Here is a 116,992-nt window from a genome sequence, read left to right on the forward strand (position 1 = left end):
ACAAGTCCGGGTTTTATTGGAGCAGATGTTTGCCATCTGAATCTCCACAAAACCTTCTGCATTTCACATGGAGGTGGTGGACCTGGCATGGGACCTATTGGCGTCAAGAAGCATTTGGCACCATTTTTGCCTTCACACCCTGTGGTATATCCTCTGTTCAACTTTTTTCATGTTCATTTTATGAATCTTTAAGCTTCCGTAAGAAATAACTGCTTCGTAAAAGTTGGTTTGTGCTGGATTTTATTTCTTATCATTGGGATTGCTAGCAGCCTTATCATAAATCTAGACATTAACTGCGCCTGAAATTCTGAGCACACCATGTTATTAACATTGCAAATGGCATTTAGTGGTTGATTAATCTGCCACAAGATATTCCTACCCAACGTTGCTTTACTCGTAAACATACTGTAGGTACCTACGGGAGGTATCCCAGCCCCAGACAAATCAAACCCTCTTGGTACCATTTCCGCTGCACCTTGGGGCTCTGCACTTATCCTGCCTATATCTTACACTTACATAGCCATGATGGGATCCAAGGGTCTAACCGATGCTTCAAAGATAGCTATTCTGAATGCAAACTACATGGCGAAACGCTTGGAGGTACCTGCCTTTTCTCCTTGAAACTCTGCTTATAATTGGTAGAAAATCGATCTTTATTATCGTAAAATGACTAATAATTATAAGCTCGAGTTTATGAGTTATTGCTCCTAGGATAGCATCGACTTTTTCATGTTCCTCTTATAGTAATTGATTTGTGTTTTCAGAAATACTACCCTGTTCTTTTCCGCGGAGTTAATGGAACGGTTGCTCATGAATTCATTATAGACTTGAGAGGTTTTAAGGTGATTATAGTACACAAGTTTTGGAACTTTCTTTCTTTTTACTCCCTTTTTTGTATCCAATGCTGATTGCGAACCAACCATCGCTGCAGAATACTGCTGGAATAGAGCCTGAAGATGTCGCCAAACGTCTTATGGACTACGGATTCCATGCTCCTACAATGTCGTGGCCTGTTCCTGGCACGCTCATGATTGAACCTACTGAAAGTGAAAGCAAGGTATGATTTCACCAATGCTTAACAAACATTCGATTTTCATCTTCTTTTTCTCCGATACCCATATTCGATATCTATTACAGGCTGAGCTGGATCGGTTCTGTGATGCTCTTATCTCCATTAGAGAAGAAATTGCTGAAATAGAGAATGAAAAGGCTGATATCCACAACAATGTTCTTAAGGTGAAATGGCTTGTTCCAAAACCATTTTCATTTCCCTTTTTTATTCACGAGCTTTATATGCGCTTGCGGGGAGCCCCTCATCCACCATATATGCTCATGGGAGATGCATGGACTAAGCCGTACTCTCGGGAACACGCCTCCTTCCCTGCTAGCTGGCTTCGAACTGCTAAATTCTGGCCTACTACTGGTATGTTCGAACATCCTCGTCATGGTCGTGTAATTGATTTGCTTTTCGATGCTTTTTCTTGTAACATCGACGATATTAGATTGGCCCTGGCTTGTCCTGCATAAAATTGAATTCGTATTTTGAGCATGAATTTGCATGTTTTTTTTTTGTCTTAGCCTGCTTGGTTATCCTCACAACTGAACTCTTTGCATTGCTGTAATCAGGACGTGTTGACAACGTATATGGCGACCGTAATGTCATATGCACCCTTCTTCCGGTATCGCAGATGGTCGAAGAGGCGGCGGCAGCTAATGCCTAGTCCTCATCTATGTTGCCATTGAAACCACCATCTTCATTTATTGTTCATGTACATAAACTATTCCACCATTTGCATATGTTCATCTAAGCTGTGACTTTCATTTGATTCACGTAATTATAATAATCTGCTTCAACAACCAGAGAAAGGTTGTTGTTAGTTGCAACTCATATACTATGGTTATACCGTGGTTGCCGTTGCTTGAACCAATTAAGTCCAAGTCAGAATTTGATTCGGAAGAAATGATTCTATAGGCACAGCCGATTAAAAGCCGCAAAACATAAGCACGTAACTAATAAAAATAAGATGAACTATATGAATCACTATTTAAATATGGGTGGTTTTAATTTGATATTTAATCTATTGATTTTGTTAATTAAATCAATTATTAAAATAATATCAATTGAATCATGAATAGTTAACATATAAAATTAATATAATTATATATTTGATACGTGTCATAATTTATTCTATAAGAAAAATTGATTAGTCGATCTTAAAGCAGTGGATATTGGTCTATTCAAAGTGGTTCAAGTTGGGACTTCCGAGCTACGGATTTTACATAGTCAATTTAGGGATGGTTTAATTGTCTTTACGCAGGCATCTTGTCAATTTAAAGGGCGATTTTCCGGATATATCACCGTTAAACAGTATATTTTTCGATCAGATACCGTTCAGATTATATTTTTTGATCTAACACCCTTTGCAGAAAAGTACGCCCTCTGCAACAAGTTTTACGTTGATTTGGCGTCATGTGGGGGTAAGGCGTACCCCCTACAGCGCGCCTTATGCTTACATGGTATACATGTGTGTAAAGCGCAGCCCCGGGGGAGCGCCTTAGGCCACCTAGGAGTATAGCGCAGGGCAGGGGTCGCGCCTTACTTTTAACACAATTATTAGGTGCGTAACAGGGGTCGCGCCTTAGCTTTATCTGATATAATTATGTAAGGTGCAGTGTAGGTACCGCGTCTTGTAGCTTTTCCCGACTATAAAATACCCTTTCCTTGGGATAACTCCTCACAACTCCTCTCGATTAGAAAAAAAATTAATACAACAATCTTCTTATATTTAATTCAGAAGTTCGTGCGAGTTTTCGTTATAAGGTAATTCTGTGATAATTTTTTTATTATACTTATTGTTTATTATGATTATTTGAAAAAAATATTATATTAATTGTTGTCAAATAATTTATGTGTTTGTAAAATTAGAAAGCCGGAATATACGTTGAAATAGTTTTGTGGTACATGTAATAATATAAAATTATATTATTTAAATTATTTACGTTTATGTGTAAAAATTTTATTGTGTTATATTTTTGTTCATTTATTATTTATTTAATCAACATTGTTTCAGTTGTTGTTTTTTTGCAGATATAATATTGCAGCACTTTTAAACTCAAAGAATGACGCGACTTTCAGCTATTGTTTATTATGATGGAGAAATTCGAGAAGATAAAACCGGCATTGTTTTCGTATCAAATGAGCGTGTTAAAATATCATTGAAGAGAAACATAACTCTTGAGGAGATGATAACGAAGATTTCGATGAAGATTCATGTTGGAAGTATTAGAAGAATGTCGTCATTACAGTATAGATTTCCAACATTATTGTTGTCATTAACTTATACAGCGTTCGAACTTTTGAACAATGATGATGTTGAAGTTATGATTGAAGCTCAAAGTAATTATTCAGACACTGATATTGAGATATATGCAAATTTTATTCAAGTGCGTGCTGTTCGGGGTCAATCATTAAGCTCTCACTATGGGCTGGCTGAACAAGTTGATCAAGTTAACAGCCCGACGACAGTAATGTGTAATGATTTTAATGCCATAATGGGGAGACATTCATCCGCAACTCCTTACGATATGTACCGAGGTGGGTCGACGAATAATCCGTATGGCAACATCGCGTCCAGTTCAAGGGGAAGGCATTCATCTGCAAATCCTTTTGACCTTAATATGTAGATACCATCGGCGCAACAATCTGTGCAGTTTCCATTTGACATGATGGCTTCAAGCTGTAAGCTTTTTCGATCTGAATGTTGATATGCCTTCCAGTTCAAGGGGAAGGCGTCCAAATAGTAGGTTCTTCGACCTAAATGTGGAGAGCATGGATGAACCATCATCTCCACCAGAAGAACCGCTTCGTGAGCCTAGTGCGGATGTTGCTGAGACTGGACTATTCATTCACCCAGAATCACCGCAATTCAACTCCGATGATGATGATGATGTGGATGAAGTTCCAGCAAATGTGGCACAAACTGACCCTCCAGCACACATGTATGAAGCTGATTATGGTGCAATGTATGGGCCAAAATTTGCGAATATGCCTCATCTCTGTAACTATGAATATTACTCATAAATAAATAATGGTGAGTTCTATTTAGGCATGAAGTTTTCAAGCAAAGAAGAAGCGATGATGGCTATAAAAAATTACAATATCTGTAATTTTGTTCAATCGAGAGTCGACCGCTCCACGATATAAGAATATGTATGCTATTGTGCCCGACGCGAAAACGGATGCAATTGGATGGTTCGCGCATCGAAGAGGAAGAGGAAAAACAACAGATGTGAACTAACAGTATACAACGGTCCTCACACATGTTGTGCTGGAGGGGTCAACCAAGATCATCCCAACTTGGACTCTGAAGTGATATGCCAAGCCATCATGCCTATGGTAAAAACAAGCTCTCATATAGTTGTTGTTGTGTTGATTTCAGCTATACAATCGCAGTATGGCTACACTGTCTCCTATAAAAAAGCTTGGTTGGCAAAACAAAATGTCATTGTCAAACTTCATGGCGAATGGGATGTATCTTACAACGAACTTTCAGGCTGGTGCGGAGGCTGAATCCTGGGACAATTATGGACTTTGAAACCTCCTATGCATATCATAATGATCGAGTTCTCCGCGATCGATGCCAATTTTATCGGGTTTTTTGGACTTACCCACAGTGCGTTAATGTTGTCAAATACTGCAAGCCTGTGGTCCATATCGACGAGACTTTCTTGTATGAAAAATACAAGCAAGTTTTATTATTGGCAGTTGTCCAAGATGGAAATCGCAACATTCTTCCAGTTGCTTTTGCTCTTATCAAAGGAGAAGATACAAATTCTTGGGCTTTTTTCCTCAGAAATTTAAGTGCACATGTTATCACGAGGGAAAAAATCTGTGTCATTTCAGATTGCGGAGCTGGGATCAAAGCAACAATGGATTCTTTGGGTCCAATGTGGAAACCACCATTTGTCCAACATAGGCATTGTCTCTGACACATTTCTGCGAACTACCATGGAAGATACAAGAAGAATGATGAGCGTCAATTACTTATGCGCATGGGTAAGTGAAACTGATGTAGTTTGTTTTCTTTCGATCCTTTTGATCATGTTAGTAAGTTATACATTTTTTGATCAGGTTACGAACTACTTCCTCGAATCTTTGAATCAATGCTTCAAGATTTACGGGCGAAGAACGAGGAAGGATACGATTACATCAACCTCATCGATAAAGAAATGTGGACGAACGCATATGATGGTGGATATCGATATGGATACATGACGACCAACTTGGCAGAGGTAATCAATTCAACCTTAAAGGGTGCACGTCACTTACCTGTAGAGGCTTTGGTAAAGACTACATATTTTCGTTTGGGGGCATTTCTTGCGAAGCTCGGGGGACAAGCTCAAACCTTGATGCAAGGCGGTCATGTGTATCACCCTAGATTAGTTGCAGATCTACATAAAAAAATTGTTGCATCAAATGAGATGTTTGTAACAAGTTTCTCTAAAAGGCATGAAATGTTTCATGTAACAGAGTTGTCGCGACCTCTTCAAGGGATTGAAGTTGTGTCGTTAAGATTAAATCTAAGGGATAGAATGTACGACTGCGGGTTTTTTCAAGCTTTGAAATATTCATGCTCTCATGTGATAGCAGCTTGCTCGCATACACGTCAAGACTATAACCATTTTGTGGATCACGTATACCTACTATCTGAAGTTTTTAAGGTATATGAATTTGAGTTCTCCCCATAGGTAATGACAAAGACCCTGATGAGGTTCAAGATTGGCTTCTGATTGTACCAAATACGAGTTTATTGAGGGAGCGTGGTCGTCCAAAATCCAATCGAATTTATTGCGATATGGATATTCGAGAAAGATCTAGACAAGACAGAAGTTGTGGGCATTGTAGAAACCCATGACACACTAGAAAAACATATCTACTTCTATTGTCATCAAGTAACAATTGATGAGGAAATGATGTAGTTGTTTATCAATTAATAATTATTGTACTTTAATTTGCATTTACTTAAAGTTAATATTATTCGATAACCGCTTATGAAGATTAAAAAAACGATACAATTATACAAGATTGGACGTTGGCGTTAAATTAACAAATAACTTATATTAATGATACAATAAGTATTAAATTGTAAATAATAACCAAATTACAATAACTAATATTAAATGGTAATAAATAAAATTAAGCAAAATAAATTAACAAAAAGTCCAATAAATTTATCAAATAAAATTAAAATAAATCCAATCATATTAACGAATTAAAGTAAGTATTAAATGATAAATAATAAAAAAATTACAATAAAAAAGTCCAATAAACAACTACAATAAAAAGTACTAAATACAAATATAATAAAAAAAAACAAAATCTATCGATGCCTGCGACGCGAATGTGTTCCGCAGGGCGGTGGATGTCAGTCTCGAGGAGGATTTCTTTGTATCACTGGTTGTGACTCATCGTTGTCATCATCATCACCATCATCATCGTCGTCGTCGTCCTGAGCAGCTAAATTTTGTTGATGAGTAGCTGATGATGATGAAGCAACTCCATAGAATAAGGACCATGGAGGTGTATGACTGACTATCCCACCGGCCTGCGAAAACTGGGAAAACTCATAAAACTCAGACATCGCTGAGTGTGAAAACTGTACAGGAGGTGTCTGTGTAACATCCCAAACTACGGGTTAGTGATTAAATTGTAAAATTTCAGGATTTGGTGATTAAAGTTGAAAAGTTGAATAGCTCAATGACTTATTTAAAAATATTTCCTGAAAGTTGTTAGTAATTATCAAAGGAATTAAAGGGCAAAATGGTAATTTGACAAGAAAGATATTTTTTTCCTATCATATGAATAAATCATGTGGGGGGAAGAGTTATCTTCTTCTTCTTCTTGCTTTTTTCTTCTCCACCGTGGACTTCAAGAGCAAAGGTAAGTTTTCTTATTTTTTGATTATTAGCTGAATTTTAAGTTGGGTTTTGATCATTAGGTGATAACTAAGCTTAAGGAAAGCTTAAGTCATCTTAAAATCAAAAGATGAAGAAGTTATAAAAGATTAAAAAAAAAATGGGTTTTTAAGTGAATTCTTGGAAAAGAGATGATAAGTTGAATTTGAAACTAAATTTGACTTGTCATCAACTTAATTAAGAGATATGAAGTGATAGAATTGGATTTAGAGCATCTTGAAAATTTGGTATGATTATTGATTTCCATATGAAAGATGGAATTTTTGAGGTTAAAGATGAGATAAATTGATATAAATGTGTTTAAGCATGTGTATGTGAGTTAAGGATATGAAAGGGGTTGAAATATGACACAATTAAATTAGAATGAAGTAATTTGCGTGTATAAATGGAAATTCTGGGCAGGTGCATCGATGCACTATGAGTGTGTACCGATGCACTAAGACAATTTTTGAATGTGCATCGATGCATTAAGGGATACATAGAAATTTCGAAGCTATTTTGTGTACCGATGCACCCATAGTGCATCGATACACCTCTAAAGGAAAACTGAATTTTGGGTTTATTAAATTAGCTCAAGTTATTAGTATTGAATTATAAGGTTTAGGCTTTTGAAATTCATCTCAAAAATTATGTTAATGTAGATATTGAGCCTAAACAAGTTTCGAAATAATCACAGGAATATTATTGAATCAAAGCAAGGCAAAAGTGAGTGCAATTTAATTGTACTATTGCTATCGAAAAACATTAGTTTGCGATGAGCTAGTGACGGAGTTACTATGGTAAGAAGTGACTCCTAAAATGTTATATGAGCTGATATGTTCTTATATGTGCTATGTGATATATGCGATGCATGTGAAGCATATGAGAACAAGAGATGACATGATTTGAATGATATTTGAATTCATGAGTAAAAGCATATGTGAATATAATTTGTATGCATTATATATCATGTGAACATAAGAGAATAAAACATGTTATATGATATAAGGTTAGGTGATGAAACATAGATGAAATATATATATGATGATATAAGAATAAGACATGAATCAAATGATATATATGTTTATGTAAATCCATGCAAAGTGATACGAGCTATGTGACATACGAATATGAATTCATATGAAAAGTGACATGAAAGGAAACTACGCGATTATGTGAATATGTGATTACAAGAGAAACGACATGAGTACATGAATATATGAAACATAAGAATAATGCCCATGTTATATGATACGAGAGCTATAGGTATAGTTGGCATGCCAAAAGTAGAGGGTTTACGCAGTCATTCGAGACAAATTCTACGTGGTCCTTCTGGACGTATATGTATTCTTTGGAGCATGTATGAGGTCTTTTGAGACACTTACTTGATCCTTGGTATGTGTATATGATTCTTATGGAATTTATATGTGGTCCTTATGGACAATCTTATATGGCACTACAGTGCATTTCTACTTGCCACTTCGGTGCAAATTCTACGTGGCACTTCGGTGCAATTTATACGAGCTGTGGTGACAGCATTTGTGCACAACCTCAGTGTACTCACATACCTTCAGTTCTCAACTGTGTACATGGGCTAATAAAGAGATTAAATATAATATATACGATGCATATGCTTTTGGATGATATGAAATGTTACAAGAATTATATGACGATATATGTTTCTATATGATATGAGTTGTATGGAATGCCATTTGTGTATTATGAGTCATTGTATTTGTTATAAGAATGAGACATAATATATATGATAAGAGCATAAGAGATTATATGAACAAGAGATAAGAAATATGACTGATAATAGTGTATGAACATGATTGAGATCATGATAATGCTGGCATATGTACATGTATGTATTCTATTATATGAGATGTTTTATGATTTTTATTATATGTTTTATATGCCTCACTAAGTCATCGACTTAGCGTGTGATTGTTTCACGCGTAGGTTCCGAGAAGAGGAAGAGTGATAAAAGTTATGCAAGACATGTCAGTTTCTCCTTTCCAAAGATCAGATCAGAAAAGAAGTTAATAATATGTATTTTGTGATACTTATAATGATTGGCATGTAAACAAAAATTTGAATTCGATATATTTTAATCGGTTTTGTAAAATCATATGATTGAATTTAATAATGTTTTAAATGTGTATATGTAAAAATGAAAATTTTATATGGATGAAACATTGGATTTTATGAATTTATACGTATTTTACGAAGTTACTGTAGCAGTGCATCGATGCACTATAGCAGTGCATCGATGCATAATTGATATTCGAGATTTTTTCACTGTTTATGGCACTATTCGGTTACTGTAGTAGGTACTGTTCATTACTATTCATACTGTATTTTACTATTTATAAATACATTTTTGCTCAAAATTTTATAACAAATACAATTCAATAATATATGATCGTATTTTCTTAAAATGAGTTCAAATGTTTTGATCTTTTATAAGAATATCGTTTATAAAAGTTAATGTGACATCTCATACTCGTATCCGGGTCGGGTACGGGTTGGGGTGTTACAGTCTATGTTGCGATCATGGGTGATGAGGCTGAACCCGCCAAATATCTAGTATATGAACCCCAAGTTGGATCTGCAAACATAGACTCATAATAGCCTCCAGGAGAGGTCATAAAACTCTGTGAAGGTGGCGTCGGCGGGGTCATAAAATCAGGTGAAGGCGGCGGCGGCATCTAGTAATGGAAAGGCGGTGACGACATCATATATGGCTGCGGTATGTAAGTCGCTGCAGACGGTGGCTACAGTGAAGGTCCTGCTGGTGCAGCTGATGATGAACCAGAAGCACATGCTCTCCGTCTACGAGTCGGGGGACAATGGTGTTGTGTTGGTGAACGTCTCTGTCGACGTCGTGGAAATGTTCGCCCTCGTGCATCCTCAGGAAGCAGAAACAGTTTCCCGTTTCTGTTGAACCACTCATAATAAACATCATCAACCGTCAAGTCATCAACATAAATGGTCTCTCTACAGGCAAGGCGTCGATGTTGATCATCCCACAACACGACCCACTCATGATGCCTCACCAGCCAATCTGTATCGGTCTTGCCGCGTCTAATTGTGGCATGCAAGTCGTCCATATTGCGAGGTGCTTCATGAATTGGTTAAAAACAACCAAATTGTCGGAGCACGCGATCAGTAGAGTGCTACTCGACGGTCGCATAACATATCAAAGGGACCATCGCCATCCAAACATCTGATGGGTCCCTCAACTCATGTGGGATCACTGTCCTCACATCATCATTAGAATATGACACTCATTCAAACTAAAACAAATATATATAATTTTTATCAAAATAATAATCTAATTATATAACTATAATCTAAAATCGATTTTTAAACATTTAAATTCATACATGTGTGACAACCTTTTGATCGATGAGCACCCTAATTTTTTCTAAATCATCAGGTAGCTCCTGATGATTTTTCTTATCAATAGACCACCTATTCAATAAAAAAATTATTATACGCTATATAAAATGATTAATATACGAAATCAGTTTTATAATTACCTCAAGAGTAGCAGAAATACGAATGGGTTCTTCATAACGGGACATAAAAAGGGCAATCGATATCATGCCCAAGACTGCAGCAGGAGGAGACATCCGCCGATAGCATTTCTCCTGTAGTCAGTGGCTCGACACATCTCCTTGTACAATAAAGCCAAAACTACCGAGCCCCAACTAAGTGATCCGGCCAGACGAAAGTCGACAAGATGTCGCAACCACATACAGTGAACTTGGTTGCGCGATTTGTCCGGCATCAACAACTCTCCTATCAGCTGCAATATGCATGTCGTGCATACATTTTAACTTCATCATCTGACACGTCCTAGATTATCCCGACACAAAGCAGTCCAGGAACCCTGCGCGATCCCCGATATCACATCTCCATCCACCGAAAGCCTCAGGTGCATAGCAACATCCTCAAGTGTAATCGTGCACTCTCCGCACGAAAGATAGAATGTGTGGGTCTCCGGCCTCCACCGCTCTACTAAGGCAGAAATAAGGTATGGTTCTATCTTACAATGACCCTGATATCTACCTATGTAACCGAATCCAGCATCTACTAAATACGACAAGACACAGCTAGGTATCACTAACTTAGGATTCCTAATAAATGGATCTAATACACGGTCCTTCTCCTAAAATTAAAATATTATAAAAATTAATTCTTAATATAATAACCATGCATTAAATAAATCAACAAATAATTACTAATAATTTAAATTAAATTAAAAAGTTAAAATGTTACCGTATTAGCAAAGTGTCGAGATATATGATTTTCATCCAAGCGAAGTATACTGTCTTCCATTTTATATCTGTAAAAAAATTAATTAAATAAAATATTAAATAAATTAAATACAAAATAATAAAATATAATAAAATATACCTTAGACAGAGATTATAAGAGTATTTGAGAGAAGTTGAGAGAATTTGGTGTGATTAAAATAATTGAGGATGAGAGTATTTATAGGGAGAGACTGGGGTGTGAAACTTCGGGGTAAGTGGGTAATTATACCCAAGGAGCGCCGCAGGGGGCGCGCCTTACTGACGCCATGTCAGCATAAATCGCGCTGCAGGGGGCGTGCCTTACCCCACGTGGCGCCAAATTAACGTAAAGCGCGTTGCAGTGGTCGCGCCTTTCTACAAAGGTTGTTAGATCAGGAATTATAGTCTGAACGGTGTCTGATCGGGAAATATATTGCTTAACGGTGATATATCGGGAAAATCGCCAATTTAAATAGAGTCATGAGAGTAGGGGTGTAAACGAGCCAAGTCGAGTTCGAGTATTGCTGAGCTCGACTCAAAAATTTTGAAATGGAGTTGGACTCGACTCGAAAACTCGCGAACTTAAAATTTTCAAGTTCGATTCGAATTCGAAATCCTGAACTGAAGTTCGTAAGTAGCTCGAAAATGCTCGAAATGAAAAAAAAATCTTAAAATTAACTTGATTGAAGCCTCAAACTCAAACTCGAACATGAGCCTTAAATACATGAAATCTTATTGTATTTTAAAAAAATCAATACATAAAATATTAATATTATTAATAATTTATTTTTTTAAATAAAATCTTAATATATTATATTTTCGAGCTGTCCACGAGCTTTTCGAGTCAAATATCGAGTAGTTTGTTAAGAACTCAAGTCAAACTCGAGTTGAGTCCATTCGATCCGAGTATTTATAGAGCTTTAATCGAGTCGAACTCGAATAACTCACGATCTGTCTCATCTCATTTAGAGCCCTTACTTGTGAGTATTCGAGTTAGCCTTAGGGTTAGCGCTGAACTTGAAAAAGTCGAAAATGTTTGGGGATTGGGGTTGATGAGAATCTCTGTGGTGTGGGCAGCACTCAGCAGCTCAAAAGTGCGAGGTGGATAATTTCCCTTCGAAATATTTGGGTTTGCCTTTGGGGAATCGTAGAAATTCTTGTGAGTTGTGGAATCCCATTCTGGAGAAAGTCCGATCTAGATTGGAGGGGTGAAAAGGGAAATTTCTTTCATTTGGCGGCCGTTTAACTCTGATTCAATCAGTCCTCCCGAATCTACCGCTATACTATCTTTCGCTCTTTCAAATGCCTTCTACGGTAGCTTCTAAGTTGAACAAAGTGATTGCAAGGTTCTTATGGGGGGCTGCTTCTGGGAGAGCCATTCATTGGGTAAAGTGGGATCAAGTGTATAAACCAAAGGAGTTTGGTGGTCTAGGCGTTGTTGATTTGAAGCTCAAGAATCGCTCCCTGCTTAATAAATGGTTATGGAAGTTCGGGGAGGAATCTTCGAGTTTGTGGAGAAAAGTTCTTGAGGCCAAGTATGGTCTTGACCACTCCTCGATGGTTTTAAGACCAATAAATTCTAGCAAATTATTTTGGGTGTGGAGGAGTATCTCGAGTCCAATGGGAAGCGTGGACGACATGTTTACTCAAAAAACTCGATGTGCAGATGGAGATGGGAGTTATATTGATTTTTGGACCAATGTTCCCTCCTTTAGAGTAGCATTTTCTCGTATTTATGTCGTTGCAATTCGAATGTCGGGTAAGGTTATTGAGTTCGGGTCCAAGGTTAATGGGGTGTGGAATTGACATATTGAACTGCGTAGGGTGTTGTTTGACTGGGAATGGAGTATTTGGGAGGAGTTTTATTAGTTTAATAGATGCTGCAGTTAGAGGTAATGCTTCACAATGTCATTTAGTCTAGAAGGGTTTAGGGAATGGGTCATATAAGAATTATTGTATTACGGTAACGTGTGAGGGATCGGTTGAAGACCCTGGTTGGAATTTGGTTTGGACAAATCTTGCTCCGCCGAAGGTGGAGGCAGTCGTTTGGAGGTTTGTGCTTCAAAGGATTCCTTTGCTTCTTGAGTTAGCTAAACGAGGAGGAGTCAATCTTTAATCCCGCATTTGTGTTTTGTGCCGTGAGGAACCGGAGTCCATTATTCATTTTGTTTTGCCAGCAAGGTGGTTTGGAGAGTTTGACAAAGGTGGTGTGATCATTGGAGCATTAAGATTGTCTTTCCAAACAACATCAAAAGCTTTCTGCTGGCCTGGGATAATCTACCGATCTGGCACATGGGTTTCTTTGGGTTTGTGTGGTCCATTTGGCTTTATAGGAATGACTTAATGTTTAATAATAAATCTTGTTGTGAGAGGTAGTTGTATGAGATTTCTCTTTGCAGGATTGGATTGTGGTGCAAGAACAAATGGCCTGGTGCGATTCAAAATGTTGGTGATTTTGTCAGGTGTCCAAATATGTTGTTCATGGCCGATCCTGGGTAACAGGAGGCTTACAGCAACGGTGGCCTATTCTTGGTGCTTTAGGTTGCTGCTGTGTTTTGTTTTTGCTGTAGCTTCCCTGCAGATTGATGTTTGTTGTTCCTGTTCTCCTTTAACAGGCATGGATAGTCGAATTCGTTTGGTGGGCTGTGCATGCTGTTGGCTATTTTTCGGCTTAAGTTCATGGATATATGTTGTGCTAGGGAGTTGCAGGGTACTTGAAGCATGTTGTTTTTCTTATTGTCTCTGTCTTGATTACGAGTGGTATCCATTTTTGGGAACTTCTCCTTGTTGGCCCCTGTTCTGGTGTGGACCCTTACCATTAGTTCTCTTCATTTTGTAAGTGTTGTGAGATGATATGTGGGTTAAGGGGTTTTGTATCGTGTTTTGTATGGTTTAACAACTGTAGATTATCGCAACGCGAAATGGAAAATCGCAACGCGTAATGGAAAATCGCAACGCGAAATGAAAAATCGCAACGCGAAATGCAACGCGAATTTGCGATAGTGGAGATAATGCGAATTAGAGATCGTATTGCGATTTTGTTGGTCATTTTCGCAAATCCAAAAAAAATAGGTCAAAATCGTATATTACCTGGGATTTTTGGTCACTGAGGTTATTTTCTCTTGATAAAATTGTATGGTGTAAATTATAAGATTGTCATTTTTCATTTAAGTTTTTATACATTTATTCACTAAATTAAAAAATATATAATAATTTGTCATTTTCGTTTTTATTTAATTAAGATATGACCATGTTTGTTTTTATTTAATTAAGATGTAATTACTTACTCGATCGACTAATTAAATATTATATTTTTTAAAATTTAGTAAAAAATTATATAAAACTAAAACGAAAGTAATCAATTATGTATATCGACTAATTCTTTCATGGTGATTCATTAAATAATTTCTGAAACTATCCAATATATTAAAGAGAGACTTCTATGATGTCAATATCCTCGTATAAAGTAGTATAAACTATTCTAAACCTTTAAGACCTTTTTTAAAAAAAATAAAAATAAAGGGCACTCACATTTATAATTTAGATATTACAATAACAATAATGTTAATTATTTGATTTATTAAAAAATATTAAAAATATATACATATTTTATAGTTAAACTTAAAACAAATATATTTTTAAAATTATTTAATTCATAACCATTTTATGGACAGGTAAAAAGTCACTTTTACAAATTGAGTAATCTAAACAAAGCTTATCCATTATGCAATAAATACATCATTTTAAGAATCTAAAGTTGGATTCATTTGTCAAAATACGGATTTTCTAATTCAATTCAGTTGCCTATTCCCCGTATCCTACCAATGTTATATTTTTTATTTGGTTACCTCCCAGTTCTAAGGTTTTTTCTTAATTAATTCGGATCGATCCGTATCGCACATCTGATTTTGATCGGTGAATCTCCCAATAAAGATTTTTTGTATGCACAAGAACTCGCGGAATCAAGCTGCTTACTAAAGAATAATATTATAACGTTGATGTGGCCGCCTCTTTCGTGAGGCGGTTGCCGCCTCCACCACCTCCGTCCTTGATGCTTCACACTCTCCTGTGACCACTTCTCTCAAGATCTCAAAAGCCCAACACAGTGATGTTGATTCCTCTTTTTTATGTTCTTAGATCAAGGGTTGATCGGACAAGCTCGGGTGTTTTTGGGGGATTAAGTGAGTATATTCTTGTTCCTAATGATTGTTGTTTCATGCTTGCGATTTGGTTTGCTTATGATATTTGTTTCAAAGTTTGGAAAGACTATGTGAGTTTCTAGTCAGTTTCGGGAGTCAGTTTGTGATTGTTTTTATTGCTTCTTCGCTGTTTGTGTGATTGTCATAGCGAACCAGTCTATTGCTAGATTGCAAAATTATGTATGAGTGAGAGTGTTTAAGGTTACTTCGTTATCTGCTTCGTTGTTTGGGGGCATTCCACCAATATCTATTATTTGGGTAGGCTTTTGGAAGATGGAGGGTTGATATGGTGAAGTTCTGTGTGTGTACTTTCTTATGAAGAGAAGTTGAATTGGCTCTAGGGTCGGATTCATTAATGTTATTGGTTTTGCGAGTGATGTGCTCAAGGAGTTAGTGTCTCTAGATTAGTTTGAGTTTGGTGAGTGACTGTTAGTGGTTGTGGAGGGTTATGGCTTTGATCTTGAGATTTTTCGTGGTATTAAGAGGAGCTGGAGTAGTTTGTTATTTAGTATTCAGTGGTAGGTTTTTGTAGGTTGATTTTTTGTTAATCTGTATTTATGTGGCTCTAGTTTTATTGGTTGCAAATCTGTTTTCTAGGAATTCTTCAGTTATTTGTTTTCTGGTTGGTGGTGGTCGTCCAGTGGTCTGTGCTTTGGTGGGTGGTTGTCCAGTGGTCTGTGCTTTGGTGGGTGGTTTCTGTCTCTTGTTTAGTGATCTGTTGTGGTTTGATCGTGTGTTGTTGTAACACCCCAACCCGTATCCGACCCGGATACGAATCCGAGGTGTCACATTGACCTTTTAAAACATGTACTTGTATAAAATAGTGAGTAATTTAAAACTTTTATAACATATAAATGACTAATTTACATAAAAGACATTTTCATTATTACAAAACCAATCAAAGCGTGTATATTTCACTTATTTATTTACATATAACTATTCGAAACATTTATAAAACTGTTCATAGCTTAAACAATATATTCTTTTGAAAACATGTCAACTAGAACTTTATATACTAAAATACATATTATTCACCTCTTTTCTGATCTGACCTTTAGTAAGGAGAACTGACCTGTCTCGCTCCAGATTGCTCTTTACTCTTCTCGAAACCTACGTGTAAATCACTTACACGCTAAGTCAAAGACTTAGTGAGGCATATAAACATATAAGGTAAACGATAACTAATAATCATACCTAAACAATTACTACTATCATTTCATACCACTCATACTTTTACATGTAAAGAATATATGCATACATATATGTCATTATCATTCATATATCTTATCTCATGTTCCTATGATCTCTTATGTCCATATCATATAACATATACCATAACCAATTGCACATATACATATCATGTCATGTAAACCATATATATATATATATACTATCATAAAGCACGTACACCCAAGCAACTATATTATCATCTTCATTTCTTTCTTATTTTATCACTATCATTGATTCCTTTCATCATATGGTCTTATAAGTTACCATTTGTACAATCAATATCACACACATGAAATTCCACAAGGAAACAAACATATTATCATATCACTTTATTAATATTATCTATTTAATAGCCCATGATACACATGTGAGAACTAAAGATATGCGGGTACATAGAGGTTGTGCACTAATGATGTCACCACAACTCATATAATTGCACCGAAGTGCCACGTATAATTGCACCGGAGTGCCGCGTAGAATTGCACCGTAGTGCCATATAATAATGTCCATAAGGACCACATATCATTCCTTAAGAATCATATACATATACTAGGGATCAAGTATGTGTCTCACCAGACTTCACACATGTTCCAAAGAATACATATATGTCCCGAAGGACCACATATCATTCCTTAAGAATCATATACATATGCCAAGGATCAAGTATGTGTCTCACCAGACTTCACACATGTTCCAAAAAATATATATATGTCCCGAAGGACCACATAGACCCTCGACTCTTGGCATGCCAACTATACCCCTAGCTCTCATGACACATAACATGGGCATTATCTTTTATATCCTTTTACATATTCATGTAACCATATCATATATTCATATAAGCTCATGGTTTCATTCACATATACATGTAATCACGTAGTTCATGTCAATTCTCATATGAGTTCATATTCATATAAACATAGGATTCACCCTCATGTATCATATATACTTTCTCTTTCATATGGCTCATAACATTTCTCATGTGTTCATATGACATGTAAATCATTGTCATCTTATCATGTTATCACATAAACATATCATCTTACAATACTTACAAAAACACATCAATACCTATATTCACATATACCTATCATTTCATTATCCTTATTATTATTCTTATCATCACCATTAATCCCTTTTACTTACCATATTCATATCAATAACACATATACTCATGCACACATATAAATCATAACCAATACATACTTCTATGAATTCATGTTTTTCACTATTGGAAATAGACTTATCGCAAGTCTTATTTTCCATTGAACCTCATATACTAAATAATGTGCACTCACCTGAGCCTTGTTTTCTTTGAATCAATCTTAATCCTTAGATTGTTCCGGAACAAGCTTTATTCTATATCTACATCATAATAATACATCGATACATATCAGTATACTAATTGATATCTTCTAAATTGTCACTTCTTAGGCTAAAATAAAAGCCCATTTTATCTTTTAATGAAGGTATGCATCAATGCACTGCACAGTGTATCGATGCATTCCCCATCGGTGCATCGATGCACTACTTGTGCATCGATGCACTACTTGTGCATCGGTGCATAAAATACATTCGATGTTTGTTTATTACTGGGATGCATCGATGCATGCCTTATGCATCGATGCACCAATTGCATTCGATGTTTTTAGATTAAAGAGTGCATCGATGCACTACTTGTGCATCGATACACCTTCAAACAATTTATGGGGTTTTAACCTTGATGCATTGGTGCACTATGAATATGCATCGATGCACTCTGCCCAGAATCCTCTTTTTGAACCCGAAAATTCATTCTTTTTGGATTAAATCCTTCATATTTCAACCCCTTTCATATTCCTAACTTACATATACATACTTAAACTCATTAATATTCATTTATCTCATCTTTAACCTCTAAGTTCCATCTTTCATATGGAAATCAATAATCATACCCAATTTTTCATGTTATCCAAACTTAATTCTAACACTTCTAACTTCTTATTCTTATAGATGACAAGTCAAATTCATCCTACAAATTCATTTAAACCTTCTTATTCAAAATTTCACTTAAAAACCCATTTTCTTTAATCTTCTAACCTCTTCATCTTTGAGTTTTCACTTATCTTTAGACTTCTTTAAGCTTTCTTACTTTCCAAAGAATCAAAACCAACTTAGAATTCAAATAATAATCAACTAATAAAAATTCTCATCTTTGCTCTTGGCTTCCACGCGTGAAGAAGAAAGGAGAAGAAGAAAACTCTGGAAACTCATTTCCCTCATTTCCCACGTTTTTATATCCCCTAAAAGAGAAATAAAAATCTTCTCTTAAAAAAAGACCATAATACCCTTATTACTTTCAAACTTTACTATTAAATCCAACCTCAAAATTCTTCAATTAAAATTTTGAACTTTTAACTTATTTCGAAATTGAACACAATGCTTTCAAAATTCACTTTTAGGTCACTAGCCTGATATTGAGGATGTTACAGTTGTTGCTAGGGGGAGGCGATAGTTTTGGTAGTTAATAGAAGGGGTGTGGCCAGTTAACAGAAGGCAATGTTTTGTGTGGGTAAGGCAGAGGACGATAGGCGGTGTTTCAAGTACGCGTGATGCTCTTCTTGTGGAAATTAGGAGATTGGCGGGTGACTGTAAGCTCCTTTTCGAGCTTCAAGGTTACTTTTTATTTGTTTATGGTCAGCATGTCTCGAGGCTGATTTTAATATGGTTAATTCTAATGCTTTGCTCTGCCAGATGAACTTTAAAGCTTGTGTATTGGGGACATCTTGTATAGGGTTAGTGGAATGTGAGGTGAAAGGGTGGGATGTGGCCAAAAATAAAATATCCAAGGTGCACCCTTTTTAAATTGTATTGGTCCTAATTTCCAGCTTGTGCTTGCTAGTGGTGGGCTCTAAGTGCTTAATGGTGTAGTGGACGAGGAACTGGTTTATGTGTGTGAGGAATTGGGGTTTGTTTCGAAAGTGATGGTGTTGTAAAGTTTGGAGCATATTGAGTTTTATGTCCCAATTCGTATGCTTCTCCATGTACCGGTGTTGGTTCTTCGTTTCATGTTTTGGTGTTGTTGAGGCTTTCTTATGTATCGATTTGGGGATTATTGTAGGGTTGGGGTTTAGTGTGTATGTTTTAAGAGTTTATGTGTTATATGTTCCTACCACCTCAAGGTGCACTCTTTTTCCTCCATTTAAGGTTAGAGTGATTTTCTAATGAGGTCCTTGAAGTGGTGTACTTTGTTCCTCTTTATATGTACTTTGTTCCTCTTTATATAAAGTATCATCTTTCAAAAAAAATATTATAACGTTGATATTTTAAAGATATGTAAATAAAAATTAAAAATATTTTCATCCGCTTGTACATAACTCTTAAAGTTAGGCATAATTGCATCTACCAGGGGCAAAATTTGTGCAATAATTTATGGATCACGGACGCATTAATGAAATAATAATTTTAAATAAAATTTTATACGATGGAAATGAAAAAAATAATTTATGTAAAAAGTATATATTCATAAAACTTTATTTAAGGAATTATCAAGTAAGAGTAATAGAAAATGTATATAAGTTGAGATCCATTGATTGATCAAATAGTTGAAGATGTTTATATTATTTAATTTTGTATAAATTGGAATCTCAATATTTATTTTACAAATTGTAGAACATCTCTGTATAATAAAAAATATATAAATTTGTAATTCACTAACGTCGTAAATAATATATATAAAAAGTATATATTCACAAAATAACAATATTACAATTTATGTATTTTAATATTTATTAGAAAATTTCAAAATAGGAATAACATAGATTAATTGAATAATATTGTTTTGCGCCGCCGCTAAACGTAACCTAAAAACAAATATCTGGGAATGGGAGTTGGACCAACCTTATCGAGCCTCAAGGCAGGCACATGCCTCTGTTTGCCAACTTGTTCCACAAGTCAATATTTTACAGAAAGGGATAAAACAAATTTTACTCCTTAAAATTAGCAACATTTTCTAAATTGATATATAAATTATTTTAATCCACAATAATCATTGAAATTTGACAACTGTTCTCATTCTAATAACGTAGCACAATCTCATTGCGACATGTCGTAAAAATGACAAAAAAAAATCCAAGCTCGTAGACTAATATTGTCCCAATAAGTTCAAGGACCAACTTAAGAAAACTTACAGAGTTTAAGGATGAAATACTATTTTAACCCATTAGAAAAGGTTTCTTCTTGGAAGGTTCTCAAAATATGAAGCTACAACTCCAACTCGTTTTTCTTTAATAAATAATTTTGTTAGTTAAACTTCTTCTTTTAATTAATTAAAATTTATTTGTTTTGGTCATGCAATAGACAGTTCATGGATCAAAGGGTCTTCGCCACAAAAAATAGATTTAAAATTTAATAAATAAATAAGTAAAATGCAAGTGCAAGTAATTGATGGGATGCACGAATGGATTGTTTATTAAGTTAAAAAATTGCAAATACCTCTGAAATTTTAGTTTGTTTGCAATTTGGTCACTCGTACCTTTAAAACTTATATAAAAATTATTAATTTTTAATTCACTCTCATTTTGATTATTTTACTCAATTATTGTTAATAATAATCGATATAGTATATCACATGTTATTTTTCTTAATAAATTAACATCCTCTAACAATATTTGGGTCATTGTTTTATTAGTGGAAGTTTGAGAAAAGTATAAATTATATTTGGTGATAATTCAGTCATGTTAATTTAATTTTAGAGTCAAATGATCAAAGTAAAAATGCTCTAAAAAATTAGAGATTATCAATATAATTTATTCTTAAAAATAATATAAACAAATTTAATGTTTGAGTTTGTAAAAAATCACATTAGTTGACTAATGAACTATTCATAATCATTAAATCTGCTTCAGATATTAATCTAATTAAAATTTAATCAGTTATATTCAAAGAGTTATGACTTATCTTCCCTATTTAAACTATAATATATTAAGGTAAAATTATAGCTTTAGATCTGTTTACTCTGTTAAAATTTTAAATTTAATCACTCCACTTTAATTTGATATTTTTATTAATATGTTCGAAACCCTAAACGACATAATAAAAATATAATTTAAAGTGATGATGTGACTTTTATTAATATTTTATGAAATATTTAGTAATATATGAAAAAAATAATATATTCTATTTAATTAATAATAAATTATTATGTTAGTCTAATAATAAAGTTATTTTTTAAAAAAATTACGTCATCAATTTAACAATAATGAACAATGTTGTTGATTTATACGTAAAAATATATTATAAAATCAAATTATATTAAACTAAAATGCAAAGACTAAATTCGAAAATTCATCACGGTAATGAAACAAAACAATAATTAGCCAAATACTAATAAGATAATCCGAATTTACTCGAAATTATATATACATTAAATAGCATTAATAGCAAAAAGTTAAATGTATAGAAATAGTATCAGTAATGGAAGAAGTAGAATTAATTAATTAACATTATTTTTGTGTGAATTGGAGGGAATGGGTGAGCGGTTAATTTAAAAGTCATTTCAATTACGGGTAGCTTAGCGGAGAAGAGTGCGCAGGTTAAGCGAATATGCTTTTAAGCAAATTGTTTGAATAACTCATTTGGTAGAGCATAAGATTTTAAATATTGAGATCATGAGATCGAGTATGAAAAATTTATAATTACTATATATCTTAACGGAAGTTACTCTCAATCGAGTATGAGACAATCTACCTCGCCTTAACCCCATTTAATATGGAATAAGATCAACTATTTTTTTGATAAAACATTAATCAATTTAAAAAAAATCAAAGAGAGAGAAAGAGAGAGAAAAAGAAATCGAAAGAAGAAGCGGCGAACGGAAAAGAAGTCGCCGTTGATGATTGATGCCGAAAATGAAGCATCTCTTGCGGAAACTCCACATCGGCGGTGGTTTAAATGAGCACCAACGATTGGCGGAGGTGCAGCCGATGATCAGCTCGAGTCCAAGTCCGAAAGTGACGGGACAAGGAACAACGACGTCTTCTTCTTCTTCTTCTTCGGCGTCTTCTGTTGATTCGGGTACAATGGGGAGAATCGGGACCGTTGAATCGATCGGGGGAGATCGGACGGCAGGAGATGAGGTGGATGTTAATTTATTGGAAGAAGAGTTTCAGATGCAATTGGCGTTGGCGATCAGTGCTTCGGATCCCGAGACGGCTCAGATCAACGCTGCTAAAAGATTTAGCCTCGCCGGCGCCGGCTCCGACGCCAACGCTTTTGTTGAGTTACTCTCCATTCGTTATTGGGTAATATATTATTTCTTGTTACATATACATTTGGAAAAATATTATATTAATCATTTATAGGTAATCCGAATTGCAGTTCTTGTTTGAATCGGTTTTAATATCAACTGCCTTTCCCCCCTTTATTCTGTTGATGAGGCCATTATATCTATACCTTTTACATGATTTGGTCGCATTTCATATTTTCTCATTAAATATTTTCTAGTATGTCTATTTATTATCCATTTGCGTTCTCCATTATTCATGGATTGACTCTGATAAAAAAAATTCAATTGTTAAAGACTTCTTTTTATTGTTTCTGTTTACAGATGCTTTTGATTTTAATGTCACGCTCGATTAATCCTGCTACTTCTATTAATTGAAGTTATGCTAAATATATCATTGGTACAATCTTCTTGGTTTTCATTAATTCTATCCGATAATTGATCATCTTTACTACTTGAAGTTTTGCTGGTCACCTGCCAGCTATGGGCTGTGTTTCTATTGTTTGAACTTTCATCTTTAAGCTCTGCTATATTATGCCAGAGACATTTTTAATTATAACTAACTGGGAAGCTCTTTTTCCCTTATGGTTTCTTGCAATAAACTTTGCATGTATGTTTCTTTGAAAACGTATATATTTCATGTTTCATTAGTAGGGAACGTTAGTGTTGCACTTGCCTTTCCTGTTATTATGAATCTATGATTCTATTTTATTTTTCTGGTTCAATTATTTCAGTAGAATACTGTTTAGGAAATGCTGATAAGGATATGAGTACTACTTGATATTAGTTTTTGTCATGGATTTTTTACTATTAAACCAATTGGTTTTCCTCAGTTTAGCTGTACAGGCTGAAAGGTTCCTGTTCATGTCTCCTGTGAGACAAGTGCCAGGATCTATTAGTTGATTTTTTTTCTTCTTTCTTATTTTGGGGAAAACTAATTCATATGTTGTGTGTTATTTGCAGAACTATAATGTGGTAAACTATAATGAAAAAATTGTGGATGGATTTTATGACTTGTATGTGGTTGCCTCAACCCTTGGTCTGGAAGGGAAGATGCCATCTTTGGTTGATCTTGAAGCAGTGTCAGTGTCAGAAAAGGTTGATTATGAAGTAATTTTGGTTAACCGGTTGCTTGATCCTGAACTGCAAGCACTTGAGAAGAGAGTGTATAACATATATGTGCAGTCCCTAGCCATAGGCCATGGCCTGGTTTTGAGTGACTGGATTCAGAAAATTGCAGAAATAGTTGTCAACAGAATGGGTGGGCCAGTAGCTGATGCTGAAGAAATGTTGAGAACATGGACCTTGAGAAGTTATGAGTTACGGAATTCTCTTAACAGTATCATTCTTCCATTGGGAAGAATTGATGTTGGACTTTCGCGCCACAGAGCCATTCTGTTTAAGGTTTTAAATCATCTTATTTCCGTAATGTTAAAATTAGCCTATGAAAGGAGTGTGTTTTCTTTTAAGCTAGTCAGAATATCCTGCCCCTTTTTGCATTTTACTCTGAATCAATGATAAATGTGTGTGGGCCTTTTTAAGAGAAATTCTCTCTTGCTTCTGCTTCTAGGTTCTAGCTGATAGAATTAATCTCCCATGCATGCTGGTCAAAGGGAGCTATTGCACTGGCACAGACGATGGAGCTGTGAACTTGGTTAGAATCAACAATGGAAGGTAGTTTCCTCCTGCTGGCATCTAGAAATTCTTCTTTGATTTTACTAACCAATCATTGCATTTCTAGAATTTGTGCACATTGGGGTATTTTTTCTTGAATTTCCTCAACATGTTGTTATACAAGTTAAAAAAAATATCTGCACCTATTGTTAGGTTGATATTTTTCCCCTTTTATGCTAAATACAGATAAGTCTATTTATTTATTTTTCAGTGTCATCCTGTCATCTGCTTTACGCGGTTTTGTTGTCTAGTCAATGTGAAATTTTTTCTTTTGTGTTGCCACAAGTTTTGATGATGTACAATTATCTGAAATAATGCAGCGAATATATTATTGATCTGATGGGTGCTCCTGGAACACTGATTCCAGCTGAAGTACCAAGCTGTCAGCTTCTAAGGTCTGCACTGGATGTAAGGGGCTTTAATGAAGTCTCTCAAGGTTCGTGTTTGGTATTTGACAAAGAAATCGAAAATTTGGCAGTTTCAGCTGCTCTAAATATGGGAATTAAAATTGGTGCCACGAGGGCAGCAGAATATGCGAGCAGTCAGACAAATGATGATGGGAGGAACCTTGCCAGAAGAGATGTTAGTGAGAGATCTGAACAGGAGTTCGGGAAGCTTCTTCCCTCGGCACCCAACTATGGTGATAGCTTTTCTGGCATTCATGAAAAACCTTCACCAGCACAAAAGAGAAAGGTTAAAAATGTTTCGAAGTATGTTATTAGCGCAGCAAAGGACCCAGAGTTCGCTCAGAAATTACACGCTGTTTTATTGGAGAGTGGTGCATCACCTCCTCCAGATTTGTTCATGGATATTAGTTCTCAGGATCTTAGTGAACAAAGTATGCCTGAGCAAGTACTGATAGGAACAAATGTGGCTACTGCTGCTAGCTGCAATTCAAATTTGTTAGGCAATGAGCATTGCCTTGTATCCACTGGAATGGAGGCTTCAGAAAATATTAATTCCAATATGAGGCAAAAGCAAATGGCTAAGCACCAAAGGGAGTTAGAAACTAATGTTATATCTGATGCTTCAAACGAGGGATTTCTTCTTGGTAATTCAGCTGATGGTTGGATACAAGTTCGCGAGTCTTCCTTCTCTGCTAATGAGTTTTGCCAAATACAGCCAGAAAATGTCTTGGCCATGGATGAGAAACTACTACAAAGGACTTCTGGCACTGGTTTCAATAAAGAATCTGCGTTGGAATTGATTGAAAGCACAAATAGTGATTTGCATCTGGCTAGCAATGGATGCAGTGAGAAAATTTATCCTATGCCAAGAGAAGTTTCAGAATGGGAAATTCCATGGGAGAATCTTCAAATTGGTGAACGCATTGGTATTGGTAAGGTTTCATAACAGCGCAATAAATCTTGTTCCTTTTAATACATGTCTGTCGCTCCAATTTCCATTATTCCTTTTAGTTCTGGGTAGCATATTTCAATTATTAATGTGATACAACTTGTAAACCAATTAAAGAAATTCTGGTAGGATGTCCTGGTTTTTCTGTTTACAGTGGTTGGACGTACTGTATGAAAAGCTGAATCTAATCAGCCAAAAATCTATGAATTGTTTGACTGTGCATCCTACTCTCCAGTCTCAGATTAATCAATCATTTATCAGTATATTATATCTCTGCTACGCTGGCATTTGGTTTACCACACCTCTAGATGTAAATCCAGTATGGTTCGCATTCTATCTGCACAGGATTGTGCAAGTCTTCTAGACTTGATCGCTGCAGATGATGTTTGTGAAATAGGTTATGCCTGCTTTTTGGTTCTGTTGATTTAAGAATAGGAGCTATCTCAGTTGTTTGAATTCTTTTTGATATTCATGTTTAATTAGATCAACAGTAATATGATGTAGTAGTTGCTTGAACATGACTTGATTGTTCTCTACCAGTCCATACTTCCATAATAAGTGAATACTTGCCTTGCAGGATCATATGGTGAGGTCTACCGAGCAGATTGGAATGGCACTGTGAGTTACATTTGCTTCTAATTTAATTTCATGGAACTTTTTGGAGTAGCATACTACTAGATGTTACGGTTACCGCAATAACAGTGCTACTGCTACATGCCAAAATTTCCCTAGGTTATTAATCTTTCACTGAGTCATGACATTGGCATTTTTTATGCCAAGTTCTGTAACAGGAAAAAAGATTAGGTCAATGTGATTAATTCTGGTAATATGTGGTGTGAAGTTAGTAAAATCTAAAAAAAATCTCCGACTGCTGTGGCAAGTCTATGAAGAGATCAGCAGCAGTTTCTATTAAATAATTCTTTTATTGATTGGTTACTTTATATGGGTTGTTCGAAACCTCTCTTTAATGTCTTCTAATGGTTTTTACATTTTGAGGTTTGTCTAATTGTCTTTGTTTTCTCTTCAGGAGGTTGCTGTGAAGAAGTTTCTAGATCAAGACTTCTCTGGTGATGCATTGGTTCAATTTAAATGTGAAGTGAGCCCAGATAGTTACTTCTTATATATGTTTATTTCTTCTCATGTTTGTGGGCTCAACTATTATGTATAACTGAATGGCTTTATTGATCATCGGTGTTTGATTACCCTGTGCAGGTTGAAATCATGCTAAGATTGAGGCATCCAAATGTTGTTCTTTTCATGGGAGCTGTTACTCGTTCTCCTAATTTCTCTATATTGACAGAGTTTCTCCCCAGGTTGATTTTCTTTATACGATCCAAGTTATATTTTTACTCTACAATCTAAATTTTTATATTTTTACTATTTCTTTACTAATCAGAGAATGAACCTTGTTTGCACGTTATTTTTTATTTGTTATGGGCTATGTAGCGGCCATTTTGAACTTCATGTTGGTTTCCTTCTAGTTTTAAAGGTTGAATCCTGAAAATAATCTTAATCTTGTACTTTGTCCCTATGTTGCTCGGATTCGGGTGTAAGTGACAGACACGGGTATAGCTGGATTTTTCCAAGTTTCTCTGCTTGAAGGATCCTTGGAGGTCATATCCCTATATCCAAGTTTCGGACATGAGTATTGGATACGGTTACTTCATAAAAAATGAAGAGCCTGAGCAACATAGCTCTGTTCCGATCAGAATGTTGTCCATGATTTTTCCCTTATGTTATGTTTTTGATACGTGTACCGCAATGTAAGGTACTTGGTGCCTGCATCTTGTTCTTTGCTGTGTATAAAAATGATGAATCATTCTCTTCGGAGTTTTTATTTTTATTCAGATAAAATTCTGAAGCTCTCTATTGTTGATCTGGTTTGTATTGAGAAATTGATTACTTTAAAATGACAAGGTTGGTCATCCTGTCTTAATTTCTTCTTGCCCCTCCCTTGTTTTGCAGGGGAAGTTTGTATAAGCTACTGCATCGATCCAATCCTCAACTCGATGAGAAAAGAAGAATGCGAATGGCTCTTGATGTGGTAGGAACCACAAGTGGATAAATTACTTTCATTTCTTTTGCTTCTTTTCATGCACTAACCTTACTCCACTCGCCCTTTTCCTTCCACTCTTCTCCCTGCATGGATGTTTTCAAATAGTTGATGGAGCATTCTTATTGTTTGTAGGCAAAAGGGATGAATTATTTGCACACAAGCAATCCTACTGTAGTGCATCGAGATTTGAAAACACCAAACCTCCTTGTTGATAAGAACTGGGTCGTAAAGGTGCGTATCTCAGAACTAATTTCCTTCCAAACGTCTTGATTTTGCTCGTAGTTTATTTAAGCAACTTTAACATATTGCTTTATTTTCTACTGAAAAGTTCCTTTCAAATTCTTTTTCCTGATTTGCTTCTCTGTTTAGGTCTGTGATTTTGGGTTGTCACGCATGAAGCATCATACTTTCCTATCCTCAAAGTCTACTGCTGGAACGGTGATATTACTAAAAGATAATCCTCGATGTTCACTTTTTGTTGTCTTACTTTCCTATCCAAATCCATCATATCCTTTTCTTGAAGTAAAAGTTTGTTGTTGAACTGCAGCCTGAATGGATGGCACCGGAAATTCTAAGGAATGAGCCGGCCAATGAGAAGTATGTCAGTTTAACAGTAAATTAGCATGTTTTTACTTTGACATATCTATTATGTTTCTTATACAGAGTGGTTTGGTTGCAGATGTGATGTGTACAGTTTCGGTGTAATATTATGGGAATTGGCTACTTTATGCATTCCCTGGAAAGGTTTGAATCCAATGCAAGTTGTTGGAGCTGTTGGATTCCAAAATAGACGTCTAGAAATCCCTAAAGACATTGATCCGGTGGTTGCACAGATCATTCGTGATTGTTGGCAAACGTGAGTTCTAGATGCTATTTATGTCGCAATTTTCCTATATGATGAGAATGATTATAAAATCATTTCATCCGATCTTAGCTTCAACTACTTTCTTTTGAATGTTAACTTGATCTCTCGTTTCTTGGGCAATCCTATAAGCATCTGCAAAGATGGCAGCCTTTTGCATGCATTAAGTCAAAATGCAATTACTTTAACGAAACTCCCGATAACCTTCCTTAGTCAGTTTATATAATTTAGTCATTGCCCGTGATTTCCGTGTATCGTACGTACCAACAACGATGATATTAATGAGTTTGCTGTTCTTTATGAGCTCGCTGTTCTTTATGGTCTGCAATGTTATTATTATTACTATTATTTTTGTATTGATCCTTCTTTGTTTCTGATTCCTTTGCCAGGGAGCCACATCTACGACCATCATTCACACAGCTCATGTGCCGTCTACGGCGACTTCAACATCTGTACATCGAAAGGCAAAACTCGACAAATCAAATTATAGAATGATAAGGTACACAGTGTTTGATGTAATAAGTACTCGATTATCCGTTTCCTTGGTCAAAGACCGAGGCAGACGGTTTTCTTTTTTCTTTTTAAAGTGCAAAGAAAGTTAGTCGGGAGTCGGGGAAAGTGTCGGCTCATTCGAAGTGGGAGATCGGCGTACTTCCCCAATCCTATAAATAGACTGGATTCAATCCTCTTTAAAGTAAAGCCTTTGAGGATACCTCTTGAAAAATTGTGTTTTAGTATCATGAATAGGTAGAGCCTTTGTCAAGTGTAAGAAAGTTACCAAAAAGGAAAAAAAAGAAAAAGAAAAATAATAAATAGTCTGCCAAATTATTGATCTTTTTAGGTCTTTGTTTTGGGTAAAGAAAATCCCAATTCTTGGAAATTGTAAACATTTGATTTTCTATGTGAAAAAACATAATAGGTAAAGGAAAGAAAAGGGTATTGTCTGCAGATAAGGTTTAGTGGTTCTTATTGTATGCAAAAGTACATACTCCTATTTATGTTAATGGCAAGGAAATTTCAATGGATCGGATTTAAATGGGTAACTGGTTTTTCTGTTCTGATTATCTAACTTTTTAATGTTTTAAAATTATATTTAATATTATGTTTTAGTTTTATTTTAATTATCTATCTTTAAAAAAATAAAAGTATTGATTTGGTATTATTTAATAATGATATGTCAGTATTACTGTTAAAAAATTAGCGACGATTATTGAAATAAAATCAAAACATAACATTAAATATGATATAAATCAAACACATTAAAAATAATAGTTGGATAGGAAACATATAGTTTACTCAATTCAAATTTATTAGGCGTTTAATCTAATATTTCTTTTGGTCCTATGATTGATTTGATGTTAGACTGAGGGTAACGTGAGAATCATGGTACCATAGAAACAACTATAAGCTAAAAACCTTTTTGAAAATAAAAGCAAAAAGGAGTATTATGAATTACATAGTCATACGGTTGATGATGAGGGGGTCCACCTCCCAGATTGGTTCATGATTCATGGACCTTATTTCTTTAAACTTTTTTGATCATTTTAAAATTGTAGTATTATCCTATAATATTCTATAACGGGTTTCTATTTATATTTTGATAGTGAAGGGATAAAGTAAATCATGATTTGACTTCACATGTCGTTTATCTTAGTCTATTTTTTCTTTATTTTTGTAGTTGTTTAATTAAAAAAATTGACTAAGATAATCTAAAACTATTTTTTATCAGTTTCATAGTTGTTTTGATATCTGTTCAACCTAGCTCTTCAAAAATGATTTTGATTTTGTACTTGGATAAGAAATTCATGAAAGTACAATCGATGTATTAGATTAAAAAAATAAAAGCTTTGATAAAAAGAAAACTGGGAATGAGTACGAAAAAAAATATTAGACATTTAACCTAACAAAAGGAAAAAAAATCTTTAAAATATCTAAAACAAAAGGATACCTAATTTAAATATTTATTTTTTAAAATAAAAAAAAATAAAAAAATTGATGCAGCGTAGACTTGATGATTAATGTAATCGGTTGCATATATCTTAAAACAAGAGATGCATTTCGAATTGATATTTCCTTTATCCTTCACAATCTAGTTACAAAATTCATTCAACTTGAAATCTTCCTACCGTACAACATAGTACCTAAATAAACTATATATATACACATAAATATATGTACACACAGCATATCAGTAGCTATACTGAAAGCGTATATCAAAATCAGTCTAAAATCCCTCCATGTTACAGTTCTTCAACTTCAGTGTAATTAACAAAACTGGGAAATGTGGTAGTAATGTCCCTGAAACAACGATATCAATCCACGATAACCGAATGAGCTAATAGAAAAGAAACCGGTAAAAAAGAGAGAATAGGAGATGGTTCACCAACTTTAAATGAGGAAGAGTCATGTTCCTCAAGAGGCCAGGACGTCGAAGTACGAATGCTTTCCATTCTTCTTTGCTGATTCGACCATCTTTGTCGGCATCGATATCGGCAAATGTCTGGCGAGCAGATGGAAAACATCTTCATGTTACAGAAAACTACACAGGTAACTAGGAAATAAAATCAAATTCGGAAATCTAACTTGGTCGATGATAGACTCGATAAGGTCATCCGACAGTTTCATGTCGGATTCCATCAAAAGGGCAACTACCATTTGCTTGACCTGCATTCAACCAACAGCTTAGTATGTATGACCATTTTGCAGAATACTAAATTCACGTCAAACTGATAGCTCGAAGAAGAAAAACCCTGAGTTTTACTCACTTCTTCCCGTTCGATAAACCCGGTTTGTCTCAGATCATACAACCTAAATGCAACTGCAAGGAATTAACGTTATACGGTTAAATAAATCAAGCTTTATTGATCTAAAGCAAATGATTTCTCTGCAAAACCTACAATCAATCTTATCTTCTACAGGGGAGCATGGATGAAATATGTTGAGCGCATGGACGAATTCGTCGAATTCGATCACACCATCCTTCTTTTCATCAAAAAGATCAAAAACCTACAAGTAGAGAAAGATTATTAGATATATAAAATACAGTAAAGATTCAAGGAAAACTCCCTTTACAACATTCAAAGAAACAGAAAGTTTTCAATCCAAGAGAGCACACAAGAAATGTGCAAAAGTTTTACTTTACCCTGTCAAGGAAAAGATTCTCTCCATATGGAGTTTGGAACAATGCCAACAGAAGCTCTTCCTGCAACATAAAATAGCCCATCAAAAGATAATTAATGGCAATGAAACCAATTTGGCTACTGAATCTCAATTTACCTTGTGAATCGACCCATCATCGATAATTGAGCTGCTCAATTTCTTGAATAGTTGGTACAATGCCTCCACTTCATTCACTGTAACTGCATCGTATGTTCATAATCAATAAGTAAAAAACCATTCAACTTCTTCCCCAAAGTGAAAAAAATGCAAAGAAACATAGATAAATGAGAGGAATAAGTACATCGAGATTCATTGGCAAGACGGGTAATATCTGAGAACCCATAGCTGCATTTCTTGAGGCGAGGCTGGTAATTGAAGCAATTAGCCATTTTCGAAATCACGAACTCGACCACCAAAACAACTGGGATGAACGCCACACAGATCCGCTCTCCCAACGTCAGAGAGCTCGACTGTTGTTCATCCGCAACCCACTGCACAATAATTCACCACTAAAACAATCACTCTCAAGACCCACCAACAATGAAAAAGAAGAATAAACTTTTGGATATTATTTTAATGATTTACGAAAAGAAGATGGGTTGATAAGAACCTACAAAAGGCATGTTTCTATTCGTTGAATCCATGGATTCGAACCACCGTACACCAGCAACTGGAGAGCCTTTTTGCTTCACCCTCTTTCTCTATCTATGAACTTAAAAAGAAGATAGAATTTTGAATCAAATGTAATGTTTTTTTCACCGACAATCTGTTGCATTTACATTTATTTATCCTTGATTCACAAGTTTGAAAGTAGGAAGCTGCAATTAAGACAGAAGCTTCGCAACGCTAGAATGTTCACGCTCCGTCTGAAACTCAAGTTGCCACTTCCGGAAAGATCCTTTTCATTTCGTGTTAACGTTTGGGTCAAATTGTGGTGTTAGTCCTTGTATTGTGATCAAATACTTTTAATATAAATTGACTCCTTATTTTTATAATATTGTTATTTAATCCTAATAATTAAAATCATAATTTTTTTTTATAAAAAATACCCCCTGTCTAACATGAAGGATCAAAATCATAATTTCACATTTAATTTGATTTATACATTTATTAACTTATTTCTTAATTAATAAGTTTTTTTAATGAATTTTATGAGGCAATATTTTAGAAAAGATAATGTGTAATCAATTGTTTAAACCTGTAGACATTTTCTAGATGGAATCAAACATATAAACAAGTAATTTAAAGATAAGACATCTTTTTAAGGAAAGATAATAAAAATGAATAACAAACAAATGTCGCCTATGATTAATGTAATTTTTTATGAGTTACTATTTAATATATGTGTTGTTTAAAATTTATTTAAAATAAAGGATATATTTTAATTTTAAATATAATAAAAATGTATATATGTTATTTTAAAATATTTTAAATATACTGAATGATCTCAGGCTTTAGTGATAAAAAATATTGTTATTCTTAGAGGATTCGAGTTCGCGCAATTGTATCCGCAGAGAGATTAAGAAAATTCCGAGCATATATTATCTTATAATTACCTAAAACTATTCAATTTTTCTTTGAAAAACTAACTTCCAATATTACATTTTAAAATCATGAATCTATCCTTGCACATAAATTCTACAATTTTAAATCTTAAATCCTAAATAAAAATATATATTATTAAAATAGATAAATTATGTGCACTGTCTGTATATAAAATAATTATCGGCAATAATGCAATCAATCATAAGTTGTTAGATTGATTAAATTAAAAATAAAATATTATATGCATTACTCATTTATGTTTTCAATAATCGACGGTTGGACGTTTAAAAGAAATAATCAACGGTTAGTTATTATAATAAATCATTATATGGGCTGTGGACTGAATCGAGATAATTAATTTAAGGAAAATTTTAGAAGATATGACATACACCGGTATTCACGATTAATGATATTTATATATTGATATTTATTATTATTTTTATAAAATATATTTTAAAATCTTTGAGGACCTAAAGGGAAATTAGTCCTATATGTAATTGAGTTTTAAATATAATATGTTTAACTAACGTTCACTCTTTATCATAGAATGGGTAATTAACCCACTTTAACTGATATGTGTAGAATATTGCATTTTTTTAATAGTATTATTTATTTTTCATTTTTCATTTGAATATTACTAATTCATATCTTTTTGGGCTTGCTTTTCATTAGGAACTTCATTAGATTAATCAGTGCAAAATCAAGCAGTTAAAAGCAAAATTTAAAGTTCATTGGAATTTATGGCAGGAATTGTATGCACGAATAAGACACGACGCAGTCCGAGTCTAAGCCAACATATTTCGACAATGCAGTCAATAGCTTCCGGAAGGCGACCCCGCATTATTTTGAAGTCAAAATTTGAAATTATCGTAAATATAAATGCCTAGGAGATAAATAAGAAGTTATCTAGAAGATAAAACACGATTCTTAAATATTTTATCTTTTGTGATAACCTTTATTTTTAAATTTAGGATTTTTAGTTGTTTTATAATTAGGATTATCGGGTATAAATACCCCTAGGTTCAACATTTGAACATATATTGAATTTTGTATTTTATTTTCTTTTCCTAATGTTAAGCATGATCCAATCCATACTTCATTGAACTTCCACTTATGACTCAATTCTAATCGTGAGAATTTAGTTGCATTTCACAACTTTGAATTGTATTCTTCGATTCTATGGAAACCAAGAGTGACAATATATTATTCCTTAAAAGTTACGTCACATTCATCTCAAAAAATCGACGTTGGTTTAAAAGTTGTTTTAAATTGCGGTTTTAGGAGTCATATTGATTGATCGTAAATAGGCTTCATGTGAACAAACTTAGTGATAGTCCACTAAGGGGAATCAAGATTGAGTTTGATTCTCGGAAAGACGCTATAACTCGAGTTGGGTTCTTCTAAAATTTAAAGTTGTCTTGGAGCTAACGACGATAAACATGGTTATACCATCAATGATAGGATTTTAGAGATAGACTTAGAAATTTTTGTTAACCAAAAAGAATAGTTAGCTATGAGGGTTAGGCCTTATTGACTGTAACTAGCATACATCAAGGAGAAATTTCGATCAATCGAAATTGTGGCTAGCAAAGCCTAAAGCTACATCATCATTATCAAATTATTCTACCTTTATTTACTTTTAATCATTTTTTGTTTATTATTTATTATTATCTTATTACTCTAATTGTTTCTAAAATCCCCTCTTTTATTTTTGCATTTATCTCAATATAAGAAACAAGTGTTAATTTTCTTCGTCTCTATGGGTTGATCCTACTCCTCTATACTACTTTCCATTATTTATTAAAAATAAGATTTATTTGACAAAATTGGCACTTGTCATTAACCCATGAACAGCTATTCCCCTTTCCCCTTCACCATCGGCAGCGATCCCCCGCTCCCTCTCCCCTTTTACCCATCATAGCACTCTCCTTCTCCCATGGGCAACAACCACAAACCTAATCAATGATAAGGGTTGGTGAAATCAATCTAGTCGACGACAACTTTTGATGCATTCGGTTTTAACTTTGTTTAAGGTAGTCAAAATCAGATTGGATGAAAACGACAAGAGCTTCGTAATGTAAAATTATATTATCACGGACCACGAGCTCACATGGCGTGACAATATAAATAGGATAATTGTTTTAATTAATTGAACATAATTAATCATATAATTGAAAGAAAATATTTAAAATTTGATGTTTAACAAGGTCAACCAAAATCACGAGATAAAAAAATGTCAAAATTTGTTTTTAATTTTCCATCGTGTATAAATTGTTGATTTAATCTTTCTAATTTAATTTGAAAAACATTTTTAGTTTGAAAAGCTACATGTTTAATATTATTTATGATTTTAAAAGTATTATTATTTTTTGAAGATGACATCCGAAAATTACTAGTTCTTTGTCACACAAGATCTCCAAAAGGATCTCTCTACTTACTAGAATGTCTAAAGAACTCATATCCTCTTAATATAATAGTACCATAACCTTTGAGCCAGCTATAGTGCATGGACAAAACCTTTAACACACCCACGTGATCTAGCGGAATAAAAATTAGGAATTTAACAATCATATTTCTTTAGTCTACTCACTTGCAAGCAACCAATGACCTTATATTTGGCACCATCAATAGTGTCACTATAAATACTTTACAGTCATGATTGAGAAATGAACTCTCTTTCTCTTAACCATTTTATCCAAATAAACTCACATCTTCGTCCTATAACTTCATCCCTCACACATCAAAATATTAGTAAATGGTCTTCCTCTCAATAGTGACTTTCCGTTTAAATCAGAAGGAATCAACTACCAACGAACGACAAGATAAATTTATTTTTATAAAAAAAATAGTTTTAAGAGCCAATGTTAAACAACAAACACATCCTAAATCTATTAAGTCAAATTTTATTATTAATCTCGATATTATACAAAAATTATTGATTTAATTTATATACTCTAATTTAATTTTTTTTTCATATTATGCACTTATATGATCTTATTAACATTTTAAAATTTAAAAACTATAAAAATCAAAATACATTAAATTAAAATACAAGGACTAAATCTATAATTCTTATATAGTATAGGGACTATTAATGAGACAAAAGAAAAATTGTTGACATATATAATATATTTGTGGGTAAACTACACGTTTAATATTTAAATTATTAATTTTATTTTGTTTTAGTACTCAAATTTTATTTTATTTTTAAAATTATATCTAACATTTAAGTTAGGTTTCAATTTGATATCCGTTGTTAAAAAATAAACATAATTAATGATGTGACATTTTTTCAATAATCAACGTCACCGTTAAGTTTTTAACGACAATGTATCAAAATAAAATCTAAACTAAACATTACGAATGGTTTTGAAAAGAAATTAAAGTTTGAGTACCAAAACAGAATAAAAGTAATAGTTTAAGTATTAAACTTATTGTTTACCCTATATATTTTTCTCAAATCTTTGAACCTTAATTAATGACGACAAGTTGACTCCCAGCCGCCAATTGTTGCTTTGTACTTACCCCATTCTCTTTCCGTTTACCGTTTCTTTTCCAGTCTTTCCAATTGTTTTCTCTTTTACATCTACTACACAACTCCGTTTCGGCACTGTCTTTCTCTCTTAAATTTAATTCCTAGCTGTTTTCAATTTCAATCTCATCATCATCTCTTAAATTTCTCAATTTGCAATAATTTAGCAGCACAACGGAGAGGTCTCTCTTAAGCTCTTAGCCTTCTCGCCGGCGCGTGGTTTCCAGATGTTGAGAAAATCAAACTGCTCCTACGAGCTTATTACAACCTTTTTCTTCGTTGCTACTTTTTGTTTGGCTTCATTTTCACTCGCTCAACAACAACTACAGCTCTCTGAGTCGGATCGGTTCGATGCCGACGCAGACGCAGACGCAGGCGCCGGAAACGGCACCGTTTCAAATGTTTCTTCGGTAACTAAACCGAAGGAAGGCTCCTTTGCTGCTATCATCGATCGTGCTCTGGAGAAGGAGTTCAATGAAAACGAACAAAACGAAGGTTCATTTTCATTTCCCCTCTGATTTTGCTTAGATTAGGGATTTGATTTCAAATCCGTACATCTGAATTGTACTAGTAAAGTGTTCAGCTTACGCATGGTTGTTTACTTCAAAATTTCTAGTTCTTTATATACTGTAGCAATTAATTATTGTTATTTTTATTGTTTTTCGAAGGTTTTTGAGCTCGATCTATTTTTAGGTTATGATTTATGTTGTCGGTTGAGGTCTATAAGAGCTTAATTAGTGAGAGTGTATTTGCATAAATTCCGGGGAATATATTTGCTAATTTTTATTTAAATTATAATTGTCGAATATAGTCTAAATTCATCCCGATTTGCAGTAAGTGACGATACTGCAAGTTTCAACAACAGTGTAGCGGAACAGCAGGTTGGTAGTATTCATTCTTTTGAGAACTTTTCAGCTCGGAGAACTTGCTTACTTATTCTCTTTCATATGTGTATGTTTATCAGGCTGTTTTGGAAACGGTTGCTAGAGTTAAGACGAAGAAAAATGATACGAAAGAGGAAAAGTATGTGCTTCTCCTCATCAATGATTAGATTTACTTTCTTGATTTTGATTTCTGATTAGTTGTTAATAGAAAAGCTTAATTTTCTATTTTGATGATATTTTTTTAAGAATTTTATGCCATATCTTCTTCTTAACTACTTAGAGACATGAAGTAGTTCCCTCACACCTTTTGCATCCTCCTTTTAGATCATTTCAACTCCATGACGTTTTCAATCTAGAGAATGATAATAGAGCTGAAGATACACCAACGTTGATAGATCGAAAGGTTAGATTGGTTCATTTAAAACTTTATGTTGAGATATTTTTTCTGTACTTAGAAATCTGAGTCGCTGATTTATTTTCAGGACAATGTCTTCATCATATCTAATTTTAAATCAAAATATCCAGTATTACAACTGGACTTGAGGTAAATAATATGTTTTATCATATTCGTTTGACCATAGTTTTTTTTTTACTTTCAACTAATAAGCTGATTTAAACTTTCTTGCTTATGATCTGTAGACTGATATCAGATTTGGTAGTTGTCATCGTATCTGCAACTTGTGGTGGCATTGCATTTGCTTGTGCTGGACAACCGGTCTGATTTTATTGATATAAGCCTATTTAATCTTTGATTTGAATGTTTGGTCCCTCTAGAGTGTCTTGGATTTCTAATTTCCTATATATTTTATTGTTACATATTTTACAGGTGATTACTGGATATTTGTTGGCAGGATCTCTTATTGGACCTGGAGGTTTTAACTTTGTCAGTGAAATGGTGCAAGTATGTTGTACATTTCATTAAAATTTTACTATCAACACTGACACCTTATTTATTAAACCCTTTGTAACTGAGCCGAGTGATGGCTTCTTGATCATAATGCCACTGTTCACTCTCTTGCATGAGCCTTTATCATGAAAAAGGAGTGTTTTCTTTTTAATTTTCATTTCTTTATCTTATTTAATATTAGTTATTATGATTCTCTTAGAGTTCATCTGAAGCCTGCCAAAACAATCCACTGCTCTTATCAGTCTGTTCTTGTGAAACCTGTCTACGTCTTTTTCCCTTTAATTTCTTTAATTTTATATGAGCATATTGTATTACAATTGGTAGTCGGTCGTTTGGTGCCTCTATCAAACTAGGGAAATAAATAAAAATAAACATAGACGAGGTTTTAAGTTCCAGCAAGTAATATTATGGTCTGATTAGACTCTGTAGTAATGTTGCTAGCAACTGCAATTGAATTGTGCAGTGTTCTTGAGGATGGCCAGGGTGATCTCATTCCATTAGAGGCTGTTCCATTTGAAAATGTTTGTTGGTTATTCATTTATTCTAAGATTTAATAATTTATTTATTTTCTTTCATTTGAATCATGCAGGTTGAAACAGTAGCTCAGTTTGGTGTGATTTTTCTTCTTTTTGCATTGGGCCTGGAGTTCTCTGTTGCGAAGGTTGGATTATGCCTCTGAATTTTTTCTTCTCTATTTGTATGATACTCTTTTTATCAATCTTCATATCATTTCTCTAACTTCATCCTTTTTATTTTAAGCTTCGAGTTGTTCGAGCAGTTGCCGTCGTAGGAGGGCTACTCCAAATAGTTCTATTTATGTGCCTCTGTGGAATTACAGCCTCAGTATGTCTATTAATTTTGACAACAAGTCTGTGTTTGTTTTGTTTCATTAATCCTTATTTATTGATGTTACCACCTTCACCTGAAGGCTGAATCTGAGTGCACTGAGGTTGCATAATTTTTATTTAGTTATTGAGGTTTCTTGTATATCTGGGTTATAAAGAGGTTTCTTGCTGTTGTGCTGTTCAAATCTTTTCCTGTTTCTTGACTTCAAATCCAATTTTTGGTTTGCCTTTTCTTTTTGAAAAAAAAAACAGTATGCATTCTCTGAAAAAGATTAAGGTACATGCTTCATGCAAACATGTTATCTTTCTTAATTTTCTTATACTTATGGACCATTGTATACCACAATTGTAATTCTGAATCCCACAGTTTTAATGGGTGCTGTTTGCAGTTATGTGGTGGTAGACTCCCAGAGGGTGTATTTGTTGGTGTATTCCTTTCAATGTCTTCAACAGCTGTGGTAAAGTTTAGTGGAAATCTTTAGAGATTCTTACAGCACCTATGCACATTCATACTTTCCCTCACTAATGAGCAAGCATTTTTATGCACATAACACATGAGTTTAGACACCCGCACAGTACTTGTAGAGACCTTTATCTTTGTTTAGTATTTTTGGTTTTTAAAGTTTCTTTTCTCTTTTTCAATGGCAGGTGCTTAAATTTTTGATGGAAAAGAATTCTAACAATATGCTTCACGGCCAAGTCATCATTGGCACACTTATTCTGCAAGTATTGATTCTTCACTCCATTGTTGTCTTTTAAGTTCTGTTTTGCTTTTCAGATTTTGTCAGTGACATGAACTTTTTATCATTGCCTGTGTCTTTAGCAGTTTTTAACTTTGCAGGATTGTGCTGTGGGATTACTATTTGCGTTGCTTCCGGTTCTTGTTGGAACTTCTGGCATTCTTCAAGGAGTAATGTCCATGACTAAATTGTACGAGGACAACTTGCAGAACTATCATATTCTGATTTTGATCTGGATCACTGGATAAATAGCACTCCTCTTCATGTCTTTTAGATGCCACAAAAGTTGAAAATATGCGACTAAGGACTAGGCTTAGCTTTTAAGCGAGGGCATGGCTCCTCACTATTAGTTAGTGTGCAGTTTTTACTAAAACTTGAAATATAATCATGCTTAGATTCAAATATGAGCCACCTAGACACATTCCTTTGATCAGATCAGAAGTCATAGATAATTATTGTTTTGATGCTTTGTGATTGTAATGGTATAAGAAGTAGACACTTGGCTTTGGATTAGGATTTAGACCATAAGTTCTTGTTTTCCCTTCATATATTTTTCTCTATTCATGGCATTTTCAGTATTGAGATAAGTCTTAACACTATATTATATTAACCAGGTTGGTCACATTGGCTGCCTTTTTGGCTGTTTTGTCAATATTGTCTCGTACTTGCCTTCCTTGGTTGTTTAAACTGATGATAAGCCTTTCATCACAGGTATATATATGTTATCTGCAGATAGAATTGCATACTGATTTTTTTCACACTCTGTTCTGGTTTTCTGTTATGATTTGTTTAACTACTTGTTATATGTGCAGACCGATGAACTCTATCAATTGGCATCTGTGGCGTTCTGCTTACTTGTGGCCTGGGTATGTTTTGTGTTTTCTTTTTGGTTTGTCTACTTTTTACTTTCACTTTGTTAAGCATCTGGATTTTTGGATGCAATATCCTTATCTACACCCCCTTTCTTCCAAATCTTTTGTTTGTTTTATCTGTAAAACCTGTTATAGTACCTTTGTCCCATTAAATTTATCCCTCATTGGCTTTTTAAAAGTCAAAATTTTTAAACTTTGACCATGATTATTTTAAATATTTTAGAAAATTAAATTTTATAAAATATATATTTCAAACTACTTGATTGAAGGGTTTTAAAATATATTTTTCCATTTTTTTATCAATAATAAATTTTAAATAATGAGTCAAAAGTGGAAAAAAATTGACCCAAGAAAAGTCAACAAGGGACATTTTCCATATACTGTCCATTCTTTTAGTGACACATGAACAGCTGACAAGCAGGGTTTGTGATGAAGCCTAACCTTATGTTTTTTAAATACTGGTGCTCAGCCTTACAGATCTAAAAATATATATAAGCTTCTTTGTAATATTAATGAGATGCATTAATTGAGTTTTGATATCTGCTTTAGATTCAGAGTGTACATAATGATACATGCTCAACTATAAAATCATTAGTTTAAGGTATACAAACACAGAAAGAAATCATGCAGTTTATGATCCGAGTGTTTTTTACAATGTTGCAATAAATTAAGCCAGTCAGATATTTGCACATATTTTTTCTTTTTGGAACTTATACTTAATTGATTGTGTAATTTTCAGTGTAGTGACAAGCTGGGGCTGAGCTTAGAACTGGGTTCATTTGCTGCTGGAGTGATGATATCAACAACTGATCTTGCCCAACACACACTTGAACAAGTTAAGATTATGCGTAACACACTTCGTCATATCATGATAGTGCATTCATTTAGATTCGATGCTATTATCAGCTGATCCTTCTAGTCTTCCCTCAATTGAATTTAGTCTCTGTGTGCAGATCGAACCCATTAGGAATTTTTTCGCCGCTCTGTTCCTGGCCAGCATAGGGATGCTGATCAATGTTCATTTTCTCTGGAACCATGTTGATATCTTGCTTGCATCTGTTATACTGGTTATTACCGTAAAAACAATAATAATTGCCTTGGTTGTCAAGGGTTTTGGCTACAATAACAAGACTTCACTGCTTGTAAGCTATATTTGATGCACACCTGATTATGTATTGCCTTTGGAGTTTGAAGTAACTCAAGTTCTTTTACTTGTACAGGTTGGAATGTCCCTGGCACAGATAGGAGAATTCGCTTTCGTTCTTCTCAGCCGTGCTACAAATATCCATCTCGTTGAGGTCAGTGCTACTAACCAAGTTCATTGTACTGTTGGCTGTTGCTTTGACAAGATGTGTAATACTTTGTGGGCATTATGATCTTCTCCATAACTGAAACCTTGAGCTTTCCAGGGTAAACTGTACCTGCTACTTCTTGGGACAACAGCACTTAGCCTGGTATGATTTATTCCTGGCTCGATTTGTATTCTGCTTCATTGACTATAAGAAATTCGAACTTATGAGAACAACAGGAAAAAAAATCTGAAAATGCATGCAAATGTAAGTATGGTTGTTTTAGTAAAATAGTGATGGTTTCAACTTTCATATCCTCAGGTGACAACTCCTCTGTTGTTTAAGCTAATCCCTGCCTTACTTCATCTCGGGGTGCTCTTACGGTGGTTCTCCCCCGAGAGAGAAAGTTCGATCGAGGTAATTATTTGTTTCATGCGTGAAAAGGATCACGTCTAACTTTCAGTGCTGAAGTTATATAAATTTTGTCTTCCAGCTTGGAATTAAAGGAGATAACCTCCGTTCAGACAGCGGAAAGCATCGCATTACATTGATGGCCCAAGAACCCCGTGATTCATGATTATTAACGTGTAAGTAAAACAGAGTTTGCTTTTATTTTTCATTTTGGTTTACTAACCCAATTATACTTTATTAACAAATTGAATTGAGCCTCTTAAGCAAGCCAACAGCATGAGGTAACTCTAACTGTTGAAGCAATGCCTTGTAATCATTCTTTTTTATAACATTTGACTTGTTTGTCTTTGTTGTATCATAAGTTTTGGGTGCTAGTTGTTCAAATATTTGTCATTCAACTGAAGGGTAGTTACCAATTTCCATTCAAGGGAGTTTTGTCCCTCGTTTAAGGGCCTGAACCTTCCAAGATTCCATGTGGTTAAAGGACACTGGAAAAAAATTATTTGTGCTGCCCACACGTATCAGGGCCCAAAATTAACCCTTTTTTAAATAAAGGACTTAAATTTCATTAAGTCATAATAATTCCAACTTCAAATAATTATTTTTAAAAAATGTTATGAAAAAACAATGAATGAATATTTACTCATAAAAAATCGAAATAAAAGCGATTGACTTGTCTGCTTCTTTCTTTAAGCCTAAAAAAATATTAAATTAATCATTCAATTTAATAATTAAAAAAATTAATCTAAAAACAATAATAACTAAATAAAACCTAATAACTCGATAAATAATGCCCCTATAATATTTTTCGAGTTCTTAGCCTCTGATAACCGTATAAATTCTGGTTATATTTTAAGTAAAGTAGGATTAGATCTTTAAACAGATGATAAAATTCACTTGATACTATTCTTTTGTCCATAAAATTTAAATTTGATATCTTAGTTAGGTGATATCAACCTCCTTCTCATTGGGTGCAAAGAGTGATTCTTAAATAGAGGTAAACCCAACAGCGGTCAGATTACAGCTTACCTGTGATATATAGTCCATATAGATTAGAGTAAGTTCCGTTCAAAGATCGATGGTGGCCAGTAAAGCACATCCTCCGGGCTGCAATGGAGGTGGAAGCACAGCATCCAGGAAAATGATATCTGTTGCACACCAATAATGAATTAGAACTAAGGTAAAGTACACAAATAAACCCCCAAGTATAAGGTGTTGTTTTGTTTAGTACCTCGACATTAAAAACCACTAAATGATTCTTTGACTATAGGATATTATTTTGTTGAGTTCCCCAATTTTTAAAAATTTCAAAATGGTAACATGACTATTTATATGTTTCAAACTCATCCTTTTATGTTAAAAAATTGTCGGTAGTCCGAGCTAGATGTTAACATGCTACTGTGATATGAAAATTTATGAGAATCATCAAGAACAAAATAAAAAATCATATTAAAAGGTCATAATGGAATAGTCAACTTTTTAGGGCTCGAATGCAATTATTTCATTACTAAATTATAATTTTAGAATATCATAGAGACTAAATAGAAATCATTCCTTTCTTTGGGGTAGGCCGTGAGAACTATTTCTTAAATTTAATTGTTATCGCGATAAAGGTAAATATATTTAGAATTTAACCTATGTATTTTTATAAATGTTGCACGTTTTAATAAGTTAGCAGTTGAAATAAAAACCAATGATTAGGTTGGTGAAATTTTTTTGATACTATAATGATACATTAATAATTTAATTATATAACATATTTAAAGTTTATAAATAAAATTAAATTTTAGATTATAACCTTATGGTGTTTTCTACAATTAATGTAAATTTAAACAAATAATAATAATTTTATTTTTATTTTTAGAATTTATCGTATATATATAAATTGTATATTCTAAGATCAAAGTCAACGAAGGATTATAAGGTACCAAGCCTCATAATTTTTTATATAGTAATATTTTATTTTTTAAATTTAAATATTGAGTAAATAAAAGTTTAATTTTTCTACTTTTGGAAAATAGAAATTAATAAAATATTATTATTATTATTATTATTATTATGTAAAATAATTTAAGTTCATCCAGTATTTAATTCTAAATTTATAATTATGTACGTATATGTTACAAAGGAAAACTAGAGTCCACCGATACCAATAATATCGTATTAAAGATTTAAAGTGCAATGGGAATAGAATGTTGCATTTTCATAATTTTGGCAAAACAAACAAAAATGCAATATTATGCATCGAAAAGTAGCTCGTGTTCAACTTTGTATCCAGCGAGCTACCTAACAAGTTGTGTATATAATATTAGTAAATTATATATCATATGTAGAGTTATTTATACATTCTTAAATTTTATATGATGAATCAAGAAAAATATTATATAAATTAACTTAAGAAATATTATGAAGTGTTACAAATGTCATGTATCATCTAAAGATTAGTAATATGTGAATTATCCTACATATATAATGCTCTCATGGGCCATTTCTATGTAGGTCTACAATATGATCCAGTGAGTTAATATGCAATTGCACTAAGCTCCTGATGGAATTAAATGCATTCTTATTATTTTAAAAAATAATTAAAATTAGTTTAATGTGTTAAGGGAACAATTAAAAGTTTAAAAAAATTTGCATACCTATTATTTAAAAAAGAATATTGAATTTTAGATCTTTGTTCTTAAATTTTTAGATCTGTCACTAAGTGAATTCATGTATAGAATGTGTGTGATTGATATGCAATGATGATATTATATGGTGAAATATACAAGTTTGGCTATATATTTCACTTGTAAATTTACTTAATAAAATTAGTGGTAAAAGAAAATATCATTTTATCTATGTTCGAACAGTTACATTTACATGATATATATACATATTGTTAACAATTAAGAAATACCCTAAACAAATAATACATTGTAATCACCTAAATTATTAAAAAAAATATCATGTTTTTATCATATTTAATTAATTTTAATAGCCCATTATACTTTTTTGTTCCATTCTAAAAGAAATAAGATTCTTCTTGATGATATTTTGATTTTTATTTCAGTTTTTTTTTTGTCTAAATGAAATTTTGGGCATATTGATTAAACAAAAAAAGCAAAAAAGAAGAATGGAAAAGAGATAACCTTGTAATCTACGCTAAACATGGCCATGGCCTCAACCTCATCCATAAAGTTGAGAAACAAAAAGTCGACGTCGTTTTCCCACCAAATAGCGTCCCATCGAATATTTCCAAAATAGTTAATTAATTAAGGGTAAACTACTCAGATAGTCTCTTGATTGTAGCTCATTTTTTAGCTGCATCTCCAACTATGACAAATTACTAAATAATCTATCGAGTTTACTAAAAGTTACAAAATAGTCATTTTTGTTAAATAATTAATTGGGATATGATGTGATAGTTACAAAATTGTTAATAACATTGATAAATTTGAGTGACTATTTAATAATTTTTAATAATAGAAAAATACAACTAAAATATGTACTATAGTGGAGGGATTATATGTGTAGTTTATCCATTAATTTAATGCCAAATATAAAAAAGTAAAAGAACAAAAGAAGGTCAAAATTCATGTAAGGTCCCTTTATTATACGTTAGTTTATATAAACTTAATATATATTTTTTGAAATGTGTATTTGCCCCTGTTTTGAGTTACCATTACAATAAACATATATATTATTACAATTAATTAGTAGAATAAAAAATATTATTACAATTAATTAGTAGAATAAAAAATAAATTATAATTATGTACAAAACTCATAAATAACATTTACACATGATAAGATCCGAATTAAAAAGTCAAATACTAAAATTTTAATTTCATTGACATATTCAAAAACTCATTGCTAATCATGAGGTTAAATATTATAATGGACTAACAAGAAAAAATAATGAGTTCAATTTTTTATTAATTTCATGAAATAATTTTATATTGTTGATGACAATCAAACTATATGGCTGGTCGTTGGTGGGTTACTATTAATTTAAGTGAAGAGTTACGATCAATGTTTGAAAGAGAGAGACAGTGGATGAGAAAGAAGAAGAGGGTTGGCCAATTATAGATGGTTTATTATTCTTTTCGGTCTTGATTGAGAGTATTTATAGTGGCTTTTAGTATGTGTCAATTGTCGGATCATCATGACAATTTGTAGGTCGATAGGTAGTTAAATTTTAAATTTTGTTCTAACGCATAAATCTGTCTGTCAGAAGTCTTGTTTATGTGTTCTAGTTGATCAAAAGTTTGTCTACGGAATGTAGACTAGTCGAAGGCTTTGCTAGATAGAGAGTTTTTAAGAGGTCATCATCAGAGAGATATAACAAGTTGTCTCCCCTTAATTAAAGGGAAATGTCATAAGGTGGCTTCAGTGCCGGCCTTGGGCATAGGCCAGGGGACGACCGCCTAGGGCCTCAAGTTTGGAGGGGCCCATTTTTTAAATTATTTTTAAGTTTAATAATTAAAAAATATTTTTAAACATACTTTTTATTTCAAATACTCTAAAATATGGTAATTTAGTGGGCCTCAATAATTAAAAAATATTTTTAAACATCATTTTTTATTTAAAAAACTCAAAAATATTGTAATTCAGTGGGCCCCATTTTAATGATGGGAGAAATCTAGATATGGGCCCCCACTTGTCTTCTTGTCATCACATTATGATCTAGGGCCCTTAAAATGTCAGGATCGGACCTGGGTGGCTTGACCCGAGAGTTATGATTTAGATATAACGACTCTTTCTTAATTTACTTAGATGTTTTATGATTAGAGATAAATGGATTGTGTTAGATATTTGCGATTCACCCATTATAGTTTCAGCAAAGAGTCGTTATTGGTGAGAGAACGACCGTTGATCAATATTTAAAGGAGGAAGAGAATAGGCAGGGAAGAAGAAGACAGTCAGTTGGTTATGGGCAGTTCATCCCTTTCTTTATGTCTTGGTCGAAGATTTTTATAATGGTATTTAGTGTGTGAGAGTCATAGGGTCATAATAATTATTTTTTATCTATAAACCATGTAGAATTGATAGTTAAACTTTAAATTTTGTTCTGACGTATTATGTGGGCTTGTCGAAGGAATTGTTTGTCAAATGCTTTGTCTATGCATTGTAATTGACCATATATTTGTATTTCATAAATGTAAGTTAATCGAAACTGAAACTTATGTTAGATGAAGAGATTTCTGAAGGTTATTTTCGGAGATGTAAAAGATATAAATTATTATTATTATTATTATTATTTCACTATGTGGTTATATTATATACATTGATATTGTTATACAAGATACATATTATATATATATATGTTAAAAAATGTATCTCGTTATATTATTTAATCGAATTAACAAAAAAAATTAGCATTCAAGACTGAGTTGGTAATACGCATTTAAAAAAAATTGGGATATTGAAATGATAAAATTATAGCCAGGACTAATTTTGCAAAAAATACATAGTAAAGGGAGCAACTAAAATATTTGACCAAAAGAAAAATGGAAGAGAGAGAGATAGAGAGTGGGGAGGGCTCCAATAATCAGCCAAAAAGCTTCGTCGCATTTCCAGCTTCGTCATTATCTTCCAATTTCCATTTTTTTATACATTTTCTCCCACATTTAAAGAGAAAAATAAGAGAGTAACTGTGAAAGTTTCAATTGAAAGGATAGAGTGTAAAATATCTTCGATGTTAATTTTTGTTAACAAATATATTAAATCGGTGTTCATCGATTATGAGGAAAAAAAGAGTGATAAATGATCACCGATGAATTTTTCACTGTGTATAAAATATAGATGATCGATCGAGAAGCTTGCATTTTTGAAATTGAGATTGCTTCAATTCGATGAAATATTTCAATCTTTTTTTTTTTTTTGGAATTTGAGTGGCAGATCGGATAGTTGATGCATTGAGCTTGATTTTATTTTATTTCGTGAGGTGGAATCGGTTTTTCGAGCTAAGAAGCAATGAATAACGGCAGTGCGGAAGAAGCAATGGCTCCGGTGGGAGGATCACAACCGTTGGAGTGGAAATTTTCGCAGGTGTTTGGAGAGCGGACTGCTGGAGAGGAAATACAGGAAGGTGCAATTATTGAATTTATTCGATTCAGTTTCCTAGGGCTATGAATTTTTTAATTTTATTTTATTTTTCCTAATAGCTCAGTTTTTATTATAAAATCATTTTTCATCATTGTTATTTCTTTTATCGGTTGTTTACGTGAGTTCAGTGTGATATACATTAGGTTGGATTACTTTCTAATGTTAAGATGCAGGTCTAGCTTAATCAGTGTAGCTTTTCAAGGTGTGATGTGAAACAATGGTGTGTAAATTGTTGTTTATCAATTTCTGCCTGTTATATAATTATCGATTGACTTTCAGCTGAGATTAGGTGTTATTGACTAAATGATTGAAATAATTAATCAACAAAATATGATTTCATACATGGTTGCCTATTGTTTGCCGCAAGTTGTTCTAGTTAGTAGTGTCTTTTTCTTGGAGACTGGTGCACCAAAAAGAAAATGGTATCAAACAAGCCTTAGCTGGTAAGTGACTGAGTTTGTATGTGTGATTGATGCACTTGACATTAGGCTGTGATTTCTGGACTAACATGGTCAATGTCAAAGTGCATTAGCTTCATGTGTGCGTTTATTGCAGCTTGATCTTTCACATTGGAGTTGTAGAAAATGGAAAAAAGGTCCAAATGAACTAATCAAATTGTCTGACTTAGAATATAGTCACGTGAGTGACCAGGCCTGTGAGTTAATGTTGTTGTTGGCCTGTGGGTACCATTTAAGTTCTTTAAGTGAAACATTTTCAGCTGTGCTGTTAATATGTTTGCTCTTTATGATGCCTTCCTTTCATCGTCCTCAATGTTAAGAGGGATTAAATTGAAAATTTGGAGATACTATTCTCCATGATGCTCTTTGATTGATGATTCTGCTTGTGTGAAGTAAACAGATATGGGTGTGATGTAGTTGGTACTTGTTTTTCATACATTTCTGATTCCTCTGCTAACTTCATTTACGTGGCATTTTTTCCTTTTCAGTTGATATCATATCCGCCATTGAATTTAATAGAACTGGCGATCACCTTGCTACCGGGGACCAAGGAGGTCGAGTGGTTTTGTTTGAAAGGACAGACACTCGAGATGTATGTTGCTTACTGCTTCCTTGTTTATGTTTCTGAAGCTGTGTTGTTTCACTTACCTCAGTTGTTCTCTTGTTTTGTGATACATTCTTTCAAAAAACTGTATAAAATGTAGCATGTTGGGCGTCGGAGAGATCTAGAGAAGATGGATTATCTAATCAATAGGCACCCCATGTTTCGCTATAAAACAGAGTTTCAAAGCCACGAACCTGCGGTATATATGTTTAGATTATGCCAGACACAAACACAATGATGTTTGGATTGACATACTAAAACATTTCTAGTCTTGACTTTCACTGAAATGTCTACTTTATTGGCTTAATACAGTTTGACTATCTCAAGAGCTTGGAAATTGAGGAGAAAATTAACAAAATCAGGTGGTGCCAGTCAGCTAATGGCGATCTTTCTCTTTTGTCGACTAATGATAAAACAATTAAGTTTTGGAAGGTAGGCAAAGGCATCTTTTTATCTGAGATTTTATAATTATGAAGTTACACACAGATTATTATTTATTGTGATTTCTAAGGAACATCAATAATCCAAAAGTGGCAGTACGGCTAATCTACAATTCTAACCTTGTTACCTGGTTGGTCTTTCTAATGTCATTTCAAACTTGGACAGGTACAAAAGAAGAAGGTCAAAAAAGTATGTAAGATGAATGTGGACTCCACCAAAGCCAGGGGAAATGGTCCTATTGTTGGTTCAAGTATATCAACAAGCTCCAAACAAAACATTGCAAATGGAGGATGCACAAGCAATGACTTTTCATTCCCAACTGGCGGTTTCCCATCTTTGCGTTTACCTGTGGTAGTTGTTTATCCAGAATGCTTACTTTCTAAGATACTTCGGAATCTTTTATGATATTTTTGTAATATTTCTATTTTTAGGCTATGTTTGATATGTCAAAATTATTGTCTATGTGGTCTGTTGATCTAATGCATAATTCTTTTGTTATAATTAGGTAACTAGTCATGAGACAAACCTTATGGCCAAATGTCGAAGAATATATGGTCATGCTCATGACTATCACATTAATTCCATATCCAATAACAGGTTTGTATTCTTATTTCAATGGTTTTAGCCCCAATTCCCCCCCCCCCAATATATGGACTAGAAGATCATACATTGAGAGAGTAGTTGCTTCACTTTTGATCTGAAATATATGGTCTTCAAAGCTTGCTCATGATTTGATGAAATACTTATTTTTCCGTTCTTATTGGTTTGTAGTGATGGTGAAACTTTTATTTCGGCTGACGATCTGCGAATTAATCTCTGGAACCTTGAAATTAGCTGCCAAAGTTTTAACATCGTTGATGTGAAGCCTGCAAACATGGAGGACTTGACTGGTGCGAATCCATTTTGACATGGACATTATGGATATGTTTGCTTTTTTTTAATTATTTTTTATTTATCTTTTATTGCTTATGGTTCTATAGGTAAAAGATTCTGTTCTTTCTGGTGTCCCAAATCTCACCCCTATTTCTTTCCCTTCTTTTTGGTTATGTATCTGCAAATATTTTTTTCCTTTTTCTACACCTTCCTTTTTTTCTTAGTTGCCTCTCTTCATATCATCTTTGGGTTCTGCAAACATCATTCTTATCAATTTATTCTTATCAAAATATTCTTATCAATTTATGATGTTTCTCTGTAAAATACAATTCTCTATGTACTTTTCATGTTGGCATGATTCATTTGCTTGAGTATATATTTGCAGAGGTGATAACTTCAGCAGAATTTCATCCTATACACTGTAATATGTTAGCTTACAGTAGTTCAAAGGGTTCAATTCGTCTTATTGATATGCGACAGTCTGCGTTGTGTGATAGACACAGTAAATTGTAAGTGACTTGTGGTATTTTTGTTTTATCTTGGTTGATTCATTATGGTCGTTTGAGAAGTCGCTTTCTTTTTTCTGATTTTTGAAGTTTCTTGATGGCACAGGTTTGTGGAACAAGAATCTCCAGGCTCGAGGTCTTTTTTCACAGATATCATAGGATCTATCTCAGACATCAAGTTTGCCAAGGATGGAAGACATATGCTAAGTCGTGACTACTTGACCCTTAAGGTTGATATGTTTTTATGGAATTAATTCTTCTCCTTTTGAACAACACATTGCCCTTATGTACCTACGGCATCTGGTCCAGTTAAAACTTCCTATATTTGTTTACGCCTTCCTCCTATTGTTCTGTAACAAGGTTTTGATTTCTTGGCTGTCAGTTGTGGGACATAAATATGGACTCTGGTCCAGTTAAAACTTTCGAGGTTCATGAATACCTTAGACCTAAGGTAATGTGTTCTTCTGAGATTCTTCTGTTTTGTTTTGATACTATTTAAAAAGAATATGCCATATTTACCCCATATGATGGATGTTTTTTTCTTTCCTTTTTTTCTTGGGGACCTTGAGCAGCTTTGTGATTTGTATGAAAATGATTCCATCTTTGACAAATTTGAGTGTTGTCTAAGTGGAGATGGACTTCGAGTGGCTACTGGTTCGTACAGGTACAGGTTATATATTTTATTGGTTCTTGGTGTCATCTTAAATTAACATCCAAATATGCTAGGACCTGGATGATATATAACCTAGTGATTTCTATTATTCCAGCAATCTGTTTCAAGTGTTTGGTTGTTCTGAAGGTAGTAAGGAAGCAACCACACTGGAAGCTAGCAAAAGCCCGATGAGGTATGTTCGATAGTCTTGGCTACTTGGCAATTGTAAATATAATGATGTGACTTGCTGTTGAAGGGAATTGATTAACCTTTATTGGTTTGGAAAGTCCTGAATGAAAAGAATATCTCATTGATTGTTAGAAATTCCTTTTTTAATTATGTAATGAATTTACAGGAGACAAGGCTTGACATCTAGGCCTTTAAGATCCCTTGGTAGTCCATCAGGTGTTATTAGACGAGGTATGTGTTTCACATGGTCCTTATCGAGTCCAAAAAGTTGAGATGTCATTGTCTATATTCCATCAGTTTAATTTATACCCTTTTGTCTGCATAATAAACCATTTTTATTATCGTTCTGTTATTTCGCTTGATTATTAGTGCACAAGGATTGTAGCCTTTTTTTTGCAAACAATTGTTGTTTACTTCTGTATATATGCTCGAGGTTTGTTTTACATCTTTTTTATCTATGCATCCCATCTCTTTTTTCAGGGAAAGGAGCAGATAATGCAGCACTCGACTCAAATGGAAATACTTTTGATTTCGCTACAAAGCTGCTACATCTAGCATGGCATCCAACTGAAAACTCTCTCGCTTGCGCCACATCAAACAGTCTATACATGTATTATGCATGATAATGATCAACGAAGCTCGAGATGGTTTTCTTTTCAGGGCAGAGCTCATCACTTGGCCTTCTTCCCAAATTGATGATGCCGAAGCTGCAGCAGTTTATCCTATCTCGGTGATTTATTGAAAATTTCTAGGCTTAAGTATAAAAAAATACCCTTCGACTAAAATTAAATAATTGTCCAAGCCCTATCATTTTATTACAATCAATCAAACATCTATTTTCACTTAATAATAGATGTATGAACATTTAATCATTGCAATAAGAAGGCGTGGGCTTGAATAATCATTTGGTTTTAGTTTAGGGGCCCCTTTTTTATATTTAGGCTAATTTATTACCATCTCTAATGTCGTTCAAGTTCCAACACCGGAGTTTAACCTTGCCGTTGTTGGTTTATGGACGAGGTCAATCGATCATTTCATGCCCGTTTATGTAATATTCGATATAGGGAGAGACATGGTGCTATTCGCAACTCCGGTTTTGTTTAGGTGGAAGAAAATAAGACGATTTAGCACTAAAACTACACTTAAACAAAGGTTCTTTAATTAGGTTGGCAATGACGATGATACTGGATTTGGGACAAATGGGCATGTTAACCCCTAATCCCCGAGGGGGGGGGGGTTGGATTTGAAAGTGAGCAATGCAGGTTCATCAGATCTCTTTGATATAATCTCTGAGCCCTTTGTGCTTAAATCTTGTACCATTTTAACTTTAATTCCTGTTATAACTGTTTTTATTTAATTTCTAACTATTTTTTATTTCTCTTCCTCCATAGCCATAGAATTTATAAATGCTAATAAATATTACCTTTAGATTACAGTTAATAAAGTGGAGTGAGAAGATTTAGATCACGTTGTCAATTATTTTTGAAGTGGTGTCAATTTTCTTTTAAAATATGATCAGTTTTATTTTTAATATTTTTATCTAAATTTTATAAAATACTTTTAAACTGGCGAGAACAAATAAACTAGTTCTCTAGTGAAATGCGACGTACATGGAGAAAAATGCTATGCTTATTTTGGATACATGTGTCCACTTGAGTTCCAGAAATCGGGAACAAGTGATACAAACATGAGGAATTAAGGAAATGCAGAATCAGAACAATAAAAACGAAAATGAGGAGTAATTCCACGTGCAGCATTCAGGATGTACAACTGTTGGAATCAAGCAATTGACTTAATGTTATTGTGTTAAACTGCATCAGTAAGGGTGGATTCCGAGTTGACAGCTCCTAAGAAACTTGTTGCATACGTGGCCGAGCTGGATTGGCATGTAAGCATAGAGATGCTAGTTTTACAATGGAGACACAACTTCCGTTGCTGTTCGGTTCCTCGGAGATGGAAGTCGCTCGTCTAACAGATCTTTCAGTAGTAAATGACATAAGTTTGCTTCTGATGATGAGCATGATGCTGATTACATGAAAGATATCAGATCCCCAGGATGCCTTCCCACATGGGTTTCCAATGTCACCACTCAAAAGCTAAATACATCGCATTTTTCATCTACTTACATGGTGTAAGCAAGCTCTAAAAAAGAATATGCAATCTTAAGTGCATGATTACGACTTCAGCCTGTGTAACACGCCTGGAGCCGCGTAACTGAAACTGCCTTCGAATGAGGTCCAATTGGATGAGTCAGGCTTTAGAAGCCTGGCAGCGCCAAAGTCTGCAACATGAGCCTCATACTCTAATTCTAACAGAATGTTCTTGCTCGAAATGTCACGATGGAGTATGGGAGGGGAGCAGTCATGACAGAGCATTAGCCACATCTTTAACAACATTTACCCTCTTACTCCAATCAAACTTCGCTTCTTGTTCATCGGTCTTTAGTATCTTCTCCAGGTTTCCCCCTTCCAATAACTCATATACCAAAAGCGAGTGTCGGAGATGGGAACAGAAACCTTGAAGTTTCAGAATATTGCGATGGCGTATTTCAGTCAAGGCCTGAATCTCACTGTAAAGAGCTTTCTGATTCTCCAACCCACCTTCTGGAAGCAGCAACCATTTGACCATTAGACAATTGTGCCTTGTAAACGCTTCCATGTCCCCCAACTCCAATGCAGTATTTGGAGTCAAATTCTTCAGTTGCTTCAACAATGTTTTCGTATATCATCTCCCATCATAGTTGCAAATTGCAAACAGGTCATCACTTACTTTTATCCTTGGCATGCTCTCGGTATTCCTTTCTTTTGGTCGTGAAAACAAAAGAATCCTGGCGACAACAAGTATAAGTAGTAGTGTGAGTAAAATAGGGACTAGAGTTGCAATCACAATTTTGCTGTTCTTTTTCTGATCAGGATCATGGTTTAAATTTGTGGAACATGGTTCCAAACCTGTGACATTTCCACACAAGCCTTTGTTGTTTCTGAAAGCCTCAAATGAAGCCTCTTGAAAGGCCTCGTTGTGTGGAAGAGGACCCTGCAATTGATTTTCGGATATATCCACTGATGTTAGGCTCACAATATCATCCAAAGTCGAGGGAATAACACTGGAGAGCTTATTCCGAGAAAGGTTCAGCTTTTGTAGAGATTTCAAGTTCCCAACTTGGTCTGGTTTTTTACCGATCAGCAAATTCTGACTGAGATCAAGAACCTGAAGAAAAGACAAATTGCCAACCTCAGAAGGCATGGCTCCACTCAATCTATTGACACTCAAATTTAGTTCCAAGAGTGTCTTGCACTTCCACAACCATCGTGGAATGGAACCATTGAAGCTGTTTACAGCCAAGTTAAGAAGAGAAAGATCGGACAACAATCCGATTTCTGGGGGAATACTGCCTGAAAGATAATTATCATTCAGCTTAAGGTGGAACAAGAATTTCAGCTCCTCCAGTTCCTTTGAAATGCCCCCGGTTAGATGATTTAAAGAAAGGCCACATACTTGTAGCTGAGTCACTTTTCCAAGTTCCGAGGTATAGCACCGGAGATATTATTGTTCGAGAGCTTTAGGCTTGTTAGATTATGGCACTGACCCCATTTTGGTGATAGCTCACCAATCAATTTATTATGACTGAGATCAAGATAGTCCAAGTTCGTGTATATGCCTAAATCTTCCGATACATTCCCTGTAAGTTGATTGTGTTCAAGGCGAACTCTACGTAACGTTGTACAGTTCTTCAAGGGGACTGGACCTTTCAAATAGTTGTTAAGTGCAACAAAAATTTCTAGTGCTCCGCCAGGGCACACCTGCTGTGGTAAATGGCCGATCAAGTAGTTTTCTGTAACACCACAACCCGTATCCGATCCGGATAAGAGTCCGAGATGTCACATTGACATTTCAAAACAATATTTTTACAAAGTAACAAAACATTTGAACTTGTATTAATAAAATACAATAAACTACTATTAAATTATGTTTTATTATAAAAAGTTAAGGTAAAAACGTATTTATGAACAATACTATACGGTATGAACAGTACCATGAACAATACTCATACACTGTACGATTCATCTGTTTCAGATTCAAGAATTCTTGCTTCATTTGACTAATAAACTGGTCTCCTATATACTTGTTCTTAAACTCTTCTAAAAATAAGGACCAGGTCACTTGATCACTTGTCATTCTCAGAATGACATTCGTCCACCAGATTCTAGCTTGCCCACGAAGCAAGGAGACCACTCCATCTAATTTCTCCACATCAGAACAGTGGAGTCCATCTAACATAATCTTTACATCATTAAGCCAAAGGTCTGCAGCAACATAACCTTCTTCGACTTCACCTTTAAACTCTGGAGTTCCTAAACCCTTCAACTCTTTTGCAACATTCATTATCGGAGTTGAAATAGCAGGAGGTTGGAAACGTGTCAGGACAGTGTATAGCGTCCTGAAGAAAATATCTTGATCATGTGCAGACACTCCAGAAGGTGTCTGTTCTTCACCTTGCCTGGCCATGGCATGTGAATTACTGCTTTCAACGGGTCGATCATCTCCCACTTCACTTCGAGAGCTATTATGTCCAGACATCTAATAAAATACAACCATATAACTCTATTAGCAAAACAACATACTTGTTACTCTTATCAGATCAGAAGTTTTCACATTTATGTTGGCATGTACACCTATAAAGACACTCTAGACTTCGTTTTTAGCCTAGAATCGGCTAAAACGTAGCTCTGATACTATTAAATGTAACACCCCAACCCATATCCGACCCAGATAAGAGTCTGAGATGTCACATTGATATTTCAAAACAATATTTTTACAAAGTAACAAAACATTTGAACTTATATTAAGAAAATACAATAAAATACTATTAAATTATGCTTTATTATAAAAAGTTAAGGTAAAAATGTATTTATGAATAGTACTATACGGTATGAACAACACCGTGAACAGTGAAATATTTCAAATATAAATTGTGTATCGATGAACTGCTACAGTAACTTTCGTAAAACGTACATAAAACTCGTAAAAATTTAACCGTTCATTACTATACATTTACCATTTACATTTATACCTTTAAACCATTACAAACATCGATCAGAGCATACATACTAAACAACTCTATTTACATGCCAACATATATATCACATAAACATACATATTGTGTAAGGTCCTTCTGATATGATCTTTGAGCAAAGCTATGTTGTTACTTTGAACTTAACTTTGATCCTCTTACTTCTCAGTACCTACGTGTAAATCACTTACATGCTAAGTCATAGACTTAGTGAGGCATAAACATAATAATAATGCATTTCTCATAAATATAAATATGCAATCTATGAATTCAATCATTTCACATATGATTTCCGTATACATGATAACAACATAATAACATATGATAATGCAAACACTTTTGTAAGCCAATTAATATGCTTATCAATACTTATATTACTATCACTATATTCCTTTTTATCATATAAATATATATTTAACATTTCTATACATACCTTGAAACACATATACCATTTCACAACAGAGCATACATAGTATCATATCAATTGATTTATTTACTCTCTTTAAAGATCATGTATACTTTTAAGAACTTAAGGTATGTGAGTATATTGAGGTTGTGCACCATTATGCTGTCACCACAGCTAGTATGAATGTCCCGAAGGACCAGTCCACAGATTCTGAAGAACCTAGGTAAACAACCCATATGTCTCGAAGAACATAGGTAAACAGTCCATATGTCCCGAAAACTATATGTCCCGAAGAACATAGATAAACCCTCGACCCTTGGCATGCCAACTATACCCCTAGCTCTCATATCACATAACATGAACATTATCATTTATAAAAGTTCACATATTCACATCACTTATTCATATCATTTCTCTTATAAACACATATCTCTTATTTTTTGTCACGTATCACATGTACGTGTAATCATTGATCTTATAATCACATATTTCTTTTCTTCTGTCACATACCATATGTATGTGCGTAAACATTTATTTCATATCATATAACATGTATCACATGTGCATATAATCACATAGCATATAAACTTATACATATATTCATGTATATACTTACATATATTTCATGATCAACGCTAGATGACTTATGCTATATTTTCCTTTATTCATGTAATTCAGTATCACATATCACATATACTCATGTCTATGTGCTCATGTATTAATGCACACATAAGCATTTTATCAATCAAAATTCAAATAGCATTTAAGGAGTCACTTCTTACCATAGTAACTCCGTCACTGGCTCATCGCAAGCCAATGTTTATTCAATAATATAAGTACAAATTAAATTGCACTCACCTTAGCCTTGCTTGCTTTGATTTAATCCTAATTCTTCGATTGTTCCAGAATTTGTTTAGGCTCAATATCTACATAAACATAATTTCTGAGACAAAAGCCTAAACCTTATAACTTGATATTAATAACTTAAACTAGTTTAATGAACTAAAATTCCATTTTTCCTTTAGGGGGTATCGATACCCCTTCCATAGGGTATCTGTACCTCCTGCATAATCTGTAAAAACCCAGAATTTACTGTTTAAACCTGAAAATTCACCAATACTCATCCAAATCTTCCATTTTAAGTCCCTATCATGCCATTAAACTTAAATACCTTTACCAACATCAACTTATATCCATATAAACTATCTTTATATTCCATATATCATCATGATTCTTAAAATTAAGAATCTTACTAACTTTCAACTTTGTTATAAATCATTTTTAACTTCATAAATCTCTTAATTAAGTTGATGACAAGTCAAATTTGACTTCCACTTCTAATTATGAACTCTATTCCAAGATTTAATTCAAGAACTCAAAATCTTTAATCTTTCTTATACCTTTCATCTTGTTGTTTAAGAACAAATTAAGCTTTTCTTAAGCTTAATTATCATCTAATGATCATAACCCAACCTTAAAATTAACAAACGATCAATAAATTAGAAAACTCACATTTGCTTGTATGCTCCACAGTGGAGAAGAGAAGAAAATGTAGAAGATGAGAGAATTGTGTGGAATAACAATAGATTCCACGTGGGTTTTCCTTATCTTATAAGGGAAATAAAAATCTTTCATGTCAAATGACCATTTTGCCCTTTAATTCTTTTAATAATTACTAACAACTTTCAGGAAATATCCTCACATAAATCATTGAACTATTCAAATATTATATTTTTATTACCAAATTATGAAATTTTACAATTTAGTCACTAAACCAGTATTGAGGATGTCACATTTTCAGCAAAGTCAAATTCTTTCAAACTTGTAAGATTGTTCATCTGTTGGAATGAAACCTCTAAGGCTGTTGGTGATCAGCTTTAGGTGAACAAGGGAACCCAAACATTCCAATTTCTTTCGGTATAGACCCTAAAATTTTATTACCAGAAGGCCAAGATGATGCAAATCGGTTAAGTTTCCAATAGAGGAAGGGAGAGAACCAACCAGAATATTTTCAGAGAGGTCAAGTCCTTTCAGAGACTTCCACATTCCGATTTGTTGAGGTATAGAACCAGAAAGCTTGTTTTCGAATAAGTAGAGAAAGACCAAGTTTGTCAAGTTTCCTATGGAACCAGGAATTTTACCAATAAGACTATTGTTGGACAGTGTAAGCTCTTCAAGAGAACCCATCATTCCTATTTCTTTTGGCATGGAACCTGAAATTTTATTGTTAAAAAGGATAAGATGAGATAAGTTACTTAAGTTTCCTGTAGATGGAGGGAGAGAACCAACCAGATTATTTTCATAGAGTTCAACTTCATTCAGGGACTTCAACATTCCAATTTGTTGACGTATAGTACCAGAGAGTTTGTCTAAGTATAGAAAGAGCAGATTTGTCAAGTTTCCTATAGTTGCATGAATTTCACCAGAAAGATAATATGAAGGCAAGGTGAGGTATGCTAATCTAGATAGAGTACCAACATCGGATGGAATGGTCCCATTGAAATAATTATAGCTTAGAACAAGAACAGTAAGTTTGGGGAAAGAAGAGAAGCTAAAGCCATGGAGTGTACCTCTCAAATCGAAACTCGAAAGATTTAAATGGCTCACACTTGTGGACTCCTCACAAATGATCCCGGTCCAGTTAGAGGGGCCATTTCCATCCCAAGAAGGGAGGAAAGATTGACTTTGAGTATCAAGACTGGCCTTCCATTTCAGAAAAGCACTGGCTTCCTTCTGTCTTGCTGATGATGAAGAGCCAAAGACAAGGGAAGGAGAAACCAGCAGCAGGGTGAAGAAGGAGGAGAAGACCCTGAATGGTGAAGATGTTAACTTGTTGATAAACGATACCATAGCTTAAAATTGCAAGGGAAACTAGTTGCTGGGACTATGAATATGAATGGAGAATATGTTTTACATTTATAGCTAAAAGCATTTCAACCATGCAGAGTATCAGGGCGCATGGTGATTATTGGGGTTGAAATTTATGCTTCATATCCTACTTTTTCCATTACAAGTATTTTATAATCCCTTAAATCACCACACCAGTCGTGTTTTTCGTGAACAAGGGTGTTCACCAACGTTAGATCTTTGTATCTGGACCTTCATACAACTGTTTATAGTCAGAATTGAACCCTTGAACCCAATCACTTGGAATATTCAACCTTTTGCTACTTGTTTCATCACACTGTGCAACCATTAGTGCTATTCTAGCCGAATGGTAAGCGATTGAAAATAGGTTTGTTTAGAACATCAAAAGCAACCTGCAATTGAGGCTGTTGTCAAGTATTCTTAATAGTGTCTTTAACAGTATCATGCTATCGGTGAAGGCAGCCTACAATTCCATATGATATGCTCGGCTTTCGTCTGCTCATTCCAAACTTTTTTGTTGTTTTAGCCTGCAGATTATCCATTCATTTAGAGGGGATAGTAACATATTGCTCTGTTAATATATTGACAGCAAATTATCTTTGAATACAGTCTCTTCCCATTGAGCAGCCTTAATATCTTTAGTAGGACGAATACAGTCATCATCTTGCCACACTATTTCATTCTCACTATTATAATTGTCATCATCGCCATCATTTTCCTTTTTGACATTCTTGATAGTGATCTTATCAAATAAAAAACAAACACTTCAGAAAAATCTTGTATAAAATCCTATAACGGGGGAGTGATTATCATCTTTCATGCTTTCATTTAATCATATTTCAGGAATGAGCAACACCTAACAAACTAAATAGTTCGTTTTCTAATGCTACACAGTCTCGACTCAGTGACGAATTTTGCAAATATAGTGACTTGCAACAAAAGCAACGACCAAACCTGCAATGCCTGATAAATATTTTGAACCATTCTACTTGGTGCATCTCCGGCTAGAGCACGTAATGTTCCTGCATTTGGACCCTTGCACCAATTGAACCAATAGAGTGGTCGGGATCATCACACAACCCGACCTCCATGTGATTCACTTTCTTGAAACACTTTGATCTTATTCGTCAGATCAATTTACATGCAGCCATAGAAATTGGGTATGTTTCAGCTGGATATGCCAATAATGAAGCCAAGCCTAGGGCCATAAATATCACCATTCAAAATATTGAATCCCTTTTAAGTTCATTAGGTGGTTTCAATAAGGTTTTGATACCCTCATAAAGAAGCAGAGCATAAATTGGAGGAACTAATCCATTCACGATTAAAGGTATAGACCCGAATAGAAGCACTGGGATCCAGGGACAGATGAATGCAAGATTTTATGTTAGGGAACGAACTTATAAAATTCTAGGAGAAAAAAACAGATTATCAATAAAAAAACAAACAAATAAAATATCTAAAATATATATGATAATTTGAAACTTTCAGGCTTGTTGAGTGGGATCTCTGGCTTGTTGAGAGATGCAAACCGGTGCGCTCAAAATAGAGCATGGGATAATATTTTTTTTTCTTTTTTATGGAACCGATTCAATCTGGGAAGCCTATATCTTTCTTATTTTTGGTTGATGCATTCAAGGACGAAAACAACTAAGACTTTCCCTTTAAACTTTGGAATCTGTTCTCTGCTCGGCAGTTACATATAAACAGCATGGAATTATACAAACTAACAGTAAAACAAGGCATAAAACACGAGAGATCAAGGAAATGTACAAATCAGAACAGGAAAAACGAAAAAAGGGAGTAATTCCATGTGCAGTCTTCAAGATGTATAACTGCTCAAATCAAGCAATTGGCTTAATGTTATTGCGTGAAACGGCTCCAATAAGGGTGGATTCCGAGTTGAAAGCTCTTGAGAAACTTGTTGCATACTTGGTCGAGATTGTGGACTGGAACGTAAGCATTGAGATGCTAGTTTTACAATGGAGACAACTTCTGATGCTGCTTGTCTACTTGGAGATGGAAGACGCTCGTCTAACAGATCTTTCAGTAGTAAATGACTAAAGGTTGCTTCCGATGATGTGCATGATGGTGGGAGTGAAGAAAATGATGATGACAGCAAAGATATCATATCCCCAGAATGTCTTCCCATAAGCGTTTCTAATGTCACCACTCCAAAGCTAAAGACATCACATTTTTCGATGATTTTCATTGTATAAGCATGCTCTACAAAACAACAAGCAATCTAAAGTGCATGATTATGACTTCAGCTTGTGTTTAACAATTTACTTTATATAAATTCAGAACAATTATAGCATAAAAATGAAAAGGATAGAATAAAAAAACCATACCTGGAGCCGTGTAACCCAAAGTGCCTTCGAATGAGGTCCAATTGGATGAGTCAGGCTTTAGAATCCTGGCAGCGCCAAAGTCTGCAACATGAGCCTTATAGTCTGAATCTAGCAGAATGTTCTTGCTCGAAACGTCACGATGGACTATAGGAGGGGAGCAGTCATGGTGCATATAGGACACAGCATTAGCCACACCTTTAACGGCGTTTACCCTCTTAATCCAATTGAACTTCGCTGCTTGTTCATCGGTCTTTAGTATCTTCTCCAGGCTTCCCCCTTCCAAGAACTCGTATACCAGAAGCGAGTGTCGGGGATGTGAACAGAAACCATGAAGTTTCAGAATATTGCGATGGCGTATTTCAGTCAAGGCCTGAATCTCACTGTAAAAAGCTTTTTGATCCGCCACCCCACCTTTTGGAAGTGGATGAAGTTTCTTCACAGAAACCATTTGACCACTAGACAATCGTGCCTTGTAAACACTTCCATATCCCCCGATTCCAATGCAGTATTTGGAGTCGAATTTTTCAGTTGCTTCAACAATGTCCTCGTACACCATTTTCCCATCAAAGTTGCAAATTGCAAATAGATTATCACTTGCTATTATTCGTGGCGTGTTCTCAGTGTTCCTTTCTCTTCGTTGTGAAAAAGAAAGAATCCCAAAGACGATAAATGCAACTAGCAGTGCGCATGAAATAGGGACTAGAGTTGCAATCACAATTTTGCTGTTCTTTTTCTGCTCAACTTTATGGTTTAAATACGAGGAACATGGTTCCATACCTGTGATATATCCGCACAAGCCTTTGTTGTTCCTGAAAGACTCAAATGAAGCCTCTCGAAAGGCCTTGTTGTGTGGAAGAGGACCCTCTAACTGATTGTAAGACACATCAACAGATGTTAAGCTTAACATATCATCCAAAGTAGAGGGAATAAAACTGAGGAGCATATTGTGAGAGAGATTAAGCTTTTCTAAAGATTTCAAGTTCCCGACTTGCTCCGGTAATTTACCAATCAGAAAATTGTGACTTAGATCGAGAACTTGAAGGAAAGACAAGCTGCCAACCTCAGAAGGAATTTCTCCACTCAATCTATTGGCACTCAAATTTAGTTCCTAGAGTATCTTGCACTTCCACAACCATCGTGGGATGGAGCCATTTAAGTTGTTTGCAGCCAAGTTAAGATGAGCAAGACCAGACAACACTCCGATTTCTGGAGGAATACTGCCTGAAAGATGATTATCATTCAGCTTAAGGTCGAACAAAAATTTCAGCTCCCCCAGTTCCTTTGGAATGCCTCCAGTTAGATGATTTAAAGAAAGGTCACATACTCGTAGCTGAGTTGCTTTCTAAGTTCCAAGGGTATTGCACCAGAGATATTATTGTTCGAGAGCCTTAGGCTTGTTAGATTACGGCACCGACCCCATTTTGGTGACAGCTCACCAATCAATTTATTATGACTCAGATCAAGATAGTCCAAGTTCGGGTATATGCCTAAATTTTCCGATACATTCACCGTAAGTTGATTGTATTCAAGTCGAAATCTACGTAACCTTGTACAGTTCTTCAAGGGGATTGGACCTGTGAAATAGTTGTTAAGTGCAGCAAAAATTTCAAGTGCTCCGCCAAGGCACACCTGCTGTGGTAAATGGCCGATCAAGTAGTTTTCAGCAAGGTCAAATTCTTTCAAACTTGTAATATTGTTCATCTCTGTTGGAATGAAACCACTAAGGCTGTTGGTGAACAGCTTTAGGTGAACAAGGGAACCTAACATTCCAATTTCTTTCGGTATTGACCCCACAATTTTGTTGTCAAAAACGCCAAGATAATCCAAATTGGTTAAGTTTCCAATAGAGGGAGGGAGAGAACCAACCAGAACATTTTCAGAGAGGTCAAGTCCTTTCAGGGACTTCAACATTCCAATTTGTTGAGGTATAGAACCAGAAAGCTTGTTTTTAAGTAGAGAAAGAGTAAGTTTGTCAAGTTACCTATAGAACCAGGAATTTTACCAATAAGACTATTGTTGGACAGTGTAAGCTCTTCAAGAGAACCCATCATTCCTATTTCTTTTGGTATGGAACCTGAAATTTTATTGTTAAAAAGTATAATATGAGATATATTAGTTAAGTTTCCTTTAGATGGAGGGAGAGAACCAACCAGATTATTTTCATAGAGTTCAACTTCATTCAGGGACTTAAACATTCCAATTTGTTGAGGTATAGTACCAGAGAGTTAGTTTGTGTCCAAGTATAGAAAGAGCAGATTTGTCAAGTTTCCTATAGTTGCAGGAATTTCACCAGAAAGATAATTGGAGACAAGGAGAGGTATACCTTTCAAGAACAGTTTGGGGAAAGAAGAGAAGCTAAAGCCTTGAAGTGTACCTTTCAGACCGGAACTTGAAAGGTTTAAATGGCTCACCCTTGTGGACTCGTCGCAAATGATCCCGGTCCAGTTACAGGGGCCATTTCCATACCAAGAAGAGAGGAAAGATTGACTTTGTGTATCGAGAGTGGCCTTCCATTTTAGAAGAGCATCGGCTTCCTTCTGTGCTGTTGATGATTCATCTCTGAAAGTTGCGGAAACAGAACCAAAGACATGGAAAGAAGAGAGCAGCAGCAGGGTAAAGAAGACCCTGAATGATGAAGATGTTAAGTTGTTGATGAAAGATACCATAGCTTAAAATTGTAAGGGCAAGTATCGGTTACACTCAAGTTTAGAGGGAAACTAGTTGCTGGGATCATGAATATATGATTATGAATAAAGAATGAGTATTACAATTATTTTCTACCTTTTTAATTCAACCACTAACCCACTTTTTCCATTCAATTATTTTCTCATCTCATGGGACAGTGGAAGTGAATCACCAACGTATGATCAAAAAAAGGAAGCCAATCACCAACCCACTCGTTACTTCTGGATTCGCCCGAAGAATTGGAATCTACCATGCCATGCTTTTTGTGGACAAGCGTGTTGACTAACCTTTGACAATTTTTTTCCGAGAGATGTATTCTTTTTGTACTTTACGTTACAAATATAAGTTGTGTATGATTTTTTCTACGTTGATATTGCTTTTGATTATTTTTTCACGCTTTATAACAATAGAACAGGAAACCATCAAATGAAATATTGTGTAGAGTAGCTTCACACCTATTAAAGATGATGAGGAACCTTTCGGATAAAATCGAACAGCATCTCTGCATGTAAAAATCAGTTCGTCGAGTCGAGACAAATGAGTTAAGAAAAGGTTATTTAAAGGAATGCAGTAATATAGAAATAATGAAATGATCTTTCCCATTGCATGAAACCAAACATATTACATAGAAAATGAAAAATTACTGTCACTGCAAAATGAATGTTCTAAAGCAATCTGGAAACGGCAAAGCTTGTCTGAATGGAAGAGCTTTGATGAGCATTCTAAAAAGTCACATTCAACCTTTCTCCCTTGCTTTGAATATTTATGTTTCGTAGCATACTTGGACATTAAGCTGCTTTACTAAAATGCTATTGGAGGTGCTTGATTTTAATAAATTTTACGTCTTTCATTGTTCTGTTCTGGAATGTCTGGAATAGGAGGAACACTTTGGTGCACGAGAACATATTTCAACCGGCTTTCTTGATTGTGGATACTGTCCGGTTATTTCATAAGGATCTCACATCCATGGTCTGTCATCCCAGGTCTGCCTCAGTTAGAAATACTGTGATGGATGAAGCCGCCTGCAGGAGTTATTAAAATCAACATCGATGGAGCTTTTTTGGTGGCTATGTGACATGGGACGGTTGGGGTTGTAGCTCATGATCGCAATGGGCAAGTGGTGGCTTGCTTTGCAGGATGCAAGCTTTGTAGAAGCTGCGGCTTTCACGGGACTCAAGCTGGTGGTAGAAAAAGGCTGGAGCGATGTATTGTTGGAGGGGATGCTTCGAACATTGGTGACCCCTTCTAAAGTTGATCTCTCTATTGTGGGCTTCCACCTCGTGACGCGGTGGCCATTTTAGCATGCAACAAACATATAAAAGTTTGATTTCTAAGAAGAGAAACCAGCTCATACATTGGCACAATGAACCTTAAATTTAGACTCGTTAATGGTTTGAGAATTTGAATGCCCCGATTGTATTTTGAACACTGCTCCACTTGAGCCCATTGTTGATTAATAATATATTATTCCTATCTTATAAAAAATAAGCTGCTTTACTTAATAGATGTGGAGAACTAGCTGCTTACTCTACAAACAAATGCAGAATATCAATTAAAGCACGGCTCACTGAATATTTATAACAAATTATCAAGCCTAAGACATGCTCTTTATAGACATGGGATCCTTGCAATAATTAGAAATCTTGATGACAAATTAACTAGAAACCTTCAGTATAACCTAAATAACATGTTCCTACCGATTTTGTCATTGACGATCCTACAATAACCACCATTTACTACATAAAGTCAGTCACATGGACAACAAAATTCCCATACAGAAGTTAAAGACAACTGCATTTTATCTCTTGATGACAACTGTTGGGATCCTCTCTTGTTTGTCTCCGGTGCAATCTAAGCAAGGAGGCTTAGCAGCTCCATAATAATAGAATGCCATCATTTTCGATAACTCATCCGCAGTTCGAACAGCTGAACAAACAACAGATTACAGGTTCATATAGTCAAGAAAATGGAGGCAAGAAGCTTACTTTTAAGCAAGTACCTCGTTCGCGGTATAAAATTTTCCCAGCTTTAGTGAATATTATTTCTGGAAAGCCCGAGACATTCAGAGCAGAGACCAAATCATCCTCTACTACAGCATCAACTGCTACACACTGATAAAGAGGAAAGATAAATTAGGACCAACGATAGAAAGAAATGCAACCACATCAGAAACAATGGTATAGATATCAGACTCTTGGTGAAGGTAGCCTGCAATTCCATATGATGTGCACAGCCTTCGTCAGCTCATCCCAAACTATTTCATTTTCTTTTGGCCTGCAAATTATCCATATCTTTAAAGGAGATGATAACATGTTTTATTGACTGGCGAAAAGGAAAACTAACCTTTTGTAGCGGTTATGGACTAGAATGATTAAAGGACTAATGTCCTTGAATACAGTCTCTTCCCATTGATTAGTCTTAATATCTTTAATTGGACGAATATAGTCATCATCTTGCCACACTATTTCCTTCTCGCTGTCATAATCATCAGCGTCATCGTTTTCCTTATTGTTATTCTTGATAGTGATCTTATCAAAGAATTGATCCAGGTTGAAACCCCGGCCATCGGCATCTTCAGGCCAATCCGGATCATCCTCATCTACAACCAACGGATAATCAGCCAGGAGCTTTTGCATCTTGTTCAACTTATCAACAGGATCAATCTCCCCCTCGATTTCGGGATGTTTGTTGATAACTTCCCTAATTTTGGCTCTCCATTCGCGTCGCTCATCAGCATCAAAATGATAGGAATCATCAATCTGACCATTTTTCAGGGATGACTCGTCGTCATCATCATCATCATCACTGTCACTTATTTCTTGTCCCATAAATTTTTTTCCAAATTTTTCCACCATCCCATATGCTCTTACCCCGTTTCTTATGGAACTTGGATTCTGCATTAGCTATCAATTAGTAATTTGAAAGGTGAATTTGCACTTCTATTCAGAAAAAAGAAAGAAAGAAAGTTCGAAGTTCGAACACACATACCCAGGAAGGCATCTTAAGTAATTTTGAACAAAGGGGCTTCAACTTATTCAGTTTTACAGGACAAATCCAATACCGAAGATGGATTGAGTGTTGCAACGCCATTCCTATCTATTTCTGTGCAATCTTTACCAAAGTTATTACTGCAAAAAATAAACACTTCAGAAAGTTATTGTATATGGAAGCAACCGAAACTTGAAATTAATACGACTAATTTAATTCACCAGTTTCATCACCCAACTCCAATCCTTTTTCCTCTGCTTTGAATGTACTAAAACCCTGAGCTAAACCACGAAAGTAGTGTGGGGTTGTAATGCGTAGATAACTAGATAAGGTCAGCCATTGGTGTGTCTTCTTTACAGTTAACAAAAAGCCCAATTCATATTTGATAAAGAGAAGGCTTAGGGCCTTAGGCTGAGCGTAATCCTATAATAGTATTTTTATATGGGATAATATCACATTTGATACTTGTGTTTCGATAAATATTCAATATGATACTTAGAGTGTCTAAGGTCGTAACTTTATTCTGGATAAAATATTCAATGCGATACTCTAATTATCATTTTTTGTATTATATAATGCATGTGAATTTGTATGGATTAATTTAATATCTTTTAACATTATTAGCAAAAATATCATAATAATGTTCGAAATGGTAGTTCTTATATCTGATTATTTTTTTCCTATGATTAGTTTAAACATAAAATTTGATGGAATATTAAATAGAGTAAAGTACATAGATGATTCTCAATTATAAGATATTATTTTATTGAGTCTCTTGATTATTAAAAGTTATAAAATGATCATTTGACTATAGGGTGCTACTTTGTTGAGTCCCTTAACTATTAAAAGTTACGAAATGGTCACCCGAATATTCATATGATCAAAACTCATCATTTTTCATTGAAAAATTGATGTTTGTCTGAGTTGGACGATAACATGCTGATTGAGATATGATATTTCTTTGAGATTCTAGGGTTATATTTTATTATATATCAGTTAGTATTTTAACATTTAGCTCAAACTGTTGTCATTTTAACGGAAAATGATAAGTTTAGAATATAAGAATAATTATGAGATCATTTTATAACTTTAAATAGTCTTAAGACTCAACAAAATAACAATATATAATCAATAGATCATTTGTGTACTTTAATCTTTAAAATATTCATATCTTAGTTCAATGATAAAGTATAAGAGGATCTAGGTTTGAGTCCTCCTCCTCCAATGACTTTTATTTTATTTTTTTATAAAATAATAATAATAATAGTTTGGTGATTAACTGTGTAGTTAATTTTTTCTATTTCCTTAAAAAGTCGCTCACAGCCCGACATATATAATAAAATCTTACTACACAGATATTCCCCCTTTTCTTCCTCTAGGGTTTCTCTCTCGAAAACAGAAAATGGCGGACGAAGCACAGTACACTTCAGGTCTCGATGTCAGCAGCAACAAGCGTAAATACGATGACGAAGCACCGCTGCCTTCCGGAGTTAGGAGGCCTACTGGTTTCTCCTCCCCAGATTCGGCCCCTCCTTCCTACAACAGCGTTCCGCCACCGCTCGACGGCATCGAGATGGCCAAGCAGCGAGCTCAGGAGATTGCTGCTCGCCTCACTGCCTCCGTCGCTTGTGCTGCCGCTGAGACGAAGCGCCCTCGTATTGAAAATGGCTCTGGCGGTGGCTTTGATTACGAGAAGGGATTTAGTTCTGCTCCCTCTGGTATATTTTTTTGTTTTAATAATGAAAACTTCATTCTTTAAGGAGATTGTTGCATCTAGGATTTTTGTATTTAGAGTTTCGAGCTTTAATAGTATTAAATATCTTTTGACTGCTTCTGTTTGTAAAATTCTTATAATTTAGATATGATTTTTGGAAGTGAATGCATATCGTTATGAAAATAGAAAGTGTTGACATTATACAGATATTTAAAACCCCTTTTCAATCTTCAAGGAGATAGTTGCTTCTAGGATTTTGTGTTGAGCTTCAAGCTTTTAATAAAATAAAATAGATTTTGAATGCTGTTGTTTGTATGATGCTTATAATTTAGATATGGCTTTTGAAAGAGGATACATAGGGTAATGAAATTGAAAATTGATGTTATACAGATATAAAGCCTCTGTCGAACTCCGCCCCTTCAGCTATACCTGTTTCTTATGGTAGCTACCACGGTAGTAGCAAAAAGATTGACATTCCTCAAAATAGGGTTGGTGTTATAATTGGGAAAGCTGGAGAAACCATTAAATATCTTCAACTACAATCTGGGGCAAAGATTCAGGTCCAAAGAGATTTGGATGCAGACCCTAATTCCATGAATAGGCCTGTAGAGCTTGTGGGTACTGCTGAACAAATATCCAAGGCAGAGCAGTTGATAAATGATGTTCTAGTTGAGGTACTTAATGCTGCCTTTCTTAATTGTTTATGTCAAATTAATGTATTGCTGTTATGCAGAATATGAGAAGATATGATTTATACCCTTTAATGTGTTTGTCAAGGCTGAAGCAGGGGGTTCTGGCATGGTTTCTCGTCGAATGACAGGACAGGCTGGAAGTGAACATTTTGAAATGAAGATTCCATGTAACAAGGTATACCAGTGTAATTGTATTACTCAACTTCTTTGGCTTTGATTGAATATAACATTAATCCATGCATGATTTCAGGTTGGTCTGGTGATTGGTAAAGGTGGTGAAACAATTAAAAGTATGCAAGCTAGAACTGGAGCTCGCATTCAGGTTTGGATATTAGTGTCTTCTATATTTGAAGTTATTAGGAACTAGATACATCACTGTTTTGTATCAAATAGTTTTTAACAGGATTTTGTGCATTCTAATAAATTTGGTCACTATACATTGCACTTTTGAGTCTTGGCATAGTTGCACCTGTGAGTATGTTTTGTGACTGATGCACATCTTAATTTGTGCAGGTGATACCATTGCATTTGCCCCCAGGCGATACATCAACAGAAAGGACATTACACATAGATGGAACAAGTGAACAGATTAAACATGCAAGAGAATTGGTTGATGAGGTCACAAGTGAGGTATGTTTGGATATGGGTGTTGGCAGGAAAGCTTTTTGTCAGTGTAAATTAAGCCTGGCCCTTTTATATGAATCGCTTGTGCGTTTTTTGTACTGCTAAAATGTATGCCTACTGCAGTAGATTCCTTTAGTTCTATGCCAATCTATTGTCATTGTGCTTAATTTGACTTTGATTGTTGATTTAGTGTGATCTGTTGGCTAGTCTTTACAACATTAGTTATGATAGGATCTTTGAAATGTCACTTTTATTGAGTCTTTCAACATTAGGTTAAGAAGTTCCATTGTTTAGGATTTGTAGCGTTATTCCTTATATTTTTAATTGCGGGCAAAACCATTTTTCTTTTATGGGTAAAGTAGGGACTAAATTGCTACTCTATATTGTGTTACTTTTTCTTAGATATATATTATTGTATTACAACCTTTCAATCATTTTTCCTGTCAATATTCTGAAACTTCCCCCTTTGTTTATCAAAATCTTAGATTTTCTTATACATCTATATACCTGTTGAGGAAGAATATGACTTTGCACACGCCGGTTATACTATTTCTTCAAGTATAATGCTGAATAATTCCTCTTCTTCCCTTTTTTGAGACGTAGAATATTCAGTCTTTTTGAGATTTAGATTGGATTTTATATTATCATATATTCCTCTTCTTCCCTTTTTTCCACTTGTAAAATCTTGAGAGTTGCAGACATTTTTTGGTGGCAATCCTTGTTGCTATGACAGCTGGTTGAGAAATTGTTCTAGGTGTCAAATGACTAAATGGAAGATAAGCAGGTCCTCTATTTTGTAAGAATGACGGTTATTGTCCTTTAGTTTTCCTGAAGTTTTGATAAAAATATTGAAGTTTTATCACCATAAAGGAGGAAGTCCTTGTTCATGTTGTGATATCCTTAACATAGATTGAGTCTGACCACAATTCAATTATCTTGTCTAAATGCAGAATCATTATACACGTATATGATCTATATCATTGATATAGGTTTAGAGAATTGATGGGCTTTGGTTTAGATTTTCTCCTCGCTTTGGTTTAGAGAATTCTAGGATCTGTTATCAGTGATATCATTTAGTTAATGCATGTTTATTGATCTTTCTAGGTTGTTATTACTTATTTGATACTTCTATTTGTTACAATGCATCAGTTGGATTATTGGATAGATGACTTATAGTGAACTGTGAGTTTCTTGCCTGTATACGGCAATGGGTTCATAGTTTCTTCTGTTTTGGTGTAAAAGCTTCTATTAGTACTTGTTGGGTTCTTTTTCTTCTTTTTGCACCCATTCACTTCAAATAGGGAAATGATGGGCTTCTGCTGGAGTAAACTCAATAATCCTTCCGACCATACGGTATGTTGGCATTATACTCTTATAGCTTATGCTATAGTACAAATCGATTAAATCCAGTGGACATATTTTGCTTATTTTTGTTGTTTTATGCTGATATTAATACTTGCTATTCAGATATTTGCATATGACTATATGTGCCTGTTGTATATAGATGCATATTCTATTGTGCTGAAAGTGTTTATGTGCCATCGTCATTGGGAAGTCCACTTTGGTTAATTTGAGGAATCGATTTTGTGCAGAACCGTATGAGAAATCAAACAATGGCTGGAGGATATCCACAGCAAGGTGGCTATGAGGCACGACCACCCTCAAGCTGGGGCCAAGGGGCTCCTCCAATGCAGCAACCTGGTTATGGTTATATGCAGCCTGGGGCTTATCCTGGCCAATCACCACAATGCAACATGTCACAGCCTCCTTATGGGGGCTATCCTTCCCAACCATCATCTGGTGGATATGCCTCTGGTTGGGACCAGTCATCTGTACCACCAAACCAGCAAAGTTCTGGTGCAAGTGGCTATGATTACTATAACCAACAGCCATCTTCACAGCAGCAGCAAAACCCCGGTGATTCAGCAACTCCGGCCAATAACAGTGGCTACAATTACGGTCAACCTCCTGCTTCTAACTATATGCAACCAGGACAAGGATATTCTCAGGGTGGCTATGGTGGCTACCATGGGGCCCCACAATCAGGTTATGGGCAGCCATCATCATATGATCAACAAGGTTATGGTCATGCACCAAGCTATGCTAATGCAACGATCCTGTACAAGGGGATTCAGGCCAGGCGCCTACATCTACCCAACCATCTGCAGTGGGCCAACAAGGAGGTACTCAATCTGGTTACGGGATGCCCCCAACTTCCCAGACTAGCTATGGGAACCAACTACAAGCTCAGTCTGGTTATGGAACTGGATATGGCCCACCACAAGCACAGAAACCTTTAACCAATCCCCCCGTGTATGGGCAGGCTCAACAGTCGCCTAGCACTCCCGGAAGTTATGGCCAGCCAGGATATCACTCACAGCCACCCTCTTCTGGTTATGGTCAACCATCAAGCTATGGTGCCCCATATGCTCAGCCTGGATATGGAGCCCCATCCTATGGGGCAGCGGCAGCCAACCAGCCTGGTTATGGAGCACCTTATAACACCTCTTATGGTGGCAGTTACTCGCAGCCTTCAACATATCCTGCTGATGAGAATGCAAGCGGGGGCAGTCATGGTACTTACGAAGCAGCCCCAGCAACTAAAACTGGTGAACAAGGTGGAACTGCCAAGGCATCGCCCCAAAGTTGATTTGGGTTGGAGGTGAGTTTGTTGAATGCAACTTTATAATTTTAGATATGATACTTGATGTTAAATGGTTTATTATATTGCAGTTAAATCAAAGCTAGTTTTTGCAGTGGTTTTAGGACAATGTTAATGGATTGTTTTGTCTATGTTGCTTTACCGTACTTTTTGGTTTTGGTTTAAAATCAAAGGAATAAACATGCCTGTTATCAAGTAGTGGCTTAGAGAAGATGCATTTATTTATATCATAGATGAAGCCAAGCAGGAGCCAAATGGGCCAAAATCCAGCTCTCTAATCTTCTCCATCCTCTTCAATGTCATCTGTACCAGCCAGATCAAAATAAGAAGCAAGATAACTATTGTATGTAAATGTAAGGTTTATTTCTTTTATGCCAACAATTTGTTAAAATGGAATTAATAGAAATTGATTGTATTTGTTTTGTATAAGAGGGAGAGTAATCGTTTCCCCCCCCAACAAAAATCAGTATAATCGATCATAATTTATTAAAATTGATCTGATTGATTTGCTATCTAAATCGAAATAACTCAAGCAATTGAAGGTCGGTTGATTTGGTTGGTTACCTGAATTTTAAATATGCATATTGAACAATTTGAGTTTGTATTGGACAAATCTCACAATATTTTTTTATATTTAATGAGATCTAACCAACTCAACAAAAATATCATCAAAATATATACGGTAAATATTAATTTTGATATATTAAACTTGGTTTTAATATTTTTATTTAAAATGATCGATTTATTTTGATTTAAATTAAATTTACATTGATATGGTAATTTAAATTAATACTTAGAATGAACAAATTAATTTGATTAATAAAATTAAACCTATATACTAATTTAAATTAAAAACTAGATTCAGATATTAAATTTAAAAAATTAAATGTTGAATTAAACGATAAAATCAAATTAAGATCAAAATATATAATAAAATATCTTTTATTCAACGGTCACATATTTTTTTATTTGGTTTTGAAATGAAACCGTCACACATAAAATAGTCCAAAAAGAGGAACACACATTGAAATCAAGGACCATTTATGTAATTTACAACGCAACCATTGTTTCTAGGGCTTCCAATGGACCTCTATATAAACCCATGTTTCAGCACCTTAAGCTTAAATCCCACTTATCTGATCCGCAGCCTCATTTGTCGTCACTTCTTATAGATCCGTAAGCCTTTGTAGTTTTCCCTATCATTCAATGTATTGTTCGATGCAACTGCGTCCTATAGGTAAATACAAAATACTTCGTTTTCTTGTATAATCTTGTTATTTTTTTACTTCTCTTCTATCGGTTCTCGAAATTTATTTAAAAAAACGAAACGCATAATTTTCTGATTTGATTTACTTTGAATTTATACCACGTTTAGGCTGTTATTAGTTTGCAAATACATGATATGCGTATCGGCTCCAATATCAGAGTCAACAGCAGGCTCCGATCCATGGAGACCTGACTGCCGCTTGGAGCCAATATTTAACCAAACGGTAGAAGACCCGTGAAATTCAAAACAGTTGTTTCATGACACAATAATCCGTTTACAATTGTTGATTAATTGTCCTTGTTTATAAGATTTGATAGTCATTCTGAATGTTAAAAAAGGCATACAGTCAGACACGGGTGATTGTTGTTTCACATTAGCAATCCACCTTTTGCATTGTGCCTAAACTGAAGCTACTTACACGATTGGAGGGGTTCTTGCTTTCTTCACGGATTCCTTCAAATTTAAAGCAGCTAAATTTTATCTCAGTTAAAATATTAAGAAACCTTCAAAGTCCTGTCAATATGAATTATATCATATATTTAAATTAGCTATTCTTTATCGATAGCTAAAGTCTCTGCACATATAATTACACTATAATAACTTCAAGTATTTTTTTGTAACACATTTTTACTAATATTTAACAAAATATCACTTAAAGAGAAGTGTGATTTGCAAAATCTGTCTTACACTTAAACACACATGAAAAGTTCTTTCTGTAGAACGTGTCTATGCGTATGTGACAAAAGTTTTTTTTTTTTTTTTGTAAAGTGTCTTATGTTAATTTGACTGCACATGTATAAAACACATCTAAAAAATGTATTTAATAAATTAAATAAAAATTTAAAAATTATATGAGAGAAATATGAAAGAATTCCTTTTAGGTTTTATCTAACATTGTTAATAAATATAGTCTAAACGTTCTATAATGCTTATATAAACTAATTGTTATTAGGTTTTTTAACTTATGGATTTAACATGTATTAAATTACATTTTTAGTTTTTATAATTTTAATTTGTTGATTTTTTTTAAACTACATTTTTTAAATGTATTCTACATGTATATTGTCCAATCAGATGTTTTTGCCATGTATACGTAAAACGCGTTCTACAGAAAGTACTCCCAAGGTGCGTTTTGCAGAATGTTCTTCATCTCTTTGGGTGATATTTCAGTAAATATTGGCTAAAAGGTGTTATTTAAGAATTTAATAAATATCGATGTGCAGGACATCGAGTTGATTTGTAATGCGGATCGGATGCATCTTCTATGTATATGAATTCTGTTCCTGAGATATTAATGGCATATTCAAGTAATCACAGAATGAACTAATGTTCATAAATGTACTATATTAATGGTAAAATGTTGGGCTTTCGGCACTACCCTCACGATCGTGTGAAGCATAGAGCTGAACTCATCACCACGAAAGTGTAGCTCTTCTTTTGAGACTGGATTAATCGAAATTATCAAGTATGATAAATTTACAATAAAAGTGAATAAAGGAAATATCAACATAATTGTAGTTTTTTTTATCGAAAAAATAATAATCCTAATTGTGAGAGAGTTTATTTAAATTCAGGACACCTTCGTTGATGGTGCTCTTTTGACATCAACTTGTGAATGAAAATAACCTGAATATTGAATTTTACATATTTTATTTAATGTATAAAAATAAACATAGAGATTTGTTATATATATCTTAATTAATTTATTCATCGAAATTTATCAATTGGTAATAAGAGAGTGAAGATTTATTCTCTCATACTCAAAACTCATAGAGATGGATCTTGCAAATGGTATCATATTATGCATATATTAAAATTCTTCTTCTTAGAGTATATATCAACTTGCGGATGTCGAACAAACAAATAGCATATGAAATTGGATTGCACATGTGCTCATATGGTGAGATATCTAAATAATCCTTATGCCAAAAAAAGAATAGTTTTTAAACTCTCTTCCTCTTATCTATTTTTTTTAATAATTTCGTATCATTTTCTTTTCTTTTCTTTTTAATTTTTTGTTTAGCCAGCGTCGACACTAATCTTAATATTGATTTTTATTATATTTTTGTTTCTTTTACACAATGATATTTGTTTTCTTTTCTTTCTTTCTTCTTCTTTTTTTTTTTGAGTTTTTTGAATTCTAATTAACATTTTTTGTCATTGTGGCATGTTTTTCCTTTTTCTCGTGATATGTTTTTTCTTTATTTTTGTGACAAGTTCCTTATGGCTTTTTGTATGTTTTTTTACATGCATTTGTGGTCATGTTGATGTCCGCATAAAGATCATCACAACATTTGTTTTCTAATTGGTTTGTTGGTAATAAGATCTCTCTTTGGTAAAAAAAAATTGTTTGTCAATATAATCAAAATTGTGTAGCGAAGCAGTCTGTCAAATTATTTAATTCACTCACCATTCTTTATCACTTTGTAAAGTATCTTGTTTGAGACGATGAATTTTATGAATATTATTGTGTTATTTTGATGTTGAACGTTACTATCAATGAAAAGTTTTATTTTTCATTGTGCCTTTAGATTTAATATTTTTATTTTATGAATGAGGTTTTTACCTATTATTGTCACTAATTTTCTGTTAGGACGCGTTGTATTTTTATTACTTTCATTATTTTTATTCTGTTCATCGAATCCAATCATATTTACTAATCGATCAGCCTAGGAAGCTCATAAGTTGACCTAAAAAGTATGGTCGTTACGTAAATATTACAAATTATATTATTATTAAAATAATATATTATATTATAATTGAGTGTATTTAATAATATTAAAAATTAGAATATTAAAATATTAAATTTGTTAGAGACAATGATTAAGTTGATACTTTTTTTATTAACGCAATTTCTCAAGTTGAAGGATCAAATAAATAGAAAAAGAAAAAAATAACAGCTTGATTAATTTCATGAAATGGTTAGAAAGAATTTTTTTAACCCTTAAGTCATGATTTTTTAACGAACACTATGATTATATAGTATTATCAAATTCCATACACTTAATGGACTTTCATCGTTGGAATTGATTATCTTGATTGAGTTTTTAATTTTCTAACCTATGGATAAATATGTGAAATAGATATGCATATGTCATGTATTAATTTGTATATAATCATAAATATTGATAGTATGAATTAAACGACCTCAATAGTTAAATAAATGATTGTTATTTTTAGAAGTCTCAGGTTTGAGAATTTTTAAAATAAATATTGCCACTTGTAAACTCTCTAAATTAATAAAGAAAAATATAAATCTTGATAAAATAATTTGAAAATTGTGAATAGATTTAGGAACAAATTGATATTTACTTAAACCTTTTAAAAAGTTTTTTAAATTATTTTTTGAAAATTAATTATTCTTTTTGAAAATTTAAAATAACGTTACAGTTAAAAAAAATTAGAACTACGACCTTATGATACTTAGTAGTTAGTACCATCCGTCTTTACATACATATTTGTTATATGGATAATAATTTTACATATTCCATGACACTCAACTTTATTTCTTTTATAGATAACTTTTAAATTTAATATTCTTATACATATATTTATAATTAATTAATAAATATATAGTTTTCTGAATCCGGTGCTCTAGGACATATAGGGATGGGCATGGGTAGGGTTGGGTCGGGTTTTTGGTCCACCCGACCCGACCCGAGAAGAAGGGGACCTCCACCAGTGACCCGACTCGACCCGACGAAATTAATTTTTCACCCGACCCGATAGATAGTTTAAAAAACCCGACCCGAAATAATAAAAAAATTATTTTTATTTAATAAAAACAGTGACTAAATTGAAAAAATAATATATGGAGGGGTATTATTGTAATTATTCTTAAATATATGGAGTAAAATTATATATTTTTCCGGGTCGGGTCAGATTTTTTTACCCTAAACCCGAACACGACCCGACCCGAACATCACATAAAAAAAAATCCGATCCGATCCGACCTGAACTAAAATATTTTTAAAAAAAATCTGACCCGATCAAATCAAATCGAATCGGAACCCATCGAATTCGGATTAGATGCCCATCCCTAAGGACATATGCCTTGTCTGCGATAATGAAGAACCCGTTACTTAACAAACAGTGAAACGGTGTCGTTTAAAAGAGGTGGAGGGAAACGGTGCGTATTCGCCACGTTTTTTAGTTTCTCTTTTTCTCGAGTGTTCTTTGTTTTATTCCTTTTGCGTTTTTGGCTTCTTTGCTTGTTTGGCTGCGAAAGCGAGAAGATCAGGCGAAAATGGCGTGCACACATGACCATAGCTGCGAAGATCACGATTGTTCTTCTAATTGGTCACTTTACAAGCACATCGACCTCTCAAAGGTTCTCACTCTCTCTCTCTCTCTCTCTCTCTATATATATATATATATATATATAATATATATTAATTTTTTGCTGGAATATTTTGAAATTGCTGCTGATTCATTACCGATTTCTGTTGTCCGTAATTGCTATTTGAATTATTATCTAAATGAATTGACATATTTTCCGCTTTTTTATTGGAAATTTTACTGTGGTTAGGTTACTGCTTTGAATGAGGCTAATCCAGGAAGTGTTAAATCGGTGTTTAAAGCATGGGAGGAGCGATTAAATTCTTCCGGGGTATTGTTTGGTTAAATTTACTTGTTTATATACTAGTTAACGCATTTCTCCCTTTTCTTTGTATGAAACAAATGAATAAATGAATGTATATATATTGATTTATTTAAATGAATGAATGCGTTTGATATTTTATGCAGTTCCATCTTTGTGCTGACATGCTTCTGGGAAAAATCATTTTGTATTTTTCTTTTAAATTTCTGTCACTCGTGGTATGTACTGGCTTATTAAGGATTACGATCTGTGACAGGAACACTTGGAAAGCAACGAGGGTGACCCTGAGTTACTTGTTTACATACCGTAAGTGACTGCTCTTAGTTGTTTTAGTACCTTTGATTGCATTACTTTACAGTTTACTTAGAAGTTCATGTATTACGTCCTTTGATTTACTAATCATCATCTACATATGCGGTTCAAATGTTACAACTTACAAGTGTCCGTCTTGAACCTTAAAAATGACGAATCTGTAATTTTTGTTTTATTGTTATCTTCATGTCACCTTTCTGACATTACTTGCTTGTTAATTTATGTTCGAAATTTATATTGAGATTCAAGGATCTAGTGCATTGATTCATTTACAAAAATCGTTGAATGAATCTTTGATAATTGCTCTTTTTCTTGGTTTTGAACTTATCATGTCTTGGAAGTTCCTGTCGTGTTTCTCATGTAATATTTGATTTATTCTGATAGATTTACATCAGATGTTAAGATCAAGAGCATCTCAGTTGTTGGTGGTGCTGATGGAACAAGCCCTTCTAAGCTGAGAGTGTAAGTTCGTATGACTAACCAAATGTTCTCTCACTTCTCAAATGATTAATCTTCATCTAGCTCTTAGTAATGAAAGTTGGTATTTCAAAATTGATAGAATGCTTTTTTAACCGCTTTCCCGTTGAAGATATCTTTGAGTTTGGCACCTGATACTTGCAAAGAACGTAAGGTTGTAGTGGTTTGAAAGGGATGTCGCTGCCCCCAACTCCCCAATCCCCATGGCTTTCTTCTAGTTATATTAATGAATGATTATCCTTTTTTCCTTGATTAGATTTATCAATAGAGATGGCATTGACTTCTCTGATGCTCAAAGCATGCAGCCTGTTCAGGTTCTTCTTATCTCCTGATATGAAATGTACTGCTAAATTCAACAAAATTTACCTAAAAGGTTCACATTTTCCTTGAAGGAGTGGGATTTGGTTGAAAATCTGCAAGGAGTGTTAGAATACCAGACAAGGTAATTGTTTATCTGCTCCATACAGTTGTGATCCATTTTTGAGCAGTGAACTTACTTTTTTGTGCGCGAAGATTGGATCTTCTTGGTACTGTAAATGTTAAAGTTGATGCTAATAAAGACAACGAAAACAGCAGAGGTCTGTTTCGTTCTCTTTGTTTTCTAGTTTCTGATTCTATATTAATATGCATGTTTAGGTACTCAAAATTTCAAAGTGTGGCAAATATTACATTGCATTTCCCTGAGAGTTTTGCTGGTGACACAACCCAAATTCACTACATTGGTTTTAAAGGCGAAGCCACACAGGTACTTTAATTCCCTCACAGCTTTGATGATGATGATTCCTCCCATCTGTTCCCGTACTGATTTATTTCCCGATTGTGATTGACAGTTGAAAAGAGATGTTGTTGCAACGATTGTTTATGAAATCACGCCCAATCCTTCTGATCACAAGTAAGCTTTCGCTCTTGCTAAATTGCATCATGTATTAGGATTAATCTCAACATAAGGGATCGAATTATTTATGTATCAGAATAGTTGTATAAATCTGTGTGCGTGTACAAAAGCCTTTCCTAGTTCATGCAGTAAAAAACTATTATTTCAAGTTTTATTTATGAAAATCGATTATATTTGTGCAGGACCCGTGCCGAAACTGGTGGAGGACTTTCTCACGTGGAATAAAGATTTTGTTATACGTGTGGGCTCGGGTTGTTCTTGTCAAGAATCTGACCGCTTATTTCAAAAATCCTATGGCGAAAATTATACAAATGTTATATAGTTGATGGAGAACCTTTACCTTATAGGGTTATTGTGATATTTTATTTCCTTTATGTTTCCAAAGATTGTGTGCTTCATAGTTCAATCATATGATGTGCGAAGGCTTAATTGTTTTTTAAGCTAACAATTGCGAAGTACTGAATAGAGCGAGTAACATTGCATTTGCTATCTCCATTTGCTATTATTACATCATGTTTCATTTCTCGGTTCCCAACTGCTTATATCCGGGCGATTCGTGATATGTATTATAGATCTACTACTTACGTCAGGACTACAGTTGGCGACACCGAGGCATTCCCGGTTGAAATCGGACTCCACCAGGGGTCGGCTCTTAGCCCTTACATCTTCGCCTTGATTATGGACGACATCTATTGTGCGACACCAGACGGTGTACCATGGTGTATGCTTTTCGCTGACGACATTGTCTTAGTTGCTGAAACAAAATATGAGTTGAATAGTAGACTGGCTACCTGGAAGACTGCTTTGGAAGAAAAAGGTTTAAGGATCAATATTGAAAAGACAGAGTATTTATGTTCAAACTTCAATGGGAACCAAAACGATGAAGATGTAGAAGTATGCATAGAAGGACACGTTCTCCCCTCAAAGGATTGTTTCAAGTACCTAGGGTCTATGATACATAAAGATGGGGGTGTAGATGATGACGTTACACACCGTATAAAGGCGGGATGGCTAAAGTGGAGGGCCGCTACTGGAGTTCTGTGTGACAAGAAGGTCCCTCTAAAACTTAAGGGAAAATTTTATAGAATGGCAATAAGACCAGCGCTGTTGTATGGATCAGAATGTTGGGCAACCAAGAAGGATCACGTAAGGAGGATTGAGGCCGCAGAAATGAGAATGCTTCGATGGACATGTGGTAGGACTCTGAGGGATATGACGACAAACTCTGCTATTAGGATGTCCTTGGGGGTGGTGTCTGTTTCCGAAAAATTGAGGGAGGGAAGACTACGGTGGTTTGGGCATGTCCTTAGGCGACTACCGTCGGATGCGGTAAGGAGGGTAGAGTCGATTACAGTCGACGGTGCCAGAAGGAAAGGACGACCAAGGCGAAAGTGGGAAGACTGCTTGAGATCTGATTTGAGGGATTTAGCCCTTACCGAAGACATGACCTCTGATAGGAAAATATGGAGGCTAAAGACTAGGGTAGTCGAGTAGTGTGGGTCACATCTATAGGGTGTATCATTTCTGTCTTCTTTTAATGTCTTTGTAGTATTTTCCATGACTTATACTTTTTATACGTTTCTGTTATTGGTATTTATGAAAGATTAGAACTGGGCTTGCTAACGTTGACTTCTGTGTATCATTCTCTTCATGTTTCCTCTTTTAAATTTAGCCGGATCTTATGTTTCTGTCTATATGCAGAGATTCTTTCGCAGGGATATTTATGCAGGGATTAATTTCCCGTTACAGACGCACATATGATTTTAATGACTGCATATGAATACTGTTTTAGCTATGTATTTATGTATTTATTTATACATGCATTGCATTTTATCTAAATTTTTAATTTTCTGACTGCCGGAGGTCTTCCACGGAAGCTACTCTCAACCTGGCGTTGGGGGTAGCCTACTACCCTACCTCCCCCTTACCCCATACATATGGGAATTGGGTTTTGTTGTTGTTGTTGTTGTTGTTTCATTTCTCGTATTATGAACATCTTTTGTTATTGTAAGTTGGGATTCATTGAAAGAAATTGGATATTCAATAATTTTTTTTAAAAAAAACTGGTTATTACTTTAATGAAACCAACAATGTTATCAGTTTTAATTTATTTATAAAAAGGAAAATTAAAGCAAAGGATTTTAAGTCTCAATTTTGAATAGATTAAAATTAAAGCAAAAGTTAAAACCGGGACTGATGTAAAAGTTTATGTCAAAGGGGGTAAAAATAAATTATCAACTGAAAATATAAAAAAATTAAAATATATATTAATTTAAAAAATCTAAAAATATATATTAATTTAAAAATCTAAAATATATATTAATTTAAAACTGGTAAGAAGACGAGTGTACTTATCCGATTCCTTCCGCTTCCGCTTCCACTTCCGCTTCCACTTCCGTTTCCTCTACTTAAATAATATTAAAGTTGATGCATATGTCATGGAATTAGAATTTCACTTAACAATTTTCGCGGTTTAAGATATTGAAAAATAAAAAAAGGAACAAGACGGAAGAAAAACTAGAGAAATCAACAAAAAAAAATAAAAAAAATAATTTGATTTTTCTAAAAAGGGATGATATAAATGACTTTAAAAAACCTTTAATTATAATTGAGTCCTTTTAAAATCAATGGTTCAAAATAAATTATATGATCAACTTAAATTAAAATTTATCTATAAGATAATTTTTTGAGATTATTCAAAATTTACATAATTTTTATCTTTAAAATTAAATTATCTTGATGATTATAATTTTATTAAGTCATTTGAATAAATCAACAAGACTCTTATAAACAAATATTTTAGGGTGCGTTTGGTTCACGGAATGTAAAATTACCAGTGAGAATAAAAGATTACCAGTGGGAATAAAAGATTACCAGAGAATAGGATTACTGGGAATGTTGTATTTTGTGGTTGGTTGGTTTAGCAGGAATGTAAGATTATCGTGTTTGGTTAAAGGAATAAAAGATTATTGGAATGTATATTTGACCAAATTGTCCTTATTATATATTTGTATAATATTACAAATTGTAAAATATTTATATATTTTCTTTAAAAAATTAAATTCATAATATTTATATAATTTTTTTTTATAAAATTAAAAATATAAAAAAGGTTTAATGAAAGGGTAAAAAAAATTTAACCCCTGAATTTCATATAAAATTTTAATTATAGATTTTTTTTGTAAATCTAAAATAATTTAAGGATAAATTTGTAATTTAACCTTCGTAGAATTTTTATTATTCAATGACAGAAGATTATATTTTTGGGAAAAAATAAAAATTTAAAGGCATTTTAGTACAAAACGTCGGTAATATTACAATACTTAAGGGAAATGAGGTAATGACATTCCCGGTAATATACCCAAAAAATCTACTATTAGTAATAAAATATTACCGAGAATAAGATTCCCGACCAACCAAACATGAGAATGTGAGATTCCAATCATTGAACTAAACACCTCTTAATATTTTGAAATTATACCGAATTTGATAGTCTTAGTTAAACCTAACACATAGCCATAGATCTATTCTGAGTGAACACAATAAACCAACCCGCAGGTGAGTGGCTCACCCCTGACAAAGATTTTCCCACGTCTTCGCTCCATTTTTAGCCGCTCGGCCTTTGCCCTTTTAAGTTTTCCCTTTATCTATAGTTTCCTTCTTAGCCTCCTAATGGAAGCAAACGGCTCTATTGTTGAAAATATCAGACTTTTAGGGTTTTACACTCTCAGCCCCTTAACTGCACTACGCGGTAGTCCAAGAGAGAGAAAAAAGGGAAGGAAAAAAAATAAGCCTTCCCATAAGTAGGCTCTCCTCCCTATATTTCTTGAATTGTTTATTAATTGTGTTTTTCCTTTATATATGATGTTCTTCTTCAGTTTTCGTGTTTTGGGTCTGAGGAATTGGTAATGACAGCTTTTTTCAAAGGAAAATCAGATTACTTTTTGTGTTTTGTTTTCCTGTTTCTTATGGGATTAATTTGTCTAAAAGCTTTTCATTTTATTTTTGCTTTTACTAATAAATTAATGATGTTTAGTTGAATTTTCCATTTTATTTATATATTTTGTTCCCTTGTTAATTTCGCAGATTATTTGTGATAAATACTAGTAGAAAGCCAAAATGCAGGCTTGTAGTGGAACTTCAATGATGGGTTCTTTGCAACAGCCTATAAGGATCAAAGTCGATAGACTGACATTCCATTTAAAAGGGTCCAGTTACTCTGGTATTAAGCTTAATTCTGTAAAGTCCTGTAGAGCTCAACTTGAAAGTAGCTTAGTTACTGGGAGGCCTCCCTTTTGGGACACTGTTCCCGTGATCGAAACTGCTTTTGTGGACCATGGCCTCAATGAAGCTGATCCCGACGTTCAAGCTGTTATTAACAAGGAGAAGGAGAGGCAGTTCAAAAGCCTTGAGCTTATTGCCTCAGAGAACTTTACATCCCGTGCAGTAATGGAGGCGGTTGGTTCATGTCTCACGAACAAGTATTCGGAAGGACTACCTGGTAAAAGGTATATCGAATTAAGCAGAATGCATAGAGATGTGATTTTTGTAATTTTAGATTTTATTGTTTGTAGCTAATTATCTTATTGTTTATTGCAGGTACTATGGGGGCAATGAGTACATTGATGAACTTGAAACGCTTAACCAAAAGAGGGCTTTGGCAGCATTTCATCTGGATGAAAATAAGTGGGGCGTTAATGTTCAACCTTTGTCAGGTTTTCCTGCTAATTTTGAGGTTTATACAGCAATTCTTAACCCACATGATCGAATAATGGTAAGATACTTCTGTCTGTTTTAGCTGTTGTATTATGTTCTTTTTGTTGGATAGTACATATATAGATGGTTCTTAATATGGTTATATAGGGTCTGGACTTGCCTCAGGGAAGACATTTGTCACATGGATTCATGACAACTAAAAGGCGAGTATCTGGCATATCTATCTATTTCGAGTCAATGCCTTATCGACTTGATGAATCCACAGGTTATCTGTCAATAATGTTAGACTTAAATTGTTTAGTGATTGGTAGGCTTGTTTGGTGACTGATTAAATTTGGAACAGGCCTTATTGATTATGACATGCTTGAGAAAACAGCTACCCTCTTCCGGCCAAAACTTATAATTGCTGGTGCTAGTGCATATCCTCGAGATTTTGACTATCCTCGCATGAGGAAGGTAAGCACTAATGTGCATTTTTGTTTGTGCTATATTACCCGCTATCACAATATATGTATTGTATATATTTTTTCATTTATCATATAACTTATTGTAATTGGTATCTGTTGGAAGATCGCAGATGTTGGTGGTGCATTTCTTATGATGGATATGGCTCATATAAGTGGACTTGTTGCTGCTTCTAAAGTTGCTGATCCCTTTGAATATTGTGACATCATGACAACAAGTACACACAAGGTTTGAGATTAATGTACTCAAATGCTGTGTTGAAACTATATGTTTGTTTTAACTTTGCATACTGATAGTTTTCCTTGTTGACATGTTTATATTTAAGGGTTCTTGAGAAATTTTAGTACCTTGTAGCATGGTGAATCCTGTTTGATTCTTTCACTATTTCGCCGTCTTTCCCTCGTGTAGCGAAGAATACGTTGTTGCTTGGTTTTGGTCATGTTATTTTCATCATGTCTATTATTCTTTAAAAAAAATAACTAATCTGCCTAAAACTTGCTAGTACTTGTATCTTTCTAATAGTACCATTTACTTCATGTGCGTTAATGTCCTCACTAATACTTTCTTACTCATTTCCAGTCTTTGAGAGGTCCAAGAGGTGGCATGATATTCTTCAAGAAGGAACCTGTTCTTGGAGTTGATTTGGAATCCTCCGTCAATAATGCTGTTTTTCCAGGTTTACAGGTAAGTTTGACTGGTCTCCTTTACTCTGATTACTAACCTGAGTTCTCTATTCCAACCTTCCGCTGGCTTTCAAAATTCAATCTGGTTTTTTATGTAATGAAACTAGTTATATCATGAGAAGCATAATGTTGTGTATGTAGGGTGGGCCTCATAACCACACAAATGGGGCACTAGCAGTTTGCTTGAAACATGCACAGTCGCCTGAGTTCAAGGCTTACCAGAATCAGGTATCATCAAAGACTATAAAAAGGGGGGAGGGATGTCTTGATGATAAAGTCTAATTTGGGTACACCATCCTGCAGGTAGTGTCTAATTGTAGAGCTCTTGCAAGGTGATTAGTTGAACACGGATATACACTGGTTTCCTGCTGCAGTGATAATCACCTTATGCTTGTGGAGCTAAGGCCATTGGTAGGTCCTTTTGTATACACCCTAAGCTCCTTTTGCCTAGCTCTTTTATCTTAATGAACTAGTCCACTTCGACAGGGAATTGATGGGGCTTGGGTGGAGAAAATACTTGACATGGCCTCTATCACCTTGAACAAAAATTTGGTGCCTGGTAAGTTCCGCCTTATTCCCTTTATTCAATTCATTTATAATTGTCTTTTTCTTAATTTATATCACTAATACTCAACACATCTCGGAATTTGCAGGGGCAAGAGTGCACTTGTGCCTGGTGGCATTCGCATTGGATCACCTGCTATGACTACTAGAGGATTTACAGAAAGGGAATTCACAGCTATCGCCGATCTCATTCATGAGGGTGTGAAGATAACTATCGATGGGAAGGGATTAGTTTCTGGATCAAAGCTCCAAGAATTCTTGAAGTTTGTGGAGTCTCCCAGTTTTCCTTTGACAAATAAGGTATCAAATCTTCGTAGTAGAGTTGAAGCACTTACAACCCAGTTTCCCATTCCTGGTGTGTAAGTGGAGATATAGATTCACTTTTAGCAATGAACAGGGTGAAATCCAACTCTGATTTCAGGGTTTGTTTTTGAATGTATGCATATATTTATGGTAAAATTTTGAAGTGTTGTTGGGTTCTAGTGTTTTGAAGGAAGACCAAGTCTCTTACATTCCTTGCAAATTGCAAATGGTTACTGTACTTTAATTAGTAAAAAAAGGGTTTAAATACGCTGTTTCGTACTTTTTTCAATATTTAAAATGAGACATTGAGCCCTTGTATTATTTTCTTAATTGAAAATATTGATTCCTCCACTAATTGATATTTCATTTTACTGTTAAATGTTCACTTGACAACTATAACAAGGTAAAATATCTTTTTCAATCCTCTATATTTACAATTTAAACATTCTGACCTAATGATAAATCTTATGAATTTGTAAAGATTAAAGGTCACATTGATAAAAAAATTATAAACATAGAGAATTAAAAAAGTTATTTTACCCTTTTTAAATAGTTGTATGTTTAAACTTCAATTATTTAAGGGGATCAAATCCTTCAAGTTGGAGGAAATCACTCCTTCAATATTGTGCAATCGAATCCTTCTATTAGTTTAGTCATAAAAAAGTTAATACAATTTAGTATGGCACTTTTTTCTTTTTATCATGTCAGATTTAATTTGTTCGTATAAAAAGGATGTATTTATTTACAATTTAATCTCTGTGTTACGTCCAAATTAATAGTTACGTTGATGGAAAACATTAAACCATTGAATACAAGGAAGAGCTAATTAATTGAAACAATTCTGATACTATGGATGATTCAATTGGACTAATTTAGAAACTAGATCAGAGTTTGAGGATGTATAGTGTAATTAACCTTAACAATAACGCATATAGAAATGAAGTTAAAACATTTGTTTTTGGCATTGCTGTTAGGTATGGGATGTGCTACACAACATCCAAGTTGCATCCATAGTGGAGGCAGAAAGTGAGCAGGCAGCGGCAAAAACGGTGGTAGAGGCGGCCACTGCCTCGTGGAAGAGGAAGTTTCTGTCTTCAAAAATGGATGATTATTCCATAATTTGTCCCAAGGACATACTTATAATTTATATTAAGTGCAGGGACTTAAGAAGTTATACTAGAAATTTATGATGTGTGAAACTAAAAAAATTAAATGATACGAAATTAAACAATCAATAAGAAATACAAAGAAAATATTTAAATTATATGAAGTTTTGGAATTTTTAGGGGACGCGATCACATCCTAACATTTCTCGACCCATCTCTGATTTGTCTCTTCCTCTAAAATACATGTGCGTCACTGTCGTCGTACAACCCATCATGTACTTATGTAAATACGTGTATTTGACATGTACTGCATGCATCGTTTCTTTTTGAATAAAATTGTGTAATTTTTAATCAATTACTCTCTTTTTTATTTAAGTCATTCATGATATCAGTGTGGAAGAAATCATAAAGAGGATGGGCAATAGACACAGATGCTCTCTGTAAAACGTGTCTTTATTAAAATTATATTATTTTGATAAAAATATTATTTTAATAAAATTATCGAAAGTTGAATCTTCAGTTGATATTTATTTATTTTTAATTTTATATAAAAAAAATTAACATAAGTTTAGTATCACCTAAATTTTCCGACTCTATTGTTGGTTCAACGTAAACTATGTATGAAATTATCACCAATAATATTAATACAACTACGAGGTCATTGTTCATATAAATTATCACCTGAAAATGAAATATGGAAGAAGAGTGTTGGCAAGAGATTCTTTACGTCACCATTCATTACATAATATGATTCCAAAAGATTCAACTTAAACAGTTGCCTCCTTTTGCAAGATAAGGGAGGGACGGATTGGTTGTGAATTCAAATATTTCAATTGTTTTTTTAAAATTTATTTTTAATCTTAATATTTAAATATTTTATTAATGTGTGTATAATTGTGATTAAATTTAAATTAAATTGTGTCATTTTCAGAATGACCAAACGAAATTATTTTATATAAAAAAATTTATTTATAAAGTTAATTCAATAAGTGATTATTGGTGAATTATTAAAGGATTTCCACACAATTTTATCAGTTTCATGTTGATCTCTAAGTAATATTTTTTTATTTAAAATTATATAAAAAGATAAAAAAAGTATTCTTATACTAATATTAATTATCATTTCAAATTATATAAAACACCCTTATACTAAAAATTTATAGTTTATTAGTTTATTTTAATATACTATGTAACTTATAACATCTGAACAGTAAATACTATATAATATGATAATATAACTGTTAAAAGTATATGTTATGTTGTTTACATTTACATATTTATTAAAAATATATTGTACATTTAATTTTCTTTCCACTTATAATATTTAAAAACTTATTTGTTAAGTGTGTAACTGAAGCTAATAATAATCACTCACATGACAATGAAATGTGTTTATTAAATATATTCCTAACACAGATTTCGTAAGATTGAAACTAGTAATAATCTTTATCCAAATTTATATTCAATTTAAAACTTACCAATTTTATAATGATTCATTAATGTTTATGATAATATGAATAGAAAAATCATAATTATCACTGAATTTATCAAGTAGTTTTAATGGTTCGAACAAATGTTATTCTTTTTAAAAATTAAGAGTTTGATCAATTACATTTGCAGAGTATGTGTATATTGTCGATGAATAGGAAATATTCTAAATATATATTATTTTATAATCACATCAAATTATTTAAAAAAATTATAATTATCACTATATATATAATTATACTTATACCTTTAGAAGAAAATAACAGGCACTCAACATCAAATAATAAATCATATTATATAAATTTTCGTTAAAGATTATTTTATTTCCCCAACAATATTATTTAAATTCACCAATAATTCATATGCAAGAGTCATTGTGAATAAATATTATTGATTATAGCTAAATTGAAACACTTGCCTAGAACTTTTCAAGGTAAGGGAGGGACTAAGACATAAAATGTTATATTAATTGTTTTCTTAAATTTCTATAATTTCTTTGGGGTTCCGGCCCTCGAACATTGTCTAAGGGGAGTGAGGATTCACTTAACCACCGAAGAAAGGGAAAGAGACGGTATTATTTTCTTAAATTTAGATTGACTTCACGGCTTGATTTTTTTTTTCTCTTTTCAATAGTAATCGATGGTTACATTTAATATTAAAAAATAATATAATATAATATGAAACAATATAAAATTATTTTTGAACCGTAAAATAGGTTCTATTATTATACCAAATACTTTATTAGGGTAAACTACTTCAAATAACACTAACTTTTGAGTTCGGGTTCGAAAATGTCACTGACGTTTAAATTTTGTCAATTTTATCACGGACGTTTATGTTTCACTGCAATTATGTCACCCCACAGTTAATCCGTTAACGGGACGATGACATGGCGTTTCAATGCCGTGACGGTGATGACATGGACTATTTTATTAAAGTCATTTAATCCACGTAGGATCGTTGTTGGCATTAACAATATTTTGTTTGATATAAAATCCGAATTCATAACCCTAACCCTAAATCACTTCATTTGTTTCATTCTATCTCATCATCATCAGCAACAAAAGAAATAGGAAGAAGAAGCTCGTCAGTGGAAGAAGCATAATAATTGAACAATCCCTTGCATATTCGGTCTGTGGGTGTGGATATCTGGCTCAACTGAGGACATCATGGTCCAATGATAATCTCGGGAGAAGTTTTTTGGCTGTAAAAACTATGGGAGTTTGGTTCTACCTGGTTGTCGCTTTTTCTGCTGGTTTGATCCTCCAATGACTCCACGAGCCGCGTTGTTCTTGTGGAATTGTTGAATAAAATCAAAGCAACTGAAATTAGAAGGAGGAATAAAAGAATTGCTTGGATTGTTACTTTTTGTTTTAGAGTCTATATTGGGTTGGTACCTAAACCATTAGTGTTACAACAATGGTGATAAAATTTTAGGGTAGAATTTGTGATGATGGTACTTTTGGTTTGTAATGGGACGAAAAATTGAGGGTGAAATTTAAGGATTAATGGGTTGGTGCTTGTTAGATGATTTTGTAAAATTAACTGTTGAACTTTACTTGTTAAAAAAAACTTGATGCTTTAATATTTACAGTTTTTTTACCTTTAAAATGTCAAACTGTGAAACTATGCTTGTTAAAAAAATCATGTATGATAAACATAAGGATAAACAAAATGAATGATAAAAAAATGTCAAATGTCAACCATGTTAGTCATGGATGTAATTAAAATAAAAATTCAATTAAAAGATGACATTCAATAATAGAAGACAACATGAATGATAAACAAAATAAGTGTCATTCAATTAGAGTTTTGGTTGATAATAAACACATGTATACAAAAACATAAAGTGCACATAAGCACTTAAGTTGAAACAATATCAACCTATAAAACTCACCAAAATATGAAACAAAATATCAATGTGAATAAACACATGTGTTCAAAAGACCTAGTTCATCAACTTAAATATTCAACCAAAGTATCTAAGTTCTGAAATCATCCAAATAAAATAGGAGAATAACAACCTATAACATCCTTGGTCGTTTTGCAAAAACATAGGGACAAACTTCTTGGGAAGTCTAGGTTATAGTGCTTGACTGGCTTAAATGTTGGTTGATAATCACATCTTCTTGTAAGGCTGGCATCTATCTAATTGTCATTATAATTTATGTTTGTTGGTTGGTTGGATAAAATGTGTGGCCCAGAGTAGGAATAAAGAATAATGGACTAGTAGCTTGTGATGTTGCAACTTGTGATGATTGTAACATCCGCAATACCGGGTTAGTGACCAAATTGTAAAGTTTCAGAATTTGGTGACTAAAGTAGGATAATTGAATAGTTCAATGACTTCTTGGAAATATGATGAAGGTTATTCAGTAATTATTAAAGGAAATAAAGGGTAAAATGGTCATTTGATCATTTAAGAAAAAAAATGGAATTATATACACGTGGAGAGGGAGAGAATTCTCCAGAATTCTCTTCTCCTTTCTTCTTCTTCTTCACGTGGAAGCCAAGAGCAAAGGTAAGTTTGATTTAGCTTTTGATTTCTTGAAAGTTTTAAGTTGGATTTGAGTCTTTGAGGGTTATATAAGCTTAAGGAAAGCTTATATAAGTTTAAAACACCAAAGAGATAGAATTAGAAAGGAATTTCTATTAAGGGTTTATAAATGAACTTTTGTTATATAAAGGTTTTTGAAGTTCTAAAGTTGGATTTGACTTGCCATCAGCTTAATTAAGAAGTATTAAGTGTTAGAATTGGATTTGAAACATGTGAAAAATTTGGTATGATTCTTGAATCTCATAAGGAAGATAGGATTTTGAGGTTAAAGATGATTTACATGGATATAAGTTGGTTCAAGTAATGGTAATTGAGTTTAATGTCATAATAGGGGCTTAAAATAGAAGAATTAAGGGAAGAGTTGATGATTTACGTGCTAAAATGTCAGTTCTGGGCAATGTACATCGATGCACATTCATTGTGCACCGATGCATCGATGATAAATACCAGAAATTGTTTAAGGTGCATCGATGCACATGCAGTGCATCGATGCATGAATTTAAAAAGAAAACATCGAATAAGATTTATGCATCGATGCATAAGTAGTGCATCGATGCATCCCCATTAAATACAAACATCGAATAGGATTTATGCATCGATGCATGGTGTAGTGCATCGATGCATACCTTCATTAAAAGATGAAATTGGCTTTTCTTTGAGACTAAGGAGTAATAGTTTCGAATATATCAATCAGTACACTGATAAGTATTAATGTATTATTATGTAGATATAGAATGAAAGCTTGTTCCGGAACAAACTAAGGATTAGGATTGATTCAAACAACGAGGCCCAGGTGAGTGCATACTAGTGATATGTAGTGTTTAATGGAAATAAGACTTGCGATGAGTCTATTTCCTAGAGTAATATGCATGAAGTCATGGACATGATTATGTGTAGTTATAATTATATGTGATTATCTGTATTACATTGATTGTATGTATGCATGACTAAAGATAAGGATATGCTTTGTATATGCTATATGATGTATATAAGACTTTAATATGTAATAATGGAAGAACATGAAATGAGTTATATGGTAGTGTCATATGAAATGAAATGAACATGAGAGAATAAGATAATCAAGTATAAGTTATATGATATGGTATAAGTGATTATACGAGAAATGTTAGGAGACTCTAGAAGAATAGTATGAATTCGAGGGCATAAATAAGGATACATAAGTAATATAGGGAAGATTGATAAATTAAAGGAAACTATGGTTTATGTATTATAGTGAAGAGCTACAAAGTTTTATTAAAGAATATTGGGGAAGTCATGAGAAATTGAACTAAATAAATAGATAGTTTATGTGAGTGGAAAAGGAAAATGATATAAAATAAATGGAAATTATTTATAAGATAGCATGAGACTAATCGAGCATGTAATATAAACTTTATAAAGGAGTACTTGGGTAAAATCATTATATGATACAATTATAGAGTATTACTATACAAATTATATTAAAATATGATATATGAGAATATGAATAAGTTTATAGGATATTGATAGGACATATAAGAATATTTAAATGTATGATGATATAAAAAAGGGAATACAAAGAAATAGAGCATAAGGTAGATAATATGATATCAGTTATTATATATCTATATGATATATGTCATCAGATAATATGAAAGGACTCTGAAAATTGATATAAGCTACGTGAAAGTGTTCTAGGTGTTTCTATATGTTATATGAAGTATATGATCTTATGTGAACAAGATATGATAAGTACGTTTACATGAATAAATGTGATTGGGTGAGAAATGATAGAAATTATATGAAAACATGATATATGTGACATGTGAATTATATGGAAATGATCTACGTGTAAGTGAACTATGTGATAATATGAAAAGAAGCTATGTGATACGTGATATGTGAAAGGGAATTACAAGTTTATGTGAATATTTGAAATGAAATAAATGATAATGCCCATGTTATGTGTCATGAGAGCTAGGGGTATAGTTGGCATGCCAAGAGTCGAGGGTCTACGCGGTCCTTCGGGACATATGTATATTCTTTGGAACATGTGTGAAGTCTGGAAAGACACATACTTGATCCCTAGTATATGTATATGATTCTTAAGGAATAATATGTGGTCCTTATGGACATTATTATATGGCACTTTGGTGCAATTCTACGCGGTCCTTCGGGATATATATATATTCTGTGGAACATGTGTGAAGTCTTGTAAGACACATACTTGATCCCTAGTATATGTATATGATTCTTAAGGAATAATATGTGGTCCTTATGGATATTATTATATGGCACTTCGGTGCAATTATACGAGCTGTGGTGACAGCATTAGTGCACAACCTCTATAGACTCACATATCGATAGTTCTCACATATGTACATGGGCTAATCCAGAGATATGAACAAATATATGTTAGTGGTATGATAAATGTTATAGAAATGATATGATGTTGTGTGTGTATAGTGTTTGATTGAAAAGGTTAACCATAAAAATATGTGATTACATGATAAACTGTTAATGATGAATTATGTGTATGTATGTATTTACTGTAGTTAATTTGATATGATTTTATATGATACGAAGAATGCATGGAATTGGTATAACATGATAGAACAGAACATGCATGTATTGATATATGTTATAAAGTGCATTATAAGTTGTTATGCCTCACTAAGTCTCCGACTTAGCGTGTGATTGTTTCACACGTAGGTTTCGGGAAGAGTAAAGAGTAATGCGGAGCAAAACAGGTCAGTTCTCCTTACCAAATGTCAGATCAGAAAATATATGTACTGGTTATAGAGTGTAGTTGGCATGTAATCTAAAGATATAAATTGTATGAACTCTGATATATTTTGTAAACGTTTTGAATAAGTTAAATGTTATCAAAGTTTTAAATTACTCACTATTTTATACGAATAAATGTTTGAAAAGTCAATGTGACACTTCGGACTCGTATCCGGGTCAGATATGGGTTGGGGGTGTTACATTTAATGGTATCAGAGCTAAGGTTTAGCCGATTCTCGGCATAAACCGAAGTCCAAAGTGTCATAAAAGGTGTACATGCCAACATAGATTGAAAAAAAAATCTGATCTGATAGTGTAAGGAATATGTTGTCTTGCTAATAGAATAAGAATATATTAATACAGTAGAAATCCGATCGTGATAATTTCGAAGTAAGTGAAAGGTGATATTCCTAATTGTGATAGCTATTCACCTGCCCTGGCCAGGCAGGATGAATAGCGGACACCTCAGGAAATGCCTAGTAAGATCAAAAGTGATTTCAGAAAGCTGAAATCATATCTGAATAATAATAGAAAGTTTTCATCGTTTGGAATCGAAAACACGATATATAGTAGTTTTGTTATTATGTGGATAAGATAGAATATGGTGAACAGGTGTCACCATAAGAATGTTCAAAAGATCTAATGACGTGATGAGTACGTATAAAAGAACTCAAGGATAAGTGCATCAGTGACAAGCGTATAAGATGTATAAGTCAGAGCTTATGAGTTCGAAATGAAGGGATAACATTGTGTATAATCCAGAGCGTTTATATGATAAGGGTTTGCAGTTAAGACGGAAAAGTTAGCGTTGGCTAACAAGAATATGCGATGGGAATGTACTGGAATTATAAGATTATAAGATATTGTCAGGATATGATAACCAGATCTGCAATGGATCTGGATATAGTTGCATATTTAGATCATAGTAATGTGGTATAGTAAAGGAAAAGGAAGTAAGAATTTGTATATTTAAGTAAAGCTGAGGATTGATAAGAAGAGTTTGAGAATGTGTATATCGATGATCAGATTATAAGACACAGGAAGTCAGAATGTTGAGTTTGAGCAAAAGAAATTTCAGGATGTATGAGAATAGAGGTGAAATTGATAAGTTGAGTAAGCGAATTTTAAGATAATTTCGATTTGAAAGGATGTATGTGTTTGGTTGATTAGGGTTTGTACCCTAGATTGAACATATGTTATTGACTAGCTGTCAGAGTAAAGGTGATAGAGTTATAAGATTGAAGGAAAATATAAAGTTGAGTTAATTGATTATGATGTGAATTTGAATATGGTTGTATATTCTGAGCAGATAGCTATGATGTAGAAATAGAGATAAGTATTTGCATGGAACCTTCAGGAAGGAAAATACAAGTATAAGAAATGATAAAGAATGAAGTTATGTATAAGAAATGGGTTATCAAAGTAATGAGGATGCAATGAAGATTGGTACATAAAGATGAGTATAAGTGATAAGAAAAGAGTATGTGAACATGAAAGGAAATATATGATTTATGTATAAGGAAGAAAGAATAAAGAAATGAAAAGGATTGATTTAAAGGATCAGATACGATAAATATGGAAGTACAGATGACAATTTTGATATAGAAATAAGACAAGTGTGCAAGGTGATGTGAAAAATATTCTTTAAAGTGTAGGTTGAATCGTATTTAAGAAGATTTAAGGTCGTATTCTTGGTTAAATGATGATGGAAAATGAATTTGGTTATTATAAAGTATTTAAAGATGAATTTATGATGTTAAGTGATGAAAATTGATGTTACCGTCTATGTGATTAGTGACATTATATGAAATTTCAGAAATAGTCAAAGGAAAATGCATAAAGGAAGGAGAGAGAAGACAAAAATGGATTAAAGTTACTAGTTACTGTTTATATGATAAGTGTCAGTACATGAATGTATAAAGGAAAAAGGACTCTGAAGAAATAAAGGAATGAGAGATTAAGTGAAAGAGGTAGTATGAGAACATTAGAAGATATGTTCTTATTGATATGTTCAGTGAAAATTCGAGGACGAATTTTCTTAAAAAGGAGGGGAGATTTGTAACATCCGCAATACCGGGTTAGTGACCAAATTGTAAAGTTTCAGAATTTGGTGACTAAAGTAGGATAATTGAATAGTTCAATGACTTCTTGGAAATATGATGAAGGTTATTCAGTAATTATTAAAGGAAATAAATGGTAAAATGGTCATTTGATCATTTAAGAAAAAAAAATGGAATTATATACACGTGGAGAAGGAGAGAATTCTCCAGAATTCTCTTCTCCTTTCTTCTTCTTCTTCACGTGGAAGCCAAGAGCAAAGGTAAGTTTGATTTAGCTTTTGATTTCTTGAAAGTTTTAAGTTGGATTTGAGTCTTTGAGGGTTATATAAGCTTAAGGAAAGCTTATATAAGTTTAAAACACCAAAGAGATAGAATTAAAAAGGAATTTCTATTAAGGGTTTATAAATGAACTTTTGTTATATAAAGGTTTTTGAAGTTCTAAAGTTGGATTTGACTTGCCATCAGCTTAATTAAGAAGTATTAAGTGTTAGAATTGGATTTGAAACATGTGAAAAATTTGGTATGATTCTTGAATCTCATAAGGAAGATAGGATTTTGAGGTTAAAGATGATTTACATGGATATAAGTTGGTTCAAGTAATGGTAATTGAGTTTAATGTCATAATAGGGGCTTAAAATAGAAGAATTAAGGGAAGAGTTGATGATTTACGTGCTAAAATGTCAGTTCTGGGCAATGTGCATCGATGCACATTCATTGTGCACCGATGCATCGATGATAAATACCAGAAATTGTTTAAGGTGCATCGATGCACATGCAGTGCATCGATGCATGAATTTAAAAAGAAAACATCGAATAGGATTTATGCATCGATGCATAAGTAGTGCATCGATGCATCCCCATTAAATACAAACATCGAATAGGATTTATGCATCGATGCATGGTGTAGTGCATCGATGCATACCTTCATTAAAAGATGAAATTGGCTTTTCTTTGAGACTAAGGAGTAATAGTTTCGAATATATCAATCAGTACACTGATAAGTATTAATGTATTATTATGTAGATATAGAATGAAAGCTTGTTCCGGAACAAACTAAGGATTAGGATTGATTCAAACAACGAGGCCCAGGTGAGTGCGTACTAGTGATATGTAGTGTTTAATGGAAATAAGACTTGCGATGAGTCTATTTCCTAGAGTAATATGCATGAAGTCATGGACATGATTATGTGTAGTTATAATTATATGTGATTATCTGTATTACATTGATTGTATGTATGCATGACTAAAGATAATGATATGCTTTGTATATGCTATATGATGTATGTAAGACTTTAATATGTAATAATTGAAGAACATGAAATGAGTTATATGGTAGAGTCATATGAAATGAAATGAACATGAGAGAATAAGATAATCAAGTATAAGTTATATGATATGGTATAAGTGATTATACGAGAAATGTTAGGAGACTCTAGAAGAATAGTATGAATTCGAGGGCATAAATAAGGATATATAAGTAATATAGGGAAGATTGATAAATTAAAGGAAACTATGGTTTATGTATTATAGTGAAGAGCTACAAAGTTTTATTAAAGAATATTGGGGAAGTCATGAGAAATTGAACTAAATAAATAGATAGTTTATGTGAGTGGAAAAGGAAAATGATATAAAATAAATGGAAATTATTTATAAGATAGCATGAGACTAATCGAGCATGTAATATAAACTTTATAAAGGAGTACTTGGGTAAAATCATTATATGATACAATTATAGAGTATTACTATACAAATTATATTAAAATATGATATATGAGCATATGAATAAGTTTATAGGATATTGATAGGACATATAAGAATATTTAAATGTATGCTGATATGAAAAAGGGAATACAAAGAAATGGAGCATAAGGTAGATAATATGATATCAGTTATTATATATCTATATGATATATGTCATCAGATAATATGAAAGGACTCTGAAAATTGATATAAGCTACGTGAAAGTGTTCTAGGTGTTTCTATATGTTATATGAAGTATATGATCTTAAGTGAACAAGATATGATAAGTACGTTTACATGAATAAATGTGATTGGGTGAGAAATGATAGAAATTATATGAAAACATGATATATGTGACATGTGAATTATATGGAAATGCTCTACATGTAAGTGAACTATGTGATAATATGAAAAGAAGCTATGTGATACGTGATATGTGAAAGGGAATTACAAGTTTATGTGAATATTTGAAATGAAATAAATGATAATGCCCATGTTATGTGTCATGAGAGCTAGGGGTATAGTTGGCATGCCAAGAGTCGAGGGTCTACGCTGTCCTTCGGGACATATGTATATTCTTTGGAACATGTGTGAAGTCTGGAAAGACACATACTTGATCCCTAGTATATGTATATGATTCTTAAGGAATAATATGTGGTCCTTATGGACATTATTATATGACACTTCGGTGCAATTATACGAGCTGTGGTGACAGCATTAGTGCACAACCTCTATAGACTCACATATCGATAGTTCTCACATATGTACATGGGCTAATCCAGAGATATGAACAAATATATGTTAGTGGTATGAAAATATTATAGAAATGATATGATGTTGTGTGTGTATAGTGTTTGATTGAAAAGGTTAACCATAAAAATATGTGATTACATGATAAACTGTTAATAATGAATATGTGTATGTATGTATTTACTGTAGTTAATCTGATATGATTTTATATAATACGAAGAATGCATGGAATTGGTATAACATGATAGAACAGAACATGCATGTATTCATATATGTTATAAAGTGTATTATAAGTTGTTATGCCTCACTAAGTCTTCGACTTAGCGTGTGATTGTTTCACACGTAGGTTTCGGGAAGAGTAAAGAGTAATGCGGAGCAAGACAGGTCAGTTCTCCTTACCAAATGTCAAATCAGAAAATATATGTACTGGTTATAGAGTGTAGTTGGCATGTAATCTAAAGATATAAATTGTATGAACTCTGATATATTTTGTAAACGTTTTGAATAAGTTAAATGTTATCAAAGTTTTAAATTACTCACTATTTTATACGAATAAATGTTTGAAAAGTCAATGTGACACTTCGGACTCGTATCCGGGTCGGATATGGGTTGGGGGTGTTACAATGATAGTGTTTGTGATGTTGCAGCTTCTAATGATGGTGCTTGTGATGTTGCAGCCTTTGATGACGGTGTGATCCTTGATGTAGTTCTTCTCTTAAAATGTATTCATAAGTGTATGAAAATCTCAAAACATAATTTTAATATAAGGTTAAAAAAGAATAAGAAATATATACTTGTAGTTTTGTCCTGATGTGCCTTGATTCAACCCTTCTTTGGTTGGTTTCCCTTGCTGAGTTGAAATTAGGTCACCTAGGTGGCATGTTGCCTCGAACTATCCCTTTACAGGTCCTTTGGTTGTGTCCTGGTTGACCACACTGGGAGCAGTACATCATCAGATATTTCTTGCTCATTGTAGCATGAGACTTTGATGGCTCATCTGCTTCATTTATCCTATTTTTCTTAGGTCTTCCTGATGACCTTCTAATTGTTGGTGGTATAACTGGTTCATAAGAGGTGTCATTTAGCCGTTGAGGGTATCACATGGGTTGAATGAAGTGACAATAAATTTATCGCTGAGTGGTTACAAAATAAGAGTTGTGAACATAAGCTTCAGGCCTTTGATTATTTAACACCATTATAGAAACAACATGTATGCATATGATTCCTATCAATGAAAGAAATAAAAGTGGTTAAATTAATAAAGTAAATGAGAACAAAATTAAAACATAAGACACTTGATACAAACTAGTGTGATCCCACTTCCTACATGAGCATGAATGATTTTCTAAATCAATAGCATGCAGGTTAGATGGTCCAACAAACAATTGATATTTTTTACCTCCAGCATGTGTAAGCCAACACCTACAAATAAAAATCAATCAATAATAAATAACTTAAAGTTTTAATTGGAAACAAACTTAACAGTACCTACACATTAGTAAGAATAAAAAATTTAACAGTACCTAGTGGACTGTTGAATTGCAAGTTCAATTTTTTTTTACTCTTGGACACAAACTTACAGTGTACTTGTTTGCAACTTCATTTTTCATGGCAATATTTTCCATTATCTTGGTTCTAATCATCTCCATTAAAGTTAAAATTGGTTTATCTCAAGCTTCTAGAATCATCTTATAACAGAACAAAAAATGGCTTAGAATCATATTGTAATATAATCATATTTTAATCATTTTGCCATGCTAAAGCACTCAGACAAATTGGTGAATAACATGTCAGATTTACTTCTTTAGGAGAAATGAGATTTGGACCATTGAGCAGGATCTTTTGCATTCAACCAATCAAAGGCTGATTTTGATAATGCTTTCAGCTCATCCATTGCATCTTCAAACTCTTTTTTGTAGGTAGCTCTAGCTGCATTCCATAGTGCATCCTTTAAGTTATTTTCTTTGAATTGAGCATTATTCTTAAAGTTGGAGTACAAGTGTCTCACAAAAGTCATATGTTAAGGATTAGGTAAAACATGCATCGTTGCCTCAACTAGTCCCTAAAAAACAGTAAGCAAAGGATTAGAAAAAATGTTTAAAATATAAAGGAATAATTAAATAAAGGGTAAATCATAATTACCTTTTGCTTGTCAGACATAAATGTGATATTATGGGAGGTTTCAATCTCCAAATCAGTTGCCAATAATAAAAGAAACCAAGAACAAGATGATTTATTTTCACTATCAACAACAGTATAAGCAATTGGATAGATATTGTCATTATCATCAATACCATCAATGCTAATTATAGGTCTACAACCTTTGAATCCTTCTTTGCATGCTTGTAAACATATGTACATTCTTTCAAACACCCTATTATCCAATTTTAGAATGGTTGTGCTTCCAAGGTTAGAAGACTTAATTTCTCCAAGATAATCATATATCTTTGAGTATTGACCCTTGTGACTCCCAAAGACCATATCAAGAGTTAAGTGCTTAGCTCTTAAGCATTTACTCAATGACACTTTATACACATGATCTTCTAATGTCTTAAAGCTCTAATTGGGTACTGAGGATTAGCCCTAAAATTTTCAAAATATATTTTAGCCATCCACTTATAGGTTGTATTTTTATTTTTAAAACCCATCAAACAGTTATGCTCTCCTACATAAGACTTAATCTGCCATGAGGTGTTTGTGTCATCTTTTCGATTAACCCTTGATGCCCAAATATACCACGGACACCCTTCCTTGCAAACAACATGCACCCTAACACTGTCAGTTCTTTTGAATTTGATATTAGCCCTATTCTTAATCTCATATTGCCTGACAGCCTCTTTGAACTTCAACTTATCACCAAAATCATTTCAACTTTAAACTGTGGGTTTTCCATATCAGTTTCAAGGTTAAACTAAAGACATATATGTTTTCTTCGACCATCAGAGTCAGAGTCAGAATCAGATTCATTTTCAATATTCAATGACTATACTCCATCATTTTTATTTTTATCATTCAAAGATGCATCAATATTTCCCTCATCTTTATTGTTTAACCCATTAAATTCTCTTTCAAAATATACTCCCACGTGTACCTCACGTACATACCCCTCTTCCTCACTCACATCGTTTTCACCGTATTCAAAACTACTATCAGAAGAATCAATGTCATCAATAACATATTCTGTATTTTCTTTAGAGTTTAACTTAATCATGAATGTTTCATAAGTTTCATGCATTTCAGTTATAACAGTTTAGTTTCAAGTGCATTCTGATATAGTGGTTTCTTTCGAAAAATTTGCTTCATTTTCTTCCAAGTACAAATGAATGTGCATATTCATGGGCATATCTTCTAACATGCTAATGATATCACAGTCTATTCTTAATGACTTAACAGTAAATTTAGGCCCAGATTATTTCTAAAACAAATGCCACAAACCAGAATAACATAACTCTTCCACAATATCATACATTTCAAGCATTGACATACTGTCCACATGACACATATCGATAAAACTTACCTCTTTTCCAGTGTATTTAAAACCAGATGAATTTATCATAAAGCCACCATGATGCATAACAATTGTGAAATATTCAGATTCTCTACCTGACAAAACTTATTAAAAAACAGTTATTATTAAAAAATACTTTAAAATAATAGTGGTCTCTTTACCCTACTTTTAGAATAATGGTAGTAAATATATAAAACCCAGTAGATGGGTCATCATTCACATGCAAACTTGTAAAAAAAAATTAGGACCACCATTGATGACAAATTTAGAACAATGAATCATACAAGCAACAAATTTGATGCAACAACCACCGACCATAAAAAGGTATAAAAATAGTCAACATGCAACAATATACATTTATATGGATAAATTATTGATTCAATACAGTCATATGCAACAAAAATATATTCATGTGGGAAAGCAGCAACAATCACAAGATAAAAAAAACCCTATTTCAGGTACATAATTAACGAAGAAACAACAAATATTTAGAGATAGAGTATTTTCAGATAAAAACCCTAAAAATATTTCAAACAAATCTTCAAAAAACCTTTTCTTTTCAAACACCATTACCATATTTCATGCTCTCTATTTCTTTGGGTTGTAGGAATCGTTTCTCTATTTTGCTTTTGTAATGAAAGAATTTTTTTTAGTGACAGAGAATTTTTAGAATTTTTTTAACATATGATGGATGTTGGTTCCTTCATCTTATGGTTTTTAAGGAAAATAGTTTCAAGCTTTTAATTTTGTTTTGGGAATAATAACATATTAATGAATAGTTTAATGGGTTTTGGGAATAATAAAAGTCATTCATAAAACTAAACCGTTTTAGGAATAAAAATAGTCATTTAAAAAACTACGTCGTTTTAATAAAACAGTCTATATCATCACCGTCACAGTATTGAAACGTCATGTCATCGTTCCGTTAATGAATTAATGGCGGGGGTGACATAATTACAGTGAAACATAAATGTCCATGATAAAATTAACAAAATTAAAACGTCAATGATATTTTCGAACCAGAACTTAAAGGTGAATGATATTTGAAGTAGTTTACCCTACTTATTAATCCTTTGGTTCTTGTTTCTTTAATGAGAGTTTTTGAATTTTCTATTTTTCCGAGAAATAAGCAGCCAATAAGAAGGTATCAGACAATTCAACTCAGCGAGTCCCAATCAAAGCCCACGAAATCAACTGAGCCACCACCAATATCTCATCGCTCTCATCATGACCGTTTTTCTTACGGCTCCCATCATCAGCGTCCCAGATGTATTCACAAGTTTTCCATCAACAAACGTAGACCCCGGGCCCGCCAATATCACCGCAATATATATATATTTTATGGAGTATAACTTAGTTTCAAAGCCTTGAAATTTGAATCATCTGTACACTTTAACTTTTATTCGTCAAACAATGACCAATCTCGTTACCGGTGTAATCTTTCTCCTGTTATCGGTCGCCGGAATCACCTCTGCCTGTAGAAATGTTATCGGGGACTTTCTCCAGTTACCTTCGGAAGCTTCGAGGTTCTTCCACCGGAGTGACGATGATGAAGTTGGTGGCACTAAATGGGCCATCCTAATAGCTGGATCTAATGGTTATTGGAATTACAGGCATCAGGTCAGAAAACTTTCACAGAATTAACTTTTTTTTTCCTTGTTGACATGATTTTTGAAAATATTTATGATCGTCAACCTCCACCTGAATTCAAAATAGTGTAATTTGTCAACAAAGTTTTTTAATCTATTTTATCATTTTATTGTGAATTTCTTTGTTGTTTGATCGGTCTTAAATTTGTTAAAATGTATTGGTAATTATTTCAGGCTGATGTTTGTCATGCTTATCAACTCCTAAGGAACGGTGGTTTGAAAGATGAGAATATCGTCGTCTTTATGTACGATGATATAGCTTTCAATGTAGAAAACCCTAGGCCTGGTGTTATCATTAACAATCCTCAGGGATCTGATGTTTATAAGGGAGTTCCAAAGGTTTGTTCTATTTTTTTTTTCTTTTGAAGAAATTGTTGCTAATTTTACATTTTCTGATTATGATCGTTGCCTTGTTGTTCTTCTGTAGGATTATACTGACAGCTTTTTTGCGGCTATCCTCGGAAACAAATCTGCAATCACCGGGGGTAGTGGGAAGGTTGTAAATAGTGGCCCTAATGATCATATCTTCATATACTACACTGACCATGGGGGTCCTGGTATTCTTGGTTAGTAATCGAATTAGCAGTTACTTTCGTGTTGCTTTCGGATCATGTCTTAGCTTCATATCTATTACTTGCAGAGTGTAGTATTGTATTCAGCTTGCAATTTAATACTTGTTTCTAAAGCTGCTAATGGTTCATTTTGTGTTAATACAGGGATGCCCACCTGGCCTTATCTCTTTGCTGATGACTTGATTGATGTTTTAAAGAAAAAACACGCTTTAGGGACCTATAAAAGCTTGGTAATTTTATGTTCTGATAATTATCGATTTTGAATGAGATTTCTTATTGCTTTTCTGCTGTTCTAAAGTTCTTGTCCACATGTAACTTTGTAGGTATTCTATCTTGAAGCTTGTGAGTCAGGAAGTATCTTTGAGGGTCTCCTTCCCGAGGGTTTGAATATCTATGCAACTACAGCATCAAATGCGAGAATAGCTGGGGAACCTATTGTCCCGAAGAGTACCCAAGTCCTCCCCCAGAATATGATACCTGCTTGGGAGACTTGTACAGTGTTGCTTGGATGGAGGACAGGTTGGTATACTATTCAAGCATGCTCATCGTATAAGTCCTTTTCATTTATCCTTGGAAATATTGAATATGCAATCATTTCAAAGTTGAATCTGATTGTCTAGATCTGTTTACTCCGGAATTAAGCAAGTTTTATATAAATTAACTTCAGTTTGTTTCTTGGCTGCACCTTGTTGAACTAAAGTGTTAGTAGACAAATGTAAAAAGTCCGAGGCAAAGTGGGTGTTAATTGTTATACATGTAAATTTGATTCTTTAGTATGATCTAGACTAAAATAGATATCTTTCATAACTGAGGAATCGACTTTTGTTTTATTTTTGTTAACTTACTTCCCTTGGTGTGAATCCTATTTTGTGTTTCTGTCGAGCAGTGATGTACATAATTTGCGGACAGAGAGTTTGCACCAGCAATACGAAGTTGTAAGGCTCTTACAAAGAGTTTTTGCATGAACTCTGTTCTTTTTCTTTTATCAGGAAAATATAAAGATTTCAATTTCATTTTGTGTGGTTGTTATTGATTACTGTTTAGATCTAAGAAATATGAAGATATATCCAAAAAAAGGGAGCTTTACAATTTCATTTTTTGGGCTTTTTGCAGGTGAAAAAGAGGACTATCGGTGACAATTATGTTTATGGCTCTCATGTCATGCAATATGGTGATATTGGGCTTAGTAAGGACAGTCTCTTTGCATACTTGGGCACAGATCCGGCAAATGATAACTTCACCTTTGTGGACGAGAACTCCTTGCAACCACCTACAAAAGCTGTTAACCAGCGTGATGCTGATCTTGTCCATTTTTGGTACAAGGTTTGTGTCTTGTTTCTTCTTGAGATATATATTAAACACGACACTTGCTTCTTCGCATCTCTTTCTTCAAAATGCTCTCGTTTCAAATGATTTCTTACATTTGAAAGCTGTCCTTATGCTAGTTCTAGAATCCATCTAATTCGGAGCTTTCTCGCCAATCTACTTTACAGTATCGCAAGGCACCCGAGGAGTCTGTTAGGAAGGCTGAAGCCCAGAAGCAGTTTGTTGAAGCCATGTCTCATAGAATGCATGTAGATAACAGTATTAAACTCATCGGAAAACTTTTATTTGGAATAGAAAGAGGCCCGGACATTTTGAGCACCGTTCGTCCAGCTGGCCAACCGCTTGTAGATGACTGGAAATGCCTTAAGAAAATGGTAAATACTCTTTGATTCTCAGCCTCTTTCCTTGTTTTCTTGTCTCTTGCTACTTTAAAACATACGTTGTTCATCGCTAGCCCAGTACGGGATGAAACACATGCGATCCCTTGCAAACATCTGCAATGCCGGAATTCAGACAGAACAGATGGCCGAGGCCTCCGCACAAGCTTGTGTTAGCATTCCTAACAATCGTTGGAGCTCTGTTCAGAAAGGGTTCACTGCATAAAAACTTAGCGGAATCGGCAAATATTATTGGCCGAAGCTTGGATGATGGTTGTTTTTTCGCTTCGTGATTTCTTGTATTCCGAATAGTCCGAATGCTGCTGCATTTTTATGACTATCCATGTGATTTACTTATTTGTATAATTATGTAGAAGCAACTGCGTATCAGACTCCTAATGTAAGTACGGTTAGGATGTGTTGTATCAGACGATAATGTTTGTATATAAATGATCTATGATGCAATTATCTTATTTTAAATGAAAAAAAAACAAATACTTGTTTTAAATATCATTATACTTGGGATCTAAATTGTTATTTTACCAATTTAAATACTTTTTAAATAGGTTTTTTTCTCGACCAATTTTATTAGATGTAGTTTAATTGTTTAAATTAGTTATAGACTAATTTTTATTGAATTAATGGCATTATATTTCCTCATATTACAAAAATCATTCTAAATTGATTTTTAAACTTTTGAACATTCTAATTTCATAATCAAAATAAGAGTTTCAATCTTCTCCAAAGCAAATCTTGAGTTGGTCAGAAATTTAAAGAGAATAAGTATAGTTTTTGAGGTTGCTGCTGGTTTGAAGCTCAATGTTAAAAAGACTAAGCTCTTTAGGGTTAATGTGGATTTAAATAGAATTAAATTTTGGGCAGATGCGATTCACTGTTGGTGGGACGTTTTTCCTACAACATACTTGAGTCTTCTTCTGGGTCACAAACGAAACTCCAAGGCTTTATGGCAGCCCATCATGGAAAAGGTAAGTTCTCGATTAGAAGGCTGGAAAGTAAAGCTTCTCTCCTTCAGGGGTAGAATTACTCTGGTAAGATCAGTGTTCTCTAATATACAGGTTTACTATATTTCACTGTTTTCTATCCTAGTTTCTGTGGCTGAAAAGTTAACAAGTGTATAGCTAATTTTGTTTGGGGTGCTAAGTCTGATAGAATGATTCACTCGATTAAGTGGGAAAATATTTGTAGGCCAAAGTCGAGGATTGGGTTTTTTTTATGTAAAAGTTAGAAACCGGGCTTTGTTGAACAAGTGGATTTGGAGGTTTGGTGAGGATAAAGTTAGTTTGTGGAAAAATGTAGTGGCTGCCAAGTATGGATATGATCAGGATTCGTTGTTACCGATAGAAGTACAAAGTCGAAATTCTTCATGGGTTTGGCGAAATATCATCGCGCTGTTGTCTTCAAATGGGGATGTGCTTTCCGCTAATTATAAATGTGTGATGGGGAATGGGAATAAAATCGAATTTTGGGTCGATCATTGACGGAAGTGCTTTTATTAAATGGAGTTTGGGAGTGGAAGATCGAGACCAGGAGGCCATTATTCGACTGGGAGGTGGTTATTTGGTATGAGTTTCTCGAGGTTCTAAATAGAGCTATTAGTATTGTCCCGGGAGAGGACAGATTGAAATGGCTGGGTTCTTCTAATGGGGTATACTCGCTGAAAAGCTCTGCTTGCAGGTAGCTTGTGATGGGGTTATTGAGGATCCTATTTGGAAACTAGTTTGGATTAAATCAGCTCCACTCAAAGTTGTAGCCTTTGTTTGGAACCAAAGATTGCCTAATATTCAGGAACTTTCAAAGCGTGGAGTACCTCTGGCAGAAAATTCTCTTTGTGTTATGTGTAGAAGAGAACTTGAATCGATAAATCATGCTCTGTGCCATTGCGATTAAGTGTGGAAAGTTTGGCAGAGATGGTGTAGTGTATGGAAGATTAATTTTGTCTCTCCTGAAAACATGAAATCGCTGCTTGTGGTTTGGTACAATCAAAGGGTGAGAAGGAAGTTACAATCACTATGGATTTTGGGTTTTTTTTGTCTCATTTGGAATTTCTGGCTTTGCAGAAACGAAGCCCTCTATAAAAGTTGTTCGTTCTCTAAGGATAAAATTTTTGATTTAGCGATGTTCAGGATAGGGGTCTGGGCTAATTGCAATTGGCCGGCGACAATACCTTCTGTTCAAGATTTTGTTGGGTGCTTAGATGCAATCCTTCATGGTGACAGGTGACTGTGTGTGCTAGTGTAGCTCTTGGGTTGGTTCTTGTTTAGAGTTCTGAGCCGTGGCGGAAGTCCTGTCGATGTTCACTGTGGTATTTGTTTTAGCCCGAGGAGTTTGTTTATTCTGGTGGATCCTGTTTTTGTGGGGTGTTAAATTTTTTCTCCTAGCTGGGTGGTTAGTTTTTCCCAAGATTTGGAGTTCCCTTTATTTTGCTTTGTTCTTTGGTATTGTAAAGCCATCAATGGATCTTTTGATGCTGCTTGTGGTTTGTTGGCTTACAATACTGTTACTTCTTTGTTTTGTTGTTGATTTGGGGGAAGGTTTGTTCTTTGGTTCTACTAGCAGGGATCTCCATTCTTCTGAGTTGATTGTTATTCGTGGGTGCCAAGAGGAATGTTAGCTCTCATTGGTTCTGGAAATCTTATGTTTGTAGCTAGTGATTGTGTCCGTTGTGGTGCTTCGATTCCGGCTGTGTTTCACGTTGCTATTACAGTCTGGTGTGGCAGTGGAGTATGCCCTTCTGGTGGTCGGTTAGGCTCCTGTGGTTCCAGCTTTGGGGCCGTTTGGGTAGCATTGCGTTTATTTTGGGTGTTATGTTCCTTGCTTCTTTGTGTGGCGTCATTTTAGTAGTGTGTTGCTGCCCGGAGAGTTTGGTTTTGCTAAAGGTCGGGTACGGTTTTTTGTGTGGTAATGGTGTGTTGCTTCAAGTGCAGCAGTGTGTTTTGTGAATGGTAACTAGTATGCCATTCTTTTGCTTTCATGTGTAACGTACATCTTTTCTCTCCTATTACTAGTTTTCTCACTTCAAGGTGTACTTTTTTTTTATATTTAGAATTAGAGAGAATTTTTAAAGAGATCTTTAAATGCGTTGTACTTTGTGTCCTAATATATATACAAAATATTCCTTTTTTTTAAAAAAAAAAGTTTTAGTTTAAATTAGTTATATACTAAATTTTATCGAGTTAATTACATTATCTTTCTTCAAATTATGATCATCATTCTAAATTGATTTCTATACTTAACATTCTAATTTTAACATCAAACTAAGAGTTTCAGTTTAAATGAGTCTCAAACTTTTGAATATTCTAATATTTTCCTCAAACTATTATCCTTCGTTCTCCAAACTTTTCAACATTTTAACTTCATCCTAGACTATCAATTTATGCTACACCCATCACCACCAGTTACTAAAAATATTAAGCTAAACTATATCATTATATGTTTGAAAAAAAATTAAGTTAAACCATGATTAAAACTGATTACATGTTTAGATGAATTTGAGAAAGAATTTAGAATATTCAAAAATTTGAGATTGATTTAGAATAATGATTACAATTTAGAGATAAAATTAAAAAAATGAAGACTGATTTAAAATGAAACTTATAATTTAACGACGAAATTAAAATATAAAAAATTTAAAATTGGATTTAAAATAAGAAAAGCCCTTCTTCCTCTGCCTTTTGACTCTATCTTGCCCTTTCTTTAGGGAATTGCGGAGTGAATGAGTGCGAATGTAAGTAGAAATCTAAAATAAATGAGTCGGGAAAAAAAGAAGAAGAGAAAACAATGACCGCTCCTTTTCACTGACTCAATGGCTTGTGAGTCACGGCTAGATAAGAATGAATGGTAGTTTTGTAGCCAAAAAAGAGAGAGATTTCACCCTTCACGTGACTCCATGAAAGACTAGAAATTTCCTTTAGAAGGAAGAATGCAATTGATTAAAGCTTAAGGTGGGGTGTTGTCCACCAAAGACTCGACATGTCATCGTCAAATTGTGAGAATTTGATGGCTTTGGTTGTTCCGTCGAAACTTGTTTTCTAAGAAAATGACGTTATATATTTTCACCTATATTTGACGGACCAATGAAATCAAAACATTTAAATTACTTTTACATATGAGCATGACTCCCATGTCGTCTTCTTTGCTTTAAGAAATTGACCGTATTTGGTTTTTTTCTTTCTTTCTCGAAATCACTTTTAATTTTTATTTTTGTCTTAAAGTTTAATCACTTTTTAATTTGGTCCTCAATTTTAGATCTCATTACAATTAAAATGAGATAGAACCCAAGTTTAAGAACTAGATAAAAAAACGTACCAATTTTCAGGGACCAAATGAAGGGAAATTGTGAGAGAAAATGGTTTATTCCTTTTTCATAATTTGGTGAATTATGAGTCTGTTTTTTTTAAGCTCACAACGATCGGTTGATGGATTTTCTCATAGTATTACCAATTTGGACTAAAACATGATAATAGTATAGGTTTGCGATTAAATGCTGTCCATTTAAAATATAAAGACTAAAATTCAAATTTTAAAAATATTATAAGGATAAGACCCATAATTTAACACTGTACATAAAATAAGGTCAATGGCAACACCCTTGTCTTACCGGTCATTAAACCGACTTAAATCAACAATGAGTCAACATAAAAAAATGAGAAATTAAGGTGGCAATGTTTACATCGACATTCTTAACCACACAAGACATCTGTCAAAAAAGAAAATGACATCAATCTTACCTGTAAGAATTTATCTCCTGATTATTAATAATAATAATCTTCATGTTATTTCAGTATGTGGCAAACTGGCAATTACTTATTGGTCCAAATTTGAGTTTATCTTAATTTATAGCTAATTTGAAAATACTTAATTTTACACATATAATTTAAATAAAAGAAAATTAAAAAAAAGGAACCCAACTAATTAATTAGAGCAAATAGAAGGAACGATGAGGATGTTTTCCAATTTGAATGTTTGATACTACTCTTGCAATATTTGGTGATTTACGTAATTACGTTTACGGATTGATTGTACACTGAAGTTATTTGGTTTCAACATCTAACAAGGCGTGTTTAAAATGACACTTTATATAATTCAATATAACTATAAATGTAATTAAGTATATAATTCAATATAACTATAAATGTAATTAAGTCTAATTATATAGAATTTAAATATAATTATACAATTATTTAATTTTATAATAATTGATATTGTTTTAGAATTAAAATTTATATAATTTTGTAATTATAATTTCTAATACTCCAAATATGAAATGAGATAACTTTTAAAATAATAATTATAGTTCATGAAATTAATAATAATGCTTAAACACACTTCTAGCATCGAATGTTATTATATTTGAGGACAAATTAAATCGAACTATTAAACTTTAATCTATAAAACTTTAATTTAAAACTTAGTAAAAATATGAAAATAAATTAGTTAATCTCTTTAATTTGTTATAAAAAATGGAAAGAATTATATGTGATATTTTCTGAATTCCATGAGAGATGAATGAATATAATACTGTTTGGGGGAAGAGAAAACGAAAGAAAATGCAAAGCATAAGATGCAAGAAATTAGAAAACAAATGAAATGAATATAGTAAAAACTATTTCACTATACTAATAGAAATTACATCAATCAATGATAATAGTGAAAATAATTAATGTCCAAAACATCGATAATCAATAAATCTGTGCAGCAAATATCATAGCTAACATCTCTCTCTAACATAATAATATAATCACTCACCAGATCTGCTACTCCAACATCTAAAATACCAAACAAAACTTAAAATATGTAAAAACGGAAAAACAGAGCATCATCTCTACACCACCAATATCCCCCGCCAGCACAAGAGATTACATCCTTCAGATCCTGAGAGTCGAACCGAAAAGAAGAGCCGTGGCGGCAGCAGAAACGGCGGCGAAAAATGACGGCGAGAAAGAGACAGCTCCAGAGGTGGGGCTCGGAGCTGGAGCTTCAGCAGCGATGGCGGAACTCATGAGTGCGCAAACAGCAACGAAGACGAGCATTACAGAAGCCTTTGTGAGAGCCATTGTTGATGAGAATACTTAAACGTTAAACAATAAAATCGAAGCTTTTTCCTTTTCGTTTGAACACAGGAAATTTGCAAGGTATTTGTGATATTGGGAGATGAAGGTAGGGTCTGCTATATAAAGCGTGAAAGACGGGAAGGTCGGTCAGCTGCCCGTATTTTCCAGCCTGGAGATTGTTATATAACGGGGCCCACTGTTTTAAGAGTTTCCTTAATTGTATTAATTATGATTACACGCGTGTAAATATAAAAGGTCTATTTCTGATTTTAGTCCCCTTACTATATTAAAAATATGGGATTTAGTCTTTTTAATTTAATCTTTTAATTTTATAATATTATTAGTATATTAAAATTGATAATACTATCATTTTTTACCTTCAAATGACGATGTTGATTTTCTTATTGTCATTTGATCTCGTAGAGAAAATCGTGTGAAAATCCAATCAACTCGAATGCTTAAGACTTTTTAAAGAAAATTTTCAGATCATCTTGTTAACTACAACACTTAAATGTGTTATTTAGACATACTAATGGAATTATAAAAATAAAGAGATTGAATCACGTTAAATTAAAGTAGATGAATAAAAATATGTAGTTTCAGCATAATGGAGGGATTAAAATAAACAATAGACCAAATACTTAATTACCAGCCTGATATTTTGTGATAATGACGATGTGTGAAAGATGTAAAACGCCGTCGTTCTGTTTGTTACGCGCGAATCTCTGTTGTCTCCATTCATGTAATTATTATAATTTGGATTTTTTTTATCATTTCGAGCTGTATAGTGGAAACATTGAACTATTGAGCGAATCCAATTATATTCGATAAAGGTTAGGCCACCAATCGATGTTTGATATTCACTCGTGTTCACAACGCGCAAATGATGAAGAGAAGAGGAAAGGTGGAGACGGGCGGGTCAACCCATCTCAACCCGGCCGTAATTTAGGAAACAATTCCGCCGGGAAACAACTTAATGCGCGGAATCATTGAGGACGCACATGGTGTAGCGGAAAGTGGGTCAAGCAGGGGAGAACACGTGGAAGGACCAAAAATGACATGTATTTTGCAAAGAGCCAAAGCCAGAGGGAAAGATACGTGTATCTATACGAATTCCAGAAACTTCCGCTTTGACCTGAGGCTTAGAAAGGTAAAAGCTGAAATGAAGGTGTTTAACTGGGACACACACGGTCTTTAATTACTCACACACGTATGAGTTCCTCAATTTTAGTTATCCTTTGTCATCAGTTAATTAAGCCAGCAATTAAGCATTCTTTTTAATTTGGCGTGTACGTGGTGGGTAGAGCACATGTTGCGTTAATCTCAGCAATTATGCTCAGAGAATGGATTCCCTTCCTAACGAACTAAGCCAATTAAAGAGTATATATAATTCATTAATTGATTAATTTAGATTATATAATATAAATTTTTATTGTATAAATGATTTTTTAATTTTATTTACTATATTCACAGTTCAATGAATCTAACATCAGGATTTAAACTTTTATTTCTTTTAGATTTATATCAATTTCGGATTTGAATTATTCTAGATTCAACTTAATTTTAGCCTGTCATTTAGGTTTCCTGTCAATTTTAGGGTTGAATAATCTCAAAGTCTAACTCATTTCGAGTTTGGGTTATTCCAAGTTATAATCATTTTTGGATTTAAGGTTAAGTGAGATTGAATTTAAATTGTTAATTTTTAAGATCAAATTAAATTAAGTTTACATTTAAATTAATTGAATTAAATTTCCGGATTCAAATAAAAATTGTCAGGTATAGA

General features: G+C 33.7%; 8 protein-coding genes, 1 long non-coding RNA gene and 3 pseudogenes across 14 annotated transcripts; 9 read left to right on the top strand and 3 right to left on the bottom strand.

Annotated features, from left to right (window-relative positions):
• LOC120192555 overlaps positions 1–1,828 on the top strand; it is a 4,784-nt pseudogene extending 2,956 nt beyond the window's left edge.
• Positions 1,829–22,483: 20,655 nt separating this feature from the next.
• LOC120192556 (serine/threonine-protein kinase EDR1-like) lies at positions 22,484–29,828 on the top strand. Its single transcript, XM_039195314.1, has 13 exons — positions 22,484–22,968; positions 23,913–24,353; positions 24,520–24,623; positions 24,944–25,962; positions 26,557–26,597; positions 27,007–27,075; positions 27,192–27,292; positions 27,945–28,023; positions 28,168–28,266; positions 28,405–28,473; positions 28,583–28,632; positions 28,715–28,891; positions 29,287–29,828. Exons 1-13 carry the CDS (start codon positions 22,567–22,569, stop codon positions 29,390–29,392), a joined length of 2,757 nt encoding a protein of 918 aa, XP_039051245.1. The 5' UTR covers positions 22,484–22,566; the 3' UTR covers positions 29,393–29,828.
• A 1,248-nt stretch (positions 29,829–31,076) lies between these two features.
• Positions 31,077–32,750, bottom strand: LOC120192558 (calcineurin B-like protein 10). 2 transcript variants are annotated; one of them, XM_039195316.1, is made up of 9 exons: positions 32,671–32,750; positions 32,358–32,547; positions 32,174–32,256; positions 32,040–32,099; positions 31,795–31,903; positions 31,663–31,715; positions 31,481–31,561; positions 31,285–31,397; positions 31,077–31,195 (listed from the first exon to the last, which is right to left on the bottom strand). In XM_039195316.1, the coding sequence occupies exons 1-9, from the start codon at positions 32,698–32,700 to the stop codon at positions 31,138–31,140; spliced, it is 777 nt and encodes a 258-aa protein (XP_039051247.1). In that variant the 5' UTR covers positions 32,701–32,750; the 3' UTR covers positions 31,077–31,137. The 2 variants fall into 2 exon arrangements, with proteins under 2 accessions (XP_039051247.1, XP_039051248.1); XM_039195317.1 differs by having other exon boundaries at positions 32,358–32,526; positions 32,671–32,732.
• Positions 32,751–37,193: 4,443 nt separating this feature from the next.
• LOC120192557 (K(+) efflux antiporter 6-like) lies at positions 37,194–43,411 on the top strand. Its single transcript, XM_039195315.1, has 20 exons — positions 37,194–37,628; positions 37,968–38,014; positions 38,098–38,156; positions 38,342–38,420; positions 38,500–38,561; positions 38,657–38,732; positions 38,844–38,918; positions 39,514–39,585; positions 39,684–39,767; positions 40,159–40,227; positions 40,418–40,495; positions 40,611–40,699; positions 41,124–41,220; positions 41,322–41,375; positions 42,121–42,216; positions 42,335–42,523; positions 42,602–42,679; positions 42,791–42,835; positions 42,992–43,087; positions 43,164–43,411. The coding sequence occupies exons 1-20, from the start codon at positions 37,361–37,363 to the stop codon at positions 43,245–43,247; spliced, it is 1,797 nt and encodes a 598-aa protein (XP_039051246.1). The 5' UTR covers positions 37,194–37,360; the 3' UTR covers positions 43,248–43,411.
• Positions 43,412–48,736: 5,325 nt separating this feature from the next.
• On the top strand, positions 48,737–53,721 carry LOC120192477 (serine/threonine protein phosphatase 2A 55 kDa regulatory subunit B beta isoform-like). 2 transcript variants are annotated; one of them, XM_039195249.1, is made up of 14 exons: positions 48,737–49,156; positions 50,120–50,223; positions 50,336–50,434; positions 50,548–50,667; positions 50,842–51,027; positions 51,182–51,273; positions 51,448–51,566; positions 51,935–52,058; positions 52,162–52,285; positions 52,438–52,506; positions 52,628–52,719; positions 52,823–52,900; positions 53,063–53,127; positions 53,377–53,721. In XM_039195249.1, exons 1-14 carry the CDS (start codon positions 49,042–49,044, stop codon positions 53,517–53,519), a joined length of 1,530 nt encoding a protein of 509 aa, XP_039051180.1. In that variant the 5' UTR covers positions 48,737–49,041; the 3' UTR covers positions 53,520–53,721. The 2 variants fall into 2 exon arrangements, with proteins under 2 accessions (XP_039051180.1, XP_039051181.1); XM_039195250.1 differs by lacking the exon at positions 53,063–53,127 and having other exon boundaries at positions 48,738–49,156.
• Positions 53,722–63,013: 9,292 nt separating this feature from the next.
• On the bottom strand, positions 63,014–64,550 carry LOC120192478 (MDIS1-interacting receptor like kinase 2-like). The gene is made up of 2 exons (XM_039195251.1): positions 63,593–64,550; positions 63,014–63,467 (listed from the first exon to the last, which is right to left on the bottom strand). The coding sequence occupies exons 1-2, from the start codon at positions 64,533–64,535 to the stop codon at positions 63,064–63,066; spliced, it is 1,347 nt and encodes a 448-aa protein (XP_039051182.1). The 5' UTR covers positions 64,536–64,550; the 3' UTR covers positions 63,014–63,063.
• A 3,448-nt stretch (positions 64,551–67,998) lies between these two features.
• LOC120192480 (thioredoxin-like fold domain-containing protein MRL7L, chloroplastic) lies at positions 67,999–69,606 on the bottom strand. 4 transcript variants are annotated; one of them, XM_039195255.1, is made up of 6 exons: positions 69,487–69,606; positions 69,266–69,388; positions 68,621–69,180; positions 68,470–68,551; positions 68,277–68,388; positions 67,999–68,203 (listed from the first exon to the last, which is right to left on the bottom strand). In XM_039195255.1, exons 2-6 carry the CDS (start codon positions 69,365–69,367, stop codon positions 68,076–68,078), a joined length of 984 nt encoding a protein of 327 aa, XP_039051186.1. In that variant the 5' UTR covers positions 69,368–69,388; positions 69,487–69,606; the 3' UTR covers positions 67,999–68,075. The 4 variants fall into 4 exon arrangements, with proteins under 4 accessions (XP_039051186.1, XP_039051185.1, XP_039051188.1 ...); XM_039195254.1 differs by having other exon boundaries at positions 69,266–69,405; positions 69,487–69,605; XM_039195257.1 differs by having other exon boundaries at positions 68,621–69,171; positions 69,487–69,604.
• A 1,006-nt stretch (positions 69,607–70,612) lies between these two features.
• LOC120192476 (far upstream element-binding protein 2-like) lies at positions 70,613–75,072 on the top strand. The gene is given in 7 exon segments (XM_039195248.1): positions 70,613–70,983; positions 71,370–71,653; positions 71,757–71,846; positions 71,922–71,993; positions 72,185–72,301; positions 73,888–74,407; positions 74,410–75,072. Coding segments are annotated over 7 exon segments (1,935 nt in total). The 5' UTR covers positions 70,613–70,667; the 3' UTR covers positions 74,946–75,072.
• A 1,027-nt stretch (positions 75,073–76,099) lies between these two features.
• On the top strand, positions 76,100–77,726 carry LOC120192486. The gene is made up of 3 exons (XR_005522779.1): positions 76,100–76,194; positions 77,299–77,349; positions 77,448–77,726. It is a non-coding gene; the product is annotated as an uncharacterized LOC120192486 (long non-coding RNA).
• A 2,667-nt stretch (positions 77,727–80,393) lies between these two features.
• On the top strand, positions 80,394–83,019 carry LOC120192482 (PITH domain-containing protein 1-like). The gene is made up of 9 exons (XM_039195258.1): positions 80,394–80,554; positions 80,753–80,833; positions 81,081–81,130; positions 81,521–81,598; positions 81,870–81,927; positions 82,006–82,055; positions 82,250–82,358; positions 82,444–82,505; positions 82,691–83,019. The coding sequence occupies exons 1-9, from the start codon at positions 80,471–80,473 to the stop codon at positions 82,731–82,733; spliced, it is 615 nt and encodes a 204-aa protein (XP_039051189.1). The 5' UTR covers positions 80,394–80,470; the 3' UTR covers positions 82,734–83,019.
• A 3,124-nt stretch (positions 83,020–86,143) lies between these two features.
• On the top strand, positions 86,144–89,408 carry LOC120192484 (annotated as a pseudogene).
• Positions 89,409–106,592: 17,184 nt separating this feature from the next.
• Positions 106,593–109,646, top strand: LOC120192485 (annotated as a pseudogene).
• Positions 109,647–116,992: the final 7,346 nt, after the last annotated feature.

Source organism: Hibiscus syriacus, unplaced genomic scaffold (genome assembly GCF_006381635.1).
Source record: "Hibiscus syriacus cultivar Baekdansim isolate YM2019G1 unplaced genomic scaffold, ASM638163v2 tig00116975_pilon, whole genome shotgun sequence".
Taxonomy (NCBI): Eukaryota; Viridiplantae; Streptophyta; class Magnoliopsida; order Malvales; family Malvaceae; genus Hibiscus; species Hibiscus syriacus.

What these genes read in the sequence shown, in the direction of transcription:
- LOC120192557 (XM_039195315.1), top strand. Translation starts at nt 37,361, where the DNA reads ATGTTGAGAAAATCAAACTGCTCCTACGAGCTTATTACAACCTTTTTC. An exon ending in TGAAAACGAACAAAACGAAG is followed by an intron (nt 37,629 to 37,967) that starts GTTCATTTTCAT and finishes CCCGATTTGCAG; the next exon opens with TAAGTGACGATACTGCAAGT. An exon ending in TTGGCACACTTATTCTGCAA is followed by an intron (nt 40,496 to 40,610) that starts GTATTGATTCTT and finishes TTAACTTTGCAG; the next exon opens with GATTGTGCTGTGGGATTACT.
- LOC120192477 (XM_039195249.1), top strand. Translation starts at nt 49,042, where the DNA reads ATGAATAACGGCAGTGCGGAAGAAGCAATGGCTCCGGTGGGAGGATCA. An exon ending in TTCAAAGCCACGAACCTGCG is followed by an intron (nt 50,435 to 50,547) that starts GTATATATGTTT and finishes GGCTTAATACAG; the next exon opens with TTTGACTATCTCAAGAGCTT. An exon ending in CATCTTTGCGTTTACCTGTG is followed by an intron (nt 51,028 to 51,181) that starts GTAGTTGTTTAT and finishes TGTTATAATTAG; the next exon opens with GTAACTAGTCATGAGACAAA.
- LOC120192478 (XM_039195251.1), bottom strand. Translation starts at nt 64,535, where the DNA reads ATGCTCCTCAGTTTTATTCCCTCTACTTTGGATGATATGTTAAGCTTA. An exon ending in TTTGGGTTACACGGCTCCAG is followed by an intron (nt 63,468 to 63,592) that starts GTATGGTTTTTT and finishes GTTGTTTTGTAG; the next exon opens with AGCATGCTTATACAATGAAA.
- LOC120192558 (XM_039195316.1), bottom strand. Translation starts at nt 32,700, where the DNA reads ATGGATTCAACGAATAGAAACATGCCTTTT. An exon ending in TCGAGTCTATCATCGACCAA is followed by an intron (nt 31,398 to 31,480) that starts GTTAGATTTCCG and finishes TCTGCTCGCCAG; the next exon opens with ACATTTGCCGATATCGATGC. An exon ending in ATGACTCTTCCTCATTTAAA is followed by an intron (nt 31,196 to 31,284) that starts GTTGGTGAACCA and finishes TCGTTGTTTCAG; the next exon opens with GGACATTACTACCACATTTC.
- LOC120192556 (XM_039195314.1), top strand. Translation starts at nt 22,567, where the DNA reads ATGCCGAAAATGAAGCATCTCTTGCGGAAACTCCACATCGGCGGTGGT. An exon ending in TACTCTCCATTCGTTATTGG is followed by an intron (nt 22,969 to 23,912) that starts GTAATATATTAT and finishes TGTTATTTGCAG; the next exon opens with AACTATAATGTGGTAAACTA. An exon ending in TGGTTCAATTTAAATGTGAA is followed by an intron (nt 27,076 to 27,191) that starts GTGAGCCCAGAT and finishes TACCCTGTGCAG; the next exon opens with GTTGAAATCATGCTAAGATT.
- LOC120192482 (XM_039195258.1), top strand. Translation starts at nt 80,471, where the DNA reads ATGGCGTGCACACATGACCATAGCTGCGAAGATCACGATTGTTCTTCT. An exon ending in AGCACATCGACCTCTCAAAG is followed by an intron (nt 80,555 to 80,752) that starts GTTCTCACTCTC and finishes TACTGTGGTTAG; the next exon opens with GTTACTGCTTTGAATGAGGC. An exon ending in GTGTTAGAATACCAGACAAG is followed by an intron (nt 82,056 to 82,249) that starts GTAATTGTTTAT and finishes ATGCATGTTTAG; the next exon opens with GTACTCAAAATTTCAAAGTG.
- LOC120192480 (XM_039195255.1), bottom strand. Translation starts at nt 69,367, where the DNA reads ATGGCGTTGCAACACTCAATCCATCTTCGGTATTGGATTTGTCCTGTA. An exon ending in GTCCATAACCGCTACAAAAG is followed by an intron (nt 68,552 to 68,620) that starts GTTAGTTTTCCT and finishes GATAATTTGCAG; the next exon opens with GCCAAAAGAAAATGAAATAG. An exon ending in GCAGGCTACCTTCACCAAGA is followed by an intron (nt 68,389 to 68,469) that starts GTCTGATATCTA and finishes CCTCTTTATCAG; the next exon opens with TGTGTAGCAGTTGATGCTGT.